Genomic DNA, 144179 nt, shown 5'->3' with positions numbered 1-144179 from the left:
CGTCGTCAACATAGCAAATGGCAACAAGCGTGTTGTCGTGAAGTACGTTTCTCTCATGCTCCAGGGCACGGCTGGGACATGGCTGAACTACCTCAGGCCGCACAGCATCAACAGCTAGCTAGACTTCTCCGACGTCTTCATCGACAACTTCACCAACACCTACAAGCGGCCGCCCAAGCCTCGCCAACTTTCCTTGTGCGTCCAAGGCCCGACTGAGTCCACTCGTGACTATCTGACACGCTCGGGCGAGCTGCGCAACTCCTGCGAAGGGGTGCACAAGGTGCGGGCCATAGAGTACTTCACGGCCGGGTGCCGAGAGGGCACCTTGCTCAAGCACAAGCTTCTTTGCGACGAGCCAGCCACTCTAGACGAACTGCTGGTCATAGCGGAAAAATACGCCATAGCCGACCCCTCCATGAAGTCGGAGCTCCGAGTGGACGCGGCGGGGAAGGTGCTCCCTCTGGCTTCCCAAACACCGGTTGGTGACATCAACCGGCGCCAGCAGAACGACAACAAGTGCAAGACCCAGTAGCCGGCTTCCAGCAGCCGGCAGGTAGCAGCAGTCGAAGATCAGCAGCTGGCTGGTCAGCCTAGCACCAAGCAGCAGAATACTGGCAAGGGAGCGTGGTTGCCTGCCCTCTCCTTTGAGCAAGCCCTTGACGCCCAATGCAAGTTCCATAGTGGCGCGAAGCCGTCCAACCACACCACTCAGAAGTGCAACTGGCTAGCTCGGATCACCAAGGACGAGGCCCTCCCGCCTCCCCTGCCAGCCAGTCCTCCAGCTCCAGCCGCTCAGCAGCCGGTAGCCCGACCAGTCAGCGCCATTCAAGACGAGTTCCCTGAAGAGCATGCCGCCTACGTCATCTTCACAAGCCAAGCCGGTGACAGGCACAGCAGGCAGCAGCAGCACAGAGAGGTCAATGTTGTCAGTACAGAAGCTCCCACCCGTATGCACTGGTCTGAGAAGCCCATTACTTGGAGCCAAGCTGACCACCCAACTCCGATGCCCAACCCGAGTTCATATGCCCTCGTGCTGGAGGCGACCTTTGCAACGGAGAGACAAAACTACCATTTCGGCCGAGGGCTGATAGATGGCGACAGCAGCATCAATATCCTGTACAGAGAGACCATGGACCGACTGGGCATCAAGGCCAAGCAACTTCAGCCAAGCCAGACCGTTTTTCACGACATAGTTCTAGGCCTGTCACTCCAAAAAAATACACTTCCGTGATGATACATGTTTGTCATAGTAGGTCATGTTTTCTGTCATGCATGTACATCCATGACAATTTTGTGACAGAATCAAGATAGTCATACCTGTGCTGTCGTAGAAGTTTTCCATGACATTACCAAAATTATTATCACGGAAGTGTCGACTTCCATGATGATGAATCGCGCGTCATAGAAGTGCTTTCATCAAGGGTGACCGACACGTGGCATCCACCGCAACGGGACGCCGTTAAGCTATCGGGTCCGGTTGTGGATCCGATAACCCGGTAATAGCCACGACCAATGGGGATTTTCCACGTGTCAAATTCTCATTGTCCGGAGGAAACACGTGTTGCCTCACTGTTGGGACAGATGTCATCCACTCATTGGACAGGAGCCACCTATGATAAGTCGACATGTGGCACGACCCAACAGAGGGCCATTCTGGTGAAAAGGCCGGGCCTGTCAAAATAAGAGGGCCAGCCCATTAGTGGCCTAGTTGAGTCAGGACAATTTACAAGTACGGCCCATACAAGTTACATAGAATCGGCCCATCAAAGGCCCACTCTAGATTCTACAATTTCCAACCCATTATAAGTTTAAGCCCGTGAACGGCCCGATACGTTTTTGGGCCCAATTGTGGCCTGAGCTTGTTTTGGCCTATAGCAACCCATCATTAGTTCCAGCCCGTTAACGGCCTGGAATGTCTTTCGGCCTTTTCTTGGCCCATTCTATAGTTGGGCCAATTCTAGCCCACTGTGACTTTAGGCCTGTCCTCGGCCCATTCGGTAAATGGGCCAACTCTTAACCCATTTTGTCCCTCGGCCTGTTAATGACCCGCAAAATAGTTGGGCCTTTGACTTTAGGTCCATTAGGGGCCCACGTTCCGCAGGGCATCATTTCAGCCCATCGCGACTTTCGGCCTATAACAATCCCAGTTTGCAAATTGGGCCCCTCTGGCCCATAACACTTTTCGCCTCTTACTGGCATGTAAAATAAAAGGGCCGAGACAAAGTTTACATTTAATTTGGCCTGCTAAAGGCCCGCGGGCGATTTCCATTTATACGGCTGATACGTCTCCATCGTATCTACTTTTCCAAGCACTTTTGCCCTTGTTTTGGACTCTAACTTGCATGATTTGGATGGCACTAACCCGGACTGACGCTGTTTTCAGCAGAACTGCCATGCTATTATTTTTGTGTAGAAATAAAAGTTCTCGGAATGACCTGAAAATCCACGGCGCAACTCTTTGGAATTAATAAAAATATTGGCAAAAGAATAAAGGCGAGGGGCCCCACACCTGTCCATGAGGGTGGGGGCACGCCCCCTGCCTCGTGGGCCCAATGGAGCTCCACCGACCTCAACTCCAACTCCATATATTCACGTTCGGGGAGAAAAAAGTTAGAGAGAAGGATTCATTGTGTTTTACGATACGGAGCCGCTGCCAAGCCCTAATCTCTCTTGGGAGTGCTGATCTGGAGTCCGTTCGGGGCTCCGGAGAGGGGAATCTGTCGCCATCGTCATCATCAACCTTACTCCATCACCAATTAAATGAAGCTCACCGCCGTGCGTGAGTAATTCCATCATAGGCTTGCTGGACGGTGATGGGTTGGATGAGATTTACCATGTAATCGAGTTAGTTTTGTTAGGGCTTGATCCCTAGTATCCACTATGTTCTGAGATTGATGTTGCTATGAGTTTGCTATGCTTAATGCTTTTCACTAGGGCCCGAGTGCCATGATTTCACATCTGAACCTATTATGTTTTCATGAATATATGTGAGTTCTTGATCCTATCTTGCAAGTCTATAGTCACCTATTATGTGTTATGATCCAACAACCCCGAAGTGACAACAATCGGGACCACTCTCGGTGATGACCGTAGTTTGAGGAGTTCATGTATTCACTAAGTGTTAATGCTTTGGTCTGGTACTCTATTAAAAGGAGGCCTTAATATCCCTTAGTTTCCAATAGGACCCCTCTGCCACGGGAGGGTAGGACAAAAGATGTCATGCAAGTTCTTTTCCATAAGCATGTATGACTATATTTGGAATACATGCCTACATTACATTGATGAACTGGAGCTAGTTCTGTTGTCGGATATGGGGTTCTGGCAAAACCCTTAAGGTTCAAACTCTGGGGTGTGCGTGAAGATTTCCCCCCTACCGATCCACGTCCTAACGCCTTGCTGAGAATCTAAGCTACCAGATGAACAACACAAGGGACACGAGGTTTATACTGGTTCATGCCACCATTGTGGTGTAATACCCTACTCCAGTGTGTGGTGTGGTGGATTGACTCAGGGGCTGATGATAAACAGTACAGAGGAAGAACAACCTCGCGAGGAGAGGTGTTCTTGTGGTGGTGTGGTGTGTATGGTCTGAATCTCGATTCGTCCCCCCTCCTATGGTGGTGGCTAGCCCTATATATAGAGGACTTGGTCCTCTTCCCAAATATTGAGCGGGAAGGGATTCCACAATGGCGGGATTTGAAGAGGAACATATAGTACATCCTATACTGACTAAAGTTGGTCTTCGACTGCCAAAGGCACTGGTAATGACGCGGTCTTGGGCTCCACGGTGACCTCCATCCTACCGCTCTGCTGGTCTTGGTCTTGTTGCACCGGAATGGTAAGCTTTGTTTGATGCATCGGTACTCTGCGCCTGTGCTTGCCCCCTTTGCACCAAAGAGGAAACAAGGACACTACATAGGCTGGCACCCGCCTGGCGCCCACCTGGTATCGATCGTCATGGCTTGCGTCACGAGCGACTTGCGAGGTACCCTTGCCTTGATCTCTCCGCCTCCTCGCGAGCCTGCCTGGTGAGGCCACTCCTGAGGAAGCCTTCTGTTGCCCGCCCCACGAGGCTTGGCCCCTCGCGAGGGTCTTGAGCTTGAGTAGATGAAGATGGGTTGTACTGGGCCACCACTTGTGCCACGCCGCGGGCTGCAGGCAGGCAACTCTAGGGACCCCCGTTCCCAGAACACCGACACTAGCCCCTGGGTCCAAGGCGCGCTCGGACTTGGCTTAGCAGGGAAGCGAAGGGGCAAGTGTAGAGCGTTGCAGGCCCCAACATCCTGCGGCCTTGGCCGCTGCGTTGCTGTTGATTGGACATGGGCATATCCGCTTCCCCACACTCCCCATTATGCACCTGGCTAGGCGGACTCTAGGTTGTACACAGTTATTCTCTTCTTGTTGCTCGCGCGCTCCCTGTTCCTCCTTCTTCCTTGAGCTTTTGCCTCTGCTTCCAATCCGACTCGAGTTCTCCCCCCCCCCCTTCCATCGCCATGGCACCAACGAAAAAGGAAAAGGGGAAGAAGCCCGCGCCTTCGTCCCGCTCGCCCCCGGCAGCTGCGCCCGCCGTTGAATAGTCGCTCATACTCAATCTGGAAGCCTTGGACAAGGTCCGCTCTGCCCTCGCCTCCACCTTCATCAAGTGCGGGAGGACAATGGCATGGCCCGCCTCCCACTCCTCCTTTGATAGAATCGTCACGGAGGTCTGATTCTTCGCGGACGCCCTGTGGGCGGGCCTAGTTCCCCCCTTGTCTGCTTTCTTCAATGTGGTGCTTTCCCATTACAAGATCCATATGATGCATCTCGGTCCCCAGTCCATTACTCTTCTTGATGTCTTCACCTTTGTCTGCAAGGCCATGGTGGGCATTCCTCCCTTTGCTGCCCTCTTGTGACACTTCTTTTCCCTACACCTGACTGACCCGTCTCAATGCTCGGGGTCCGTGAGCTTCCAGGCCGTGCCGGAGACGTCCGCCTTGGGGATCGATTTTGGCCTCCCACCTTCTGCGAGTGGATTCCGCGAGCGGTGGCTATATGTGGACGCTGGGGTGCCCAGCCCCCTGCTTGCGCATCCGGCATTGCCTGCTATCCCCAGCTCCGGCCGGGATCATGAGAAGCTCACGAGCCCCCCAACTTGCTTTTGTCTGGTGTCGCTTCAGGAGGTTGAGGGTGCTCGGCGTGACGGCGCCCGAGGTGGTGAGGGAATTCCTGCAGTGTCGTGTTGCTCCTCTCAAGTGCTATTCCCGTCCGATGTGGACTTTTGCTGGGCATCAAGACCACATGAGGCTTCAAGAAGGGGATCTGGTGCCCGAAGTGCTGAGGAAGGCGCTGAGGGTCTTGACTAGTGACCCTTCTCCAGGCAGTGTCCAGCACGAGGGTGCCCTCTTATATCTTTGCTCAGGCAGGGCCGAGTTCGTGAGGCAGATGCCCCGCTTCGACGAATGGGGGCAGCGCCCGGCTATCCTCGTGGGGCCCCGCGAGAATCCAGTTGTCGTGGCCGCTCCCCCGGTCGCCCACGCCGATCCTGCCTCAGGTGGTGGCGCAAGGAGGCAAGAATCCCTGGGAGCTGGGGGGTCTGATGTCGAGGCGCTGACGCAGCGCGGGGCTCTCAAGGCACCACCCTCTAGAGCTCATCCTGGAATGGTGGCTGACGAGGAGACGCAACCTGCAGCCCCCGAGGCCGGAACTCCTGAGGCCCCGGCTGGTCTCCTACAAGTGGTACCCGATTTCTCCTCCCGGCCTAGCGCCCTTGGCGCAAGTCGCCTTGATGCTTCTCCCATGTCGCGCGTCGGCGCTCACCTCGAGAGCTTGGGCCGGTTCCGCATAGACTTCGAGGCCCTCCGCAAGAGGAAGGAGGCTTCTGGTGGAAATGATCGCCCTTGCCGCCCGTTGAAGTGCAGGAAGTACTTCGCCATGGACGAGTTTGTCTCTCTTTCTCATAATTTCTTCCTTCGTTGTTTCTTTCGCTGATCGTTGTCTTTCAGGATCCCTCCTGCCGAGCCCGCGGAGCCGGCCAAGGTGCCGTCTCCTCAGGCTTCGTCTTCATTGCTGACCTTGAGCGCCGCAAGCTCAGGCGCCACCCCTGACGCGAGTCCGACTCGAGAGGCGGGCCGTCCCGCGGCGTGCCTTGGGCCTGTGCGCCCGCTGATCTTTCTTCGCGAGCTTTCCCGGGGACATCCAGCTTGTCCCGGGCTCCTCCCTTGATCATGGAGGGTGAGTGGTTGAGGCCGATCTTCGGCTCCACTTTGGGAGATGGATCGACGCCGGGCTGGGTCCCTCGCGGGGCCCGCCCGGTAATCTTAGGGCGCCAGCCCCTAGCCCCTTGCCAAGAGGGGGCGAACCACTTCAGGGCCCTCCACAGACGCCGATGGCGGAGGACGGTATTGACAACGTGCTCAGGCGCGCCCGGGAGCGCAACACCGTCCGCCGAGAGTTTGTTCAAAAGGCGACAGATGCGTGAGCCAACTCGGTGTAGAGCTCGCGGGCCAGGACGCGCGTCTTGAAGTTGAAGGCCTACGGCTGGCTGAAGAGAGGCGCAGACTGAAGGTGGCCGTCGGCCTTGCGCGTCATCAGCATGATCTTGACAACACAAAGGCCGAAGCATCTCTGGTGGCCTCGCGGAAGGCCTGTTGCCAAGCCGTCGAGGAGGCCCAGAAGGCAGACCGACGACGCGAGGCCGCAGAGGAGCGCGCGTGGGAGCTCCATGCCTGGTGCAATTCCCTGGAGTAGCAAGTGGAACTGCGCCAGGCTGCCCTTGCGTCGCTGAAGGGAGCACCCGTTGAAGAGGAGGAACTCTTGAGGTGTGAGGAAGCGCTGACACTGGAGGTCGCTGAGCGTAACCTTGATCTCGAGCGGTTGGAGATGAGGGAGCGCCAGGTGACCCAGGGGGAGGATGACGTCAGCACGCGGGAGGCCTGGGTCCAAGAAGAGATCGACCGCCGTGTGGCGGAAGCCCGCTTGGATCTTGAGCGCGAGTATGAAGAGAGGTTGGAGCTAGTCAAGGCCGAGGCTGCGGGCAGGACTGCTGCTCTCAGGACCAAGCTGACTGAAGCAGTGCAGCGGGTTCAGGCCAATGCAGCCGCTTTAGGCACGGCGCAGGCTGAACTGGCCTCCTCCCGTGCTGAGCTGCTTCTTCTCCAACAGAGAGTCGATGATGCCGAGGCCGTTGCACGGCGGAACAAGGATGAGATCCGCCAGCGACAGACCTTGGAGCACATGCACGGTCCTATGCTCCAAAGACTCAGGGAAAGGGCCAACGAGGCCCTGAGCCACATCTGTGAAGCGGCTGTTGAGGAGCCTCATGTGACCAACTACGTCGGCAATCTCCAGTTCTGCACTGATGTGGTGATGCATCTGGAGAATCGCTCCAACAGAGCCCGCCATCTTGTTGAGGAGAGGAGCCGAGTCCTGCTCGGGCGTGCATTCTCCCGTGTCTTCAGCCATCTTGAGGACAGAGATCCCCACTTCGACTTTGACATCATCATTGCTCCGGTGCCCATAGCCATCCGGGGCAACCTGGCACAGTGGGTAGAGACAACGTGGATGCCCTCGTCAGGGCCTTCGTCTCTGATGATGATGGCGTGGTCGTGGCTGCGGATGAAGGTGACGTGGTGAACAGTGGCGAGCATGGCGCTGATGACAGTGATGGTGATGGTGACGCCAGCGACGCCTCCGGAGGCGTCCTAGAGGACGCAGTGAGCGACATGTCCGATTGATCCTACGCCCTCTCTGCTGTTTACCCTGCACAGAAAAAGCCTAGGCGCAGCCCTGAAGGTTGTGAGAGCATTTTGGCAGGGGAAGCCCCTCGTGTAAAAGGATTTTCTCTGGCACGCTTGTAGATACGACACCGTGCATGTGCTCATGCCGGGCTACTCACCCTGTGATGAGTTAATTGACCAGGTTTACCTTTGGCTCGGACAAGTCTCGAGCAAGCTTGCGGGTGGCCACAGTGTTTTGGGTGCCTCCGGGGGAATCCGTTAATCTTGCGATGAGAGCCTCCTAAGAGCAAGCGGCGACCGCAGTCCAGAATGCTCGCTTGCTTGGCCCGGCCCGGCTCGCGAGGGGCTCATGAGGGGGAGGCAGCTGGCGCTAACTTTAGACGTAGGGCCGAAACTAGAACATGAGAAATTGCTCGAACGAGACAAAACACCCCCTCCCCGAACACACGCAAATCTCAAGCTCAACTTCAACTTAAATTCAAAGCAGAGAAGCTCGACAATAGAGAAAGAGGCAAAAGGCAAAAGCCGCGTCAGGCACCTATTCTAGGCTTCGACGTCTTCTCACCAGCGCGGAGCTAAGTGCTGCCACTGGGCGTGGGTGGGAGCCCCCGAGGCCCGAGGGCGGCTCTCCGGAGAGACTCCTGGGCGTGTACAGCCCCATCTCATTACTACGTGAGAGTGTCACGGGCGGCAAGCTTCATAGACACGGGGCCTTCTTCACAGGTACCGGCCTTGCTTCATATCGCCAGAAGAGGGCCCCGCCTTGCGCCACACTCTCCCGCCATTGACGGCGACTGAAAACCAAGGACAACGCCAATGGGGTAGAGGGGTCGCCCGTGGTTCCCCCGACGACCACGGGTCCTCTGCCGGGGGCAGGCCCTGAGGCACCTCCCCGGCAGAGGGCCTACCTCCTAGAAACACCTTGCTCCGAGCACCGCGGGGGGAGCCTGGCTCCCGGCTCCTCTCCTACAACCCCCAGTGCCCTCCTCCTAAGGGGTAGGAGGCTAAACCATTGGGGCAATCATCCGCTGTAGCGACCTGTACCTCCTGTGACCCATGGTTAGCATAAGCTTGCTCCTGAGGAATTAGCGGTACCCGATAGCTGCTACCGCTGGCGCGGTTGTCGAGGCTTCCTTGGGGTTCCTGAAATAGCTCAGCTTCCGGCAACTCTTCCCCCAGCTTGGCCCGAGGAATGAGCCATGGTATTCCTCCAGTGCGTACTCCCGATCCACCATGTGGGGCACGTAAGCCTCCGGGGTCGCCTCCCCAAAGGCCTCACCGTAGTGCCCCACGTGCCATGCAATCTGGCTCGAAGCACCGTCTTGGGTGTGGTAGGGCGGTGGCCCACAGAGGCCGTAGGCTGTGGTGCGAATCCCCTCGCTTACCAGAAGCGGTGCTGGTGTGACCTGTCGCCCGGGGTTGACGCCCAAACTGGTGTTGATGAGGCCTTGAGGTGCGCCCGGGGTCGCGCGGGCACGGATGGGCCCTCCATACGATCCGCCCGGGGCCTGGGGTGGTAGCTGGACGTAGAACGGAGCTGCTCCTGAAGCAGCGGCATCCAAGAGCTTGGCGACGCGCTCCAGCAGCACGTCGTGGCCGCTTTCCTACAGCCTGCACCGTAGTATCTCTCGAGCCACCGTGAGCGCGGCCTTCATGTTCGCCTGCTCCAGCCGGGTGTGCGGTGTTGTTGCCGCAGCGTGGTTTGAGGCCCTCGCCCCTGATTGTACCTGCCGCGGAGTGAGGGCAGGCGGCGCTTGACCACGTCGCCCATGCCCCGCAGCGTTCTGCGGAACGCGGGCCTCCTGAGACACGGGGTTGAGGTCGCCTTGGGCAGGAGGCGTGGCGTGGGCGGGCCACGCCACCCAGTGGTCGGTGTTGGCCGTCGGATGACCGGACATGGAGACGATGAAGCGATGGAACACGGGACGGCGGAAGAAAGATTCCGGCGCACCCCTACCTGGCACGCCAAATGTCGGATATGGGGTTCCGGAAAAACCCTTAAGGTTCGAACTCTAGGGTGCGCGCAAAGATCTTCCCCCTACCGATCCACGTCCTAACGCCTCGCTGAGAATCTAAGCTACGAGATGAACAACACAAGGGACACGAGGTTTATACTGGTTTAGGCCACCATTGTGGTGTAATACCCTACTCCAGTGTGTGGTGTGGTGGATTGCCTCAGGGGCTGATGATGAACAGTATAGAGGAAGAACAGCCTCGCGAGGAGAGGTGTTCTTGTGGTGGTGTGGTGTGTATGGTCTGAATCTCGATCCGTCCCCCTTCCTATGGTGGTGGCTAGCCCTATATATAGAGGCCTTGGTCCTCTTCCCAAATATTGAGCGGGAAGGGATTCCACAATGGCGGGATTTGAAGGGCAACATATAGTACAACCTATCCTGACTAAAGTTGGTCTTCAACAGCCAAAGGCACTGGTAATGATGCCGTCTTGGGCTCCAGGGTGACCTCCGTCCTGTCGCTCTGCTGGCCTTGGTCTCGTTGCACTGAAATGGTAATCTTTGGTTGATGCCTCGGTACTCTGCGCCTGTGCTTGCTCCCTTTGCACCAAAGAGGAAACAAGGACACTGCACAGGCCGGCGCCCGCCTGGCGCCTGCCTAGTCTCGATCATCATGGCTTGCGTCACGAGCGCCTCGCGAGATACCCTTGCCTTGATCTCTCTGCCTCCTCGCGAGCCTGCCTGGTGAGGCCGCTCCTGAGGAAGCCTTATGTCGTCCACCCCGCGAGGCTTGGCCCCTCGCGAGGGTCTTGAGCTTGAGTAGACGAAGATGGGCCGTACTAGGCCACCACTTGAGCCACATCGCGGGCCGCAGGCAGGCAAGTCTGGGGACCCCCATTCCCAGAACACCGACATCTGTGTCACCCTATGTTATAGCTATTGCACGAGGAATTGCATCTGACATAATTATCCATCACTGATCCAATGCCTACGAGCTTTTCACATATTGCTCTTTGCTTTGTTACTTTACAGTTGCCACTATTACAATTACTACAAAACTACTACTGTTAGTTTTGCCAATGTTACCATTACTTCCATACTACTTTGCTACTAAATACCTTGCTGCAGATATTAAGGCATCCAGGTGTGGTTGAATTGACAACTCAACTGCTAATACTTGAGAATATTCTTTGGCTCCCCTTGTGTCGAATCAATAAATTTGGGTTGAATACTCTACACTCGAAAACTGTTGCGATCCCCTATACTTGTGGGTTATTAAGACTAGTTTCTAGCACCGTTGCCGGGGAGCATAGCTCTATTCTTTGAGTCACTTGGGATTTATATCTGCTGATCACTATGAGGAACTTGAAAGACGAAAGAACTAAGATCTTTCCCTCAACTACGAGGGGAGGTAAGGAACTGCCATCTAGCTGTGCACTTGATTCACCTTCTATTTGAGTAAACTTGCGACACCTAAACCTACTTCTGCTATTAATTCTGATATGTCGCATGTTATTGATGATGCCACTTCTGCTATGCATAATTCTTATGATGAAACTACTTCTATGCTTGATGCCATTAGGTGAATTTCTTGATGAACAACTTGCTAGGGATAGAGAGAATGAAATTATTGAAACTGGTAATATTGATGAAAGTGATGATGAAGATTCTCCCCCTAGATATGAATTGCCTGTTGTTCTTGAGGGTTATGTTATGGATGAAGAAACTGCTAGAGATTTTCTTGCTTGCTATGACAGATCTGTTCTTAAGAAATTAGTAGCTAAGCTGAAAGAAAAGTCTCCGAATGCTAGAATGAAATATGACCCTGCTTTTTCTACTTCACCTATCTGTGTTACTGATAAGGATTATGATTTCTTTTTCGATCCCGAGATAATTACTTTGGTTGAATCTGATCCTTTTTATGGCTATGAATCTAAAACTATTGTGGCACATCTTACTAAATTGAATGATATAGCCACCCTATTCACTAATGATGAGAAAACTCGTTCCTATTATATCCTTAAATTATTTCCGTTCTCACTAAAGGGTGATGCTAAAACATGGTTTAATTATCTTGATCCTGGTTGTGTGCGTAGTCCCCGGGATATGATTTATTACTTCTCTACTAAATATTTTCCCACTCATAAGAAACAAGCTTCTTTAAGGGAAATATATAATTTGTGCAAATTGAAGAAGAGAGTCTCCCACAAGCTTGGGGGAGGCTTCTCCAATTACTTAATGCTTTGCCTGATCATCCTCTCAAGAGAAATGAAATGCTTGATATCTTTTATAATGGACTAACCGATGCTTCCAAAGACCATCTCGATAGTTGTGCTGGTTGTGTTTTCAGGGAAAGAATAGTTGATCAATATGAATTGCTATTAAATAATATGTTCACTAATGAAAACAATTGGACACTTCCTGAGCCAACTCCTAAGCCAACTCCAAATAAAAGGGGTGTTCTATTTCTCAGTCCTGAAGATATGCAAGAGGCAAAGAAATCTATGAAAGAAAAAGGTACTATAGCTGAAGATGTTAAGAATTTACCTCCTATTGAAGAAATACATGGCCTTAATATACCACCTATTGAAGAAATACATGGTCTTGATAACCCGACACGGGTAGTAAAGGTAAATTCTCTCTATAGATATGATAAAGTTGAAATCCCGTCTACTAAGTTTGCTAGCCAATGCTTGGATGAGTTTGATGACTTTATGGCTAAACAAGAAATTTCAATGCTTATATAGGTAGGTAATTGAAAAGCAATGCTTATATGATTGGACACTTGAGTGATTATATGTCTAGAGTTAAGGATGAACTTAAACTCATTAGTAAACATGCTTCTATGGTTACCACTCAAGTAGAACAAGTGCTTAAAGCTCAAAATGATTTGTTCAATGAATTAAATGATAAGAGGAATGATAATGATGTTAGAGTTATGACTAGAGGTGGTAAAATGACTCAGGAACCTTTGTATCCTAAGGGCCACCCTAAGAGAATTGAGCAAGATTCTCAGAGAAATATTGTTGATGCACCTAGTCATTCTAAGAGGAAGAAAAAGAAAAATGATAGGACTTTGCATGCTTCTAGTGAACCTGTTGTAGACACACCTGAGAATCTGAATGATATTTCTATTTCTGATGCTGAAACACAATCTGGTGATGAACATGAACCTAGTGATAATGCTAATGATAATGTTCATGTTTATGCTCAACCTAGCAATAACAATGACGTAGAGATTGAACCTGTTGTTGATCTTGATAACCCACAATCAAAGAATCAATGTTATGATAAGAGATACTTCGTTGCTAGGAAGCACGGTAAAGAAAGACAACCATGGGTTCAGAAACCAGTGCCTTTTCTTCCTAAACCATCCAAGAAAAATGATAATGAGGATTTTGAGCGCTTTGCTGAAATGATTAGACCTATCTTTTTGCGTATGTGTTTGACTGATATGCTTAAAATGAATCCTTATGCTAAGTACATGAAAGATATTGTTACAAATAAAAGAAAGATACTGAAAGCTGAAATTTCCACCGTGCCTGCTAATTACACTTTTAAGGGTGGAATACCAAAGAAACTTGGTGATCCAGGAGTACCCACTATACCATGCTCCATTTGAAGAAACTTTGTTAAAACTGCTTCTTGATTTGAATAAGTGTTATGCCTCTTTCATTATATCGTAGACTTGATTTGAATAAGTTGACACCTACTGAAATATCTTTGCAAATGGCCGATAAATCAACTGCTATACATGTCGGTATTTGTGAGGATGTGCCTATTGTGGTTGCAAACGTTACTATCTTAACGGACTTTGTTATTCTTGACATTCCCGAGGACGATAGTATGTCGATTATCCTCGGTAGACCCTTTTTTAATACTACAGGGGCTGTTATTGATGGCAACAAAGGCAATGTAACTTTTCATGTTAATGGTAATGAGCATACGGTACACTTTCCGAGGAAATAACCTCAAGTTCACAATATAAATTCTATTGGAAAAATTCCATCGATTATTATTGGAGGTTTTGAATTCCCTCTTCCTACTATCAAGAAGAAATATGATATTCTTATTATTGGGGATGTACATATCCCCGTTGAGGTAACCTAGTGCTATTCGAAAATTCTCCAGTTTCATGCGATTCGGAATGAGTTTGTTAACAAGACTTGATCAACCTTATTAGTGGATTCCTTTTGATGAGCATGAGATGGATGAAGTTAGAAAGCACAACTCTCTGTACCCTCCTTTTACCTTCTATTATTTAGATTAAATAGAGCAAAAATAGTAATTTTCTGTTTGTTTTCTGATTTATCCATGCAATAAAAATATCCCAAAAAAAAAGTTCTCCAAATGCCCTGAAAATGAAATATGATTTTTTTCTAGAATATTTAAGAATTACTGGAACTCAGAACACATCAGGGGGAGCCGGCACCGGGCCACGAGGGTCCAGGGCACACCCACCCCCTAGGGCGTGCCCCCTGCCTCGTGGGCCCCTGGTGGCCCCCTCCACTTATTCCTGCACCCATACACTTCTTCTTCCTCCCAAAAAAAATCACCAACCAGCTGAGAATGCAGGCCTCACCGATTTCCTCCACGACCAGCCCAATCAGTATCTCCTACTCACTAATACTTTCATGCAAAAAATTTACTTTCATGCTAAGAAGTCACCACCTTCAGTGGAGTTTCATTTATATGATGAGGTTAAGGAGATGTCACTATATGATTTCTATGGGGTTTGCAAGGTACCCTTCGAGGGCAACATAAAGGAACCACATCGTAGTGATGTGGACGGATTCATTGATATGATTGTTGTAGGGGAAACGAGGAAAGTTTCTGATGCAAGAATTACTAGCATACACTTTCCTGTTTTACATTACTTTGTAATATTTGCTAGTAGATGCTTAATTGGTCGCGGGAACTGTGGAAACCTTAGTGCCTCTGATATTGTTATTTTGTGCCATGCTTTATTTGACGATAACACTGTTAGTTTAGGCACCATTATTGCTAAACGATTAAGTCTAGACCGTACAAAGGGCCCCATCTTTGGAGTCATCTTTGCTTCACACCTTGCTAAACACTTTAGGATACCTATTAGGCATTATGAGAAAGAGGAATAGTTGCTGCCCCCTATTTTTCTAGATTATAAGAGTATGGTAGCACATGAATTTATTGTTAAAAATATTACGATGATGCTTAATTATAATTTGAGATTTAATAAAACTCACAACAAGACTATTATCTTGCCTGCACCCTCTTTGTTTGACTTATCTTCAGGCACGTACCTCATCTTGCCGGAGGTCGTTTACGCCTACCGGAGCCAGACACCAGCTCCAGAGCCTGAGCCGGAACCACCATTGGACCCTTATCGACAGTCCTTTTATTAGTGGGATCCGGAGGAGATCGCCAACCAGTGGCACTCAGATGACACTCCTCAGTACACCGGAGAAAGTAGCTCTAATCCATGGGCATAGACCAACTTAGGCCAAAATCCTAAGCTTGGGGGAGTACGTATTTCTCACCGACATTACATTCATGTTCACACACTCATTCCAGTTGTTGGTGCTCATACTTTTCCATTGTACTATCCATGCTAGTTTATTTCCTTTTCTTGCTTTCTTCTTGTGTGTTTGAATAACCCTAAGAGAAACAAAAAGAAAAATTAGTTGTAGCGTTTAGCTAGTTTACTTTCCATGCCTGTAGTAGTAGTAATTAAAAGAATACTCAAAAAGATTTCTCATTCTTCTTTTGCTTGTTGTAAATGGTTTTATTTTTTTCTTTTCTTTGGGGGTCGAGAGGAGAATACCATTATTAAAATGTTGAGTGGCTCTCATATGCACTATTGTTGATTTAACCAAGAGCCCATATTACCTTGTCTTCTCCCTTGAATTGAATGCTTGCAGATTCCAGCTTAGTCCAATGCACGTGCACTATTATTATTATCCACACCGTTCAGTCGTGCAAGTGAAAGGCAATAATGATGATATATGATGGACTAATTGAGACGAGAAAAGCTGGTATGAACTCGACCTATCTTGTTTTTGTAAATATGATTAGATCATCATTCCTGATTCAGCCTATTATGAATAAACATGTTTGCAATGACAATTAGAGATTATAGTTGCTTAAGTCATGCTTAATTAGCTAGGAGTTTATAATGGTTTACCTTGCGTGCCAACATGCTATTAAAATGGTTGTGATGTGGTATGATAGGGTGGTATCCTCCTTTGAATGATTCGAGTGACTTGACTTGGCACATGTTCACCCATGTAGTTGAAACAAAATCAACATAGCCTCCATGATATTTATGTTCATGGTGGATTATATCCTACTCATGGTTGCACTCAGTGTTGATTAATTTCAATGCATGTTCATGACTATTGTCGCTCTCTAGTTGGTTGCTTCCCAGTCTTTTTCTAGCCTTTACTTGTACTAAGCAGGAATACTGCTTGTGCATCCACTTCCATAAACCCCAAAGTTATTCCATATGAGTCCACCATACCTTCCTATATGCGGTATCTACCTGCCGTTCCAAGTAAATTTGTATGTGTCAAACTCTAAACCTTCAAATCAAATTCGGTTTTGTATGCTCGAACAGCTCATGTATCAACTAGGGTTGTCTGTATCTTCCATGCTAGGTGGGTTATTCTCAAGAGGAATGGACTCCGCTCCTCACTTGCGAGAAAATGGCTGGTCACCGGGATGCCCAGTCCCATGCTCAAATCAAATCAAAATAAATGCAAACAAAACTCCCCCAAGATTGTTGTTAGTTGGAGGCACCCGTTGTTTCGGGCAAGCCATGGATTGATGATTGTTGGTGGTGGGGGAGTATAAACTTTACCATTCTGTTTGGGAACCGCCTATAATGTGTGTCGCATGGAAGATATCGAGATCTCTTGGTTGTTATGTTGACAATGAAAGTATACTGCTCAAAATATTATTTATCTCTGTTTCAAAATCGAGCTCTGACACCTCTAGAAATCCCTGCTTCCCTCTGCGAAGGGCCTATCTATTTACTTTTATGTTGAGTCCTCATCTTCTTATTAAAAAGCACCAGCTGTAGAGCACCACTGTCATTTGCATGCATTACTATTAATACATATTGAGTATGACTATGACTGGATCTCTTTTACCATGAATTACAATGTTTAGTCAGTCCTTGATCTTCAGAGGTGCTCCGCATTGATGTTTTGCGGTCTCAGAAAGGGCAGGCAAGATACCAACTTGTTATATCATATTATGATTATCTTGAGAAAGTGTTGCCATCTGAGATTTATTATTATTGCTCATTAGTTGATTATGCCATTGATATGAGTAAACATGAGATCTAAGTGTTATTGTGAATATGGTTAGTTCATAATCATTGCTAAAAACTTGAATGATGGCTTTACATATTTACAACAACAAGAGCAAACAGAGTTTGTAAATGTTTTTCTTTATCACTTTCAGTTTGTCAACTGAATTGCTTGAGGACAAGCAAAGGTTTATGCTTGGGGGAGTTGATACGTCTCCATCATATCTACTTTGCCAAACACTTTTGCCCTTGTTTTGGACTCTAACTTTCATGATTTGAATAGAACTAACCCGGACTGCCTCATGGGTCCCCTGTAGCTCCACCGACCTCAACTCCAACTCCATATATTCACGTTCGGGGAGAAAAAGACAGAGAGAAGGATTCATCGCATTTTACGATATGGAGCCATCGCCAAGCCCTAATCTCTCTCAGGAGGGCTGATATGGAGTCCATTCGGGGCTCCGGAGAGGGGAATCCGTTGCCGTCGTCATCATCAACCATCCTCCATCACCAATTTCATGATGCTCACCGCCATGCGTGAGTAATTCCATCGTAGGCTTGCTGGACGGTGATGGGTTGGATGAGATTTACCATGTAAGGGAGTTAGTTTGTTAGGGGTTTGATCCCTAGTATCCACTATGTTTTGAGATTGATGTTGCTATGACTTTGCTATGCTTAATGCTTGTCACTAGGGCCCGAGTGCCATGATTTCAGATATGAACCTATTATGTTTTCATGAATATATGTGAGTTCTTGATCCTATCTTGCAAGTCTATAGTCACCTATTATGTGTTATGATCCGACAGCCCCGAAGTGACAACAATCGGGACCACTCTCGGTGATGACTGTAGTTTGAGGAGTTCATGTATTCACTAAGTGTTAATGCTTTGGTCTGGTACTCTATTAAAAGGAGGCCTTAATATCCCTTAGTTTCCAATAGGACCCCTCTGCCACGGGAGGGTAGGACAAAAGATGTCATGCAAGCTCTTTTCCATAAGCACGTATGACTATATTTGGAATACATGCCTACATTACATTGATGAATTGGAGCTAGTTCCGTGTCACCCTATGTTATAACTATTGCATGAGGAATCGCATCCGACATAATTATCCATCACTGATCCAATGCCTACGAGCTTTTCACATATTGCTCTTTGCTTAGTTACTTTACCGTTACCACTATTACAATTACTACAAAACTGCTACTGTTAGTTTTGCCACTGTTACCATTACTTCCATACTACTTCGATACTAAATACCTTGCTGCAGATATTAAGTCATCCAGGTGTGGTTGAATTGACAACTCAACTGCTAATACTTGAGAATATTCTTTGGCTCCCCTTGTGTCGAATCAATAAATTTGGGTTGAATACTCTACCCTCAAAAATTGTTGTGATCCCCTATACTTGTGGGTTATCAACGGCCCTATCGAGATTTAGGCCTGTCAGCGGCCTGCTAGAGCCGTTGTTACGGTGGGCCACATCATTTGGGTTCCACTTAATATTATTTTGACCAGCCCAATTAAGGCCTGCTTTGACTACACATGTTTGTTCATTTGTATGGCGTCCAGGAAATGTTTGGGCGTGTTGGCTCCCGTTTCAATGATATAGCATATTCAAGAAATATTCTAGTCTATACTATCGCCTCTAAAAAACATACACTATACAATAAAAATACTAAGGCATAGAAACGTAGAATAATCCTACACTATAAAATAAAGAAATTATAGCCGAATATACCCACTGGGCATTATAGTTCGGCACCAGTGATAATAAAGCGTACACAAACATCAAGTTACATACACTGGACAAATAAAGCTCATACATAATGGACATGCATCAACAGAACTTACCATTTGAACTATAATCTCTTCAGAAAATAGGATTGGCTGGATTCAGATAGCACAAATTTCAGTCTGCAAAATCTCCAATTCCTTTGTGGTTACCTCAGTGTCTTGTTTCATTTTTTGACTCCTGCATCTAATACCTGCATGTCTAGTCTCAACTTGTTGATTGTACGTTGAGAATCATGAACACGTTGTCTTGCCACCTCTAGTTGATGCTCGAGTACATCAGCACATTCCAATTCCAATCCATAATCATTCAGTAACGGCCATGCTACATTGCTCGCAGATCTTTGTGTTGATGTCACTTCATCCTGAAATGTTTCTGTAAGTACACATGACTAGGGAAAAATTATAGTTACACCAGTGAAGCAAGCAAGACAGACTATTTTGTACATTGCAAAACAGGACTTACAATAATGTTACACGGCATGAAGCATAAGCAGGTGATATTTTAAAAATTATAAAAAAAGGTAGTTTGTGCAGCCTGCATACAGACATCTCTCTTAACTCACCATAGCAGCATGATGTTGGGGCCCAATCCAAAACACAGACAAGTTACAAATTTATACAACACGTTGCGTATAAGTAAGAAAGTAGTTGGCCATTCTGTAGCTCAATTAAGGTCTTAGGGAGCATAATGAATAGCAGAGGGATTCATACAAACCTACTACAGCAAGCAAAATTATGCAGTCATTAACCTAGTATAAACTAGATTGTTAGCCTCATGCAACAATAGTTGGTTAATAGACTTCAAAGCTTCAGGCATACTTCAGAAGAGTAATTAAATGGTAAGGCCTTTAATTATGTTAACTAATAGGACATCATTGTTTGGGCATCTCATTAACTGAGGACAAATAAAGGAATTGAAAAGAGCAAACTAACAATGCCTGAAACAAACAAGGAATTGAACTGTTGAGTTGGATATAGTGACTTACTTTAACTCGTTGAAGAGGCTCAGTGCAGCTCCTACTTCTCTTGCAAGGCTCCTTCCTAACATCTTGTACTTGGAAATCCTCAATCTTATCTTCATTGCACCCCCTCTGCAAGGTGACACAAACTAGGTACTTGTCTCCTTGGAAGATAAATATGCATATTTTTGAGTCTGTGAACACAAAAGGATGAGATTATAACAAAACAACACCACATAATGAAACATGCCGCATCTCTTGCACGTGCACACAATGAAATGAGCATTTACTATGTCTGCACCATGTAAAAACTAGGCATACCTTCGAACTGGATCTCCAGGTACTCTTGGAGAGCCTACTTTACTGTACAGCCAAACCTTTATGTCACCTATGAGTTAGATAAGTCCCCACTACAGCAGACCTTAGTGTTTAAACCGTTGACAAGCTCTGTTAGAGTGTTAGGTTAAGAACAACAAGTAATCAAAGCAAACAGTCCTAGTATGGTTGGCTGATGCAAACAAGCAATTGAATAGAAGTGTGAGCAAATCTTACATATCAAGAAAAGAAGCAAAGAAGGAGGCTTAAAGACCATCACTTGACTGACCAGATTTAAGGGGCATTTAAACATCATGTGCAACGTATGAACTAAAAAATACATTGCATATTCCAGATTTTACAACGGAATGCACATGTATTAGGTTATGCCATGTATGATGATGCCTAAATGTACACTATAGCAGGCAGGAGTGATTCATCATTTCACGCACAATTGAATTGCAGGTTAAGGGCTAGTTTGGTTCCGCCTTTTCAGGGCTTATTGCCAAAATACGCCACAAAAGATCTAAAGATGTCATTTTTGAGTTATGGGCTTGGGCTTAACTTATTTCGCTTTGGAGGGGGTTGTTTCGGGTAGAACCTCACTAAAAATTGAAGGGAAGGGGAATAGTGAAATGACCCTATTGTCTGCCTATATTACACTCAAAATGCAACTGCTCACACTCACGTCACACCTGACCCTCAAGTAAAAACAAACACGCAAGCATTCATTGCCCTGCCAGCTTGCATCTCCTCTCCCCTTTCCCTCTACCTCGATCCCCTGCCTGCAGCACTAGGGTTCCTCCAGCGAGCCATCGCCACTGGTCCCATCTGGCCTGGTCCTCGATGATGCTCTGTCCAGCTAGGCTACATGGCCGGCCGGTAGGGGCAAATCTCCCCAGCTGCTCCTCCCTCTGGCGCCGCACCTCATTCTCATGGTCTCCAGCAGCTGCTCCACTGTACTCCGTCCAACGCACTACACTGGCTGGCGCCGCACAACTACGGCTGATGCCACACTGCGGCAGAAGGCACCTTATTCCCCCTCCCCTACTCCCAGGCAGTGGCCTTGAGGTGCTGTTGAAGGATGAGCTCATCCAACAAGGTGAGGATCTCCTCTAATTTTTTGCCAAATTTTCATCCTGATCCACTATATGATGAATTGCTATGAGCTGCTTCTGCAGCTGCTATATGATGCCTTGCTATGAGCTGCTGCTGCTGCTGCTATATGATGAATTGCTGTGAGCTGCTGCTACATGATGAATTGCTATGAGCTGCTGCTGCTGCTATATGATGAGGTGCTATAAGCTGCTCCTGCTGCTGTTGTATGAAGAATTGCTATGAGCTGCTCCTGCTGCTACTATATGATGAATTGCTATGAGCTACTGTTGGTATATGATGAATTGCACACTGGTGCTGCTGCTGCTGTATGATGAGTTGCTATGAGCTACTATATGATGCTTTCAAGTGGTGTTGCTATATGATAATAACCAGCCACTTGGACCATCGAGTTTCAATAAATAATTGTTCTTCATTTAAATGTGGGTCATGCGTTCTTCGTTTAAATTAGGCAATGCGATCTCTATGGAAGACATTGACCAAAATAGATTGTGCCAAGTAGATGGTATATTTGTATTTGCATTTTGAACAAATAGTGATGGTCTGTTTTCCTATCATATTAATTACTGCACTGGGTTCAATTTGTGATGTTTGCAAGCCAAATTAATTTTCATATGGGCAGCAAAATGAAAAATTTAATGCAATCAAGACTTTTCACTGATCATACCAAAGATAAGCTGAAAAGGAAGGCAATAAAAGAACTGGTTGGCTTATTACATGGAGCTTATATGCACAGGTGCTTATTTTCTTAGGATAACTCGTAATGAATGTCCCTAAGAAACTTGGCCAATCAAACTGACATACAAATAACATGTCACGATGATTGCAATGGAGGAGTGACCTATAATAGCACACTGTATAGGCCCACCGATGCCTCTCCTTTTTTTGTGATGTTCCATGTGTCGCCGTTCCGGGAACGGGGGTCCCCAGACTTGCCTACCTGCGGCCTACAGCGTGGCTCCACCAGTGGCCCAGTACAGCCCGTCTTCATCAACCAACACTCAAGACCCTCGTGAGGGGCCAAGCCTCGCGGGGCGGATAGTGCAAGGCCTCCTCAGGAGCGGCCTCACCAAGCAGGCTCGCGAGGGGGCGGAGAGATCAAGGCAAGGGGTGCCTCGCGAGGTTCTCGTGACACAAGCCATGACGACCAAGGCTAGGCGGGCAACAGGCGGGCGCCAGTGCGCGTAGTGTCCTCATTTCCCCTTCGGTGCTAAGGGGGCAAGCGCAGGCACGGAGTACCGAGGCATCAGTTAAAGGTTTCCATATCGGCGCAACAATACCAAGACCAGCAGGACGGCAGGACGAAGGTCACCGTGGAGCCCAAGACGGCGTCACCACCAACGCCTTTGATAGGCGAAGACCACCTTTAGCCAGGATAGCTTGTACTAGTTGTCCCCTTTCAAATCGGCCACTGTTGGATCCCTTCCCGCTCAATATTTGGGGATAGGACCAGGGCCTCTATAAATAGGGTTAGCCACCACAGTAGAGAGGACAGATTGATTCCTCCCCGAGCAACCCACCAAGCACAAGAACATCTCTCCTCAGGAGGCTGTTCTTCCCATGTACTATTCATCATCATCCCAAGAGGCAATCCACCACCACTACACACGAGTAGGGTATTACACCACAATGGTGGTCCGAACCTGTATTAATCTTGTGTCTCTAGTGTTGATAGTTCATCGAGTTAAGCTTAGTGTCGGTGTACTAGAATAGGGGTACCCTAGTACCTCGAACTTGTGCACAGGTAGTTGCAGCGCCCCGCGGCAAGGGCTTGCCGGGTGACCGCCAAGATACTCCGTGGCTCCTTTGGGGCCATTCAAGAACAAAGTATTCAAGTCAAGAGGACAAGGCCCCGGCAAGAGGAGCTTGCCGGGAAGGCCAACCGAGGCATCTCAAGGAACTTGCCGCGACGCACCACGCGTCCCGGCAAGGCCCGGCGAGCGACAAGCTTCGGGGCGCGACAAGACCACGATCGCGGCAAGGCGCTTGCCGCGGCAAGCAACCACTCTGTGCCCACGCTCCAGCGCATCCACCAACGTGTCGCCCTGGGGGCCTCTCCAGGCGCATGTGGCGGAGGGCTGTGCAGCCAGCGGTGCACGGAGGCATGCGACGCTGACAAGATCGCCATCGTGGCGAACGGTGGCGCCCCTAACGGTCCTTTTCTGCACTGTTTGGGTGACACGGACGGGCATTTAATGCCCTTGTCCCCTGCCGTCAGGGTTAGGTATAGAGCACTGTACAAGTAGCTGTGCCAACTACCTCTCTTTTTACGTTTTTACCCTTCTCTGCGTTGCCACCTGTCGGTGACCCCTTGTGCATATAAAAGGAGGCCCATGCGCAACGTAGAGGGGGTTCGGCTCGACTGGCTCAAAAAGTTCGGATCATTTCGAAGCCAGAAAACACTTAGCTCTCTAGAGCAAGAACACAATACAATCAAACAAGCAGCAGTAGGAGTATTCCCTCTCCGGAGAGCTCCGAAGCTGGGTAAACTGCTGGTGCGCTTCGCCTCGATCTGCTCTTCGTGCGACCTCCGCCCCCCGCCGAACCAAAAGGGGCTCGGTCCGCCGGCCCCATAGGTGTTCATGGATCAGTTTCCCCGACATCTTTGGCGCGCCAGGTAGGGGGCGTCGAGATTGTGCGAACCTGATCCGGCGTTCACACGAGCTAGATCTTCATTTTCTTCATCAACATGCCACCGAAGAAGAAGGCTTTGGAGGCAACTGCTCCGTCCGCGTCGATCTCACTGCCACCAGAACAAACGGGTCGTGGGGTTGACGCTGGTGGAAGAACAGACATTGACGAGGAAGCTCACGGTGCTGCCAGGTCCAAGGACAAGGCTGCACAAACCTTGGTGTCTTCACATCCGCCGCGCCCCTCTCAGGAAGCGCAAGACCGACAGCGTCATGGTATTCGCAGTACCATACGCTTGTTGGACCAAGATCAAGCTGGTGAGTCTCGGGGTGCTCAAGACCAGCATGCACGCCAACATGCTGGCACGAGTGAGGCACGATCGCCCGGACGGGGTACTGCTCCTTCTAACATAGTTAGAAGTCCGAGCACATCCCGCTCCTCGCACCGATCGCCACTACCGCCCACCACTCCAGCAGAAGCTCTGGCGCGAGCTCAACTGCTCCTGGACTATCCTCCTGCGGAAGACAAGATCGACCAATGGAGGGCCACCATTCAGAGCATCATCGGCTTCGCCAACGGCGACAATCCACGGCAGCCGAGCATGTCGCTGCCGCGGCAGGACTGCCAGGCGCGAGCCGGTGGCGACGAAACTGGTGGGGGTGCGACCACCATGCACTCTCCACCCCGAAGGCCAAGATCGCCGACTTGCCGGATCCACCTCGATAGTGACTCCACCACGTCGTCGGATCCACGAGCTCGTCGCGATCAGCGCCAAGTCCTTCGCGATAGATAGCAAGAAGATGCTCGAACTCGCATTGAGCGCCGAAGAGAAGCGCGACGTCAATCCGACAAGCGCGCTGGGACCTCTGTTGACATGCACGCGCCCGGAGAACCAGGCGACTTGCCGTACGCGGTAGGTTGCCCGGCGTTCACTCGTGAGCTGCGGCAGGTCCAGTGGCACAGCACGAAGAATTTCAAGCCAGATGTACCGGAGAAGTACTACGGCAAGATGCACCCGTCGGAGTTCCTCAGCATCTACACCATTGCGGTGCAAGCTGCTGGGGGGCGAGATGACAAGATCCTTGCCAACTACTTCCCGTTGGTGCTCAAGCCCAATGTCAGATCCTGGCTCATGCACTTGCCGGACAACTCCATATCTTCCTGGGCTGACCTATGCCATCAGTTTGTCGGCGCCTTCACAGGCGGCCACAAGCCTCATGGCCAAGAGAGTGACCTTCACCTGCTCGCCCAGAAGGAAGGAGAGCCCTTGCGCAAGTACATACAGAGATCCACCCTTCAGCCGCGTACAACATAACATCCCAGACGTCCACCCTGCCGCAGTGATCAGCGCATTCCATCAGAACATGCGGAACCGTAGGATGCGGGAGGAGATGGCGATGTGCAAGATCAGAGACGTCAGTGAGCTATATGCCCTGGCCGACAAGTGTGCACGTGCTGAGGAAGGGAGGAGACTCCCCGGAGAGAACACAGGAGCAGGAGGATCTGACAGTGAGGATACCGCCCCGGCAAGGAAAAACCGGCGGCGGAATAACAGAAAGAAGAAAGGCAAAGAGGTGCTAGTTGTCGAACAGTCCGGCAACGGAGGTGGCGCCAAGAAAGCCAAAGCTGGTGGCTCCGGCAAGGAGATTGCCGCAGAGGCTGTGGCGGTCGCCGACAAGCAGGACGACACCAACAAGCAGTACTGCAAGATCCACCGCACCAAGGGCCATGACCTCCAGAGCTGCAAGAAAGTCGAGCAGCTTGTCGAACAGCAAAAGGCTGAATACGAGCGGCGCGACAAGGAGAAGGCCCAGGAAGGTGCTGGGGGATCCGGCAAGAAACGTCCCGGCCGGGGAGGACGCCACGGCAAGGCCAAGCAGCGGCAAGGAGACAGACCTCCCCGCGGCCGCGACAAGGATGAAGATGACGACAATGACGAGGACATCGATGATGACGAGACTGATGAGCAGGAGTTCCAGAAAGCCACAGAGGTCCTGTGCGTCGACGGCGGTGCTTCTCTGCATACTTCACACCGCCAGCTCAAACAATGGGTGCGGGAAGTCAATGCGGCAGAACCACCCGTCGAGTCACGCAAGCCCCTGAAATGGTCCAGCACGCCTATCATCTTTGAGATTGAGGACCACCCTGATCGCATAACTGCGGTCGGGTGCTTGCTGATGTTGGTTTCACCAACTATCCGCAACCTCAAGGTCACTAAGATGCTACTTGACGGCGGGGCCGGCTTGAACCTTATCTCCTCCGCGGTGCTCCAGAAACTCCAGATCCCTGACAGCGAGCTCGAAGAGACCGGCACATTTCAAGGAATCAATCCGGGAAGGAGCAAGCCAAAGGGAAAGATCACGTTGCCGGTGACATTTGGCAGTGAGTTGAACTTCAGGACTGAGAGGGTCACGTTTGACGTTGCCGATTTCCGGTTGCCTTACAATGGAATACTCGGCCGTCCAGCACTCGCCAAATTCATGGCAGCCTCTCACTATGCATACAACGTACTGAAGATGCCAGGCCCGATAAGCGTCGTCTCTGTCCCTGGCGACAAGAAGGATGCTCTTATCTACACCGACAAGATCTACCAGGAAGTAGCAGCCGCAGCGGATCGCACGTCACTTGCCGCTGAAGCTCCCGGGGGGAAGAAGAAGACCAAGTCTGGCAAGAGTTCTGATGCCCACTCCGGCAAGCGCACCTCTTCGGAGTGCTGCGCTACCGTCGAGGACGCACCATCGAGCTCCACCGGCAAGTGTAAGAAGGCAATGGCAGCTCTGCTAGAGACTAAGAAGGTGTCCACCAAGGAGGACGGCACTGGTGGTACCTTCACCATCAGTGCCACCCTCGACCCTAAATAGGAAAGCGCGCTCGTTGCTTTCCTGCGGGCGAATGTTGACGTGTTTGCGTGGCAACCGTCTGACATCCCCGGTGTTCCCAGGAAAGTAATTGAGCACCATCTTGTCGTCTGTCCTCATGCGCGGCCCATCAAGCAGAGAGTCAGCAAACAAGTGGTGAAGCGCCAAGAATTCACCGCGGGAGAAATCAAGAAGTTGGAAGCAGCAAGCCTTGTCAGAGGAGTGCTCCATCCTACGTGGCTGGCCAATCCTGTTGTCGTACACAAGGCTAACGGGAAATGGAGGCTTTGTATCGATTTTACCGATGTCAATAAAGCTTGTCCCAAAGACCCATTTCCCTTGCCGCGCATCGACCAGATTGTTGACTCCACGGCCGGATGTGACTTGCTTTCATTTCTTGATGCATACTCAGGATACCATCAGATCTTCATGGCAGAAGAGGATGAGGAGAAAACCGCGTTCATTACCCCATGTGGCACATACTATTTTGTGCGGATGCCCTTTGGTTTGAAGAATGCTGGTTCAACATTTGCAAGGGTAGTCCACCACGCTTTTGAGCCGCAAATGCACAGAAATGTGGAAGCCTACATGGATGACATAGTGGTCAAGAGCAAGGACAAAGCAACCCGGATCCAGGATTTAGATGAAACCTTTGCGAATCTGCGCAAGATCAACCTCAAGCTGAACCCCGAGAAGTGTGTGTTTGGAGTCCCTTCCGGCAAGCTTCTCGGGTTCTTTGTGTCTCAGCGGGGGATTGAAGCCAATCCCGACAAGATCAAGGCCATTGAGCAGATTGAAGCACCAAAGCGCGTCAAGGATGTACGAAGACTTGCCGGTTGCGTGGCTGCTCTCAGCAGGTTTATCTCTAGATCTGCTGAGCGCGCCCTGCCGTTTTTCAAAATATTGAAAAAGGCAGGTCCAATGAAATGGACTCCGGAAGCGGAGGCTGCGCTGCAGGACTTGAAGAGATACCTGTCCTCCGCTCCAACACTTGTCGCACCTAGGCCACAAGAGAAGTTGCTGCTGTATATAGCGGCAACCAATCAAGTGGTTAGTGCTGCGTTAGTGGCGGAGAGGGAGGCAGATGATGAGCCAGCAACCACGGCAGATGCATCCAGCGATGAGCAGGGGGCTTCACCGACAAGCTCTGGTCCGGCAAGCTCTGGTCCGGCAAGCTCTGGTCCCGACAAAGATGGATCTGCGCAGACGCATAAGGAGGTGCAGAAGAGAATGGTGCAGCGCCCAGTTTACTTTGTCAGTTCCCTTTTGCAGGGGGCTAGGTCAAGGTACTCCGGTGTGCAGAAGTTGCTTTTCGGCCTTCTCATGGCCTCGAGAAAGCTGCGCCATTACTTCCAAGCACATGAGATCACAGTTGTCACTCGCTTTCCGTTGAAGAGGATACTGCAAAATCCAGAAGCAACAGGCAGGATTGTCGAGTGGGCACTGGAACTGTCAAGCTTTGGCCTCAAGTTTGAAAGCACTTCAACTATCCAAAGCAGAGCATTGGCAGAGTTCATAGCAGAGTGGACGCCAACACCAGATGAAGAAATTCCAGAGACGAGCATCCCCGTCAAGGAGGCAAGCAAAGAGTGGCTGATGTACTTTGATGGTGCCTTCTCGCTGCAAGGCGCCGGTGCGGGCGTGCTGCTTGTCGCACCCACCGGAGAGCACCTCAAGTACGTAGTCCAGATGCACTTTCCCAAGGAGCAAGCAACGAACAATACTGCAGAGTATGAAGGCTTGCTTGCCGGTCTCAGGATCGCGGCAGACCTTGGGATTAAGAAGCTCATTGTCAGGGGTGACTCACAGCTTGTCGTCCGCCAAGTGAACAAGAATTATCAGAGTCCGTTGATGGAAGCTTATGTTGATGAAGTGAGAAAGCTAGAAGAGCACTTTGACGGCCTACAAATGGAACATGTTCCAAGAGCTCAGAATGACATTGCTGATGGCCTGTCAAAGTGCGCCGCACTTAAGTTGCCTGTGGAACCAGGGATCTTTGTGCTCAAGCTGACTCAACCATCCGTGACACCATCAACTGGACAGAGCAAGAAGAGAAAGTTGATTTCCGGCGACTACTTTCCGGCGGAGCTTCCCGAAGCAGCCGCCAAGAAGGTCCCCAAAATCAACACTAAGGGTGCTGAGGAGCAGTTTGCTCCGGCAAGTCTTAGTGCTTGTTCCGTCGAAGCAGACGCTCCCGACAAGTTTTGCTCCGGCAAGCTTGTCGGGGAACATCAAGCTCCGGCGGAGCCGCAGGTTCTCGCCGTAGAAGCGGATGTTCCCGCAGCAGCAGATGTGCCTTTAGTCCTTGTTGTCGAGCCGCAAGCTCCAGCATGGGCATAGCAAATTGTCCGTTTCCTTCAGACAGGAGAACTTCCCGAAGAGCAAGAAGAAGCGCAAAAAGTAGCCCGGCAGTCGAGTATGTACCAGTTTGTTGACAACATACTGTACAGAAGAAGACTCAAGTGTGTGAAATTGAAGTGTATTTGCCGGGAAGACGGACAGAAGCTGTTGGCAGAGATACATGGAGGCATATGTGGCCACCACATTGGCGCAAGAGCACTTGCCGGCAAAGCTTTCCGGCAAGGTTTCTTTTGGCCGACAGCCCTCCAGGATGCAACTGCACAAGTAACCAAGTGTGAAGCATGCCAGTTCCATTCCAAGCAGATACACCAGCCAGCTCAAGCTCTCCAGACGATCCCTTTATCCTGGCCATTTTCGGTCTGGGGGCTCGATATCCTCGGCCCTTTCCCCCGAGCTGTCGGGGGCTTTGAGTACTTGTATGTTGCAATCGACAAGTTCACAAAGTGGCCGGAAGTGGAACCAGTGAGGAAGGTGACAGCACAGTCAGCAGTCAAGTTCTTCAGGTCGATTGTTTGCCGTTTCGGGATCCCTAACCGGATCATCACCGACAACGGCACACAATTCACGAGCCGCACCTTCATGCAGTACGTCCAAGATCTTGGCGCCAAGGTCTGCTTCGCTTCTGTTGCTCACCCGAGAAGCAACGGTCAAGCGGAGAGGGCAAATGCTGAAGTGCTGCGCGGGCTCAAGACCAGGACTTTCGACAGGCTGCACAGGTGCGGAAGAAACTGGATCGAGGAGCTGCCGGTGGTTCTTTGGTCGATCAGGACGACGCCAAATCGAGCCACTGGCCAGACGCCTTTCGCTCTAGTCTATGGAGCGGAGGCAATTCTCCCCACGGAACTCGTATACGGGTCACCTCGAGTGCTCGCTTATGATGAGCTTGAGCAAGAGCAGCTGCGACAAGATGACGCACTGCTCCTTGAGGAGGACCGTCTTCAGGCTGCTGTACGAGCTGCTCGATACCAGCAAGCTTTGCGCCGCTACCATAGCCGCAAAGTTAATGCCAGAAGCTTCGAGGAAGGCGACCTTGTTCTTCGGCGAGTTCAGTCCGCCAAGAATTCCAACAAGTTGACGCCGAAGTGGGAAGGCCCTTACCGGGTGAAACGAGTCACTAGGCCTGGCGCTGTCCGCCTTGAGACCGAAGATGGCATTCCGGTGAGCAACTCCTGGAACATTGAGCATCTTCGTAAGTTTTACCCGTAGGGCGCGGTTGCCGGAACCTGTTCCGGCAACCACCTTTTGTACAAGTCTTGCCGTTGTTGCATGTAATCCTTTGTACAAAGCCGGGCGCAGATCCCGTGCATAAGTAAAGCTCATGTGCTCCGCTCATCTTGTCAGTTTCATGCTTTTTACTTTACATTTGCATGCTTTGTCTGACACTTTGTGCAGCACCTACCCCCGGTAAGCAATAACGAGCCGAAAGGCCCCATATCTATATTTTCTCTTCTTTCTTTTTCTCAAACAAAGGAAAAGAAGGTTCCCTCGCACACAAGTTTGCCGGGGGGAAGGAGAAGATAATGGTGTGGGCCAGGCGTCGTTTAAGGAAGATTTGCCTTGCCGGGAAGCAAACGACAGAAAAGCTAAGTTGCCAAAGTCTGAGCAATTAGTTTTAATTTTTAAAGTTATCTTCCTCGAACGACTGTGCTTTGTATGGAAAACCTGTGCGCGGAGGAACCAACTCGTAGCTAGATGCGCCCTTACTTTGTTTCGAGTCCGCTCAACAACTTAAGTGTGCTGCAACTAGTCGCGACAAGGTTTCTTGTCGGAGCGGCACCGCCAGCAGGCTGCTGACGTCCCGCACTCAGCGCTCGCGGCTCGGGTGCCTGCGCCGACAAGTTCCCTAAAAGCGTAGGGTGAAAACATACAAAGCAAAGGATCTAGTAAAGGAAATAACATAGCAATCATATCCAAAATAAAGTTATATTACAAGATAACTTGTCGCAGCTCTAACACATTGTTCCCAGGACATGACTAGCAGCGACAAGGAAAAAGATAAAGCGGGCGGCCTAGTCTACGCGACCACCCTCAACCCTCCTGATCTCGCTCACCTTGTCCACAATGGGTGCGACAAGGGCCTTGAGCGCTTCCAGATCGGCGTCGGGCGGCAGGGACCTGAGGACGTTGGTGAGGTTGAGGCCCGGGTTGCGGAAGGCCACCTTCACCAGCACCTTCTGAAGAACTCCCGCGCAAATCCTGCGCGACTCGTCGGCCAGCTGCTTTGGGATCTTCTCCCGAAGCCGCTGGAGAGCTGTCGCCACGCCCTTGAAGAACAGACTGAGCTTGGCGCTGGGTTGGAGATGCTCGTCGGAAGAGTACCCGAAGTCTTCCATCCCCAGCTGCGCCAGCTCCCCGTCGATGACTATGGCGATATTCACCAGACCCTCAGTCCAGTGCTCCACCGTCTCCCTGAACGAGTTCTGGGTGACGGCAATGCTCGCCAGCAGCGCCTCGTCGGCCTTGATCTTCTCCGACAAGGTCACCTCTCGCTCCTTGGCGGCATCCAGCGTCTGCGTCAGCGTGGCCAGCTTCAGCTCGAGATCCGCGTTGGAGTCCTTGGCCGCGCTGAGCTCCTTGCTCCTCTCCGCGAGAAGACCTTGCAGCTCACCGTGGGCAGCAGCATCCTTCTCGCGCTCGCGCTTGAGCGCGGCGAGCTCCTCGCCGCTCGTCCGGAGATTGGCCTCCAGCTGCGCCACTTTTACCTCCAGCTCTTTCTTGGCGGCCTCGGCAGCCGCGGCAGCATCCCTTGCTTCTTGGAGAGCGCCGCCAATTGCTTGCTCCCGCGCGGCGAGCTCTTCCTCGTGGCTGTCAAGGTTCACCTTGGGCTGTGCCAATTCTCCCTCCCGCGCAGATAACCTCTCAGCAGCAAGCCGCTGCTGCTCTTCAACCTCAGCCTTCGCGAGGAGGAAGGCCTTCCTCTCCTCGGCGACTTGCTCCCGCTCCTCCGCCAAGCTCCGGAGAGTTTCCTGCCTGAGATCCCGGAGCTCCTCCGCGCGCTTCTCAATATCGACTCCCGCCCTCGCGACAAGCGCTTCCCGGGAAGCCAGCTTGGCTTGTCGGGCGCGGTAGAGCGACGTCAGCTTCCGCAGCAGCCGCTCCTCTTCGGGCTCCTCGCTGCTGCTTGGCGCGTCAACCAGCGCCAATCCGGCGGAAGCAAGCACCTCTCCGTCAAAGGTTTCTCCCTCGACCGGCGCGCTGGAGCTCGAAGCCCAGGGGAGCTTGATGAAGACGCCATCGCCGGCCTTCAAGTAGGCGCCGGGCTGGGGCTCCTCGGAGTCTGGCTCTGCGGCAGCGGCGGGAGGATCGGCGGTCGGTGCAGCGCCTGGCGCTCCTGCGGCCTCAGGGCCGTCAGTACGATCGCCGGATCCCTCGCCGGCTTCTGCGGCGGCAGCCTTGGCGGCCTCTTCGCCGGCGGGTTCATCAGCGTCGGCCTCTCCTTCAGCGGCTTCGGTCTCCATTGGCTCAGTGGCAGATGGATCTGAAGAACGAAGAATGGAGAGGAGTCGAGCAAATATGCAAAAACAAAGTCAGAAGAACAAAAACCCAAGGGCAAGTTTTTAGGCAAGTGGATTACCTGTGATGGGATCTGCGGTCGCGGTCTCAGCCGCCGGAGGATCACTGGTGTCGTCCCTTGCCGGAGAATTGGCCCTTGCCGGAGAGTTCTCCCTTGCCGGAGAGCGCTCCCTTGCCGGGGACTCCACCCTTGGCGGCGTAGTCGAAGCAGATGGCGCTTCGGGGGCGGCTTCCGGGCCCTCCTGGTGAGGCTGCTCTGCTCCTACACAAATCCAACAATCAAGATATCAGTAAGAGAAAAGAGCACCCATGCGCACCTGACGGCGGGAAGTAAATTATAGACTTACGCTGGGGGCTGTGCTGGGGGCTGCTTTGGGGAGTGGTTGCCAGGTCCGTCAAGGTGGGCTCAGACACGCCCCCTGCTGACACGGTGGGATCGTCTTCGATGACGATCACCGAGGCCTTGGCCCTCTTCGCCGCTCTCTGGGCCAGCGTCCTGAAAAGGAATGGATTCAGATCGAAGCAAGTCAGATACAGAATGAAAGCGACAAGATTGAAGAACTACGAGGACAGCAAGAAAAGCTTACTCTTCTTCTTCATCATCGGAGCTGAGCGCGGAGAGATCGAAGTCCGGCTCGCCTCCGGTGCGACGAGGCGGAGAAGTGGGCTCCCTTGCCCGCTTGGCAGGAGCAGCAGCGGTAGGCCGGGAAGGTCCCGCTCCAGTTGCCGCAGCGGCGGGAGGCGCTCCCGCGGCAACGGTGCTTGCCGCGGTAGAGCATGTCGCGCGGCTCGGCGGCTGTTGACTCGTCTGCCGCCCCGCTGCATCCCCGGCCCTGCGGAGACGTCTTCTTGGTGCTGCTGGGGGCTCCACTTGCGGCAACCTGTCTGAAGGCTCGGGCTCTTCCTCACCGGGCTCGCTCGGCTCGGCCTCGGGGCCGGCAAGATCTTCCTCGCCGGCGAACTCCTCGCGCTCGGCAAGGCTTGCCGCCTCTGCTGCCTCTGCCTCCGCCTCGGTGAACCCGAACTCGCCCGCGGCGGCTGCTGCCGCGGCCTCTTCCACTCTAGTGGCGATGCGCTGCACCTCCGCGTCGGTAGTGTCATGGGTGAGGCTCCTCTGCTCGTCGGCGCGGATCGGCACTTCCTCCAGGCTGTCGAAGAACGCCCGCACGACGTCATCCGCAGGCTCTTGCCAAGTTGGGGCGATTCCGTGCGAATCGCACAACGACATCATCGCGCGGATCCGGTCAAGTCAAGAATTGTTGCACAGCGGGACGACGCTCCTCGGCAACAGGAACGGGTGCTGAGGGTCGCGTTTGAACAGCTCCAGGAGCATTGCATCCAGCTCCAGGACGGTGAGATTGAAGTTGAGGCCCGGGCGCAGCCTCATGATGTCCGCCGAGTTCTTGAACTCCCAGGGGTGTCTCCCTCTCTCTTGCAGGGGGGCAATGCGGCGGCGAAGGAAATCTGCGCCGACAGCGCCTATAGTGAGCCTGGCAAGCCTAAGGCGGAGGATTCGGGTGACTGCGATCTTCAGCCTGTCGTCTTCCGGGGCCACGTTGCTCCAATCATTGCCATGTACTATTGGGGCTTGGCGCACGCAGTGAACGGCTGCGGGTTCTCCCCAACAATCCAACACCACTCCGCTCTCCACTCCTCCCATTTGCTGCGAAGCTCACCTCCAGATACGCTTCCTTCTTGCCGACTCTCGAGATCCAGGTGACCCCTCCGGCAAGCGGCTCTCCTCTCTCGACCCGAGGCATGAAGAAGTGGCGGAAAGGGCTACATTGGGGTGGACTCCGACAAAGTTTTCGCACAGATGTGCGAAAACCGCCATGGTCAAGACGGCGTTGGGGGTGAAATCTAGGAGGCGGAGCCCATATGTGTTCATGATATCACAGAAGAACTCCGAGAAGGGCGGGCAGAGCCCGCAGTAGAAGAACAATGCGAAGAATGGGTACCCGTTTGGAGCCAGCTCCGAAGCGGTGGCCGGGAGTACCCTCGTGTGTGGGTGCGCACGCGTCTCCGTCGACCAGAAAAGGTAGTAGTACTCCCTCAGCTCCTTGGAGCCGAGCTGAGGGGGAAGAGGGCCCGCTCCTTCCGCAGCGCCGCGAGCCGCTGCGCTTCGGCCGACTTCACGCCCTTCCCCTTGTCGGCTTTCGGAGCCATGGCGGAAGTGGCAGGGGAGGTCGACGGCGTTGGTGGTGCTGGTGGCGACGGGGGGCGGAGCGCTGTTCTCTTTCGGCTTTGAGAAGAAAGGGGGAGCGGCGGAGATTTTCGAGGACGAAGCAACAAACGGCGAAGTGGGGAAACTGCCCCTGTTTCCCCTGCTTATAAAGAGGGAGGGGCGGACGTTTCGCCCTTCCGAATAAAGAACCCCCCACGATCTCTCCCACGATGCCGCGTTCGGCGCGTGCCGTTGGGGGAGGGCGCGGTGGATACGGAGCAAGATTCGGCGTTACCCGGGCCGCGCATGCCCGTGCCCTGTTTTGGGCCTGGCCCAACAGCGCTCGGCACCGTGTGTGGCCCAGGCCCGGGGGCTCCTGTCGGTGTGCTAGAATAGGGGTACCCTAGTACCCCGAACTTGTGCACGGGTAGTTGCAGCGCCCCGCGGGAAGGGCTTGCCGGGTGACCGCCAAGATACTCCGTGGCTCCTTTGGGGCCGTTCAAGAACAAAGTATTCAAGTCAAGAGGACAAGGCCCCGGCAAGAGGAGCTTGCCGGGAAGGCCAACCGAGGCATCTCAAGGAACTTGCCGCGACGCACCACGCGTCCCGGCAAGGCCCGGCGAGCGACAAGCTTCCGGGCGCGACAAGACCACGACCGTGGCAAGGCGCTTGCCGCGGCAAGCGGCCACTCTGTGCCCACGCTCCAGCGCATCCACCAACGTGTCGCCCTGGGGGCCTCTCCAGGCGCGCGTGGCGGAGGGCTGTGCAGCCAGCGGTGCGTGGAGGCATGCGACGCTGACAAGATCGCCATCGTGGCGAACGGTGGCGCCCCTAACGGTCCTTTTCTGCACTGTTTGGGCGACATGGACGGGCATTTAATGCCCTTGTCCCCTGCCGTCAGGGTTAGGTATAGAGCACTGTACAAGTAGTTGTGCCAACTACCTCTCTTTTTACGTTTTTACCCTTCTCTGCGTTGCCACCTGTCGGTGACCCCTTGTGCATATAAAAGGAGGCCCATGCGCAACGTAGAGGGGGTTCGGCTCGACTGGTTCAAAAAGTTCGGATCATTTCCAAGCCAGAAAACACTTAGCTCTCTAGAGCAAGAACACAATACAATCAAACAAGCAGCAGTAGGAGTATTATCTCTCCGGAGAGCTCCGATGCTGGGTAAACATCTCGTGTGCTTCGCCTCGATCTGCTCTTCGTGCGACCTCCGTCCCCCGCCGAACCAAAAGGGGCTCGGTCCGCCGGCTCCATAGGTGTTCGTGGATCAGTTTCCCCGACACTTAGGGATCGCGGCGAGGCTGAGAGCGATATTTGGTAGGGGGAAATCTTCATGCGCACCCAAGTGTTTGAACCTCAAGGGTTTTGTTGGAACCCGAAATCCGACATTTGGCGCGCAAGGTATGGGTGCGCCGAAGTCTTCCTTCCGCTGATCCGCGTCCCATCGCTTCGTCGCATCCATGTCTGATGCCCGCCAAGCCTGCACTGAGCGCCGGACCGCTCTTGCCGCTCGTGTCGCCCAGACGGCTCCTATCGGCAGACCACCCCCCATCATTCTCCGTCGCCTGCCGCCACCGGCCCGGCGGGGAACGAGCAACAAGCATCCTCGCTGCACCCCTCGGTGTAGCGGGACGGCCGCACCGCCACTCTGTCGCTCACCCCAGCCAGTTCGTCGTCCCATGCTTGTTGCGCCCCCACAGACGCGCAGGGTGCGCTGCTTATGGCACGTGAGCTCCTGCGTTACCGCCCCGTCGACGACCTCTACGAAGAATGACTCGCTCACACCACCGAGCTTGTTAGCGCCGTAGGGGGCTCTCCTGCATCGTCCCTCTCACTGCCTCGCCCTCCTCCAGGTATGGACGACGTGCCTCCTGGAGCACCTCCGCTGCCTCTGCCCCAAGACGGCGCCCTGGCGACAAGACAGGCAGCCCCTGGACGTGACCCACCGCGTCTGGTGCACACGCGAGAAGAAGGAAGCTGCCAAGAAGTCCCTCGGCCTCAAGAAGGCCCTCCCGTGCTCCCTGCACCGGCACGACAAGACCGTATGCTGCCCATGGCGGCGGTGCGTGGGTACCATCAAGAGCAAGCCCCACGTCAGCAAAGGGCCCCAGTGACCACAGCAGGTTGCCGTGCCATCACCCCCGTGCTCCGTAGCGTCACGTGGTCGGGCAAGTTCAAGCCGAACCTGCCTCCTCGCTTCGACGACACCCCCGACCCCGCGGAGTTCTTGCAGCTCTACGAGCTGAGCATCATGGCGGCCAATGCCGACGAGAAAGTCATGGCAAACTAGTTTCCCATGGCACTGAAGGACGGTGCCCGCTCGTGGCTCCTGAACCTGCCTCCTGGTTCGATCTCCTCTTGGGACGAGATGTGCAGCCGCTTCATCGCCAACTTCCAGGGCACTCACAACCGCCCCCCGTCCAGCAGTGACCTGCGCTGCATCAAGCAGCAGCCCGGGGAGACCCTGCAGAAATACATCCAGTGCTTCAACAGCGTCCGCCTCAAGATGCCAGGGATCGGCGGAATGATCACGGTCCCCTGCTAAGAGAGAGATGCGGTGTGCTCCCTCGAGTGTGCCTTCCAAGCTGCAGCAAGGGTGAGAACCCTCCTAAGGCCATCCCCAATAAGAAGAAGCAACCTCTCCGCGCAAGGCCTCAGGAGGTCGGCATCTCCGGTGGTGTCGCGTTAGGATCAGCGCCCGTGCCTGGGGCGCCTCGGTCCATCACATAGGAAGGCGCGCCCGACGCCCTCCTCAGGCAGGTCTCGGGGGCTCTCTTCTAGAAGGCCTCAGACCTCGCCAACATCACAAGGGAGGCACTCGGGCACCACTTGGAGGCGTGCTTCGCAGCATGTTTCCCTCTGGAAGGCACTGGGCGTGGAAAGCCCAACGTTCAGGAGCTCATTGCCAAGACCACTCAGGAGCTTCAGGAGCCGAGGGCCGTTCGCGGCGACCGCCGCTTGCCCGGCACGACTCCTCATCCAGGCGAGGATGGTGGGATGCACGTCTGCATCGACATCCCAGGGCTCAACCGAGCCACCTCTCAGGAGCGCTTCTGGCCTTCGCGCGTGGGACGCTGCGAGGGTCCGCCACACAGCTACTTTTGCATGCCTTTCGGCCTACCGAATGTGGCTGCCACCTAACAGCGTCACCTGCGGAGCATCTTGGCGGCTCGGGAGGCTAGGCACCACGCGGTCCTAGTAGAGATGGAGACGGGCCTCAAGGAACCACCTGGGCCCCCGGAGCCTCCTGAGGCTCAGGGCCCCGGTGGCTCGTGAGGGTCGGCCCCTTCACCGCGCATCATCAGCTGCTCCAACACACCCTCTACAATGGAACCAGGTGACATGTTCCAAGTTCATTTTAGCTAGGAGCGCCCTCAAGGCTGCATCATTCCCAGGCCGAGTGGGTCCGTCCCTCTCTTTTTATGTCTGTAGCTTACCTTGATGGGGGTGCCCCTCAGGCTGCATCATCCCCAAGCCGCTTGGGTCTAACCCAGTGGCATGTGTCCATTCTGCATTTGCCTAAGATGATTTGCCTTACATGCCTAACCTACCTGAGATTATCACCTGTTCGATTGCCACCTACCACGGGAGCCGCTCACGCTGGCACGGCGCTTGCGCACGGGTCCGTCCCTGCAACGTCGGCAAATCTGAGCGGTCGAGCTCTGGCCCGTGGCATGCCCCGAGCGCGTCACCGCACCAGGCCCTTAGTGCCCTCACCCTTCTCGCGGAGGGACCAATGGACGGCCGGCAATCATAATGGCAACCCGTGCCCTTCTCGTGCTGATTTGCAGGAACTTCCGGAGGCCCACAACGGGCGGCACCACGATCTCCCTCTCTTTCCCATGTGATCCGCTTGTGCGTTAAAAGGGGGCTCCTGAGCATCGCGACTCAGGAGCTCTTACTGGCTCTCCAGCACTCACCCCCTGTCCATGACCATGGCATCGCGACCTGGCATACGAGCGGCGGCTGAGCTCACTCGAGGGCCGGGACCTGAGGACGTAGAACACGAAGGAGAGTGCAGGGAAGAAGGGGAATGCTCATGCGGGCCAAACCTAGCTGTGCCACGGCTGCCGACGCACAAGTCAGACGCAACGCAAGGGAACGACTCCAGATTACCGAGATAAGTTTCACGCCTGGAACAACTAATCGCTACAACGCGGAATCCTCACTTGATGCGGCCCTGTGGCGGCAATGTTGCCTTCCTTTCTCACCTCTCAGCGGCTGCTTGAGCGCTAAGGGGACCTCCTGAGCATCACGCCTCAGGGGATCTTACTGGACCTTGGGCCGCTCACCTCCTGGCCTTGACCACGGCATCGTGACCTGGCATACCAGCGACGGCTGCAGCCTGCCTGGGGACCAGGACCTATCAGTGTAGAGCACCAAGTGTAGAGCAACCTAGCCAGGATAGGACGAGCACTCACACGATTTCATTATAAGGATAACATCATGAAAGACATCGCACACCCTTTACACGCCCCCGTGGGGTATTGCTCGATTCCTCGCAGGGAACAAAAGAAAAGAACTCTGAGGAGCCCTAACTACACGTGCCTTCGTGGCCGACGCCATCATCAACAGTGGGCCACGAGGGACCGGCGCCAACCCCATCCATATCAGCGGCAGCGATGGCCCGATGCTGCCGCCCTGCTCCGGGCGCAGAGGGAGCTCGTGGGTGCGTAGCTGTCGTCACTCGTCTCCGGAGTCTCGAAGAGCTTGGAAGAGTCGCTGGCTCCCAAGCATTGTTGCTGCTGCCGAGGGAGCCGCTGGAGCAGCGGGCGGCAGGCCTAGCCCCTGCCGCATCGATATCTTGACTGCCCCTTCGGGGCAGCACTCCAAGCGGTGGCCTTCTGCGTCGAAGACCTTGAAGGACAACGTGGAGGTGCCATCATATTCGAAAGGGATCGCGAAGGTGCCCACTGTTCGGAAGACCAGGGCGACCTCGCCCCAGCCTCGGGTCATGAAGATCTTGCCCGAGGAAACGACTTCAATCTCCGCTCCGGTCGCCGGGGCGCCACAATCGGCGTGTTGCAGCCAAAGCTTGAGAGGCCCCCGCAGCGGCATCTTGGTGGAGAAGAACGAAGGGAATTAGATCCAGGTGCTTGGAGGCATCACCGCATGCAGCACGAGCTCGCAAGAGGAATCCATGGCGTGGACTACTGGGGCGACGGCGCGTGCCGCCATGGTGTGCCGGCCGTGGCTGTGGCGCGGGCGGTGCCGCTCGTCGCCCTTTTCTCCGAAGCCCCTGGCTCGGGCATACTGGGGTAGCGAGTACCCAGGAGGTGGCCGCTCACACCAAGGCCTCGTCATATTCAGCCTCACGACCCCGCCGCGGCGGTGGACCGGCCTCTTCTTCGGTGGAAGCGGATCGGGACCTTCCCGGGGAGCCTTCCCCTTCTCGTCGGCCAAGAATCTACGGATCGGCATCATTGGTGTCGAGACTAGAGGTGGAGCAGGGGAGAAGAAGCAGGCGGAGCAAGAAGAGATGGGCGACGAGGGCTCTCACCCTCCTCATTTATAGCCCAAGGGAGGCCAACCATCAACCTCCAAGATCGCAGGTAATGATAACCCCTTTTGCTTGCAGTAGGGACTCGTCAAGTCGTGCAGTTGCTGAGGCGGCATGGGGAAGCGGAGACGCCCACGTCCAATCAGTCGCCACACGTCGACCAAGGCCGCAGGCTATTGGGGCCCACTGCGCTCTGCACTTGTCCTTTGGCTTCGCCGGTAAGCCAAGCCCGAACGTGCATTGGGCCCGGGGGCTACTGTCGGCGTTCGTGGAACGGGGCTCCCCAGACTTGCCTTCCTGCGGCCCGCGGCGTGGCTCCACCAGTAGCCCAGTACGACCCGTCTTCATCAAACAACACTCAAGACCCTCGCAAGGGGCCAAGCCTCGGGGGGCGGATGACGCAAGGCCTCCTTAGGAGCGGCCTCACCAGGCAGGCTCGTGAGGGGGCAGAGAGATCAAGGCAAGGGGTACCTCGCAAGGTTCCCATCACGCAAGCCATGACGACCAAGGCCAGGCTGGCGACAGGCGGGCGCCAGCGCGCAGTGTCCTCGTTTCCCCTTCGGTGCTAAGGGGGCAAGCGCAGGCACAGAGTACCGACGCATCAGGCAAAGGTTTCCATATCAGTGCAACAAGACCAAGACCAGCAGGACGGCAGGACGAAGGTCATCGTGGAGCCCAAGACGGCATCACCACCAGCGCCTTTGGCTGGCGAAGACCACCTTTAGTCAGGATAGCTTGTACTAGTTGTCCCCTTTCAAATAGGACATTGTTGGATCCCTTCCCACTCAATATTTGGGGAGAGGGCGAGGGCCTCTATAAATAGGGCTACCCACCACAGTAGAGGGGAGGGATCGATTCCTCCTTGAGAAACCCACCAAGCACAAGAATATCTCTCCTCAGGAGGCTGTTCTTCCCCTGTACTGTTCATCATCAGCCCAAGAGGCAATCCACCACCACCACACAGGAGTAGGGTATTACACCACAACGGTGGCCCGAACCTATATAAATCTTGTGTCTCTAGTGTTGTGAGTTCCTCGAGTTAATCTTAGGGATCGCGGCGAGGCTGAGAGCGAGATTCGGTAGGGGGGAATCTTCGTGCGCACCCTAGTGCTCGAACCTCAAGGGTTTTCCCGGAACTCGAAATTCGACACCATGAAATTGCCACATACATCTTGTACTTTTTCATTGTGTAACCCTATCTGTAAGTTGACACGGCTAATTTCAGACACCTCTACATGATAATACATTGCATATCCCTTGCGCATATTTAAACCACCAACTAATGATTGTGTGCGTACCATAAACTAGCAATGACTCTGTGTGCTGGACTAGCAGGCACTCTAAGGGAGCCTAATGTACTGCACTAGAATTCCTACATGCCACATATGATTTTGTGTAATGTACTGCCTATGTTCCTAAATATATGTCTTTGTAGAGATTCCAGTATGGACCACATACAGATGTATATAGATGCATTTTCAAGTGTAGATTCACTCATTTTGCTCCATATGTAGCCTATAGTGGAATCTCTAGAAAGACTTATATTTAGGAACGGAGGTACGAGGTAGTATCATGTATGACATCTACATATCTAATTTAGCAGCCAGTAGTAGAAATCATTGTCTACACAAAGGGATTACTGGTCGAAAATCCTAACAAAGCACGCTGGCAGGCATAGAACCATACAAGAGAGAGAGAGAGGGAGAGAGTGAGAGAGAGACGCGCTTACAAGATCAGAGCAATGCCTCAGTCCAGGATCTTGGTTGGCCAAGCTGTTAGATCCAGAAGAAACATCGTCCTTGTAGGTTTTGCCAGCTGCATAACAGGTAACAGCGACCTGTTAGTATATTTGAAGTACATCGGGCAGGTGATGCTGGACGGGTTTAAAGGTGACAAGTACGTAGGCCGTGGCGGGTGCTTGGCATCTTGCCAGATGGTGGGAATCAGGTTAGAAACTTCAAGGCTGATGACGCTGCGCTGGCTGTTGGGGTCCGGTAAGGAGATCTAGAATCGTCGAGTAGGGTGTTTCTGGAGTGGCTCTAGTAGGGTGGACTACAGTGTGGGTGAAGCAGATCTATGGCCATGGACGAGGGCGTCGGTGAAGCTACTCTGGTGGTTGGGTTAAGGATGGTGTCGACGATGCGGATCTGCGGCCGTGGATGGGGCGTCAGAAGCTGCTCCGGTAGGTTGGATGAGGGTGCGAGGAAGCGAATCTGAGGTCGTGGACTTGTGAGTTGGCAAAGCGGCCACGGTAGGGTTGAGAAAGGTATAGGCGAAGCCACTCTGGTAGGGTTGACGATGGTGTCAGTGAAGAGGCTCCGGTAGGGTTGAGGAAGGTGTCGGCGAAGAGGATTAGAGGCCGTCGACAGGGGTATCGGTGTGGCGGCTTCGGGGGGTGTGGACGAAGCGTCTCCGGTGGGGAGTACGAATGAGCCGCTGCAGATGCATTGCGGTTGATGATAGTACCGGCGAAGCAGATCCGGCACCGTGGACAAGGCCGACGCTGAATGGGCTGTGGTACAATGGTGGATGAGCAGTCTACTTGTTTCTAGGGGAGATGGGAGGGGTAGATGCGACGGTAGAAGCAGATCCGGCAAGGTGGACGCCGCTGGCAGTGAATGGGCTCTGGTACGCTGGTGGATGAGCAGTCTAGGGTTTCAAGAGGGGAGGGGTAGAAAGGCCGATGAAGTATGGACGTCGTGATGTAAGATGCTCTGGTGCTATGGAGTTAGTCGTTTTTGCGGGAGGGGGAGAGGAAATGGGGATGCTGTGTGGTGGGGGGAACCGGAAGTTACCAAAGCAGCCCCGACCTATTATGTAGATGAGGGTGGTATTGTAACTGTTGGTCTCCGTGCACGAAGGACAAAAGGGGAATCTCGCATGCTAAAGACTAGGTGGAGGAAATTTTAGAAGGAGGCGGGAGATTTTGCCGCCCTGGGATCATTCGTATCCAGTTTCAACTAATTTTGGACCGTGGTAGCGGGAAGGTCATGCGAGACTGTGTACACAGGGCACGCGTCAGCAGTTAATAATTGGTGTGAAGTCAACCCCAGAAAAATAGACACTAACTCGGCATGATGCGGCGATAACTTGGATGTTCACACGGGCGCGGCCAATCGTATGGGTGTAGAGGCGGGTTCACAAAAAAGGGATCAAACGCTCAGCCTATGTATTTCTCGTGTAAATAGATAATTTAGTTCCATTGGTTATTTACTTTAAACATAATGCATTGACGTGTTAGTGTAGAGGCGCACAAAAAGAAATGGACATTGTAGTCCGCTACTTAAAAGTGTTACCTCATATGATTACATAGCCTCCATTTCATAAATTGCGTACCCGTTGGATTCATATATGAATATTACATATATTACTTCATAATAGAACCTTAAATCATCCAAGACTAATGAATTTGAATGCAAGAGTAACAATGGTGCATGTACATGATAGCTACATTGGTTGTTTGAAGAAACATCACTATAACTTTGGCATGCACAACTGAAAAGGTTTATTTAGATAGAAAAAAATGTGATATGTGAGTGTCCAACGTTTATAGCGTTGAATCGATATTGTACCTTTGGCCACGATACGAAGTAGATATTGATTTATGTTCAAGCGATACATGTCCACGATTGCTAGATAGTGATACGTGAATGAATTCTGCAATCTTTCTCACACGCATACATATCTCATTTCCCTGTGGGCATCGGAATCACATACGCGCACTTCATGTATTTCTCTCCCTCCATCAAGGTTAGAATTCGTCTTTCTACCCCCGTCCTACAAGTCTCTCACATAGAAAGACACACGTTGTCTCTGTTGAACACGCCCAACCCTTTAATTCCTCCCACCCACGACCACTAATGTCTCAAAGTATAATTATGTCTCTCACACATATGCCTAAGGTTAACTCGAGTTCTGGAACCATATGAATACATACAATGGGGTTCCAGTAGAGCACCTTTCATTTTTAGATTTCTCTCTCTCTCTCTCTCTCTCACACACACACACACACACACGCGCGCGCGCGCGCGCGTGCGCGTACACATTGTTTCTTGCTCCATTTTTTCCGGCACTTGCATGCACACCGTTTGTTTATCTTCGTGATGCTTTAAGTATGCCTCGCGCACATGCTATCAACCTATCCCTTAATATAGCTAGATATGTGTCACACAAACTGCTTCTGCCTACTAGCAAGATGCCCATGCGTTGCACGGAACATCAAGATGCATTTGTATGAGTAGTTTATCTTGTGGAGAAAAGGATGAATGAGGGAAGGCCTTATTTGCAAATGTGGATAGGGGTATAGGTATATTTATACAAAATTACCATAGTTTCCTTCCTATCAGCCGGATATAAATCGGATGGCCTATATTGCAGGATGGCAGGAACACCATCATCACCAACTCTGTTTTTACAAGAGTAGAGATATGTAAGTGTCACTGCCCTCCCGCCCACACACACACCCACACACCCACACACACACACACTTCCCGACACCGAAGGAGTAGGGTGACACCTTGATCTTGATACTAATATATCGACTGATTCTCTCTCAAACGCACACACACACACACACACAGACACACTACCCGACACCAAAGGAGTAGGGTGGCACCTCGATCTTGATAGTAATCTATCTACTCCTCTTTCAAACACCCAAACATACACACACACTCGCTAGTTGTGCCTCTGTGCCAACCACGCACACTCTCGATACGTCTTTCTCTCCCTCCCCCTCCCCCCACCCCAACAATGACAGCAGAAGGGTGACAACTCAATCTGATCGTAATCTGTCAATTGGCTTCTCTCTCAAACATTGTGTCTCTGTGCCTCGCTCAGTAGCCCCCTCGATATGTATAATTCTCGCGTGCACAGCTGTAGTGACGATGACACTGAACCCAGTGTGCCTCGTTTTTACCGGCCTCATGTGATAGTTTTCATGCTATTTTCTGTTAATTAACAAGGCAACCATTTCTTTGTTACTACTAGTGAATCTGAAATCATTCAGGGCAGACATAAAATATATCACTTCCACCCAATTATCACAGTAACTATTTTAAAAGAAACTAGCTAGATGCACATGCATTGAACGGAACATCAAGATGCATTTGTAGGAGTAGTTTATCTTGTGAGAGAAAAGGATGAATGAGGGAAGGCCTTATTTGCGAACGTGGAGAGGGGTGTGGGTATACTTTTGCAAAATTGCCATAGTTTCCTTCCTATCTCTTAGGTAGAAATCCGACAGCCTATATTGCAGGATGGCACGCACACCATCATCACCAACTCTGTTTTCTACTCCCTCCGTTCCTAAATATTTGTCTTTTTAGAGATTTCAACAAGTGACTACATATGGAGCAAAATGAGTGAATCTACACTCTAAAATATGTCTACATACACATCTGTATGTGGTAATCCATTTGAAATCTGCAAAAGACAAATATTTAGGAACGGATGGAGTATAAGAGTAGACATGGAGATATATCTCCAGCATGGTCTACAACAAAAATGTGCTGGACTGGTTAGCGTCAGATGCTCGCAACGTGATGACCTGAGTTTGAATTCTGTCTTTAACTTTAGATATTTATATTATATATTACTTATTTAATATATACTTCTTTCGCTACTGTACTGACAGTGGAACCCACAGAGTACTTAGAATACAAGATTAAGGATGGACTTGTTTCTTTTTAACTTTCTGTACGAAGCTGTAGCCACCCTGCAAGTCACGTGTACATTGTACATGCAATTAACTTTTATAGAGGGACAATCATACACACAATTAACTCAAATGGATGTGATGTCACTCCATTATTTCCAGCATAACAGCATCTCCAACGGCAGCTGGCAAATTTCCTCCCGCTTCCTTCCACGCAGGACGACATCAAACGCTAGCGGCATACATTTTCACAACTCTAACCAACCAGATGAAATTCGTGCAAACACGGACTGATTCCATATAAGCATGAAGGACTTCGTATAAGAAAGTCAGATCTTCATATAAACATGATGGATTTCATTACATTTACATGAACTAAGCGGTGTTAATCCGGCTCTCTTGGTATAATTAATACTCCCTCCGTCCGGAAATACTTGTCCTAGAAATGGATGTATCTAGACTTATTTTAGTTATAGATACATACAATTTATCCGTTCTTAGAACAAATACATCCCGCCAGTTGATACATCTCCAACGTATCTGTAATTTTTTATTGTTCCATGCTATTATATTACTTGTTTTGGATGTTTATGGGCTTTACTTTACACTTTTATATCATTTTTGGGACTAACCTACTAACCGGAGGCCTAGCCCGTATTGTTGTGTTTTTGCCTACTTCAGTGTTTCGAAGAAAAGGAATATCAAACGGAGTCCAAACGGAATGAAACCTTCGGGAGCGATCTTTTTGGAACAAATGTGATCCACGGGACTTGGAGTGGAAGTCAAGGAATAAACGAGGCGGCCACGAGAGTGGAGGGCACGCCCCTGTCTCGTGGGCCCCTCGGGCATCCACCGACCTACTTCTTCCTCCTATATATACCCATGTACCACGAAAACATCAGAAGCGACCACGAAAAGCTAATTCCACCGCCGTAACCTTCTGTATCCGCGAGATCCCATCTGGGAGCCTTCGTTGGCGCTCCACCGGAGGGGGAATCGACCATGGAGGGCCTCTACATCATCCCCAAGGCCTCTTCGATGAGTTGTGAGTAGTTTACCACAGACCTTCGGGTCCATAGTTATTAGCTACATTGCTTCTTCTCTCTCTTTGAATCTCAATACAATGTTCTCCTCGATCTTCTTGGAGATCTATTCGATGTAACTCTTTTTGCGGTGTGTTTGTCGAGATCCGATGAATTGTGGGTTTATGATCAAGTTTATCTATGAGAAATATTTGAATCTCCTCTGAATTCTTTTATGTGTGATTAAGTTATCTTTGCAAGTCTCTTCGAATTATCAGTTTGGTTTGGCCTACTAGATTGTTCTTTCTTGCAATGGGAGAAGTGCTTAGCTTTGGTTTCAATCTTGCGGTGTCCTTTCCTAGTGACAGCAGGGGCAGCAAGGCACGTATTGTATTGTTGCCATCGAGGATAAAAAGATGGGGTTTATATCATATTGCACGAGTTTATCCCTCTATATCATGTCATCTTTCTTAATGCGTTACTCTGTTCTTTATGAACTTAATACTCTAGATGCATGTTGGATAGCGGTTGATGTGTGGAGTAATAGTAGTAGATGCAGGCAGGAGTCGGTCTACTTGTCACGGACGTGATTCCTATATACATGATCATGCCTAGATAATCTCATAATTATTTGCTTTTCTATCAATTGCTCGACAGTAATTTGTTCACCCATTGTAATACTCATGCTATCTTGAGAGAAGCCACTAGTGAAACCTATGCCCCCCGGGTCTATCTCTTATCATATAAGCTTTCAATCTACTTTTATTTGCATCTTTACTTTTCCTATCTATATTATAAAATACCAAAAATATATTTATCTTATCATATTATCTCTATCAGATCTCACTTTTGCAAGTGTCCGTGAAGGGATTGACAACCCCTTTATTGCGTTGGTTGCGAGTTCTTGTTTGTTTGTGTAGGTTCGTGGGACTTTTGAGGAGCCTCCTACTGGATTGATACCTTGGTTCTCAAAAACTGAGGGAAATACTTACGCTACTATTGCTGCATCACCCTTTCCTCTTCAAGGAAAACCAACGCAAGCTCAAGACGTATCAATAAGGATTTCTGGCGCCGTTGCCGGGGAGGTCTTCGCTCAAGTGAAGACATACCAAGTACCCATCACAAACTCATCTCCCTCGCATTACATTATTTGCCATTTGCCTCTCGTTCTCCTCTCCCCCACCTCACCCTTGCCGTTTTATTCGCCCTTCTTCTGTTCATCTTTTCATTACTTTGATGTCTTACTTGGCTCGTTTGGTTGGAATAGTTGTTTATTTATTGCTAAATAGAGAAGCTAAGATCTATGGATCCTCATCCGCTTGCTAATCTTTTTAAGAGATCCAATTATGATGAACCAATTGCTAGTGAGTTTTGTGCACTAGATTATCTTTATGAAGTTTTGCTTGAAATTCGTGAATCTGAAAATTGTGATGAAGAAATTTATGAATAGATTCACGATGGATCCTTGAATAAAAGCATGATTGCAATGATTTTACTATAAATTCTCTTGATTTCAATTGTGCTAATAATATGCAAAACCCTAAGCTTAGGGATGCTAGTTTTGCTATGTCTACTACTTGTTACAATGATACAGATTGGGGTGATTCTTCTTATGATCTTGAAAATATATTTAAGTCCCATGATGAATATGAGATTAATAATAGTGTTTGGAATAATATTTAAAGTGGGTTTGGAAGAGTGTCAACTTTAGATCCCACATATTTGGAGTATGTTCAATCTTATGATATTTTTGATAAAAGCGGGTTTGGAGAGGTCATGACTTTAGTTAATGTCAATCCCACTATCTTGAAAGAGTGTCAACTTTGCATGAATGTGGATCGTGTTGAGAATATGTTTTTTGATAGATATATTGTTGAACTTGCTTACGATCCTACATGTAATTATTATGAGAGAGTAAAATATGGTCGTAGAAATTTTTATCTTACTAAATTACCTCTCGTCATGTTGAGATTGATATCGTATTTTTCTTCTTCCTTGCATATGCTAATTTTTGCTTGCCTTGCAAATTTGTTTGCTTACAATATTCCTATGCATAGGAAGTATGTTAGACTTATATGTGTTTTTCACGTGTTTCATGATGCTCTCTTTGCACTTCAATTCTTGTCCTTCATGTGAGCATCATTAAAATTATCAATGCCTAGCTAAAAGGCTTTAAAGAAAAGCGCTTGTTGGGAGACAACCCAATATTTTTCCTTGCGGTTATTCAATAAATATTTCATCTACCTTCTGTTTAGATGAGTTTTTATGTTTTAATTAGTGTTTGTGCCAAGTAGAACATATAGGATAACCTATGGTGATAGTTAATTTGATTCTGCTGAAAAACAGAAACTTTGCGCGCACGAAAACAATTTTAGTAATTCACAGAAACGTGATTTTGCGTTGATTTTTTTTCTGTAGATAAATAGACAAATTCCACAGTACTTCCTATTTTTGTAGGATTTTTAGAGTTCCAGAAGTATTACAGAGTTACAGATTTATACAGACTGTTCTGTTTTTGACAGATTCTGCCTTTCGGGTGTTGTTTGCTTATTTTGATGCATCTATGGCTAGTATGTAAGGGTATGAACCATAGAGAAGTTGGAATACAGTAGGTTTAACACCAATTTAAATAAAAAATGAGTTCATTATAGTACATTATGTGGTGGTTTGCTTTCTTGCACTAACAGAGCTTATGAGATTTCCTGTTGAGTTTTGTGTTGTGAAGTTTTCAAGTTTTGGGTAAAGATTTGATGGACTATGAAATAAGGAGTGGCAAGAGCCTAAGATTGGGGATGCCCATGGCTCCCCAAGATATTCAAGAATATCCAAAAGCCTAAGCTTGGGGATGCCCCCGGAAGGCATCCCCTCTTTCGTCTTCGTCTATCGGTAACTTTACTTGGAGCTATATTTTTATTCGCCACATGATATGTGTTTTGCTTGGAGCGTCTTGTATGATATTAGTCTTTGTTTTTTAGTTTACCACAATCATCCTTGCTGTACACAACTTTTGGGAGAATCCCACTTGATTAGATTTATTAGAATACTCTATGTCCTTCACTTATATCTTTTGAGCTAGATAGTTTTTGCTCTAGTACTTCACTTATATCTTTTAGAACATGGTGGTGGCTTAATTTTGAAGAAATTGTTGATCTCTCATGCTTCACTTATATTATTTTGAGAGTATTTTAGAACAACATGTTATTTTCTATGGTTATAAATTTGTTCCTAGAATGATGAGCATCCAAGGTGGGTATAATAAAAACTATCATAGAAAGTGTAGTAAACACTAGGATATTTTTTATGCTTGATAATCGTTTTGAGATATAAAGGTGATAATATTAGAGTCATGCTAGTTGGGTAATTATGAAATTGAGAAATACTTGTGTTGAAGTTGGCAAGTCCCGTAGCATGCACTTATGGTAAAAGTTGTGTGGCAAATTTGTTGCATGAGGTGCTCTTTTAATTGTCTTCCTTATTAGTGGAGGTCGGGATCGCGCGATGGTTAACTCCTACCAACCCTTCCCCTAGGAGCATGCGCAGTGGTACTTTGCTTCGAGGGCAACTAGACTTTTGCAATAAGTATATGAGTTCTTTATGACTAATGTGAGTCCATGGATATACGCACACTCACCCTTCCACTTTGCTAGCCTCTATTATGTCGCGCAACTTTCGCCGGTATCATGCATCCATTATTTACCTTCCTCAAAACAGCCACCATACCTACCTATTATGGCACTTCCATAGCCATTCCGAGATAAATTACCATGCAACTTTCCACCGTTCCGTTTATTATGACACGCTCCATCATTGTCATATTGCTCTTTGCATGATCATGTAGTTGACTTTGTATTTGTGGCAAGGCCGACTTCATAATTTTTCATACATGTCACTCTTGATTCATTGCATATCCTGGTACACCGCCGGAGGCATTCATATAGAGTCATATTTTGTTCTAAGTGTTGAGTTGTAATTCTTGAGTTGTAAATCAATAAAAGTGTGATGATCTTCATTATTAGAGCATTGTCCCAAGTGAGGAAAGGATGATGAAGACTCTGATTCCCCCACAAGTCGGGATGAGACTTCGGACTTTAAATATAAAAAAAGAGGCCAAAGAGCCCACCAAATAAAAAAGAGGCCAAAGAGCCCACTAAATAAAAAAAGGAAAAATATATATAAAAAACAAAATAAAAAAGAGAGAAAAAATGAGAGAAAAAGAGAGAAGGGACAATGCTACTATCTCTTTTCCACACTTGTGCTTCAAAGTTGCACCATGATCTTCATGATAGAGAGTCTCCTATGTTGTCACTTTCATATACTAGATGGAATTTTTCATTATAGAACTTGGCTTGTATATTCCAATGATGGGCTTCCTCAAAATACCCTAGGTCTTCATGAGCAAGCGAGTTGGATGCACACCCACTTAGTTTCTTTTGTTGAGCTTTCATACATTTATAGCTCTAGTGCATCTGTTGCATGGCAATCCCTACTCACTCACATTGATATCTATTGATGGGCATCTCCATAGCCCGTTGATACGCCTAGTTGATGTGAGACTATCTTCTCCCTTTTTGTCTTCACAACCACCACCATATACCACATATAGTGCTATGTCCATGGCTTGCGCTCATGTATTGCGTAAGAGTTGAAAAAGGTGAAGCGCGTTAAAAAGTATGAACGAATTGCTTGGCTGAAACCGGGGTTGTGCATGATGGGAGTATTTTGCGTAATGAAAATGAAGCATGGCCTAACTATATGATTTTGTAGGGATAAGCTTTCTTTGGCTATGCTATTTTGATAAGACATGATTACTTGTTAGTATGCTTCGTATTATTATTTTTATGTTTTATAAGCATTTATCTTGAATCATTTGGATCTGAACAATCATGCCACAATAAAGAAAATTACATTGAGAATTATGCTAGGTAGCTTTCCACATCAAAAATTCTATTTTTATCATTTACCTACTCGAGGACGAGCAGGAATTAAGCTTGTCGATGCTTCATACGTCTCCAACATATGTATAATTTTTTATTGTTCCATGCTAGTATATTACTTGTTCTGGATGTTTATGGGATTTACCTTACAGTTTTATATAATTTTTGGGATTAATCTACTAACCGGAGGCCCAGCCCGTATTGTTGTTTTTTACCTATTTCAGTGTTTCGAAGAAAAGGAATATCAAACGGAGTCCAAATGGAATGAAACCTTCGGGAGCGATCTTTTTGGGACAAACGTGATCCACAGGACTTGGAGTGGAAGTCAAGGAATAAACGAGGCGACCACGAGGGTGGAGGGTGCCCCCCTACTACTGGGCATGCCCCCCTATCTCGTGGGACCCTCGGGCGTCCACCGACCTACTTCTTCCTCCTATATATACCCATGTACCCGAAACCATCAGAAGCGGCCACGAAAACCTAATTCCACCGCCGTAACCTTCTATATCCGCGAGATACTATCTTGGAGCCTTCGCCAGCGCTCCGCCGGAGGGGGAGTCGACCATGGAGGGCCTCTACATCATCCTCAAGGCCTCTCCGACGAGTTGTGAGTAGTTTACCACTGACCTTCGGGTCCATAGTTATTAGCTAGATGGCTTCTTCTCTCCCTTTGAATCTCAATACAATGTTCTCCTCAATCTTCTTGGAAATCTATTCGATGTAACTCTTTTTGCGGTGTGTTTGTCGAGATCCGATGAATTGTGGGTTTATGATCAAGTTTATCTATGAGAAATATTTGAATCTCCTCCTGAATTCTTTTATGTGCGATTAAGTTATCTTTGCAAGTCTCTTCAAATTATCAGTTTGGTTTGGCCTACTAGATTGATCTTTCTTGCAATGGGAGAAGTGCTTAGCTTTGGGTTCAATCTTGCGGTGTCCTTTCCCAGTGACAGCAGGGGCAGCAAGGCGCATATTGTATTGTTGCCATCGAGGATAAAAATATGGGGTTTGTATCATATTGCATGAGTTTATCCCTCTACATCATGTCATCTTTCTTAATGCGTTACTCTATTCTTTATGAACTTAATACTCTAGATGCATGCTGGATAGCGGTCGATGTGTGGAGTAATAGTAGTAGATGAAGGCAGGAGTCGGTCTACTTGTCATGGACGTGATGCCTATATACATGATCATGCCTAGATAATCTCATAATTATTCACTTTTCTATCACTTGCTCGACAGTAATTTGTTCACCCACCGTAATACTTATGCTATCTTGAGAGAAGCCACTAGTGAAACCTATGGCCCCCGGGTCTATCTCTTATCATATAAGCTTTCAATCTACTTTTATTTGCATCTTTACTTTTCCTATCTATATTATAAAATACCAAAAATATATGTATCTTATCATATTATCTCTTTCAGATCTCACTCTTTTGCAAGTGGCTGTGAAGGGATTGACAACCCCTTTATTGCGTTGGTTGCGAGTTCTTGTTTGTTTGTATAGGTGCGTGGGACTTTTGAGGAGCCTCCTACTGGATTGATACCTTGGTTCTCAAAAACTGAGGGAAATATTTACGCTACTATTGCTGCATCATCCTTTCCTCTTCAAGGAAAACCAACGCAAGCTCAAGACGTAGCAAGAGGGAGTACCTAATCTAAATGGCCGCACACGGATCCCTTTGTCTTCCTCATGTCCGTCACACACTTGCGGGGTCGACAAAGGTCCTCGAAAGAGACGAAGCAACAAAGAAACCACCTGAATGCCAGTCGTCGCCTCGGTGGTGGCCTTCATGGAACCCAAGTGGCGGCGGCCTCCCGTGTTCTACTTCTCCTTGATGATGGCGGAGGACACGGAGAAGCTGGCCACCGACTCATCGCTCTCCACACACCCTGCTTCTGTCTTTGCCTACATGGCACAGCCGCTGGCACGGGAGGCGCGGCCGCAAGCACGGGAGGCGTGCCCACAGACACGGGAGGCACGCCTACCACAGACACTAGTGGCGTGGTATGACGCGGCAGCGATGACGCCGTGTCGGCGTGGTTGTTATCGTGCCGGTGTGGAGCAACTCGCCAGTCCTCATCGAGCTGAACTGGAGCGGCGAGTTGCTGAGCCACGCACCTGCTTGGGGTGGCAACAGGCTCCGTCAGGCCAAGCAAAGTTGGTGAAGCACCAAGCGGCCTCGCCCGTATCCGGAGGGCTCGGTGGGCCACCCAGCCGGGTAGTATGCCGGAGAACGGCTCCTCGGAAGCCATCGGAAAAGTGGAGAAAATGGTGAAGGAGGAGATGGGGGAGCGGCGGAGGGGTTCGATTCTTGCCCGCTATCTTCCGGTGTCTGGCCTCGTTTAAACTGAGGGCGGACGGGAGGAGCTCAGCCGGTGTTGCATTTAATTCCGGCTCTCTCATGAACGGACGTGAGGCCAGAGTAGGTTTCTCGGTTTGCATGCGGGTTTAACGAAGGGGTTTGATGGAGGCGAGGAGGCGTGTTCAGCCGGTCGTGCAGCAGGCGACGCGGTACTATTCCATTTGACAGTGGGCGGTGCAGTTCCCGATACAGCTTTAATGCAGACGAGGGAGGGGGTAGCGGTTCCCAAAATGTTGAATGGCAAATGCATCCTCCTTCAATTAATCCATGAGGGAAGTAATGGGAGGAGGACCGGGAAAAGAGGTTGCACGATGTGAATTGATACGTCTCCAACGTATCTATAATTTTTCATTGATCCATGCTATTATATTATCCATCTAGGATTGTTTTATATGCATTTATATGCTATTTTATATGACTTTTGGGACTAACCTATTAACCTAGACCCGGTGCCAGTTTTTTTTCCTTGTTTTCGAGTTTTACACAAAAGGAATACCAAACGGAGTCCAATTGACGTGCCAATTTTTGATGATTTTTTATGGACCAAAAGAAGCCCCCCGGAGTAAAAGAGTTGGGCGAGAAGAGTCCCGAGCCGTCCACAAGGGTGGGGGCGTCCCCTACCCCCCTAGGCGTGGGACCCTAGCTCGTGAACGACTCGGAGACCCCCAAGACTTTAGACCTACGCCATAAATTGCTATAAATACAGAAAGCTCCATAAAATAACCTAGATCGGGTGTTCCTTCGCTGCAAGCCTCTATAGCCACCAAAAACCAATGGGGACCCTGTTCTGGCACCCTGCCGGGGGGGGATCCCTCATCGGTGGCCATCTTCATCATCCCGACGCTCTCCATGACGAGGAGGGAGTAGTTCACCCTCGGGGCTGAGGGTATGTACCAGTAGCTATGTGTTTGATCTCTCTCTCTCTCTATCTCTCTCTCTCTCTCTCTCTCTCTCTCTCGTGTTCTTGATTTGGCACGATCTTGATGTATCGCGAGCTTTGCTATTATAGTTGGATCTTACGATGTTTCTCCCCCTCTACTCTCTTGTAATGGATTGAGTTTTCCCTCTCAAGTTATCTTATCGGATTGAGTCTTTAAGGATTTGAGAACACTTGATGTATATCTTGCATGTGCTTATCAGTGGTGACAATGGGATATTCACGTGATCTACTTGATGTATGTTTTGGTGATCAACTTGCGGGTTCAGTGACCTTGTGAACTTATGCATAGGGGTTGGCACATGTTTTCGTCTTGACTCTCCGGTAGAAACTTTAGGTCACTCTTTGAAGTACTTTGTGTTGGTTCAATACATGAATCTGAGATTGTGTGATGCATATCGTATAATCATGCCCACGGATACTTGAGGTGACATTGGAGTATCTAGGTGACATTAGGGTTTTGGTTGATTTGTTTCTTAAGGTGTTATTCTAGTACGAACTCTATGATAGATCGAGTGGAAAGAATAGCTTCATGTTATTTTACTACGGACTCTTGAATAGATCGATCAGAAAGGATAACTTTCAGGTGGTTTCGTACCCTACAATAATCTCTTCGTTTGTTCTCCTCTATTAGTGACTTTGGAGTGACTCTTTTTTGCATGTTGAGGGATTTTTATATGATCCAATTATGTTATTATTCTTGAGAGAACTTACACTAGTGAAAGTTTGAACCTTACGCCTTGTTTCCTAGCATTGCAATACCGTTTACGCTCACTTTTACCACTTGCTACCTTGCTGTTTTTATATTTTCAAATTACAAAACCTATATCTACCATCCATATTGCACTTGTATCACCATCTCGTCGCCGAACTAGTGCACCTATACAATTTACCATTGTATTGGGTGTGTTGGGGACACAAGAGACTCTTTGTTATTTGGTTGCAGGGTTGTTTGAGAGAGACCATCTTCATCCTACGCCTCCCACGGATTGATAAACCTTAGGTCATCCACTTGAGGGAAATTTGCTACTGTCCTACAAACCTCTGCACTTGGAGGCCCAACAACGTCTACAAGAAGAAGGTTGCGTAGTAGACATCAAGCAATTTCTGGCGCCGTTGCCGGGGAGGTGAGTGCTTGAAGGTATATCTTTAGATCCTGCAATAGAACTTTTATTTTCTTGTTTTATCACTAGTTTAGTCTATAAAAGAAAACTAAAAATGGAATTGAGGGTGCCTCATATGCTTCATCTTTTTAATATCTTTCATGAAAATAAGGTGTCGGGGAAACTGATCCACGAACACCTATGGGACCGGCGGACCGAGCTCCTTTCGGTTCGGCGGGGGGCGGAGATCGCACGAAGAGCAGATCGAGGCGAAGCACACGAGCGGTTTACCCAGCTTCGGAGCTCTCCGGAGAGATAATACTCCTACTGCTGCTTGTCTGATTGTATTGAGTTCTTGCTCGGGAGCGCTGAGTGCTACAGTACACTCGAGCTGCTAACGAGACCGAGCGTGAGTGTTCTCTGGCTTCGAATCTTCCGAACCCCCCTCTACGTTGCGCATGGGACTCCTTTTATATGCTCAAGGGGTCACCGACAGGTGGCAACGTAGATGAGGGAAAAAGTGGAAAAGGACTTGCGGTTGGCACGGCTACCTGTACAGTGTTTCCTACCTAACCCTGATGGCAGTGGACAAAGACATTAAGTGCCCGTCTACGTCGCCCAAACAGTGCAAACAGGGACCGTCAGGGACGCCACTGCTCGCCACGATGGCAATCTTGTCAGCGCCGCTTGCCACCGCGCACCGCTGGCTGCACAGCCTCCCGCCACGCGCGCCTAGAAAGGCCTCAGGGCGACACGTTGGTGGATGCGCTGGAGCGTAGGTACAAGGTGGTAACGTGCCGCGGCAAGTGCCTTGCCGCGGTCGTTGTCTTGTCGCGTCCGGAAGCTTGTCGCTCACCGGGGCTTGCCGAGACGCGTGGCGCGTCGCGACAAACTCCTTGAGATGCCCTGGTGGGCCTTCCCGGCAAGCTCCTCTTGCCGGGGCCTTGTCTCCTTGGCTTGGATACTTTGCTCTGATGCCTTGGTTGGCCTTCCTGGCAAGCTCCTCTTGCCGGGGCCTTGTCTCCTTGGCTCCACAGGAACCGCGGAGGACCTTGGCGGTCACCCGGCAAGCCTTGCCGCTGGTGGCTGCAACTGCCCGTGCACAAGTTCGGGATACTAGGGTACCCCTACTCTAGTACACCGACAAGAGCCCCCGGGCCTGGGCCATACACGGTGCCGAGCGCTGTTGGGCCAGGCCCAAAACAGGGCACGGGCACGTGCAGCCTGGGTTACGCCGTATCTTTCTCCGTATCCACCGCGCCCTCCCCAACGACACGCGTCGGATGCGGCGTCGTGGGAGAGATCGTGGGTGGTTTCTTTACTCGGAAGGGCGAAACGTCCGCCCCTCCCTCTTTATAAGCAGGGGAAACAGGGACAGTTCGCCCATCCTGCCGGTTGTTACTCCATTTCTCAAATCTCCGCCGCTCCCTTCTTCTTCCCGAGAGCAGCGCTCTGCCCCCCATTGCCACCAGCACCACCAACGCCGTCGACCTCCCCCACCACTTCCACCATGGCTCCGAAAGCCGACAAGGGGAAGGGCGTGAAGTCGGTCGAGGCGCAGCGGCTCGCGGCGCTGCGAAAGGAGCGAACCCTCTTCCCCCCTCAGCTCGCTGCGAAGGAGCTAAGGGAGTACTACTACCTCTTCTGGTCGACGGAGACGCGAGCACATCCGCGCACGAGGGTACTCCCGGCTGCCGCATCGGAATTGGCTCCAAACGGGTACCCCTTTTTCGCGTTGTTCTTCAGCTGCGGGCTCTGCCCGCCCTTTTCTGAATTATTCTGCGACATCATGAACACCTACGGGCTCCGCCTCCTTGATTTCACCCCCAACGCCGTTCTGACCATGGCAGTTTTCGCACACCTTTGTGAAAACTTTGTCGGAGTCCACCCAAACGTAGCCCTCTTCCGCCACTTCTTTATGCCCCGGGTTGAGAGAGGAGAGCCCCTTGCCGGCGGGATCGCTTGGATCTCAAGAGTCGGCAAGAAAGAAGGTTATCTGGAGGGAGAGCTCCGCAGCAAGTGGGAGGAGTGGAGAGCAGAGTGGTGCTGGATCGTCGAGGAGAACCCGCAGCCGTTTACTGCCCTGCGCCAAGCCCAAATAGTGTGCGGCAATGATTGGAGCAACGTGGCCCCGGAAGACGACAGGCTGAGTATTGCCATCACCCGGATCCTTCGTCTTACACTTGCCGGGCTTACTGTAGGCGCCGTTGGCGCAGACTTTCTCCGCCGCCGCATCGCCCCCTTGCAGGAGAGGGGGAGACCCGCCTGGGAGTTCCAGAACTCGGCGGATATCATGAGGCTGCGCCCGGGCCTCAATTTCAACTTCACCGTCCTGGAGCTAGATGCGATGCTTCTGGAGCTGTTCAAGCGCGATCCCCAACATCCATTCGTGTTGCCGAGGGGTGTGGTTCCACTGTGCAACAACTCTTCGCTCGACCGCATCCGCGCAATGATGCCTCTGTGCGACTCGCACGGAATCGTCCCGACCTAGCAAGAGCCTGCCGACGATGTCGTGCGGGTTTTCTTTGACGGCCTGGAAGAAGTGCCGATCCGCCCCGATGAACAGAAGAGCCTCACCCGCGACACCACCGATAATGAGATGCAGCGCATCGCCACCAGGCTGGAAGAGGTGGCAGCAGCTGTTGCCGCGGGTGAGTTCGGATTCACCATGGAGGAGGCAGAGGCAGCAGAGGCGGCAAGTCTTGCCGAGCGCGAAGAGTTTTCCGGCGAGGAGGAACTTGTCAGGCCCGAAGAGGAGGAGCCAAGCGAGCCCGGCGAAGGAGAGCTTGTCGGGCTCGAGCCTTCAGGCAGCTCGTCGCAAGTCGAGCCCCCAGCTCCACCAAGAAGGCGTCTCCGCAAGGCCCGGGATGTAGCGGAGCAGCAGACGAGCCAACAGCCGCCGAGCCATGCGACACGCTCTACCACGGCAAGCAGTGTTGCCGTGGGAGCGCCTCACGCCGTTGCGGCAACTGAGGCGGGGTCTTCCCGGTCCACCGCTACTGCCCCTGCCAAGCGGGCAAGGGAACCTACTCCTCCGCCTCGTCGCGCCGGAGGCGAGCCGGACTTCGATCTCTCCGCGCTCAGCTCCGACGAGGAAGAAGAAGAGTAAGATTCTTCACTGTTCTTGCAACTCTTCAATCTTGTTGCTTTGTCTTGTATCTGACTTGCTTTTACTCTGAACCTATTCCTTTTCAGGACGCTGGCCCAGAGAGCGGCGAAGAGAGCCAAGGCCTCGGTGATTGTCATCGAGGATGATCCCACCACGACAGCAGAGGACATGTCTGAGACCACCTTGCCGGACCCGGCAACCCTTCCTCCAAGGAGCCCCCAGCGCAGCCCCCAGCGTAAGTGTATTGTTTATTTCCTGCTTTCGGGTGCGCATGGGTGCTCCTTCTTCGCTGATATCTGATTGCTGGTTTGTGCAGGAGCAGAGCAACCTCACCAGGAAGGCCCGGAGGCCGCTCCCGAAGTGCCATGTGCTTCCACTACACCGCCAAGGGAGGATTCCCCGGCAAGGGAGCGTTCTCCGGCAAGGGAAAATTCTCCGGCAAGGGGCAGCTCTCCAGCAAGGGACGACACGAGCGACCCTCCGGTGGTTGAAACCATGGCTGCGGGCCCTAGCACAGGTAATCCTTTTGCCTGAGAACCTCCCTTGGGTCCTTCTTCTTCTAATTTTCTTCTTGAATGTTCGCTTGATTTCTCTCCCTTCTTCCGTTTGCCAGATCCATCTGCCACAGAGCCGATGGAAACCGAGGCCGCCGGTGAGGAGAACGCGCGTAGCGGCGCTGACGACGCCGGCACCACCGAAGGAGAGGCCGGTGCTGATGATCCTGCCGGCGAAGAGGCCGCCAAGGCTGCCACCGCAGGAGCCGGTGAGGGATCCGGCGACCGCACTGACGGCCCTGAGGCCGCAGGAGCGCTAGGCGCTGCGCCGACCCCCAATCCCTTCGTTGCTGCTACAGCGCCAGGCTCCGAAGAGCCCCAGCCCGGCGCCTATCTGAAGGCCGGCGAAGGCATCTTCATCAAGCTCCCCTGGGCTTCAAGCTCCAGGGCACCGGTCGAAGGAGAGGAGCAGGACGGAGAAGTTCTTGCTTCCGCTGGGCTGAAGCTGGTTGACGCGCCAAGCAGCAGCGACGAGCCTGAAGAGGAATGGCTGCTGCGGAAGCTGCTGTCACTTTACCGCACCCGACAAGCCAAGCTGGTGTCCCGTGAGGCACTTGTCGCGAAGGCAGGAGTTGATATTGAGAAGCGCGCGGAGGAGCTCCGGAGCCTTAGGCAGGAAACTCTCCGGTCCTTGGAGGAGGAGCGGGAGCAACTTCTCGAGGAGCGGAAAGCCTTCCTCCTCGAGAAGGCTGAAGCTGAAGAGAAGCAACGGCTTGTCGCCGAAAGCTTATTTGCTCAGGAAGGAGAGTTGGCGCAGTGCAAGGTCAATCTTGACAGCCACGAGGAGGAGCTTGCTGCGCGCGAGCAAGCAATTGGCGGGGCTCTCAAGAAGGCAAAGGATGCCGCCGCAGCTGCCGAGGCCGCCAAGAAGGAGCTGGAGACAAAGGTGGCGCAGCTGGAAGCCGATCTCCGGGCGAGCGGCGAGGAACTTGCCGCACTCAAGCGTGAGCGCGAGAAGGACGCTGCCGCTCATGGTGAGCTGCAGGGTCTTCTTGCTGAGAGGAACAAGGAGCTCAGCGCCGCCAAGGATTCCAACGCCGATGTTGAGCTGAAGCTGACCACGTTGACGCAGACGCTGGACGGTGCCAGGGAGCGGGAAGCGGCCTTGTCGGAGAAGATCAAGGCCGACGAGGCGCTGCTGGCGAATGCTGCTGCCGCCCAGGATACTCTCAGGGAGACCATGGAGCATTGGACCGAGGGTCTTGTGGATGCTGCCGCGGTCATCGACAAGGAGCTGGCGCTGCTGGGGATGGAGGATTTCGGGTACTCCTCCGACGAGCACCTCCAACCCAACGCCAAGCTCAGCTTGTTCTTCGAGGGCGTGGCGACGGCCCTCCAGTGACTCCGGGAGAAGATCCCAAAGCAGTTGGCCGATGAGTCACGCAAGATCTGCGCAGGGGCCCTCCAGAAGGTGCTGGTGAAGGTGGCCTTTCGCAATCCAGGCCTCAACCTCACCAACGTCCTCAGGTCCTTGCCGCCGGACGCCGATCTGGAAGCACTCAAGGCCCTTGTCGCACCCATTGTGGACAAGGTGAGCGGGATCAAGAGGGTTGAGGGCGATCGCGTAGATTAGGCCGCTCATTTTCTCTTTTCCTTGTCGCTGCTAGTCATGTCGTGAAAACAGTTTATTAGAGCCGCAACAAGTTATCTTGTAATATAACTCTATTTTGAATATCAATTGCTATGTTATTTCCTTTACTTGATTCCTTCCTTTGTATGTTTCTGCATTACGCTTTTAGGGAACTTGTTGGTGCAGGCACTCTTGCCGCGAGCGCTGAGTGCGGAACGTCAGCAGCCTGCTGGTAGTGCCGCTGCCGACAATGAACCTTGTCGCAACTAGTCGCAGCTCACTTAAGTTGTTGAGCGGACTCGAAACAAAGTAAGGGCGCAACTAGCTACGAGTTGGTTCCTCCGCGCACAGGTTTTCCATACAAAGCAAGGTCGTTCGAGGAAGATAACTTAAAAATTTAAAATTGATTGCTCAAACTTTGGCAACTTAGCTTTTCTGTCGTTTGCTTTCCGGTGAGGCAAACATTTCCTTGAACGACGCCTGGTCCACACCATTATCTCCTTTCCCCCCGGCGAACTTGTGCGCGAGGGAACTTCCTTCCTTCGAGAAAGAGAAAGCAGAAAAAATAATGATATGGAGCCTTACGGCTCGTTATTGCTTACCGGGGGTATGTGCTGCACAAAGTGTCAGATACATGCATGCAAAGAAATATAGAAAGTATGAAATTGACAAGATGTGCAGAGCACATGAACTTTGCTTATGCACGGGATCTGCGCCCAGCTTTGTACAAAGGATTATATGCAACATCGGCAAGACTTGTATAAAAGGTGGTTGCCGGAACAGGTTCCGGCAACCGCGCCTTACGGGTAAAACTTACGAAGATGCTCAATGTTCCAGGAGTTGCTCACCGGATTGCCATCTTCGGTCTCAAGGCGGACAGCGCCAGGCCTAGTGACTCGTTTCACCCGGTAAGGGCCTTCCCACTTTGGCGTCAACTTGTTGGAATTCTTGGCGGACTAAACGCGCCGAAGAACAAGGTCGCCTTCCTCGAGACTTCTGGCATTAACTTTGCGGCTATGGTAGCGGCGCAAAGCTTGCTGGTATCGAGCAGCTCGTACAGCAGCCTGAAGACGGTCCTCCTCAAGGAGCAGCGCGTCGTCTTGTCGCAGCTGCTCTTGCTCAAGCTCATCATAAGCGAGCACTCGAGGTGACCCGTATACGAGTTCCGTGGGGAGAACTGCCTCTGCTCCATAGACTAGAGCGAAAGGTGTCTGGCCAGTGGCTCGATTTGGCATCGTTCTGACCGACCAAAGAACCACCGGCAGCTCCTCAATCCAGTTCTTTCCGCACTTGCGCAGCCTGTCGAAAGTTCTGGTCTTGAGCCCGCGCAGCACTTCAGCATTTGCCCTCTCCACTTGACCGTTGCTTCTCGGATGAGCAACAGAAGCGAAGCAGACCTTGGCGCCAAGATCTTGGACGTACTGCATGAAGGTGCGACTCGTGAATTGTGTGTCGTTATCGGTAATGATCCTGTTAGGGATCCCGAAACGACAAACAATCAACCTGAAGAACTTGACTGCTGACTATGCTGTCACCTTCCTCACTGGTTCCACTTCTGGCCACGTTGTGAACTTGTCTATTGCAGCATACAAGTACTCAAAGCCCCCGACAGCTCGGGGAAAGGGGCCGAGGATATCGAGCCCCCAGACCGAAAATGGCCAGGATAAAGGGATCGTCTGGAGAGCTTGAGCTGGCTGGTGTATCTGCTTGGAATGGAACTGGCACGCTTCACACTTGGTTACTTGTGCAGTTGCATCTTGGAGGGCTGTCGGCCAAAAGAAACCTTGCCGGAAAGCTTTGCCGGCAAGCGCTCTTGCGCCAATGTGGTGACCACATATGCCTCCATGTATCTCTGCCAACAGCTTTTGTCCGTCTTCCCGGTGAATACACTTCAATTTCACTCCTTGAATCTTCTTCTGTGCAGTGTGTTGTCGACAAACTGGTACATACTTGACTGCCGGGCTACTCTTTCCGCTTCTTCTTGCTCTTCGGGAAGTTCTCCTGGCTGAAGGAAATGGACAATCTGCTGTGCCCACGCTGGAGCTTGCGGCTCGACAACAAGGACTAATGGCACATCTGCTGCTGCGGGAACATCCGCTTCTACGGCAAGAACCTGCGGCTCAGCCGGAGCTTGATGCTCCCCGGCAAGCTTGCCGGAGCAAAACTTGTCGGAAGCATCTGCTTCAACGAAACAAACCCTAAGGCTTGTCGGAGCAGACTGCTCCTCAGCACACTTGGCGTCGATCTTGGGGACCTTCTTGGCGGCGGCTTCGGGGAGCTCTGTCGGAAAATAGTCGCCAAAAATCAACTTCCTCTTCTTGCTCTGTCCAGTTGACGGTGTTACGGATGGTTGAGTTAGCTTGATCACAAAGATCCCTGGTTCCACAGGTAACTTAAGTGCGGCGCACTTTGACAGGCCATCGGCAATGTCGTTCTGAGCTCTTGGAACATGTTCCATCTGTAGGCCGTCAAAGTGCTCTTCTAGCTTTCTCACTTCATCAACGTAAGCTTCCATCAACGGACTCTGATAACTCTTGTTCACTTGGCGGACGACAAGCTGTGAGTCACCCATGACAATGAGCTTCTTGATCCCAAGGTCTGCCGCGATCCTGAGACCGGCAAGCAAACCTTCATACTCTGCGGTATTGTTCGTTGCTTGCTCCTTGGGAAAGTGCATCTGGACTACGTACTTGAGGTGCTCTCCGGTGGGTACGACAAGCAGCACGCCCGCGCCGGCGCCTTGCAGCGAGAAGGCACCATCGAAATACATCAGCCACTCTTTGCTCGCTTGCTTGACGGGGATGCTTGTCTCCGGAATTTCTTCATCTGGTGTTGGCGTCCATTCTGCTATGAACTCCGCCAATGCCCTGCTTTGGATAGTTGAAGTGCTTTCAAACTTGAGGCCAAAGCTTGACAGTTCCAGTGCCCACTCGACAATCCTGCCTGTTGCTTCTGGATCTTGCAGTATCCTCTTCAACGGAAAACGAGTGACAACAGTGATCTCATGTGCTTGGAAGTAATGGCGCAGCTTTCTCGAGGCCATGAGAAGGCCGAAAAGCAGTTTCTGCACACCAGAGTACCTTGACCTAGCCCCCTGCAGAAGGGAACTGACAAAGTAAACTGCACGCTGCACCATCCTTTTCTGCATCTTCCCAAGCGCCTGCGCAAATCCATCTTTGTCGGGACCAAAGCTTGCCGGTGAAGCCCCTTGCTTGTCGCTGGGTGTATCTGCCGTGGTTGCTGGCTCATCATCCGCCTCCCTCTCCGCCACTAACGCAGCACTAACCACTTGATTGGTTGCCGCTATATACAGCAGCAACTTCTCTTGTGGTTTAGGTGCGACAAGTATTGGAGTGGAGGACAGGTATCTCTTCAAGTCCTGCAGCGCAGCCTCCGCTTCTGGAGTCCGTTTCATTGGACCTACCTTTTTCAATATTTTGAAAAATGGCAGGGCTCTCTCAGCAGACCTAGAGATAAACCTGCTGAGAGCAGCTATGCAACCGGCAAGTCTTCGTACATCCTTGACGCGCTTTGGTGCTTCAATCTGCTCGATGGCCTTGATCTTGTCGGGATTGGCTTGAATTCCCCGCTGAGACACGAAGAACCCGAGAAGCTTGCCGGAGGGGACTCCAAACACACACTTCTCGGGGTTAAGCTTGAGGTTGATCTTGCACAGATTTGCAAATGTTTCATCTAAATCTTGAATCAGGGTCGCCTTGTCCTTGCTCTTGACCACTATGTCATCCATATAGGCTTCCACATTTCTGTGCATTTGCGGCTCAAAAGCGTGGTGGACTACCCTTGCAAATGTTGAACCAGCATTCTTTAAACTGAAAGGCATCCGTACGAAACAGTATGTGCCACATGGGGTGATGAATGCGGTCTTCTCCTCATCCTCTTCTGCCATGAAGATTTGATGGTATCCTGAGTATGCATCAAGAAATGAAAGCAAGTCACATCCGGCCGTGGAGTCAACAATCTGGTCGATGCGCGGCAAGGGAAATGGGTCTTTGGGACAAGCTTTATTGACATCGGTAAAGTCGATACAAAGCCTCCATTTCCCGTTAGCTTTGCGCACGACAACAGAATTGGCCAACCACGTAGGATGGAGCACTCCTCTGACAAGGCCTGCTGCTTCCAACTTCTTGATTTCTTCGGCGATGAACTCTTGGCGCTCCACTGCCCGTTTCCTGACTTTCTGCTTGACGGGCCGCGCATGAGGACAGACGGCCAGGTGGTGCTCAATTACTTTCCTGGGAACACCGGGGATGTCAGACGATTGCCATGCAAACACGTCGACGTTCGCCCGCAGGAAAGCAACGAGAGCGCTTTCCTATTTGGGGTCGAGAGTGGTACTGATGGTGAAGGTACCACCAGTGCTGTCCTCCTTGGCGGACACCTTCTTGGTCTCTGGTGGAGCTGCCATTGCCTTCTTACACTTGCCGGTGGAGCACGTTGGTGCGTCCTCGACGGTAGAGCAGCACTCCGAAGAGGTGCGCTTGCCGGAGTGAGCATCAGAACTCTTGCCGGACTTGGTCTTCTTTGCCCCGGGAGCTTCAGCGGCAAGTGGTTTGCGATCTGTTGCGGCTGCTGCTTCCCGGTAGATCTTGTCGGCGCAGATAAGGGCATCCTTCTTGTCGCCAGGGACAGATATGACACTTATCGGGCCTGGCATCTTCAGCACGTTGTATGCATAGTGAGAGGCTGCCATAAATTTGGCGAGCGCTGGACGGCCGAGTATCCCATTGTAGGGCAATGGAAAGTCAGCGACGTCAAAAGTGAGCCTCTTAGTTCTGAAGTTCAACTCACTGCCAAATGTTACTGGCAACATGATCTTCCCTTTCGGCTTGCTCCTTCCTGGATTGATTCCTTGGAATCTGCCGGTCTCTTCGAGCTCGCTATCAGGGATCTGGAGTTTCTGGAGTACCGCGGATGAGATCAGGTTCAAGCCGGCCCCGCCGTCAACTAGCATCTTAGTGACTTTGAGGTTGCGGATAGTTGGTGAAACCAACATCGGCAAGCACCCGACCGCAGTTATGCGATCAGGGTGGTCCTCAATATCAAAGATGATAAGCGTGCTGGACCATTTCAGAGGTTTGCGTGACTCGATGGGTGGTTCTACTGCATTGACTTCCCGCACCCACTGCTTGAGCTGGCGGTGTGAAGTATGGAGAGAAGCACCGCCGTCAACGCACAGGACCTCCGTGGCTTTCTGGAACTCCTGCTCATCGGTCTCATCATCATCCATATCTTCATCGTCGTCGTCATCTTCGTCCTTGTCGCGGCCGCGGGGAGGTCTATCTCCTTGCCGCTGCTTGGTCTTGCCGCGGCGTCCCCCTCGGCTGGGACGCTTCTTGCCGGCTCCTCCAGCACCTTCCTGGGCTTTCTCCTTGTCGCGCCGCTCGTATTCAGCCTTTTGCTATTCCACAAGCTGCTCGACCTTCTTGCAGCTCTAGAGGTCATGGCCCTTGGTGCGGTGGATCTTGCAGCACTGCTCGTTGGTGCCGTCCTGCTTGTCGGCGACCGCCACAGCCTGGCAGTTGTTGCCGCCAGAGCTACCAGCCTTGGCTTTCTTGGCGCCACCTCCGTTGCCGGACTGCTCAACGACTAGCACATCTTTGCCTTTCTTATTCCTGTTGTTCCGCCGCCGGTTTTTCTTTGCCGGGGCGGTCCCCTCACTATCTGATCCTGCTACTTTTGTATTCTCTCCGGGGAGTTTCCTCCCCTCCTCAGCACGCGCACACTTGTCGGCCAGGTAATATAGCTCACTGACGTCTCTGATCTTGCACATCACCATCTCCTCCCGCATCCTGCGGTTCCGCACGTTCTGATGAAACGCGCTGATTACCGCGGCAGGGTGGACATCTGGGATTTTGTGCTGTACGCGGCTGAATCTTTGAATGTATTTGCGCAGGGGCTCTCCTTCCTTCTGGGCGAGCAGATGAAGGTCGCTTTCTTGGCCAGGAGGATTGTGGCTGCCTGTAAAGGCGCCGACAAACTGATGGCATAGATCGGCCCAAGAGGATATGGAGTTGTCCGGCAAGTGCATGAGCCAGGATCTGACGTTGGGCTTGAGCACCAGTGGGAAGTAGTTGGCAAGGATCTTGTCGTCCCGTCCCCCAGCAGCTTGCACCGCGATGGTGTAGATGCTGAGGAACTCCGACGGATGCGTCTTGCCGTCATCCTTCTCTGGTACGTCTGGCTTGAAATTCTTCTTGCTGGGCCACTGGACTTGCCGCAGCTCACGAGTGAACGCAGGGCAACCTACCGCGTACGGCAAGTCGCCTGGTTCCCCTGGCGCATGCACGTCGACAGAGGGCCCAGCGCGCTGGTCGGATTGACACCGCACTTTTCTTCGGCGCTCGATGCGAGTACGAGCGTCTTCTTGCTATCGTTCGTGAAGAACTTGGCGTTGATCGCGACGAGCTCGTGGATCCGATGATGCGGTGGAGTCGCTGTCGAGGTGGACCCGGCGAGTTGGCGATCTTGGCCTTCGGGGTAGACAGTGCATGGTGGTTGCACCCCCACCGGTTCCGTCGCCATCGGCTCGCGCCTGGCGGTCCTGCCACGACAGCGACGCACTCAGCGGTCACGGAGTGTCGCCGTTGGCAAAGCCGATGAGACTCTGAATGGTGGCCCTCCATTGATCGGTCTTGTCCGCTGTTGGAGGGTAATCCAGGAGCAGTTGAGCTCGTGCCAAAGCTTCTGCTGGAGTCGTGGGCGGTAGAGGCGAACGGTGCGAGGAGCGGGATGTGCTCGGACTTCTAACTATGTTAGAAGGAGCAGTATCCCGTCCAGGCGACCGTGCCTCGCTCATGCCAGCATGTTGGCGTGCACGCTGATCTTGAGCACCCCGAGATCCTCCAGCTCGATCTTGGTCCAACAAGCGTACTGTACTTACCATGACGCTGTCGGTCCTGCGCCTCCTGAGATGGGCGCGGCACATGTACAGACGCCAGGTCTGCGCAGCCTTGTCCTTGGACCTGGCATCACCGTGCGCTCCCTCGTCGGCGTCCGTTCTCCCACCGGCGTCTACCCCACCACCCGCTTGCTCCGGTGCCGGTGGGATCGACGTGGATGGAACAGCTGCCTCCGAAGCCTTCTTCTTTGGTGGCATGTCGATGAAGAAAATGAAGATCTAGCTCGCATGAATGCCGGATCAGGTTCACACAATCTCGACGCCCCCCTACCTGGCACGCCAAAGATGTCAGGGAAACTGATCCACGAACACCTATGGGACCGGCGGACCGAGCCCCTTTCGGTTCGGCGGGGGGCGGAGATCGCACGAAGAGCAGATCGAGGCGAAGCACACGAGCGGTTTACCCAGCTTCGGAGCTCTCCGGAGAGATAATACTCCTACTGCTGCTTGTCTGATTGTATTGAGTTCTTGCTCGGGAGCGCTGAGTGCTACAGTACACTCGAGCTGCTAACGAGACCGAGCGTGAGTGTTCTCTGGCTTCGAACCTCCCGAACCCCCCTCTACGTTGCGCATGGGCCTCCTTTTATATGCTCAAGGGGTCACCGACAGGTGGCAACGTAGATGAGGGTAAAAGTGGAAAAGGACTTGTGGTTGGTACAGCTACCTGTACAGTGTTTCCTACCTAACCCTGACGGCAGGGGACAAAGACATTAAATGCCCATCTACGTCGCCCAAACAGTGCAAACAGGGACCGTCAGGGACGCCACCGCTCGCCACGATGGCAATCTTGTCAGCGCCGCTTGCCACCGCGCACCGCTGGCTGCATAGCCTCCCGCCACGTGCGCTTGGAAAGGCCTCAGGGCAACACGTTGGTGGATGCGCTGGAGCGTAGGTACAAGGTGGTAACATGCCGCGGCAAGTGCCTTGCCGCGGTCGTTGTCTTGTCGCGTCCGGAAGCTTGTCGCTCACCGGGCCTTGCCGGGACGTGTGGCGCGTCGCGGCAAACTCCTTGAGATGCCCTGGTGGGCCTTCCCGGCAAGCTCCTCTTGCCGGGGCCTTGTCTCCTTGGCTTGGATACTTTGCTCTCATGCCTTGGTTGGCCTTCCCGGCAAGCTCCTCTTGCCAGGGCCTTGTCTCCTTGGCTCCACAGGAACCGCGGAGGACCTTGGTGGTCACCCGGCAAGCCTTGCCGCTGGTGGCTGCAACTGCCCATGTACAAGTTCGGGATACTAGGGTACCCCTACTCTAGTACACCGACATAAGGATTCCGATAATTGTGCCAAAATGTTAGAAGAAGAATGCGTTAAAATGTTTGGCACTAAATCTTTGAATGATGAGCATGATTGCAATGTTGTTATTACGAACTCTTTGAATATCCATAGTACTAACGATGATTGCACTAGTCATGATGAAAAGGTCTCTTATAAGCATGTCAATTTTTGTGGAGTGCATAGAGTTTGCAAGTACACACCAAATAGGGAAGATAGATTTTGCAAGAGGGATAAGTATTTAGAAGCCAAATGGTTGCAAGAAAGGTTAGATGTTTGTGCTGAAAATTTAAATTTCTTAATCATCCTTGTGAACTTTGCAATGAACATGGTCATTTAAATATCCAATGCAAATTGTTTCATGATCGTATCATGTCCAAAAATTGTGATGACTTGATTTCCCTTGCACATCATAATGAACTTAGTTTTCTTTTGGGTTATGAAGAAATGAAACGTATAACTAAGGGTATGCCAAAATTTGTCCTTGATAAAGTTCTTAATTTTGATCTAGAAGAAATTTTTATGTATTATGCGGTAAATTGCATTGAAAATCCTAATATTGCCAATTACATAAATAAAAGAAAACAAATATAAGATGAAGAGAATACTAATGAAAGGGGAGAGACTTCCCAATATCCTCCTATTATTTCTTATGATGAATCAGGTAACGAGGAGGAGCTTTCTATTCAACCAATCTCATTAATAAGGAGCTCAAAAAAGAGGGTTGAACCCACACATGATGTGAAGAAGAAAAATAAAATATGGAGAAGCAAAGGTAGAATGGTATCCCTCCCAAATGATGTTTCTCCTATTACTCATTGTGATGATGATAATTGCTATACTATTGGTGCTATCCATACAATTGATGATGAGAGTGATTATGCTTATGATACGAAAAGGCCCAAGCTTGGGGATGCTATGTTTGATGAGAATGACATGTTTGAGAATATATTTGCTGTAATTAATGTTTGTCCCAAGCTTGGGGATGCTATGTTTAATGAAGACGATATTTTGAGCCTCGCTAGTTTTGATGAGAAAATTTATTATGATGATAGCATGCCTCCTATTTATGATGATTATTGTGATGACACTTATGCTATAAAAAGTAGTGATGATTATATATATATATATATATATATAACTTGTCATGATTACGATTACCCTTTTTCTGAACATTACCCTTTTAATGTGGAAACAATTTGTAGTATTCGAGTCTCTTATGATACTCCCACTATTCCGAATGAGAAGAATTTTGCTTATGTGGAGAGTAATAAAATTTCTATGCTTGTTGATCATGAAAAGAATACTTTAGGTGATGTTTATATTGTTGAAATTATTCATGATGCTACTTAAAATTATTATGAGGGAGGAATATACGCTTGTAGGAATTGCAATAATATCAAGTTTCCTCTCTATGTGCTTAAAATCTTGAAGTTAAGTTAAGCAAAACAAGAATAACTTCATGATTTTCTAGACCTTTTCTAGACCTTTTCATGAAGCATATGAGGCACCCTCAATTCCATTTTTTAGTTTTCTTTTATAGACTATACTAGTGATAAAACAAGAAACTAAAAGATTCGATTGCAAGATCTAAAGATATACGTTCAAGCACTCACCTCCCCGGCAACGGTGCTAGAAATTGCTTGATGTCTACTATGCAACCTTCTTCTTGTAGACGTTGTTGGGCCTCCAAGTGCAGAGGTTTGTAGGACAGTAGCAAATTTCCCTCAAGTGGATGACCTAAGGTTTATCAATCCGTGGGAGGCGTAGGATGAAGATGGTCCCTCTCAAACAACCCTGCAACCAAATAACAAAGAGTCTCTTGTGTCCCCAAGACACCCAATACAATGGTAAATTGTATAGGTACACTAGTTCGGCGAAGAGATGGTGATACAAGTGCAATATGGATGGTAGATATAGGTTTTTGTAATCTGAAAATATAAAAACAGCAAGGTAGCAAGTGGTAAAAGTGAGCGTAAACGATATTGCAATGCTAGGAAACAAGGCGTAAGGTTCATACTTTCGCTAGTGCAAGTTCTCTCAACAATAATAACATAATTGGATCATATAAAAATCCCTCAAGATGTAACAAAGAGTCACTCCAAAGTCACTAATAGTAGAGAACAAACGAAGAGATTATTGTAGGGTACAAAACCACCTCAAAGTTATCCTTTCTGATCAATCTATTCAAGAGTTCATAGTAAAATAACATGAAGCTATTCTTTCTGCTCGATCTATCATAGAGTTCGTACTAGAATAACACTTTAAGACACAAATCAACCAAAACCCTAATGTCACCTAGATACTCCAATGTCACCTCAGGTATCCGTGGGCATGATTATACAATATGCATCACACAATCTTAGATTCATCTATTGAACCAACACAAAGTACTTCAAAGAGTGCCCCAAAGTTTCTACCAGAGAATCAAGACAAAAACGTGTGCCAACCCCTATGCATAAGTTCACAAGGTCACTGAACCCACAAGTTCATCACCAAAACATACATCAAGTAGATCACGTGAATATCCCATTGTCACCACTGATAAGCACATGCAAGACATACATCAAGTGTTCTCAAATCATTAAAGACTCAATCCGATAAGATAACTTCAAAGGGAAAACTCAATCCATTACAAGAGAGTAGAGGGGGAGAAACATCATAAGATCCAACTACAATAGCAAAGCTCGCGATACATCAAGATCGTGCCAAATCAAAAACACGAGAGAGAGGGAGAGAGAGAGAGAGATCAAAAACATAGTGTAAGTGCATCTAGTGCCCCTTAGTGATTTTGGTGTATTGAAGACTTATAGGTTAAGGGACTGATGCGTTTGTTAGTGTACACAGGTCTATAAGTCTATGAGGAGTTTGATATTTACAGAGAAAGTCGACCCCTAAAAATGAAGTTCTTCAACTGAAGACTTTGGATTTTTGAAGACTTTCTGAAGACTTTGAAAGTGAAGAAAATGGTGTGACCTTGAAGACTTGGTAATCATTCGAGGAACATGAAGCGTGAAGACTCTTTTTTTTACTATTTCATTTTGTCTTTCTTGAGTCATAGGAAACACCGTACTATTAAAGGGGGTCGAGGAAATACTAAGGAAAAATTTCCATGTGATGCTCATCTCAAAATCCTACACCTACCAATCCTTTTGAGTGAAGCCATTGGAAATCTCACACAGTTCAATCATATTCTTCAGTGACAGAGACTAAGTTCTTCTGGTCTCTGAGGAATTTGTTCTGACTGAGGAGTTAGGAATTCGCCAGTGTGGATTGCCTACAAAGTGAGGAGCATGACAGCCCTGAGGTATTTTATAGTCAAATATTCTGACCATTGTTGTGCTACGCGCCAGTTGTCCCTAAATATCTACCCACCTAACGGTCATATTAGACAAAGGCATTTATGTCTTGTCATGTCGGGCTGCTACCTAGGCTATAAAAAGCCGCCCCCTCAACCACAAGTTGGTTGGCTGCTCCGAGAGAAACTGACACTTGTCATTTGAGAGCAACCCATCCTCCGAGGACTTTGAGCGAAAATCATCAAGTGAGGAAAACCCAAACCCAAACCTACAAAACCCCAAAGTGATTGAGCATCACTGAAGAGATTGATCCTACGTGGATCCGACGCTTGTTTCCTTTGAAGACGGTGCTTCTTCCAGACGGTTAGGTGTCAAGGTCTAGAGCATCCAAGAGGAATTGTGGATCGCCGAGTGACCGAGTTTGTGAAGGTTCGGAAGTCACCTGAAGACTTACCACGAGTGATTGGGCGAGGTTTGTGTGACTTTAGCTCAAGGAGAATACGGTGAGGACTGTGTGTCCGGACTGGGTGTCCTCGAGTTTAAATACTCAGTCGCTCCAACCAGATGTACAACTGAGACATCAGTTGGAACTAGTCTACCAAATCATTGTCTTCACCGAGCTTACTGGTTCTATTTCCTCAACTCTTTCATTTCCTCATCTCTGTTGTTGTGTGCTTGTTCATATCTGTTTGAAGACTTTGACTGAAGACTTTCTCAATTTCCTCAGTTCAATTTCTTCAGTCTGTCCGTCTTCATCTTGTGTTATCCTGTGCTTACGCTTTCTGTACTCTCTGCTTGTCTTCATTACATCATGATCACTATGCGTGTGTTCTGCTATGTTTACTTTTGAGTACTTATTCCGCTGCAAGTAGTTCTTCATTTAGGAATTTCCTCAACAGCAAATTCCTCAGTGAAGAATTCATAAAAATCACCTATTCACCCCCTCTAGTCGATATAATGCACTTTCAATTGGTATCAGAGAAAGGTACTCCCTTGTTCTGTGTGATTTTGGTTTAACCGCCTGGAGTTTTAGTTATGTCGACTGCAGGAACGAGGAATGTATCCTGCCCCATCTTTGACGGTCATGAGTATCCTCAGTGGAAGGCCATGATGAAAAGTGACTCATGGCTATGGACCGTTACTGGGATCGATCTTACCGATCTATGCAAGATGGCGGAGGCTGATGACATTCGCAAGTACACTCTACTTAACCTCACAGGGAAGGATGTCATCTGCTCCAGTCTGTCCCGAAATCAGTTCAGGAACGTCATGCATCTCAATCACGCGAAGCTAATCTGGGACTGTCTCTCTGAAGTCTATGAAGGTCAACGAACCTGTCATGATCCTTTGTTTGAGGATTACAAGGAATCTCTCAATGCGATGACATTCGAACCAGAATCATCATCTTCTACACCTTTCCTAATGGCAAACAACGCTAAGGTAACGGAATGCTACCTATCTGAGTCCAGTGATGATGAGTCTGGAGATGAATTTGGACCAAGTTATGTCAAACTTGCTTCCCTTGCCACTAAGCAACAAAGAGCTCTTGAAAAAGTTCAATATATGCTAAATAAGAGCGATGATATGTTGGGTGAAGAAATGGATCAGTCAAAAGCTTTGGCTGAAAGTCTTCAAAGACTTCATACCAAGTTTGATGACCTTCAAGGTCATCATAACACTCTCTTATCTGATCACGAGAAGCTTTCTCTTGAACTTCTTCAAAGAAAGCAAGATCTTGAGGAGCTAGGAGTGAGTTATGAAGATCTTCAGAAGGAGCGCGATCCATTACTTGCTCAAAAAATCAGTGCTACTCAGGAAGAATTTGTTCCTCCATGTCTGAAGTGCATTGTACGTGAATCTGCTATTTCTTCACCTGAATGTTCAAATGCTTCAAATGTTACAAATTCTTCATCTGTCTCTGCTATAACTAATTCCTCATCTGAGGACATTGCTAGTACTACTGATGATGCAGGGCTGAAGGAATTGTACGTGACAGGCATGTACAAAAGCCTCAAAGGGCATCAGATTCTTTGTGATCTGTTTAAAAAGCAGATCCTCAACAGGAACCCTAGGAGAGAGGGTATTGCCTTTGATAGGAAACTCAATGCTGATGGAACATATTGGAAGCCTGAGCAGTACCCCAAAACCTCATGGGTTGCTGCAAAGGGACCTCTAGTTGATCCATCCCATTTATCTGGCTTTACATGTGAATCTCCTCATTCTTTTGATGAGTCATTTAACTCCAACTATAAACTGTTCAAAAATCAGAATGGTGAAGTATTTGCTAGATATGTTGGCACTAACAGCAGGAACGGTTCCCCTATGAAGAAAATCTGGGTTCCCAAAAGTTATCTTGAAAGTCTTCAGGTGAATGTCCTCATGACACCACCTGTGAAGAATAGGAACCCCACATCAAATTCTTCATATGGACCGAATTCTTCATATGGATCAAATTCCTCAACTGGATCAAAATACTCACATGAACATCATCGTGCTAACCCCTCTGTTTCGCAGGGTAGAGCTAAGGGCTATGAATATGAGTATTATTCTTCAAATCATTATGTTCCTAAGTCCTCGAAGAATTTCTCTGCTTACTCATATGCTTACTCTAACCCCTCTCATGTGAAACGAAGCGGACTGGCTTCTATGCCACCTTTCTCATATGGTGCTTGCAGAGTGATGAATTCTTTGCCACCTTCAGATGTGGGTGGTGAAGAAAAAGAACTAATCTCTTATGCAGGGTCAGGTCTCCAGACGTGCTCAAAACGTCTGAAGAATTTGCTGGAGACCTGAAAATGCCTGAAAGTACGCAGGCTAATCATGAAGAAATGAATTTTCATTTCTCACGTCCTCATACTGATTTATTTTTTCTACTGCTTGATGAAATTGATCTAATGATATTGATGTCATATTCTTTACTGATGAAGTATATGAGTTCATAAGTTGCAATAATTCATCTGCAGGATGATCAACCCAAAGCAAACGAGTGGGTCCTCGATAGTGGATGTACGAATCACATGACTGGTGACAAGAATCTATTGATGGATGCTCCTTTATCACCGTCGCATCTGAAGCATATCATCTTCGCAGACAAAGGCAAAAGTCAGGTATTGGGTCTAGGTAAGGTTGCGATCTCAAAGGATGGAAACATGGACAAAGTCATGCTTGTCGAGTCCTTAGGATACAACCTCATGTCTGTCTCAATGCTTTGTGATCTCGATATGGTTGTGATCATGGAAGGTGACCATTCCAAAGTCTTCGAAGGCTTTAGGAGAGGAGACTTGTATATTGTTGATTTCTCTACAGGACCACAACCAGCCGTGTGCTTACTTGAAAAAGCTTCAGAAGGCCGGCTATGGCATCGACGACTTGGTCATGCTAGCATGAGGAATCTGCACACGCTTGCGAAGAAGAAGCATGTCATTGGCATTGAGAATCTCAAATTCCTCAAGGATCACTTATGCGGAGTATGTGAAGCTGGAAAGATGACAAAGGCCAAGCATCCAGCGAAGACTGTCATGACCACCACTCGACCATTTGAATTGCTTCACATGGATTTCTTTGGTCGAAATCATTATTCTGCAATTCTAAATGATGCAACTCAATATGGATTTTGTTGGGGAGGCTGATCCATGAACACCTATGGGGCCGGCGGACCGAGCCCCTTTCGGTTCGGCGGGGGGCGGAGATCGCACGAAGAGCGGATCGAGGCGAAGCACACGAGCAGTTTACCCAGCTTCAGAGCTCTTTGGAGAGATAACACTCCTACTGCTGCATGTCTGAGTGTATTGAGTTCTTGCTCGGGAGCGCTGAGTGCTACAGTACATACTAGCTGCTAACGAGACCGAGCGTGAGTATTTTTCTCCCTTCGAACCCCCCTCTACGTTGCGCATGGGCCTCCTTTTATATGCTAAAGGGGTCTCCGACAGGTGGCAACGTAGACAAGGGTAAAAATGGAAAAGGAATTGCGGTTGGTACAACTACTTGTACAGTGTATCATACCTAACCCTGACGGCAGGGGACAAAGGCATTAAATGCCCGTCTACGTCGCCCAAATAGTGCAAAAAGGGACCGTCAGGGACGCCACCACTCGCCACGATGGCAATCTTGTCAGCGTCGCTTGCCACCGCGCACTGCTGGCTGCACAGCCTCTTGCCACGCGCGCCTGGAAAGGCCCCAGGGCGACACGTTGGTGGATGTGCTGGAGCGCGGGTATAGAGTGGTAGCTTGCCGCGGCAAGCGCCTTGCTGCGGTCGTTGTCTTGTCGCGTCCGGAAGCTTGTCGCTCGTCGGGCCTTGCCGGGACGCGTGGCGCGTCACGGCAAGTTCCTTGAGATGCCTTGGTTGGCCTTCCCGGCAAGCTCCTCTTGCCGGGGACTTGTCTCCTTGGCTTGAATACTTTGTTCTTGAATGGCCCCAAAGGAACCATGGAGGACCTTGGCGGTCACCCGGCAAGCCTTGCCACGGGGTGCTGCAACTGCCCGTGCACAAGTTCGGGATACTAGGGTACCCCTACTCTAGTACACCGACAGGAGCCCCCGGGCCTGGGTCACACACGGTGCTGAGCGCTGTTGGGCCAGGCCCAAAATAGGGCACGGGCATGCGCGGCCTGGGTTACGCCGTATCTCACTCTGTATCCTCCACGCCCTCCTCGAACGGCATGCGTCGAATGCGGCGACGTGGGAGAGATCGTCGGCGCCACAGGAGGTGGCCTTGAAGGAGAAGATCAAGGCCGACGAGGCGCTGCTGGCCAGTGCTGCTGCCGCCCAGAACACTTTTAGGGAGAACGTGGAGCACTGGACCGAGGGTCTCGTGGATGTTTCCGCAGCCATCGACGGGGAGCTGGCGCAGCTGGGGATGGAGGATCTCGGGTATTCCTCCGATGAGCACCTCCAACCCAGCGCCAAGCTCAGCTTGTTCTTCAAAGGCGTGGCGACGGCCCTCCAGCGACTCTGGGAGAGATCCCAAAGCAGCTGGCCGACGAGTCGCGCAAAATCTGCGTGGGAGCTCTTCAAAAGGTGATGGTGAAGGTGGCCTTCCGCAACCCAGGCCTCAACCTCACCAACGTCCTCAGGACCTTGCCGCCGGATGCTGATCTGGAAGCGCTCAAGACCCTTGTCGCACCCATTGTGGACAAGGTGAGCGGGATCAAGAGCGTTGAGGGCGATCGCGTAGATTAGGCCGCCCGTTTTCTCTTTTTCTTGTCACTGCTGGTCATGTTATGAGAACAATCTGTTAGAGCTGTGACAAGCTATCTTATAATATGACTCTATTTTGGGTAGCGATTGCTATGTTATTTCCTTTACTTGATTCCTTCCTTTATATGTTTTTGCCCTACGCTTTTAGGGAACTTGTCGGCGCAGGCACCTTAGCCGCGAGCGCTGAGTGCGGGACGTCAGCAGCCTGCTGGCGGTGCCGCTACCGACAAGAAACCTTGTCGCAACTAGTCGCAGCTCACTTAAGTTATTGAGTGGACTCGAAACAAAGTAAGGGCGCAACTAGCTATGAGTTGGTTCCTCCGCACACAGGTTTTCCATACAAAGCACGGTCGTTCGAGGAAGATAACTTAAAAATTTTAAAACTGATTGCTCAAACTTTAGCAACTTAGCTTTTCTGTCGTCTGCTTCTCGGTAAGGCGAAATTTCCTCGAACGATGCTTGGTCCACACCATTATCTTCTCCTTTCCCCCGGCAAAGTTGTGGGCGAGGGAACCTTCCTTTCTTTGAGAAAGAGAAAGAAGAGAAAATAAAGATATGGGGCCTTACGGCTCATTATTGCTTACCGGGGGTAGGCGCTGCACAAAGTGTCAGATAACGCATGCAAAGAAAAGTAGAAAGCATGAAATTGACAAGATGTGCGGAGCACATGAGCTTTACTTATGCACGGGGTCTGCGCCCAGCTTCGTACAAAGGATTACATGCAACATCGGCAAGACTTGTACAAAAGGTGGTTGCCGGAACAGGTTCCGGCAACCGCGCCTTACGGGTAAAACTTACGAAGATGCTCAATGTTCCAGGAGTTGCTCACCGGAATGCCATCTTCGGTCTCAAGGCGGACAGCGCCAGGCCTAGTGACTCGTTTCACCCGGTAAGGGCCTTCCCAATTCGGCGTCAACTTGTTGGAATTCTTGGCGGACTGAACGCGCCAAAGAACAAGGTCGCCTTCCTCGAGACTTCTGGCATTAACTTTGCGGCTATGGTAGCGGCGCAAAGCTTGCTGGTATCGAGCAGCTCGTACAGCGGCCTGAAGACGGTCCTCCTCAAGGAGCAGCGCGTCATCTTGTCGCAACTGCTCTTGCTCAAGCTCATCATAAGCGAGCACTCGAGGTGACCCGTATACGAGTTCCATGGGGAGAACTGCCTCTGCTCCATAGACTAGAGCGAAAGGTGTCTGGCCAGTGGCTCGATTTGCCGTCGTCCTGACCGACCAAAGAACCACCGGCAGCTCCTCAATCCAGTTCTTTCTGCACTTGCGCAGCCTGTCGGAAGTCCTGGTCTTGAGCCCGCGCAGCACTTCAGCACTCACCCTCTCCGCTTGACCGTTACTTCTCGGATGAGCAACAGAAGCGAAGCAGACCTTGGCGCCAAGATCTTGGACATACTGCATGAAGGTGCAGCTCGTGAATTGCGTGCCGTTGTCGGTGATGATCCTGTTAGGGATCCCGAAGCGGCAAACAATCGACCTGAAGAACTTGACTGCTGACTATGCTGTCACCTTCCTCACTGCTTCCACTTCTGGCCACTTTGTGAACTTGTCGATTGCAACGTACAAGTACTCAAAGCCCCCGACAGCTCGGGGAAAGGGGCCGAGGATGTCGAGCCCCCAGACCGAAAATGGCCAGGATAAAGGGATCGTCTGGAGAGCTTGAGCTGGCTGGTGTATCTGCTTGGAATGGAACTGGCACGCTTCACACTTGGTTACTTGTGCAATTGCATCCTGGAGGGCTGTTGGCCAAAAGAAACCTTGCCGGAACGCTTTGCCGGCAAGTGCTCTTGCGCCAATGTGGTGACCACATATGCCTCCATGTATCTCTGCCAACAGCTTTTGTCCGTCTTCCCGGTGAATACACTTCAATTTCACGCCGTTGAGTCTTCTTCTGTACAGTGTGTTGTCGACAAACTGGTACATACTTGACTGCCGGGCTACTCTTTCCACTTCTTCTTGCTCTTCGAGAAGTTCTCCTGTCTGAAGGAAACGGACAATCTGCTGTGCCCATGCTGGAGCTTGCGGCTCGACAACAAGGACTAAAGGCACATCTGCTGCTGCAGGAACATCCGCTTCTACGGCGAGAACCTGCGGCTCTGCCGGAGCTTGACGTTCCCCGGCAATCTTGCTGGAGCAAAACTTGTCGGGAGCGTCTGCTTCAACGGAACAAACACTAGGGCTTGCCGGAGCAGACTGCTCCTTAGCACCCTTGGTGTTGATCTTGAGGACGTCTTGGCGGCGGCTTCGGGGAGCTCTGCCGGAAAATAGTCACCAGAAATCAACTTCCTCTTCTTGCTGTCGTTCGTGAAGAACTTGGCACTGATCGCGATGAGCTCGTTGATCTGAAGATGTGGTGGAGTCGCTGTCGAGGTGGATCTGGGGTGAAGAGTGCATGGTGGTTGCACCCCCACCGGTTTCTTCATCATCGGCTCGTGCCCGGCAGTCCTGCTGTGGCAGCGATGTACTCGGCTGTCGCGGAGTGTCGCCGTTGGCGAAGCCGATGAGACTCTGAATAGTGGCCCTCCATTCATCGATCTTGTCTGCCATTGGAGGGTAATCCAGGAGCAGTTGAGCTCGCGCCAAAGCTTCTGCTGGAGTGGTGGGCGGCAGTGGCGAACGGTGCGAGGAGCGGGATATGCTCGGACTTCTAACTATGTTAGAAGGAGCAGTATCCCGTCCAGGCGACCGTGTCTCGCTCGTGCCAGCATGTTGGCGTGCATGCTGGTCTTGAGCACCCCAAGATCCACCAGCTCGATCTTGGTCCAACGAACGTATGGCCCTGCGAATACCATGACGCTGTCGGTCCTGCGCCTCCTGAGATGGGCGCGGTGCATGTACGGACGCCGAGGTCTGCGCAGCCTTGTCCTTGGACCTGGCAGCACCATGAGCTCCCTCGTCGATGCCCGTTCTTCCGTCGGCGTCTACCCCACCACTCGTTTGCTCCGGTGGTGGTGGGATCGATGTGTACGGAACAGCTGCCGCCGAAGCCTTCTTCCTCGGTGGCATCTCGATGAAGAAGATGAAGATCTAGCTCGTGTGAACGCCGGATCAGGTTCACACAACCTCAACGCCCCCTACCTGGCGCACCAAAGATGTCGGGGAAGCTGATCCACGAACACCTATGGGGCCGGCGGACCGAGCCCCTTTCAGTTCGGCGAGGGGCGGAGATCGCACGAAGAGTGGATCGAGGCGAAGCACACGAGCAGTTTACCCAGCTTCGGAGCTCTCCGGAGAGATAACACTCCTACTGCTGCATGTCTGGGTGTATTGAGTTCTTGCTCGGGAGCGCTGAGTGCTACAGTACACACTAGCTGCTAACGAGACCGAGCGTGAGTGTTTTTCTCCCTTCGAACCCCCCTCTACGTTGCGCATGGGCCTCCTTTTATATGCTAAAGGGGTCTCCGATAGGTGGCAACATAGACAAGGGTAAAAATGGAAAAGGAATTGCGGTTGGTACAACTACCTGTACAGTGTATCATACCTAACCCTGACGGCAGGGGACAAAGGCATTAAATGCCCATCTACATCGCCCAAATAGGGCAAAAAGGGACCGTCAGGGACGCCACCGCTCGCCATGATGGCAATCTTGTCAGCGTCGCTTGCCACCGCGCACCGCTGGCTGCACAGCCTCTTGCCACACGCGCCTGGAAAGGCCCCAGGGCGACACATTGGTGGATGTGCTGGAGCGCGGGTACAGAGTGGTAGCTTGCCGCGGCAAGCGCCTTGCCGCGGTCGTTGTCTTGTCGCGTCCGGAAGCTTGTCGCTCGTCGGGCCTCGCCGGGACGCGTGGCGCGTCGCGGCAAGTTCCTTGAGATGCCTTGGTTGGCCTTCCCGGCAAGCTCCTCTTGCCGGGGCCTTGTCTCCTTGGCTTGAATACTTTGTTCTTGAATGGCTCCAAAGGAACCATGGAGGACCTTGGCGGTCACCCGGCAAGCCTTGCCGCGGGGTGCTGCAACTGCTCGTGCACAAGTTCGGGATACTAGGGTACCCCTACTCTAGTACACCGACAGCTTTGTTATTGTTGATGATTATTCTCGTTACACATGGCTGCACATTGTCACTTATAAACATGAAGTGCAGGAAGTCTTCAAATGATTTTCCTCGAGGGCTTCAACCAACTTTGGTGTGAAGATCAAGCACATCAGAACTGACAATGGGACCGAGTTCAAGAATTCTAGTCTTGATGGCTATCTTGATGAACTTGGTATTACTCATGAGTTATCTGCTCCTTATACTCCTCAGCAGAATGGCGTCGTGGAGCGCAAGAACAGAACCCTCGCTGAAATGGCTCGCACTATCCTTGATGAATACAAAATGCCTCGTCGTTTCTGGATCGATGCAATTGATACTGCGTGCCACATCATCAACAGGGTATATCTTCACAAATTCTACAAGAAAACTGCTTATGAACTTCTCACTGACAAAAAGCCCAATGTGAGTTCTTTCAAAGTCTTCGGTGCTAAATGTTGGATTAGTGATCCTCATCACACTTCAAAATTCTCACCGAAAGCACATGAAGGTTTTATGCTTGGTTATAGAAAGGACTCGCACACCTACAGAGACTTCAACAGCGTTCTTCACAAAGTTGTTGAAACTGTAGATGTGCGGTTTGATGAAACTACTGGCTCGCAAAGAGAGCACCTACCTTCTGTGATAGATGAACCAGCACCTCAGGATTCTATCAAGTTCAAGGCTACTGAGGATGTCATTCCTACCGAAGAAATTGCTGAAGAATTCATTCCAGATCATGATGATCGCCGGGCTGGCGCACCTGAAGAAAATGGTGCTGAAGAAAATGCTCCTGAAGGGAATACTGATCAAATTCCTCGAAGACAAACCGCTCATCCTCGCATTGCTAACGAAGTGCAAATCGAGAAGATCATCAATGACATTGAAGCACCAGGTCCTCTCACACGCTAAAAATCTTCACATTTATCTAACTTTTGTGGGCACTTTGCTTTTGTCTCTATCTTAGAGCCCACTAAGGTAGATGAAGCATTTCTGGAGCCTGAGTGGATTCAGGCTATGCAAGAAGAATTACATCAGTTCGAGCTCAACAACGTCTGGGAACTGGTCAAACGTCCACATCCTCGCAAGCACAACATCATTGGCACAAAATGGATCTACCACAACAAGCAAGATGACAATGGCCTTGTGGTGAGGAATAAGGCACGGCTTGTAGCTCAAGACTACACACAGGATGAAGGAATTGATTTTGATGAAACTTTTGCACCTATTGCTAGAGTTGAGGCTATTCGCATATTACTTGCTTACGCTAACCATCATAATATCACATTATATCAAATGGATGTGAAAAGTGCATTCCTCAATGGTAAGCTTGAGAAAGAAGTATATGTTGCTCAACCACCAGGTTTTGAAGATCCAAAGAATCCCAACAAAGTCTTCAGACTCAACAACGGCATGTATGGCGTCAAGCAAGCCCCTCGGGCGTGGTATGATACTTTGAAGGAATTCCTCATGAAGAAAGGCTTCAACCCCGGTTCACTCGACCCAACTCTTTGCACAAAATCTTATGATGATGAATTGTTTGTGTGCCAAATATATGTTGATGATATTATCTTTGGTTGTACGGACCAACGTTATAGTGATGAATTTGCCTATATGATGAGTGAAGAATATCAAATGTCTATGATGGGAGAATTGAAGTTCTTTTTAGGTCTTCAAATTCATCAACAACGCAATGGCATATTCATATCTCAGGAGAAATACCTCAAAGATGTAGTGAGAAAATTCAGCATGCAAGACTGCAAAGGGGTCAAAATTCCAATGCCCACAAATGGCCATCTCTGCACTGATGAAAATGGCCAAGACTTCGATCAAAAGGTATACCGCTCCACGATTGGCTCTTTACTGTACCTATGTGCATCTAGGCCAGATATTATACTTAGTGTTTGCATGTGTGACCGATTTCAAGCTACACCAAAGGAATCACACCATAAGGCTGTAAAGCATATTCTTTGCTATCTAGCTCACACACTAACACTTGGACTATGGTATCCCAAGGGATCTTCGTTTGATCTCATTGGATATTCAGACTCTGACTATGCTGGCGATTGCGTGGACTGCAAGTCAATGCCAAGCACATGCCATTTCCTCAGACGATCTTTGGTTTGTTGGTCCTCGAAGAAACAGAACTGCGTATCACTCTCCACTGCAGAAGCTGAGTACATTGCTGATGGATCATGATGTGCTCAATTACTATGGATGAAGCAAACACTCAAGGACTATGGCATCAACGTGAGGAATGTGCCTCTCTACGGTGACAATGAGAGTGCTAGCAAGATTTCTCGCAACCTAGTTCAACACTCAAAGACAGAGCACATCCAGATTCGTCATCATTTTCTTCGTGATCATGTGTTAAAGGGCGATATCTCCATCAGCCACGCAAGCACCGAAGATCAGATGGCCGATATCTTCACTAAGCCCTTGGATGAGAAGAGATTTAGCAAGTTGCGGTGTGAGCTAAATATCCTAGAATCTTCGAATGTTCTCTAAAATGGACACTCATCCTAACACTTATGCTGACTTGATGACTTAGATGCGCAACACAAGAAGTAACGTTTTTCTTCAATCAATGAAGACTAACCCTCTAAGTGTGAAGAAATTAATGAAGAAATTGACTCTGAGAGCCCTACGACAATTGTACGTGGTGTCTGAAGTCAGCTTTCTTATACGGTGGGTTACGCCACCACCAAAAGTTGAAAATATTCAAATTTGAGTTTTTCCTCAGTTCCTGAAATTCCTCGTTTTTCAAATTCTTCAACTTTGCAATGTCTTCATAGTTTCCGTCGTTTTCTTAGTTGAATATATATATATATATATATATGTATGTATGTATGTATATATATATATATGTGTGTGTGTGTGTGTGTGTGTGTGTGTGAGTTTATGTCCTCTACAACATTCACTTATGGCTAATTCTTCAAGCTGATGTTTCTGCTAAGTGAATGTGATCGGACCCTTCCCCCTCTATGCTAAACTCAACCTAGTCTGTTCAAAAATTCTTCATGTGCGTTCTGATTTGAAACTTGTTCAAAATCTTCACTATGTTCTTGACAGCTGAAGAAATTGCGAACGGAACTTTAACTAATCTTATCTGAATTTCCGGCTTTGCCGCTCAAACCATTCCGCATCCCACGACAATACTTATCTATTCACCCACAATCCTACAAGATCGCCACCTCATAGTACGTGGGTGACCCATGTCACGCGAATGAGAAGGGCCAGGGGCACGTTCGTCCAAAATCTTCGGGCGAACAGTTTTTCACTGCCACTATAAATACCCCTACCTCTTCCTCACTTCACTTTTACTTCACTTGATCTCAACTCCCGCTTGAGCTTCCCAAACCCTAGCGCCGCCGCTACTTCATCGTCGCCGGTAAGGAAGAGCTTCACTGCCTCGACCTCGTCCCCGCCGTACTCGCGCCGGCTACGGATTTCTTCACTCCGCCGCCGCCGTAGTTGTCTTCCTCCGCCGAGTTAGGGCGTGGAAGATCTGAATGGACGAACTTCACATCTACACTTCTCAGTTCGTCGTGTTCTTCATCAAGGGGTAATTAAAAGTTACTTTTACTACCCTCTTGATTCATGTGTTTTTCTTGAAAATCTTCAAAGGTGTTTATTCTTCAAATCTTCACACACTAAACACCTCACATGTTATCTGTTCTTGATTTGTTTCTCTAAGCGATGTTTTTCTTCAAGATTCCTCAGTTGTGTGGATTTTCAATCTATACAACTCTGGAACCTAAGATTTAGAATGCTTAGTGAAATTCTTCAAGACACATCTGGTCAAATTCCTCAAACCTATTCCTTTTGAAAATCTTCTGAGAACGCATATGACCTCTCCAAATTCCTCGCAACTATACTCTGTTCACAGGTGCACATGTCCGCTGCTGAATCTCTAGGTTCTCATCAACTTAACTCATTTGCAGCGTTCCTCGAAGAAAAGTTGCATACCTCTTCAGAAACTTTAGTTGTTCATATTCCTCAGCTGAATAAGATGGGTGATGGCAAGAAGCCACAAAAGGGAGGAAAGAGGCCTGAGGTCAATACTGCGTTTGAAATCCCTAAGGACATTTATGCTGGATACTGCACTCCTGATGAGGCCAAGTCTGGCAAGGAGGACAAGAATCAGCACAAGGTGCGCATACAACGGATAGAGAGGAGATGGGCACGAGAATGGAGGGAGTACAGGTATGGCAATCCCAAGTATATGGAGAAATTCACGCTCAACCCTCCATGCTCAAGACCTCCATTGGCACCTGGCCAACTGGCGGATTCCACTAGCCTCAAGCACGGTGAGGACTATGCTGATAAATGGGGAAGGCACCAGGCCAAACTGGCCAAACAATTAAATGAAGCAGTGAGGAAATTCAATGAAGACTCTGCTGCTGCTGCTACCGCTGCTGAGGCCTCTGCTAGTAAGCCCAGGAAGGCGATGCCTAAGAATCCTGCTCATAAGTCAAGCACTTCTTTGTCAATGCCCTCACAGCCAAGCTCCTCAGCAATGCCCTCAAGGCCAGATTTTTCAAAGCCCTCACGGCCAATTCCTCAGTCTGCTCCTCCTCCTTAAAAGTCCTCAGCTCCTCCGACAAAGTCCTCGGCTGCTCCGACCAAATCCTAGGCACCTGTGCATCTCGCCACATGCCAAACGACAACTGGCATCTTAATTGCCTCAGGAGCTTCTACTAGCTCCACTGCTGCACCAAGTTCTTCAGCTGGCCCCTCTCTGCTGAAGAAAAAGGCCACTGCTGGACTAGGCCTTCGACCAAGACCTCACAAGAAGCATGTCGCCTTCCAAATTCCTTCTGATGACGATGAGGCTGATGATGAAGAACTTGCCGAAATCATCAGAGACAGGCAAGCCAGGGCCGCTAGAGCCAAAGGCAGCAACGTGCCACTACTATTGGATCCAAAGTTGATCCTCGATTTCATTGACTTATGGCACAAGGACCCTAACACAACTTTGCCGGAGATGAACCTCACTCCTGGTCAAAGTCATGTTCTGACTCACTTCATTGAGGAAGAGAAGTGGAAATATGAACAAGGCAGAAAACTGAAGAAAGCGCAGTACAAGAAACATCGCTACCTCAAGGACAATGTCCTCACTCTTACCCCTGAACAACTCATTGCTTTGCAAGCTGAAATCAAGCAACTGAGTGATGATTTCAATTGGTACTATGCTGATTGGAAAGGAGCAAAGGTTCGGTCCGTCAATTTGATGAAGACATTTAATTCAAGTTCTACTGCTCATGTGCATGTTGAAATTCCTCAGGCAGAAGCATCTGCTCAGCCCACAGAAGAACATGCCAGCACAGGTGATGTCTGTCAAGCTGCTGAAAGAAAATGAGAGTACCAGGGCTGATGACTGCATTCCAGCCACTGAAGAAATTGCCAGGGCATCCACTAGTGGTGCACCTAAAAAAATGAAGAAGTCAGGGCAATTGCATCAGTTGCGCCTGAAGAAACTGAACCAAAGTCCTCTGCACCTCCTGCACCTACTCCCACTCCGATCCTTCCGTCTGCATTAGATGTGAAGAAGACCAAGGCTGCAGAGCGTGCAGCGATGAAAAAGAGGAAGGCATCAGCTTCATCAGATTCTTCAGCTCCGAAGAAAATGAAGCCTCTAACAACTTCAACTGAAAATCCAATTGATGTCATTCCTGTCTCTTACATGCCATCAAAGGACCTTGCTCCTTTTGGGGAAGATTATGTGATTCCCGAGGAATACAATGAAGAAACTCCTTCTGCTGCTTTGACAGAGCAGTTGGATGAATAAATTGAAGTGGATCGAATCCCTTCAACCCCAGTCATATCCTCACATGTGCCTCAGGTCACTGCTGAAGAGGCAGGTGTTGAAGAAATTGAAGATGAGGATGTGGACATCGGCTGTACCACACCTGTACTGAATGATGACTTTTGGGAAAGTCAGCACCCCAACTCTCCGTTGTTCACTCCACTCCAAGCAATTCCTCAGTCCCCTGCAGCTACTGAAGTGCAAATGGGATCTGATGAACCTCATGCAACCCCGTCCGTCCATGAAGAAATTCCAACCACTAGTGTTGAAGAAAATGTGAATGAAGAATTGATGAACCAGGCTGCAGCTGCAGACGAGCCTGAAATTCCTCAGCATGAGGAACCTGAGGTTGTGATTCCTGAGGTGGTAATGCAGTTAACCGACACCCCTCAACCCAAGCCAAAGAATCCCTTCTCCAAGAAGCCAAATTTCAAGGCTGATGATTTCTTCAGCAAGGGTGTATTCTTCACTGAATTCAACCCATATGACAATGCTCGTCTTAGAAGGAAGCACTTCTGGACTGCCAGCCAAGCCAACTTCTATTCCTCAGTACTCTTCGACAAGGACGAAGTCTTCGACCACCAGCACATTCCTCACATGGACATGGAATTAATGCCTTGCTTCACACCAGTTCTCAGTATGATTCATGATGCAGGTCTGCTTAACTTTTGCACTAACATTATTGACTGGAATGAAGAGCTAATTCTTCAGTTCTATGTGACGCTGCATATCACTAGTGAAGCAAATGACATAAACTCTTGGGTGTTGGACTGGATGACCGAAAACACTCACTACAAGGCACCAGCCTCTGAATTGCTTCGTGCCTTGCCACTCAGTCCTCCACCTTAAGGTGCTCGTTGTCTGTATGATGAGCCTGAACTCACCAATCATTACATGCAAGTGCTCATGAAGCCTCTGAAGCCTGGACAAGCCCAAAGGACCAAATTCCTCATGAAGGAATTGTTGTATGTGCCAAGAACCATCTATCGCATTCTGACGAAGACTATCAGCCCAATCAAAGGTCATGACTCCTCTGATGAAGAAATTGTGGGGATGATGAAGAATATGCTCTTCAACATCATGCATGGCATCCCAATGAAATATCATGATTTCTTCATGAGGACTCTTGCTAATGTTGCACTTTCACTGTTTGAGCTGAAGCCTTATGCTCCATGGATCATGAGATTCCTCAGAACAAGGTCTTCACTCAACTACAAGGCTGACACTCTCAACTATGGTAGCTACTTGCCCCCAATTGAAGTCCTCAAACAGACATATTCTTCAGCCGAAGAAAAGGGCAAGGCACCTGCTATTATCGATGGAGGCATTCGTCCATTGGATGGCCAATTCCGCAAAGCTGCATCTTACCCCACCAATGATGACTCTGCCACACATGATTCTGCTGCCAATGCTCCAAAGTCAAGTCCTCAAGCTACTGCTCCTCATGTTATGACTGACTGTGAGCTGCTTCTAAGTCTTCACTAGAAGGTCGATCGGAACCACAAATGGGTTAAGCATCAATTTGGCTCTATTCTTCACAACATGACCTCTACACATAATGCAGTGAAGAAAAACCATTAATACCTCCATGAAGTTTTCGATCGCACCTGGGCTATTCTGTCACATATGTATGGTGAAGAAGATCTGAAGCAAATGGGCTTCAAAGAAGACTTTGACTGGTCTGCCCCTCCGCCGAAGAAGCTCAAGAAGGTCAAGGTTCATCCCTTGGTCGCAAGTTCATATTCTTCATCCCGCGACATGGACGAGTCCGAAGACTTTGACGACACTGCAGCAGGCCCTACATCGACTCAAGACCCAAACAACGCTGGCGCTCCTCCATCTTCATGATATTCTTTAGGGGCGTTAATCCTCATTTTCAACCCTTTTGGTCATTCGATGACAAAGGGGGAGAAAGTTGAGTTAGTCTTCAAGCGGGTCTACCTTATATGGGCATTTTTTTTTCTTAAGTTACAACTCTCGTTTTTCTGATGACTTTGCTGGATCGAGTTGTAATATTAAACTCTATGGTGGCCTGATACTTTTGCTGAGTTCTTCTGCATGCTTATTCCTCATTAACATCATTACACACATGTTGAATTACATCAGTCATGCATTTCAAATTCCTCATATTATATGTCAAATGCGTGTATGAATTACAAGATATAGGGGGAGATCTCCATGATTTTACTCTTCAAGTGTGCATCGCTTCAGAAGCAAATTTCTCACTATGCACATCTTCAGGGGGAGTTCTTCTATATCTTGCAATCAAATTCCTCAATATCAGTATTTACACTTCATATGTTTATCCCCGTTGAAAACTTAACCTATATTGTCATCAATCACAAAAAAGGGGAAGATTGTAAGTGCATCTACTGCCCCTTAGTGATTTTAGTGTATTGAAGACTTATAGGTTAAGGGACTGATGCGTTTGTTAGTGTACACAGGTCTATAAGTCTATGAGGAGTTTGATATTTACAGAGAAAGTCGACCCCTAAAAATGAAGTTCTTCAACTGAAGACTTTGGGTTTCTGAACACTTTCTGAAGACTTTGAAAGTGAAGAAAATGGTGTGACCTTGAAGACTTGGTAATCATTCGAGGAACATGAAGCGTGAAGACTCTTGTTTTTACTGTTTCATTTTCTCTTTCTTGAGTCATAGGAAACACCGTACTGTTAAAGGGGGTCGAGGAAATACTAAGGAAAAATTTCCATGTGATGCTCATCTCAAAATCCTACACCTACCAATCCTTTCGAGTGAAGCCATTGGAAATCTCACACAGTTCAGTCATATTCTTCAGTGACAGAGACGAAGTTCTTCTGGTCTCTGAGGAATTTGTTCTGACTGAGGAGTTAGGAATTCGACAGTGCGGATTGCCTACAAAGTGAGGAACATGATAGCCCTGAGGTATTTGAGAGTCAAATATTCCGACCGTTGCTGTGCTACGTGCCAGCTATGCCAAAATATCTACCCACCTAACGGTCATATTAGACAAGGGCATTTATGTCTTATCATGTCGGGCTGCTCCCTAGGCTATAAATAGCTGCCCCCTCCACCACTAGTTGGTTGGCTGCTCCGAGAGAAACTGGCACTTGTCATTTGAGAGCAACCCATCCTCCGAGGACTTTGACCGAAAATCATCAAGTGAGGAAAACCCAAACCCAAACCTACAAAACCCCAAAGTGATTGAGCATCACTGGGTGTCCTCGAGTTTAAATACTCAGCCGCTCCAACCAGATGTACAACTGAGACAGTAGTTGGAACTGGTCTACCAAATCATTGTCTTCACCGAGCTTACTAGTTCTATTTCCTCAACTCTTTCATTTCCTCATCTTTGTTGTTGTGTGCTTGTTCATATCTGTTTGAAGACTTTCACTGAAGACTTTCTCAATTTCCTCAGTTCAATTTCTTCAGTCTGTCTGTCTTCATCTTGTGTTATCCTGTGCTTAAGTTTTCTGTACTCTGTGCTTGTCTTCATTTCATCATGATGACTATGCGTGTGTTATGCTATGTTTACTTTTGAGTACTTATTCCGCTGCAAGTAGTTCTTCATTTAGGAATTTCCTCAACGACAAATTCCTCAGTGAATAATTCATAAAAATCACCTATTCACCCCCCCTCTAGTCGTTATAACGCACTTTCACCTAGCTACTGGTACATACCCTCTGCCCCAAGGGTGAACTACTCCCTTCTCGTCATGGAGAGCGCCGGGATGATGAAGATGGCCATCGGTGAGGGATCCCCCCTCTGGCAGGGTGCCGAAACAGGGTCCCGATTGGTTTCTGGTGGCTACAGAGGCTTGCGGCGGAGGAAATCCCGATCTAGTTTATTTTCTGGAGCTTTCTGTATATATAGGAATTTTTGGCGTAGGTCTCGAGTCCGGGGGGGGGGGTCTCCAAGTCGTTCACGAGATAGGGGCCCATGCCTAGGTGGGTAGGGCATGCCTCCCACCCTTGTGGATGGCTCGGGACTCTTCTGGCCCAACTCTTTTACTCCGGGGGCTTCTTTTGGTCAATAAAAAATCATCAAAAATTGGCATGTCAATTGGACTCCGTTTGGTATTCCTTTTGTGTAAAACTCAAAAACAACGAAAAAACAAAAACTGGCACTGGGCTCTAGGTTAATAGGTTAGTCCCAAAAGTCATATTAAATAGCATATAAATGCATATAAAACAATCCTAGATGGATAATATAATAGCATGGAACAATCAAAAATTATAGATATGTTGGAGACGTATCAATTCACATCGTGCAACCTCTTTTCCCGGTCCTCCTCCCATTACTTCCCTCATGCATTAATTGAAGGAGGATGCATTGGCCGTTCAACATTTCGGGAACCGCTACCCCCTCCCTCGTCTGCATTAAAGTCATATCGGGAACTGCACCGCCCACTATCAAATTGAATAGTATTGCGCCGCCCGCTGCATGCCCAGCTAAACATGCCTCCTCGCCTCCATCAAACCCCTCCGCTAAACCCGGATGCAAACCGAGAAACCTACTCCGGCCACACGTCCGTTCATGAGCGGGCCGGAATTAAATGCAACACCGGCCAAGCTCCTCCCGTCCGCCCTCAGTTTAAACGAGACCAGACGCTGGAAGATAGCGGGCAAGAATCGAACCCCTCCGCCGCTCCCCCATCTCCTCCTTCACTATTTTCTCCACTCTTCCGATGGCTTCCAAGGAGCCGTTCTCTGGCATACTATCCGGCTGGGTGGCCCGCCGAGCCCTCCGGATACGGGTGAGGCCGCTCAGTGCTTCACCAACCTTGCTTGGCCTGACGGAGATTGTTGCCACCCCAAGCAGGCGCGTGGTTCAGCAGCTCGTCGCTCCAGTTCAGCTCGATGAGGAGTGGCGAGTTGCTCCATGCCGGCACGACAGCGAGCACGCCGGTACGGCATCATCGCTGCCGCGTCATACCGCGCCACTAGTGCATGCGGTAGGCGCGCCTCCCATGTCTGTGGGGGCGCCTCCCGTGCTTGCGTCCGTGCCTCCCGTGCCAGCAGCTGCGCCATGAAGGCAGAGACAGAAGACAGGTGTATGGAGAGCGACGAGTCAGTGGCCAGCTTCTCCATGTCTGCCGCCATCATCAAGGAGAAGTAGAACACGGGAGGCCGCCGCCACTTGGTTCCCATGAAGGGCACCGCCGAGGCGACGACTGCGCATTCAGGTGGTTTATTTGCTGCTTCACTCTTCCGAGGACCTTCGTCGACCCCGCAAGTGTCTGCCGTACATGAGGAAGACAAAGGGATCTGCGGGCGGTGTCGGTGGGAAACGACACCTATGGGATAACTAGAATCCCTTCTACGGTTGCGGGGCACGGGGATCGTGAGAAGAGCAGGACTAGCGGGCAACACAGAGGGATTTACCCAGGTTCGGGCCGCAAAGATGCGTAAAACCCTACGATCCTGCTTTGGTGGTTATATTAGTGTTCTTGAGTTGTCGAACTAGCTTTGGGTGCTGTGGTGTTCCAAAGAGCCGAATCCTTTCTCAGTGTGACATGGGCCTCCTTTTATAGGCGAAAGGGGCTGCCACAGTGGCACACAGGAGGTGGAAAGTGCTACGGCATTATGAGTTTATCGCTAGTATTACAGGACAAAGTGCATTCAGTGCGAGGCTTAGGTGTCCCTTCACTTTATTGGGGACAGGGGTGAGGCCCGTCCCGTCCGTCGCCGCTCCCCCTCGCTTCGACACACGTCCTGCCCAGCGATGCATGCGGTGCCATGTAGGCAGGCAGGCAGCTAAGGTGGCGCGGTGGTAGAGCCCCCACGAAGGGCTGCATGTTGCCACGCAGGTGCCCGCCTAGTTGGTTGGGTCGACAGCTGCATGCGAATGGTGGTGGTGGAGACTTGCTGGCGCGGGCCTAGCAGTGCCCTGCTAGCGCGCCTGGCGAGGGTCTTGCCGGGTGGCCCGGCAAGGGTCCTGTTGCGGCACGCCGTCGTCCCCGGCAAGGATCTTGTCGGGGTCTTGTGGGATTCCTTGGCAAGAACCTTGTCGAGGATTGTTACCTTCCTTTCCTCAGTTGATCTTGACTGTTCTTTGTCTTCACAAAGATCTGCATGCCACCACGGAGGTGCCTCCTGAACCCTGCCCCAACACGTCTGCTTACCGTTGGTGGGCTCGAAGCTGGTGTGGACAAGCTGCCCCGGCAAGGGTCTTGCCGGGGCTGTTGAGGTTGCCCCCGACAAGGGTCCTTGCCGGGGCAACCTGCGTTGCTCGTGCGACCTTTGTGGCCTTGGTCCTTGATGTTGCTTTGTTCGTCTTTGTGGCTTTGGCTTCTCTCCGGCCTCCCTTTCCTGCCATGTCTGTGCGCGGCCGTGGCAGGAGGCTCTGACTGTCCGTGCACAAGTAAAGGGGTCAAAAGCAGAGCCCCTACTTTTGTACACCGATAGGAGCCCCCGGGCCTGGGCCACACATAGGCGCAACACGTTGTTGGGACAGGCCCAGAACAGTGCGCGGGCAGTTGGGGAGGATTTTTCCTGCGGCCACTGTTCCGTCCGCTAAGCTTCCCACGACCCGTGTTGAACGCACGATGTGGGGTAATGTGCGCGCATGACGTGGGGATGCTGGCGTCACCCCGTTGTGGACAGTGAAGAGGCAGCTTGCGTGCCCCTTTGAGACCGTAGGGCCGCCTCCCATTTACTGCCCTCGCTTGGGAACCGTTGCTCCACGCGTCCCATTGTGCCCGCCCCTTGCGCCATGTTCGCTGCATGCAGAGTGAATGACAAGTGCAGGGGTCGTGAGTAGTCGCGCGCGTGCGGGTTGATTCCCACGCGCCTTCAATGGAGCGGGGAGGGCGGTCGACGGCCCCGCTCGCTGTCACTTCAAGAGGCCGGATTGGCCAGGAGGGGGAGGCCGAGCCTCACCCCCGCCTCTTTATAAAGAGGGGAGCGAGAGGGACGGTGCCTCTCAGTCTTTCACCATTTGCCTCTCCGAATTCCTGCTTCCTTTCTCCTTCTGCCATGGCGAGGGGGCGTGGCGATGCTTCAGCAGTGGCGGCGAGGGTTTTGGCCAGACAGCGCATCACTCCTCCCCAAGAGCTCGTAGCGGCGGAGCCGGCCGCTAGAGGAAGGGGGAGGGGGCAAGGTCGAGGCCGTCGTGGTGCCCGAGGGAGAGGAGGACGGGGCGGTAGATCCACCTCGCCCCCTCCAGCAGCCCTTCCTCCGATGGAGGGCCACGCTAGGGACAACCCCTGCGAATTCTTCGTCAGGCTGCGCCATCCACCGCGCCGTCGCCTTCGCCTTCCGACCCCGTTTGCACGAGAGATGGAGCTGGATCCGCCACAGGCGCTGCGGCTACACATGAGGGGCTGTGGGAACAGTGGCACGTGGGTCGATGTCGAGTTCCCCGCCCCGCACGTCATGTATCTTCACAAAGGGTGGAAGACCTTCACTCGCCTCCACAGCTTGACAGATGGGCTCGCTCTTCATTTCAAACTAATGGAGGGTGGCCTCCTCTCCGTCAAGATCTTCGGGAACTTTGGGACCCGCATGAGGTGCTGTGTAGAGAGCTCCTCCGATGATGAAGATTCCTCCTCAAGCGAGAGTGGCGAGGAGAACAGCGGCAGCGACGACGAGGGCAGCGGGCGGCAGGATGATGGGTCCGACTAGGTGTCGAGCGTCGCTCCAAACGGCACCGGCGACCCTGTCATCCGTGTTGCCAGCTCCTTGAACTTCTCGGGGTCGTCTCCTCGGGCGGCTGGTGTAGGCAGGCTGCGGAAGAGGAACAGGATGAGTGGCAAGGCCGTCAAGTCAGAGTACGCGGGCACCGACGCCTTCGTCGCATGTTGGCATCCTGCCGCCTCGTCTTCGAGCTCTGCCTCCGGCACCGCCATCACCATCTAGCCCTTGGACGGCCACCGAGATGTCCTCTGGGTGTCTTCTGCCACTCATAGCTCACCTAGGCGCCTCTTTTGCCCTTCTGCTTTCTTGTTCCATTTCCTGAGGAGAGGGACAAGAAAGGGGTTACGGGCACCTTATATCTTTTTAGTCTTGTAAGCCTTCGGGCCTTTCTTAGCCTTAGAACTCGTAATCCCCTTGTTCATGTTTTTCATTTCGTATGAACTGTACCTGTACGGGGTGTTTTTTAATGAAAAATGGATGTTTGCCGGGATTTTCCTTCGCGGGAGGAACCCACGGCAAGGGGGCGAATCCTTGTCATCTTTTAAGACAAACATTTTTTTCCGGCAACAAGCCTTGCCGTCTCCCCACCTCGCTTGACCTTTCTGACGCTCTTGGCAGAGGCAGGGATGTGGTGGGCTTAGGCCCCTTGTTCCCCTCCACTGCTACCGTGGCTACGACCAGATCCAGACCCATGAGATAATACTTGGGCACCGAAAAGAGGGAGCACGGTAGCTTAGAGATAGAACGGGGTTTACCGCATCCCAATTCATAATGAAACGCATGATAGGGGATAAAGGACTTATCTGGATCTGCAACCCCCGATGATCTTGGCTTGCCGCAGAGAAATCCTCGTTCTTGCACCCCCCGGCAACTCTGGCTTGCCGGGGCTCGGGTGCCAGTCCGTTCCTTTCCTTCTAGAACAGCTCGGCAAGAATACTTATGTGCCCTACGAACCAAAGAAGACAGGGAAGAACAGAGACGCACACTCGGCCTCTAAGCTAGGGGTTAGCTGCCGCCAAGCACTATCAACCCTAACCAAGGAAGAGACTTAACCAAGCATGCATGCTATAACTTAGGGCGCCAGCGCTTCATTTATCAATGCTTAGGGTCTGCGCCTGGCTTTGTACAAAGGGTTACATGCCTTGCCGGCAAGGCTTGTACAAAAGGATGGCTTGCCGGGAGGCCCGGCAGCTACGCCTTATGGGTAAAACTTGCAAAGATGCTCGATGTTCCAGGAATTTCTCACTGGAACGGCATCTTCGGTCTCCAGGCGGACTGCGTCGGGCCTGGTGACTCGCGTTACCCGATACGGGCCTTACCACTTCGGCATCAACTTGTTGGAATTCTTGGCCGGTTGAATGTGCCGAAGAACAAGGCCGCCTTCCTCAAAGCTCTGGGCATGAACCTTGCGGCTATGGTAGCTGCACAAAGCTTGCTGGTAGCGTGCTACTCTCACAGCCGCCCGTAGACGATCTTCCTCAAGGAGCGTTGCGTCATCTTGCTGCAGTTGCTCTTGCTCAAGCTCATCATAAGCGAGCACTCAAGGTGACCCGTATATGAGTTCCGTGGGGAGAACTGCTTCTGCCCCATAGACCAGGGCAAAGGGTGTCTGGCTGGTAGCTCGATTTGGCGTCGTTCTGACCGACCAAAGAACCATCGGGAACTCATCAATCCAGCGCCTTCCACATTTGTGCATCTTGTTAAAAGTCTTCGTCCTTAAGCCTCGTAGGACTTCAACATTTGCCCTCTCCGCTTGGTCGTTGCTCCGTGGGTGTGCCACGGAAACAAAACACACCTTGCTCCCAAGATCCTCAATGTATTGCATGAAGGCATGGCTTGGGAACTGCGTGCCGTCGTCGGTGATGATCCTATTGGGCACCCCAAAACGGCAAACTAGTCCCTTGAAGAACTTGATGGCTGACTGCGCCGTCACCTTCCTCACTTCCTCCACCTCCGGCCACTTTGTGAACTAGTCGATGGCAACGTACAAGTACTCAAAGCCCCCGATGGCGCGGGGGAAGGGGCCCAAGATGTCGAGCCCCCAGACCGAGAAGGGCCAGCAGAGAGGGATGGTTTGAAGGGCTTGGGCTGGTTGATGAAGCTTCTTTGAATGGAACTGGCATGATTCACACTTGGATACTAGTGTCATCGCATCCTGGAGGGCGGTGGGCCAGAAGAAGCCTTGCCGGAAAGCTGAAAGTGCAACTACCCCTAGGTGGTTTTGGTAATTCATAACAACATAAAGCTCATTGAGCTAATACTATTCCAAGACAAATATTTCAGGAAAGCTCAATGAATGGCATGGCATGGATGATGAAAGTGGATCCCTCAAAATATTAAGGATAAAAGGATTGGCTCAAGCTCAAAAGCTCAAGACTCTACATTTTATATTTTAGTGATCCAAGATCACATTGAGTCTATAGGAAAAGCCAATACTATCAAGGAGGGATGAGGTGTTGCTTAATGAGTTTCTTGCCTCAAGTGCTTAGTGATATGCTCCAGAAATCCTCAACTACTTTCTCATATCCACATATGACCAAAACAAAAAGTCAAACTCGGCCCCACCGATTCCTTCTATCCGGCGCCACCGAGTTCAGATGTCATAGCCACTGCCACAAACCCTAGGCAAATCGGTCTCACCGATAGGGATCTCGGTCTCACCGAGATGGGATTGTAATCTCTATATTTCCCGTCGTAATGTTTCGGTCTAACCGAAGTGAGCGATCGGTCCCACCGAGATTGCAATGTAAACTCTCTGTTTCCCTTTCGTAACAATTCGGTCTCATCGAAAAGAGCGAATCGGTCTCACCGAAAAGAGCGAATCGGTCCCACTGAGTTTACCTGACCAACTCTCTGGTTAGCTAATTACCAAAATTGGTCTCACCAAGTTTGTGTAATCGGTCTCACCGAGATTACGTTATGCCCTAACCCTAACCACATCGGTCCTACCGAGTTGCATGTCAGTCCCACCGAAATCACTAACGGTCACTAGGTTTACTGAATCGATCCGACCGAGTTTGTTGATTCGGTCCCACCGAGATTGGTAAATTGTGTGTAATGGTTAGATTTTGTGTGGAGGCTATATATACCCCTCCACCTCCTCTTCATTCGTAGAGAGAGCCATCAAAACAAACCTACACTTCCAACTTACCATTTCTGAGAGAGAACTACCTACTCATGTGTTGAGGCCAAGATATTCCATTCCTACCATACGAATCTTGATCTCTAGCCATCCCCAAGTTGCTTTCCACTCAAATCTTCTTTCCACCAGATCCAAATCCTATGAGAGAGAGTTGAGTGTTGGGGAGACTATCATTTGAAGCACAAGAGCAAGGAGTTCATCATCAACACACCATTTGTTACTTCTTGGAGAGTGATGTCTCCTAGATTGGCTAGGTGTCACTTGGGAGCCTCCGACAAGATTGTGGAGTTGAACCAAGGAGTTTGTAAGGGCAAGGAGATCGCCTACTTCATGAAGATCTACCGCTAGTGAGGCAAGTCCTTCGTGGGCGACGGCCATGGTGGGATAGACAACGTTGCTTCTTCGTGGACCCTTCTTGGGTGGAGCCCTCCGTGGACTCGCACAACCATTACCCTTTGTTGGTTGAAGTCTCCATCAACGTGGATGTACGATAGCACCACTTATCGGAACCATGGCTCAAAGATCACTATCGGTGTCAAAACCGGCGAATCTCGGGTAGGGGGTCCCGAACTGTGCGTCTAGGCGGATGGTAACAGGACACAAGGGACACGATGTTTTTACCCAGGTTCGGGCCCTCTCAATGGTGGTAAAACCCTACTCCTGCTTGATTAATATTGATGATATGGGTAGTACAAGAGTAGATCTACCACGAGATCGGAGTGACTAAACCCTAGAATCTAGCCTATGGTATGATTGTTGTCCGTCCTACGGACTAAAACTCTCCGGTTTATATAGACACCGGAGAGGGCTAGGGTTACACAGAGTCGGTTACAATGGGAGGAGATCTTTGTATCGTATCGCCAAGCTTGCCTTCCACGCCAAGGAAAGTCCCATCCGGACACGGGACGGAGTCTTCAATCTTGTATCTTCATAGTCTGGGAGTCCGGCCAAAGGTCTTTGTCCGGCCATCCGGACACCCCCTAATCCAGGACTCCCTCAGTAGCCCCTGAACCAGGCTTCAATGACGACGAGTCCGGCGCGCAAGTTGTCTTCGGCATTGCAAGGCAGGTTCCTCCTCCGAACATTTCATAGAATATGTTGAACACCAGGGTAGTGTCCGGCTCTGCAAAATAAGTTCCCCATTCCTTTGTAGAGAGAATAATATTTGTATTAATCGGATCTGCTGACGTATTCCGTGGCGTGACATCATGCCACAGCCAGGCTCTTTATTTATTTTATTGTTCCACCTCAGCACGTTTAGCGAGGCGGTTTCCTTGGCACGTCTTGTCAAAGCAGACATTGTGTCCCCTTATTTCGGGATTCTCATCAATACGGGTGTGGGTAACCCAACCGTGACTTAGGTATGACTCCCTAATTGAAAGCGAGTCTCAAACGGTTACGGGGAGGGCTCTTGGTATTCACCTCCTTTATAAAGGAACTGAGGCCCGGCTCCCTTCTTCTCAAACCAATCAAATCTGCCCCTCGCTTCGAGTTCCAACACCCAAAGCTCTAGTTTTAGGCGCTTCGGATCTTCGAAGATGTCCGGCTCCGACCTACAAGGCCGGTGGATGCCTTCCTCCATTACGGAAGAAGATGTGCGAAAGCTAAGAGATGCCAGGTATCTAACCAGTGAAATCTCGCATAGACTGCCTACTCAAGGGCAAGCGATCCCCGCTCCCCAGCCCGGTGAAAGCATGGTGTTCGCGTCTCACTTCCTTCGGGGGCTAGGCTTCCCAATCGATCCCTTTGTGAGAGGGCTTATGTATTACTACGGGCTGGAGTTCCATGACCTAGCTCCGGAGTCCATCCTCCAGATCTCATCATTCATTGTCGTGTGCGAGGCCTTCCTCCATATCACCCCTCACTTTGGATCGTGGCTAAAAACTTTCAAAGTGGAACCGAAAATGATCGAGGGGCAGCATGTTGAGTGCGGAGGGGCTATAATAAGCAAGATGGACGACGCTCCATGGCCCGAAGGCTCTTTTCAAGAGGAGCTCAGCTTATGGCAACGGGACTGGTTTTACATCACAGCCCCTAGGGGCACCACATGGGTGGCACCGCCTACTTTTCGCTCGGGTCCCCCACCACGGCTGGCATCATGGGTTAATGAAGGACTTATCTGGGGGCCGTCGAAAGACGTGCCCTTGCTGCAGGGCCGTATTCGAGATGTCCTTGAAAGAGATATCAATATGACCGTGGTGGCACAAGTCATGGTGATTCGCCGCACACTGCCCTGCAAACGTCAACCTCTCCGCCTGTGGGAGTTCAATCCTGAGGGACCACGAGTCCTACAACACTTCATGGGAATGCCGCCCATGGAGATGTACAAATTGTTCTTCGGATCACAAGCTAGGTGTCCGGATCTGTCCGAGGACGCTGGTCTGAGCTGCAACCGCCCAGATGCTAAAGTAAGTAGCTCCATATTTTCACATAACATCCATATTTTTATCAAATCTACCCTTTAGCAGAGTTGCCCTTTGAACAGGAGTGGATAGCAAAGGCTAAGCTCATCAGGTGTCCAGCCCCCTTGCTCGAGACCGTGCCAAATCCCATGCTGACCAGGATGCTGGAGGCTGCACCATTGGCGGAGGGAAAAGGGGGGGACCAAGGAGCTACTGCCTCCATGAAGGAGGCCGTCAGGAAGGGAAGAATCGAAAATTCTCCCGACCAGGGAAAGAAAAGGACTGCCTCTAAGGACCCGGAGGTGATAACCTCAAAACGAGGAAAGAAATCTTCGTCAGAGGGTTCGGCACCGGTGGACACTTCAGCCGAATCACCCCCTAAAGGGGACCCGCTCTCCCCCGAGGCGTTAGTGAGGGGAGGGATTCCATAATGAATCACATTCATGTTTTATTCCTGAGGAAAATAACCGAAGCATTATCTTGCAGTTCGGATCTCAACCCTTCTTAGCAGAGCTCATCTTCAGGGGATCTTCGTCCAGAGATGATAGAGAGCGAAATGCATCCCCTTGTTCCCCCATCCTACGAGGCTGGCAACCCTGAGGTATCGTCCCGGAGGGCTTTTTCAAGTCCGGACCCTGGGAAAGGTCGTCAGACTAGTCCGGCACCCTCTTGCGCGCCAGCGGAGGTGCTGAAGGATCTGCTTGGTAGGGCGTCCATCTCAGAAGAACATCGTATGTTGATGGATACGGTGATTGGAAGGATTTCATCCGCAGAAAGCAGATTGTACAAAGCTGCCAGGAGTTTACTAACAGGCTTTCAGGTATGTAAAAAGGTGTACCTTTTGGTAGAGCCGCATATTAAATGTGCCCTTTATGAATGGTAGCCCCTGAGACTCTGTGTGTCGTCATGAATGATGGTGCACAGAGGATCATAATCCCAGGTATGATATGTCGCTTTATTTCATGAAGGTGGCGAGGCGCTCGGTGGCTAGCCGGACTGATGAATCTGCCAAACTAAAGCGGCAACTTGACGTGCCCGATGCCGACATCGCGCTTGTTAATAAGCGGCTAGACGAGGCTCGCAGTATGTTCAAAAGACACCCAGTAATAGGAGCTTGATGCTCGGGCCTTATATATATATACTTGATGTAGATGGTGCTGCTGCCGTGGAGAACCTTCGGGCGGAACTTGCCCGAGCCAAGGAGCAAGCAAGGAAAAGTGATGCGGCTGCCGTTAAAGCGGCTGAAGAGCTAAAAGCTGAACAGGCTGCTCACTGCCAGAGCAAGAAGGAAATGGCCAAGATGGCCATAGAATTGAGGGATGCTACCGACCGCTGTAGATTGCTTGAGCAAGAAGATAAGGCGGCTCAGAAAGATCTTGAAAAGATCACGGCCGAAGCCAAGGATACTCGCTCTGCCATGAGAGCGATGAAGTAGGAGCTGCGTCAGACCGGGGATATCACGGCTGGAAAGACTTATATGCTGCAGATGAAGTACGGAGACCCCAAGTATGCTCCATTAGACCGGCAGTGGAGTTTGGACAACGCTTATCTGGATTTGGCCACAAGTGCGGCGGACGCGACCGAACACTTCTGTAGCCGAGGTGACCATAAATTGGAAGAGCTTTTTTGGTCACAGTACCACAATCCAAAGCGCCCATTGTCAGTCTCCGACCGTTTAGCCGCCAAGGCAGAGCTGAACAGATTATCCGGACTCGCCATGAAATTTTTTGCGAGTCGTCTGTGGCCGGAGAAGCCGGAGCCGAAGAGCTATTTTGGCTTGGTGCAGCAATTTCTTGGTTCGGTGCCGCATGCTGATGCAATGAAGAGGTCGGCGTGCATTGAGGGTGCACAGATGGCTCTTGCCCGTGTCAAGACATACTGGGCAGATATGAAAGCCAGTATTGTTGTGTCCCAAGATTCGGGCGAAAGCCGAGTACCTGCCAAGCACTATTTTGAGGAAGTTCTTCCTGGCGCTCGTATAATAGAGTCGCAGTGCTCGAAGGATGCTGTGTTCGAATAGCTTATACAATTTGTAAGACGAATTGTGTTTTTATGACAAATGTTTTTTTATACTTGTGCTTGCAAGAATCATGATACCTCCTGTGCGGCCGTTTAATGTATATATTTGTATATAACGTGAAAGATGGCAGTCGTTGGCTTCAGCCCCCATGGATAGAATGCGGGGGTGTTCGCAAAAAGGCGTCTGTTCACACTTAATCCAACATCTTGGTCCTATAAAGGAGGTGGTAGCGCGGCGAACTAGGCAACCGTACTATAATGCTTTATCACTTTCACTTAGCCATAGGAGTTTGACAGTGGGACTACTGAATAGCCCCTAGGGGCACCGCGCTCGCCCGAATTCGTGGTGCGAGTGTGCCTGACCAGGAAGCGGCCCTTCGTTAATGCGGAGGAATCCTAAAGATTCCGAAAGTCATCGAGTGGTTGACCAGTCTCTCGCTATATCATGACAGTCAGTTTTCGGCTTTCTCTACTGAGGTGCTCACCCGGCCGAACCGGGAAACAATCGCAGTAGTTCTCCTGGTGCCGCGTTAGCCGATATAACGGAACGTAAGGCAGCAGAACACAGGAGCCGAGCAAACCCAACATTTGACCAAAGACATGATTCGGAGCTGATGCATATAGGGCCAAAATCGCGACGCCGAAAAATCGCTAAGGTGTTCGGTCTTTATGAAGATGGGCCGACATAGAGCCCTTGGTAAAAAAGCCCCTAGTGTCCAGGTATGTGCAAAAAAATCTGACGTGGCCACATGCCAAGACGCCAGCCTCCTCCTCGGCTATAGAGAAAACCGGGGGATGTTATCAGCAAGAGACAGTAAAAAAGGTTTACGCAGGGTCTTAATCTGAAAAGAATCCTTGGAACGGGTCCCTGCTGCACGTCTGCGCATGTGTCTCCGTCGTGCCGTATCCTAGACGGGCGTAGCACGATGCTCGTCTGCGAAAGAGAGGAACATAGTAAAAAATAAGCGTGCGAGAAATCTATATCGAAATAAACAAAATATAGTTGCAGCAAGAGTTGGGCCGTATTGTCTCCGGGCGTGAGAACATGGAGCCCCTTGCACTAGGGTATGCGGTAATTTAAGCGTGTTGACGCCGGACTCGTCGAGGCGTGTCCGGGATAGTAGGGCTGGATTTGTGGGCGGCTGCCATGGCAACCGCACCCCTGCCCATACTTTGGGGGTCAATTTATGTTCCCTTGTAATGAGATGATGCCCTTTGGACCGGGAATTTTAAGTGTAAGGGATGTGTAGTGCGGTATTGCGTTAAAGCGGGCGAAAGCTTCACGTCCCAGTAGCCCTTGATAGCGACTTACGAATGGGGCGATGTGGAATGTTAGCTTTTCGTTTCGGAAGTTGTCGGGTGATCCGAACGTGACTTCTAACGTAAGGGAACCCATACATGGGGTATCCAAACCTGGCGTTACTCCTTGAAAGGAAGTGTTGCCGAGGTGGATTGCAACTGGGTGTACCCCGAGTTTGCGGACTGTTTCCTTATACAACAGGTTCAAGTCGCTGCCACCGTCCATAAGGACGTTTGTAAATTGGAGTCTGTTAATGATTGGATTTAAGACCAAGGCAGTCCAGCCTGTGTTCTGGTCTCCTCTAGAGTAATCCAGATGATCAAAGGTGATTGGTTGTAACAACCAGTGGGGTTGCTCCTCCGGGGCTGGCTGTACGTCACGTGTCGTTGTAGGTGCCGTTCTATTCTTCTTTGTCGCATGAAGTAGATTTACTGTCTTGACTTCTTGTGGGAACTTCTTTTGTTCTCTGGTGATCTGCTCGTTGGGTGCATTGTCATCTTCTCTTGGTGTGTTGAGCCCCTTGTGTTCGGCATTGAGCTTGCCGGACTGCTTAAAGACCCAACAATCTCAGTGGGTATGGTTTGCAGGTCTCCCCGGAGTGCTGTGGATTTGACATATTTTGTCCAAAATTTTGTTGAGGTTGGATAGCTCGTCCCTATCTTCTTTGGGGGCATCTTTTTTTGATTTTACCGAGGACTTTTGAATCCGCCGTTTACTGCCGTGCTCATCGGGCTTTTGTCCTTTATCTGGCGCGGTTTGTTCTTACGGCGCGGCTTCCCGTTCCCATCTCTGAGTTCGGACGTATTCGGGTTGCTGGTGCTGCTTCTTGCCAACCAGCTATCCTCTCCTGCACAGAAGCAGGTCATGAGGCTTGTTAACGCGGCCATTGTTCACGGCTTTTCTTGGCCGAGGTGTCTCGTGAGCCATTCGTCTCGGATGCTATGTTTGAAAGCTGCTAGGGCCTCTGCATCGGGACAGTCGACTATATGATTCTTTTTGATAAGGTATATGTTCCAGAGCTTCCTCGCTGACTCTCCGGGCTGCTGAGTTATATGGCTCAGATCGTCTGCATGCCAATGCCGGGCTGTCCCTTTGAGCTTAAGGGGTAAGTATTTTATGGCGTGGAGGTCGTCTCCTCTGGCCATGTGTATGTGGAGGATGTAGTCCTCGATCCAGACTCCAGGGTCTGTTGTTCTGTCGTATGGTTCTATGTTCACTGGCTTGAATCCGGCTGGGAATTCATGATCCAGCACCTCATCAGTAAAGCATAGGGGGTGTGCGGCGCCCCTGTATTTAGGCGTGCCACGATTTTCGGGTATTTTTTGCGTTGCATCACTCATTGGAGCTTCCTTTCTTGGCCTATAAATGGATCTGGTAGGGCCAGTTTTTTGATGCGGATTCTTGGACGGATCACGCGCTATATTGAGTGTGGCGTCCTTTGACGCGTGAGATTGACCGTAGGGTCGTCTATCCGACCTTGTGGCGTCCTTATTTTTTGACTGTGGGGGCTTTATGGCCTCTTCTTCAAATTCCGGTAGTAGTTTCCGCTTCGGATAGCTCTTTGTGTGGCGACTACTGCCGTACTTGTGTGCGGTATTCAGTACCTTGCCGCATATGATCCTGAGTGCATTCTCCGCTGTCTTGAGCCTCCGCTTCTGCTTTTTCAGGCTACGTGCAGTGGCGACGAGCCTTTGGTGGAGGTTCTGATGTTCCAGCAATTTGTCTGGTGTGAGGTCATCCGGGCTATTATCCTTCCCGGGGATTGGTTGTTCGAATTGTCTGCCCTGCTTGGACGGATGCTCGATGGCATGTTCATCGTCCATTGAGTCGCCCTGCTCTATGGCTAGGTTTTTGTCGAGGTGGGGCTTGGCCTTGCGCTTACGCCGCAGCTTTGATTGTTTCTCGGGGGAGCGATCTCTGGTCGCATCCTTTTGGTCCTCGTAGTCGTTTCTGTTGCATGTGTCCACCATGTATACATCGTATGATGAGGTGTTTTTCCGGAGCCCTATAGGTGCTGGTTCTTGATCGTCTCCTTTATCGGCGTTCATACCGTTGATATCTTCGGAGTCGAAATCTAGCATGTCGGTTAAATCATCGATAGTGGCTATGAAGTGGGTGGTGGGTGGGCTACAAATTTCTTCGTCATCCGCATCCCAACCATCTTGTCCGTAGTCCAGCCCAGGCTCTCCTGACAAAGAGAGAGACTTTAACGAATTCAAGATGCTGCCGAAAGGTGAGTGCTGAAAGACATCCGCGGCGGTGAACTCCATGACCGGAGCCCAATCGGGCTTAACTGGGAGAGGTGCGGGATTTACGGAGTCCGGCACCTCGGAGTCCAGCACCTCGGAGTCACGGGCCTTGCGAGGGACTAGGCTGGTATCCGGCTCTATCGCCGTAGAGATTGCAGTTTCCGGGGTGGCGTCTAACCGTCCGTCCCCGACTGGCGTAGTGGGCTCTGAGCTAATGGTCGAAGCGGACACCTGAGCGACGCTCTGGGCATTGTCCGATGACAGAGCTAAATCGTGCCCATCATGACAGTGCGGCGTGCCCGGTTGTGGCTCGAATCCGTCGAAGATCAAGTCCTCGCGGATGTCGGCCGTGTAGTTCAAGCTTCCAAACCTGACCTGATGGCCAGGGGCGTAGCTCTCGCTCTGCTCCAAATGGCCGAACGAGTCAGCCCGCAGTGCGAAGCCGCCGAATACGAAGATCTGTCCGGGGAGAAAAGTCTCATCCCAGACCGCGTCGCGGTTGGCGAGCGCAGAAGCCATCGGGCCTAAAAGGCGACGACGCAGAGGAACTCTCAATGAAAGCACCAATGTCGGTGTCAAAACCGGCGGATCTCGGGTAGGGGGTCCCGAACTATGCGTCTAGGCGGATGGTAACAGGAGACAAGGGACACGATGTTTTTACCCAGGTTCGGGCCCTCTCGATGGAGGTAAAACCCTACTCCTGCTTGATTAATATTGATGATATGGGTAGTACAAGAGTAGATCTACCACGAGATCGGAGTGGCTAAACCCTAGAATCTAGCCTATGGTATGATTGTTGTCCGTCCTACGGACTAAAACTCTCCGGTTTATATAGACACCGGAGAGGGCTAGGGTTACACAGAGTCAGTTACAATGGGAGGAGATCTTCGTACCGTATCGCCAAGCTTGCCTTCCACGCCAAGGAAAGTCCCATCCGGACACGGGACGGAGTCTTCAATCTTGTATCTTCATAGTCTGGGAGTCCGACCAAAGGTCTTAGTCCGGCCATCTGGACACCCCCTAATCCAAGACTCCCTCAATCACCGTGTCTCCAAATTGCGTTTGAAATCTCCAAACCGTTCCCTTTACATTCTTGCAAGTTGCATGCTTTAATTTCCGTTGCTCATATACTCTTTGCATGCTTGCTTAAATTGTGTGAAGATTGCTTGACTTGTGCTAATATAGCTAAAATCTGCCAAAGACTAAAATTGGGAAAAGGTTAAGTTTTTAATTGGTCAACTAGTCTAATCACCCCCCCTCTAGACATACTTCAAGGTCCTACAAGTGGTATCAGAACTTTGGTCTCCATTTGCTTTGTTTTCCATAGCTTTTGGTGGTCATAGCCTTGGTTTCACAACCTAGGAGAGTATGGCGTCTAGCGAGGGAAACTATCATCGTAGAGGTCCTTACTTTGATGGCACTAATTTTGCTAGTTGGAAGCATAAGATGAAAATGCATATTCTCGGACATAACCCCGCCATTTGGGCTATTGTGTGTATTGGTTTTCAAGGTGAATTCTTTGATGGGAGGGAACCAAACCGTGAAGCTAGTGCGGATGAATTGAAGATGTTGCAATACAACGCTCAAGCTTGTGATATCCTCTTCAATGGATTGTGCCCCGAAGAATTCAACAAAATCAGCCGTCTTGAGAATGCAAAGGAAATTTGGGATACTTTGATTGATATGCATGAAGGTACCGACTCCGTCAAGGAATCCAAGTTGGATGTGCTCCAAAGTCAACTTGACAAGTTCAAAATGAAGGATGGTGAAGGTGTCGCTGAAATGTACTCTAGGCTTGCTCTTATCACAAATGAGATTGCGGGCTTAGGAAGTGAACAGATGACTGACAGATTCATCCTAAAGAAGATCCTAAGAGCTTTGGATGGAAAATATGACACCGTGTGCACATTGATCCAGATGATGCCCAATTACAAGAATCTCAAGCCAACGGAGGTCATTGGAAGAATTGTTGCTCATGAGATGTCACTCAAGGATAAAGAGGAACTTCACAACAAGTCAAGTGGTGCTTACAAAGCCTCATGTGAAGCTCCTACATCATCAAATGAGAAACAAACCTTCAATGAAGAATTGAGCTTAATGGTGAAGAATTTCAACAAATTCTACAAGAGTAGAAGCAAAGAAAGAAGCTCTAAGTCAAGGTCCTACAATGACAAAAGATCTTCCAGTCGAGAGTGCAATTGCTACAATTGTGGGAGACCCGGACACTATTCCAATGAGTGTACGGCACCCTACAAAAGAAGAGAAGATTCTCCCAAGAGAAGAAGTAGAAGAGAAGAATCACCGCCAAGAGAGAGAAGGAGTAGAGATGATCATTATGAACGAAGAACATCCCGGAGAAGCAAGGATTCGGAAAGGAAGGACAAGTCATCAAAGAGCTACACAAAATGAAGACATCAAGCTCATGTTGGTGAATGGGTATCCGGTTCCGACTCTGAACATCACTCCGAGAGAAGCTACCACTCCGACTCTAAACATACTCAAGATGAAGGTGTTGCCGGTCTAGCACTTGTGACAAACAACTCCTACGACATATTTGATTCACCAAATGAAGGGATTGGAAGTTGCTTCATGGCTAAAGGCCCTAAGGTAACTCACCCCGAGTATGTTGATTTCAATAGTGATGAAGATGACTTGTTAGGTGATGATGATTTACTTATTGACAACTCTAGTGATGAATACTATGATGAAATGTCAATTAATCAGGCTAAACAAGATAAAACGAATGACAGTGATAAGGAGAAGATTGAGCTTCTAACTAAATAACTAAACACTCTTAAGTTAGCTCATGAAACTATCTTAGGGGATCATCGAGAACTTTTCAGGACTCGTGAGAAGTTACGCTTTGAAAAGCTCAATCTTGAGCAAGAGCATGAGTTCCTAAAAGCAATCAATGATGATCTTCGCAAGAAAAGTTCTTCTTACATTGCCAAGCATTTACTCTTACCTACTTACATGCCTCAAGTCAAGTCTAGTAACAAGAACAAGAAGGATTCTTCCTCTAGTAGTAACAATAATCATGCTAAATCCAATATTGTTGCTTCTAGTAGTTCTCTTGATTCCACTAATGATTCTCTTAGCCAAGTTACACTTGGGCAAGAAAATAGCTTATTGAAGGGAATTATAGAGAAAGGTGTATACAAGAGCCTTGCCGGGAGTAAGCAATTTGAGCAAATTGTACGCAAGCAAGGAAGGCACCAGAAGAATCAAGGTGTTTGTTTTGAACGAAAGTTCAATGCCAATGGAGTTGAGTGGGAAGAAGATCAATACCCCAAGATGAAGTTTGTTCCTCAACAAGAGAAGTATGATCCCACTTCCTTCAAGGGAACACAAGCTCAAGATGATCTTCCACCACAAGACCACAAGAACAAAGGCAAGGACAAGCCTCAAGAGGAGATTCATGCATTTGAAGAAGCTCCTAAGGCCTTGGTCAAGTGGGTTCCCAAGACTACGTCAAGTTCTACTTCATCAAGTACCAACTCCAAGGATTCCCATCAAGATGATGTGGATCCCGAAGAAGAAGAACTAGAGAGTTCTTGAGGGTGACTCCGCCAACATTCTGCACTCTTATCATTTTGGAAAGGACAAGTGCAATCAACTTCCACATCTTGCACTAGTTCAAGGAGTCACAAACCCTCATATTGGTAAGGCAAGGGACAAGGTAACCTAATGCTTTCATGGACAACATCTTGTGTGTGCATCACTCTATGTCTATGGATATACTTGTGTGTTCCTTGTGGGACTAACCCATGTAGGTATTGAAAGTGCAACTCACTCCAAAGGATTGCTCCAAATGATCTACATCAACATTGAGCATCCACATCTTCAACACCTACATGAAGTGATCATCGACAAAACCCAAGGTTAGTTCATCCCTCTAAAGGGGGGATCTCACATCTAGGGGGAGCTTAACTCTAAGAATTGAGTCAAAGCAACTCTAACGGTGTGAACACATCAATGCATTATGTAAAAGTGGTAACCCCACTTGAGCTTAAACGATGAGTATGACATATGATCAAATGACCTCCTTTGACTCCTAAGTCAATATACTCATATATAGATGACCTAGTCATCGCCAATTGTTTGATAGATGCTAGAATTGGTTGTGCATGCTTTGCCACATATTTCATTTGCCATTTTTATTGTGTGAGCATGTTGGTTGCATATTTTACTCATTCGAGGACATCCACTTGTTGCTTTGATTGATTGGTTTCTTTTTCTATTTGCCAAGTGGATGAACAAGAATGCCTAAGAACCTTCTCTAGCTATCTATGCTTTTCTTGTCTCAAACTCTATTCATGCTACATCACAAAATTTGATCAAGTCAGATTCGAACCACTCTGTGTGAGGTGCACTCGGAGTCCCCGATTCGTCATGGACTTAAACTTCCAAAACTTCTTTGTGTGTTTCAGTCTGACCGAGTCTTCCATTTCGGTCATACCGAGATCACTAAGTCGATCCAGGTTTTCAATCTCGGTGCAACCGATTTGAACCTTTCGGTCTCACCGAGTTGCTGTAACTGTCAACAGTTATGCATCTCGGTGCCACTGAGTTGTTCCACTCGGTCACACCGACAGGGTCGGGCTATATATACACACAGGCAAAATTTGGAAAACTTTATCCAAACCACTTCGCCCGCGCATAGCTCGCTCTGCCTCCTAGGTCTCCGGATCGTCGACTTCGTCGCCAGCCGCCTCCAGCCGCTGGTCTCCGCCGCCGTCAACGGAATTCATCTCCGCCGTTGCCGGCGTAGCGAGTTCATCACCGAACTAGGGTATGGACTCGATCACAGTGCTATCCCCATCAAATTCCTAGCACATTGTGTTCATAATGATTCTTGCCATGATTGAAACACCTCTATCTAGTCAAAACAATCCTTAGAATAGATGCGATTCAAAAATTTAGGGTTAGGTTTCCGCCGAAACCATCTCGGACCCACCGAGTTAAAAAACTCAGTCCCACCAATTCGGCTAACGCCATTGCACAAGTAACTCTCGGTCTGACCGAGAATTACTAATCGGTGTGACCGATTTTAGAACTCAGTGAAACCCTAGCAGTCTCGGTGCCACCGAACTTTGACTCAGTCTGACCGAGATCACTAGTTTAGGTTCCAAAAGCTGCTTCGGTATCACCGAGTTTGAAAATCGGTTGATCCGAAATGCTTTATGTGGAAAACTAAAACTATGTTTTTGAATCATTCTTTTGCAAAAATCTCTGCATTTTGTGATGCTCATCCATTCTATCTCATCTATAACTATTCACAGGGTCAGTAGTCAGTGTTTTCAACATTTCAGACCAAAGTGACAGCCAGAATAGGGAAGAAGAGAAGATTCACATGAGTGAGGGCACTAGTCCCTCTAGTTCCTCAGATGATGGCAGTAGAAGCACTCCTAGCAATTTGCCCAAAGAAGCCACAAGAGCCAGAAGGAAGAGAACCTCAGACTCGGAGGATGAGGACTATGTGGCAGCTAAAGATGAGGCTACTTCCAAGAAGGTAGTGCTCAAAAAGGAGTATGGCCCAGCAAAGACCACAAAGCCTGGACTTAATAGGAAGGTCCCTGCCAAGAGGACACCTATGCTGAAGGTCAGAGGATCAACACAAGAACCAGAGAAACCTGATCCCAAGGAGCCAGCTGCAGAAGGAAAGAAGAGAAAGGAAAGGGTCAGAAAGACCATGGCCAGAGTTGTTGGACAACCTTCCATGATGGAAGAGGAGGAGGAAGAAGAGGTTGCTGCACCAGCACCCAAGGCACAAAAGCTGATGGGTGATGCTATAAGGTCAGGGGCTGCATCATCAAAGCGCAAAGAAGCACCCAAAGCTGCCTCCAAGGCCAAGTCTGCACCTAAGAGGAATACCAGGAGCATACCAGCTGCTGAGAAGAACAAGGCCCCAGTGCCTGAAGTTGCTGCTGAGGAAGATGATGAAGGACAAGTCCTGAGGAAGCTCAAACCCAAGATTCCAGACCACAACGATGCTCATCCAATGGCTGAGAATATGAAGCTGAGGAAAGATGCATGGCTCAGGAAGTGGAGATTTTCTAATCCATATGCAATCAGGAGAAGAACTGCTATAGATTACAGGTTCCACACTAAGGAACAGCAGGACTTCTATGAGACAGTGTTGTTGGATAAGAAGCCCATACTCTGTGATATGAGGTGGGTGGACTGGAAATTCATGAAGGAAAATGAGGATCATTACCCAAGAGTATATGACAGCTTTAAGGCTTGTGGAGTTGATGAGTTTGTTGGACAGAAGTTCACAAACTGGAATGATGAGCTAGTTATGCAATTCTACTCCATAGCTCATTTTTATCCTGATGGCAGAATTGTCTAGATGTCTGAAGGTACAAGGTACCAATCAACTATAGAGGAATGGGCCAATTTGATCAATGCCCCAGAGGAGAAAGAAGATTACTTGGATGTCTACTCCAAGAAGAAGAAGGATCACAATTCCATGTCCCATATGTACAAGGAGATCCCAGACAGTGCACTTGAGACTTTCAACTTTGGATCTGTCCATTTTCTTCTATCAGGGCTACCTACAATCAACTGGATCCTAAGGCACACTCCTTTGCCCAAGTCAGGTGACCACAACATGATCAGAGGGCATGCAATTAACATGCTACACATTTTTGATGTGCCATAGAAATTCAAGGTCATGAGCCTCATAGTTGAGACTATCAAAAGGACAGTTGCAGACCAAAAGAGAAGTTGTGGGTATGCCCCACAAATCCAGGAGCTGATCAACTCAAAGATGGGCACATGCAAATATCTGTTGGATAAGGAACACTTTGTTCTCTATCCAGACTTTGAGGACAATCAAGTTGTGATGAATGAGAATGAACCATCCTCAGTGCAAGCTCAAGAGAAGAAGGAGAAAGCAAAGAAGGAGAAGGCTGCCAAGATGCCAACTCTAGAGGAGGCATCTGAGTACTTCTTGAAGAGCAAGAAGGACCAGCTTGGTTACTTGATAGCATCAATTCTGAGGATTGGGAAGGGGTTGGCCACCCTAACTCAAAACCAGGAGAGCCTGGAGAGAATCATGGAACAAAAATTCTATGATTTAGATGTCAAAGTAACTGAGATTCAGTCAGTTGTGGAGCAGCTACATGATGACATGTAGGAGAGGAAGGGCAGGACAACTACTGATGCATTTGCCAGAGTGCCTCGAGCTCAGAGATCAGCTGCAGAGCCAGTGACAGACACCAGAGCCACTTCATCTGCACCAGCTACAGCTCCAGTGCAACCAGCTCCAGCACCAACTCCTCCAGCTCCATCCACATCAATTGAAGTCTTCGTCCAAGGAGCCATCTCCACACCACCAACAGAAGACCAAGCCTGAGAGATGACATAGTACTATGCATTTTTTATGAACTTTTTGGTAACTTGTTTCCAAAGGGGGAGAAAAATGTATAGATCATAGGCTTCGAGAGAGAGAGAGTTTGCTTTTGTTCTCTCTTGTCTTCGTGGTTGAACTTTATTTGCTTTTGCCTGCTTGAGATATTATGCTATTATCTGTGAGACATTGATGATCATGTGTTTGATCATAAGCTACACTTATGCTTGTTAGATGATATTATCTTCTTTTTCTCTATATGATCATTCACTTTGCTTGGTGATGAGTGCATGTATTAAATCTTTATTATTCTGAGCGCTCCACTAAGATGTATGTGACATGGATGAGTAACCCATGAGCCTAATTCCTTGTGCATTTGCGGTCCAAAGCAAATATTAAACTATGCACAAATTTAGGGGGAGCTCTTGCTTATCACATACTTCTCAAAGCGACGATGTTTTTCAATCTTATTATCATTTGTCGAAGCTTTGATCTATATGTTGTCATCAATTACCAAAAAGGGGAAGACTGAAAGTGCAACTATCCCTAGGTGGTTTTGGTAATTCATAACAACATATAGCTCATTGAGCTAATACTATTCCAAGACAAATATTTCAGGAAAGCTCAATGAATGGTATGGCATCGATGATGAAAGTGGATCCCTCAAAATATTAAGGATAAAAGGATTGGCTCAAGTTCAAAAGCTCAAGACTCTACATTTTATATTTTAGTGATCCAAGATCACATTGAGTCTATAGGAAAAGCCAATACTATCAAGGAGGGATGAGGTGTTGCTTAATGAGTTTCTTGCTTCAAGTGCTTAGTGATATGCTCCAAAAATCCTCAACTACTTTCTCAGATCCACATATGACCTAAACCAAAATGAAAACTCAGCCCCACCGATTCCCTCTATCCGGCGCCACCGAGTTCAGATGTCATAGCCACTGCCACAAACCCTAGGCAATTCGGTCTCACAGATAGGGATCTCGGTCTCACCGAGATGGGATTGTAATCTCTCTATTTGCCTTCGTAACGTTTCGGTCTAACCGAAGTGAGCGATCGGTCCCACCGAGATTGCAATGTAAACTCTCTGTTTCCCTTTCGTAACATTTCGGTCTCACCGAAAAGAGCGAATCGGTCCAACCGAGTTTACCTGACCAACTCTCTGGTTAACTAATTACCAAAATCGGTCTCACCGAGTTTGTGTAATCGGTCTCACCGAGATTATGTTATGCCCTAACCCTAACCACATCGGTCCTACCGAGTTGCATGTCGGTCCCACCGAAATCACTAACGGTCACTAGGTTTACTCAATCGGTCCGACCGAGTTTGTTGATTCGGTCCCACCGAGATTGGTAAATTGTGTGTAATGGTTAGATTTTGTGTGGAGGCTATATATACCCCTCCACCTCCTCTTCATTCATAGAGAAAGCCATCAGAACAAACCTACACTTCCAACTTACCATTTCTGAGAGAGAACTACCTACTCATGTGTTGAGGCCAAGATATTCCATTCCTACCATATGAATCTTGATCTCTAGCCTTCCCCAAGTTGCTTTACACTCAAATCTTCTTTCCACCAGATCCAAATCCTATGATAGAGAGTTCAGTGTTGGGGAGACTATCATTTGAAGCACAAGAGCAAGGAGTTCATCATCAACACACCATTTGTTACTTCTTGGAGAGTGGTGTCTCCTATATTGGCTAGGTGTCACTTGGGAGCCTACGACAAGATTGTGGAGTTGAACCAAGGAGTTTGTAAGGGCAAGGAGATCGCCTACTTCGTGAAGATCTACCGTTAGTGAAGCAAGTCCTTCATGGGCGACGGCCATGGTGGGATAGACAAGGTTAGCTTCTTCATGGACCCTTCTTGGGTGGAGCCCTCCGTGGACTCGCGCAACCATTACCCTTCATGGGTTGAAGTCTCCATCAACGTGGATGTACGATAGCACCACCTATCGGAACCACGGCTCAAAAATCACCGTGTCTCCAAATTGCGTTTGAAATCTCCAAACCCTTCCCTTTACATTCTTGCAAGTTGCATGCTTTAATTTCCGCTGCTCATATACTCTTTGCATGCTTGATTGAATTGTGTGAAGATTGCTTGACTTGTGCTAAGATAGCTAAAATCTGCCAAAGACTAAAATTGGGTAAAGGTTAAGTTTTTAATTGGTCAAGTAGTCTAATCACCCCCCCCCCCCTCTAGACATACTTCAAGGTCCTACAAAAGCCTTGCCGGCAAGGGCCCTTGACCCTATGTGGGAGCCACATATGCCTCCATGTATCTCTGCCAACAGCTCTGGTCCTTCCTCTCGGGAGATGCACTTCAATTTCAGCCCATCCAGTCTCCTTCTGTATAATACGTTGTCAATGAATTGATACAGAGCCGACCGGCAGGCTACTCTTTCTACTTCTTCTTGCTCCTCAGGAACCTCTCCTCCCTGGAGGAATCGGACGGTGTGCTGCGCCCATGCCGGAGCCTGTGGCTCGACAATAAGGGCCAAAGGCATGTCTTCTGTCACGGGGGTGGCCGTCTCTATGGCCATGACCTGAGGCCCTACCGGAGTCGGCTGCCCCGCGGGAGGATAGGCATCCACGGCAACATCTTCATCGGCGGCCCCAGGGAGCTAGGTGGGGAAGTACTTGCCAGAGCCTAGCTTCCTTCGCTTGTTCCGCCCGGTTGATGGCTCAACGGATGGTTGAGTTAACTGAAGCACAAAAGTACCTCGTTCCATAGGTAGCTTGAGGGCAGCGTGCTTTGACAAGTAGTCAGCGATGTCGTTCTCCGCCCGAGGGACGTGCTCTGCTTGTATACCGTCAAAACGCTCCTCCAGCTTCCTCACTTCATCCACGTAGGCTTCGATCAAAGGGCATTGATAATCTTTGTTGACCTGCCTGACGAAGAGTTGCGAGTCGCCCCTAACGATGAGCTTTTTGACTCCGAGGTCCGCTGCGATCCTAAGACCGTCAAGCAACCCCTCGTACTCGGTGGTGTTTTTGGTTGACATCTCCCAGGGAAAGTGCATTTGGATGACGTACTTGAGGTGATCCTCGGTGGGCACGACCAGTAGCACACCACCACCGGCGCCTTGCAGCGAGAAAGCCCCATCAAAGTACATGATCTAGTCGCCACTTGTTTCCTCGTCGGGGAGAGTGGTCTCTTGTAACTCTTCGTCGGGCGTCGAGGTCCATTCTGCAACAAACTCCGCCAAGACTCTGCTCTGAATCGTCGAGGTGCTTTCGAACTTCAAGCCGAAACTCGACAGCTCCAGGGCCCATTCCACGATCCTTCCTGTTGCATCTGGGTTATGTAGTATCCATTGCAATGGAAGGCGGGTAACCACGGTGATCTCGTGCGCCTGGAAGTAGTGGCGCAGCTTCCTCGAGGCCATAAGGAGGCCGAAGAGCAACTTTTGTACACCTGAATACCTCGACCTAGCCCCTTGTAAGAGGAGCTGACGAAGTAAACTGGGTGTTGCACCATCTTCTTCCTTTGCACCACTTCACCTGGCCATGTGGGTCCTGTCGCACTAGCGTCAGCCTTGCTGTGATCGGCCCTGCCAGGGAGGTTTCCGACCCGCCAGCCGTTGACTCTGCCGCTGCTACCGTCTTCCCGTCAACCTCTCTCCGTACCACCAATGCAGCACTAAACACTTGATTTGTTGCTGCTAGGTATAGCAGCAACGGCTCTTGTGGTTTAGGCGCAACCAGCACCAGGGCAGAGGAGAGGTACTTCTTCAAATCTTGCAACGCCGCCTCGGCCTCCGGGGTACACTCCACCGGGCCTGTGTTCTTTAGGTTCGTGAAAAAGGGGAGGGCATGCTCCGCGGACTTGGAGATGAATCTTCTCATGGCGTCAATGCAGCTAGTGAGCCGACGCACGTCCTTGATCCGTTTGGGTGCCCCAATCTGCTCGATAGCCTTAATCTTGTTTGGGTTTGCCCCAATCCCGCGCTGCGACACAAAGAACCCGAGAAGCTTGCCGGATGGGACGCCGAAGACACACTTCTCAGGGTTCAATTTGAGGTTAATCTTGCTCAGGTTTCTAAAGGTTTCCTCCAGGTCTTATAAGAGCGTTGCTTTGTCCTTGGTTTTGACCACTATGTCATCCATATAAGCTTCTATATTTCTATGTAGCTAGGGTTCAAAACCAATCTGGACTGCTCTTGCAAAGGTTGAGCCAGCACTCTTCAACCCGAAAGGCATCCGTAAAAATCAATACGTACCACATGGGGTGATGAATGTTGTCTTTTCTTTGTCTTCTTTTGTCATGAAGATCTGGTGGTATCCTGAGTAGGCGTCGAGGAATGATAACAGGTCACACCCCGCCATGGAGTCAACAATCTGGTCGATGCGCGGTAACGGGAACAGATCCTTTGGACAAGCCTTATTGATGTCTATATAATCAATACACAGTCTCCACTTCCCATTTGCCTTGCGCACTACTACCATATTGGCCAACCACGTCGGATGGAGCACTCCTCTTACCGAGCCTGCCGCTTCTAGCTTCCTAATTTCTTCTATGATGAACTCTTGCCTCTCCAGAGCTTGCTTCCTGACCTTTTGCTTGATGGGCCGCGCATGAGGACAGACAGCAAGGTGATGCTCAATCACTTCCCTGGGAACGCCGGGGATGTCAGAGGCTTGCCATGAAAACACATCGACATCCGCCCGCAAGAAAGTGACGAGCTTGCTTTCCTATTTTATCTTGAGGGTGGAGCTTACGGTGAAAGCCCCACCCGTGCCGTCCTCCTTAACGAGCACCTTCTTGGTCTTTGGCAGTGCAGCTCTGGGCTTATTGCTCCTGCCGGCAGAGCTCTCTGGCACGTCCTCAACGGCAGCACAGCACCTCGAAGAGGTGCGCTTGCCGGAGTGGGTGTGAGGGGCCTCACCGGCCTTCTTCCCTCCTGGGGCTCCATCGGCAGGAGCAGGTGCCTTGGCGGCAACTGCTGCAACTGCTTCCCGGTAGAGTTGGTCAGCGCAAATCAACGCATCTTTCTTGTCGGAGGGGACGGTTATGATGTTCATCGGCCCGGGCATCTTCAATATGTTGTAGGTGTAATGTGAAGCTGCCATGAACTTGGCTAGTGCCGGGTAGCCGAGGATCCCGTTGTAAGGCAAGGGGATCTCGGCTACATCGAAAACAATCCTCTCCGTCCTGTGATTCAGCTTGCCTCCAAAGGTCACAGGCAGCGTGACCTTTCCCTTCGGCTGGCTCCTCCCCGGGTTAACCCCTTGGAACGTGTCCGTTTCCTCGAGGTCTCCATCAGGGATCTGCAGCTTCTTGACCACGGCAGGCGAGATCAAGCTCAGGCCAGCCCCGCCATCGACCAACATCTTTGTCACCCAGAGGTTGCGGATCATTGGGGAAACCAACAATGGCAAGCAGCCGACCGCAGTAGTGCGGTCAGGGTGGTCCTCAGTGTCAAAGATGATGGGCGTGCTGGACCATTTCAGCGGCTTTCGTGCGTCGAACGATGGCTCCACTGCTGTGATCTCACACGCCCACTCCTTGAGCTGGCGGTGAGATGTATGCAGTGAGGCGCCACCATCGACGCACATGGCTTTGTGGCTTTCTGGAACTCGTGATCGCCAGACTCGTCGTCCCCGTCGTGATCATCATGTTCTTGTTTCTTGTCGCGGCCCCGGGCGGGCCTCTCCTGCTGACTGTCTTTGCCGCGGCGGCCTCCTTGGCCGCCACGTTTCTTGCCAGACCCCTCGGCACCATCTTGGCCCATCTCCTTGTCCCGCCGCTCATACTCGTCCTTCTGCTTCTGAATGAGCAGCTCTACTTGCCAGCAGTGTTGGAGGTCATGGCCCTTGGTGCGGTGGATCTTGCAATACTACTTGTCGGAGCCTCCTGGCTTGTCGGCGGCCGCCAAGTCCCGGCAAGCGACACACCCGGCAACCTCCTTCCCAGGGTCGCTTGCCTTGGTCTTCTTGGTGGCGCCGGTATCATCGGATCCCTCGACGGCAAGCACGGCCTTGCCCTTGCGTTTCCTGTTACGGTGCCGGCCCTTCTTTGCTGGGGTGGCGGTATTGCTAGTGGAGTCGGTTTCCGCGTCGGCATCTTCGCCGGGGTACTTCCTTCCCTCTTCAGCGCGAGCGCATCGATCAGCCAGAACATAGAGCTCGGCCACATCCTTAACCTTGTTCATCGATAGTTCTTCACGCATGGCGATGATGAACTGCTAAGCCTACCGCTAGGCCAGATTCTCACAATTTGCGGCCCCTACCTGGCGTGCCAAAGATGTCAGTGGGAAACGACACCTATGGGATCACTGGAATCCCTTCTACGGTAGCGGGGCCCGGGGATCGTGAGAAGAGCAGTACTAGCGGGCGACACAGAGGGATTTACCCAGGTTCGGGCCGCAAAGATGCGTAAAACCCTACGATCCTGCTTTGGTGGTTATATTAGTGTTCTTGAGCTCTTGAACTAGCTCTGGGTGCTGTGGGGTTCCAAAGAGCCAAATCCTTTCTCAGTCTGCCATGGGCCTCCTTTTATAGGTGAAAGGGGCTGCCACAGTGGCACACAGGAGGTGGAAAGTGCTACAGCATTATGAGTTTATCGCTAGTATTACAGGACAAAGCGCATTCAATGTGAGGCTTAGGTGTCCCTTCACTTTATTGGGGACGGGGGTGAGGCCCGTCCCGTCCGCCGCCGCTCCCCCTCGCTTCGACACGCGTCCTGCCCAGCAATGCATGCGGTGCCATGTAGGCAGGCAGGCAGCTGAGGTGGCGCGGTGGTAGAGCCCCCACGAAGGGCTGCATGTTGCCACGCAGGTGCCCGCCCAGCTGGTTGGGTCGGCAGCTGCATGCAAATGGTGGTGGTGGAGACTTGCTGGCGCGGGCCTGGCAGTGGCCCTGCTGGCGCGCCTGGCGAGGGTCTTGTGGGTGGCCCGGCAAGGGTCCTGCTGCGGCACGCCTCGTCCCCGGCAAGGATCTTGCCGGGGTCTTGTGGGCTTCCTCGGCAAGAACCTTGCCGAGGATTGTTGCATTCCTTTCCTTAGTTGATCTTGACTGTTCTTTGTCTTCACAAAGATCTGCATGCCACCACGGAGGTGCCTCATGAACCCTGCCCCAACGCGTCTGCTTAGTGTTGGTGGGCTCGAAGGTGGCTCGCTCAGCTGGTGTCGACGAGCTGCCCTGGCAAGGGTCTTGCCGGGGCTGCTGAGGTTGCCCCCGGCAAGAGTCCTTGCCGGGGCAACCTGCGTTGCCCGTGCGACCTTTGCGGCCTTGGTCCTTGATGTTGCTTTGTTCCTCTTTGTGGCTTTGGCTTCTCTCCAGCCTCCCTTTCGTACCGTGTCTGTGCGCGACTGTGGCCGGAGGCTCTGACTGTCCGTGCACAAGTAAAGGGGTCAAAAGCAGAGCCCTACATTTGTACACCGACAGGCGGACATTTAGATTAGGTACTCCCTCTTGCTATGTCTTGAGCTTGCGTTGGTTTTCCTTGAAGATGAAAGGGTGATGCAGCAATAGTAGCATAAGTATTTCCCTCAGTTTCTGAGAACAAAGGTATCAATCCAGTAGGAGGCTCCTCAAAAGTCCCACGCACCTACACAAACAAACAAGAACTCGCAACCAACGCAATAAAGGGGTTGTCAATCCCTTCACGGCCACTTGCGAAAGTGAGATCTGATAGAGATAATATGATAAGATAAATATATTTTTGGTATTTTATAATATAGATAGGAAATGTAAAGATGCAAATAAAAGTAGATTGAAAGCTTATATGATCAGAGATAGACCCAGGGGGCATAGGTTTCACTAGTGGCTTCTCTCAATATAGCATAAGTATTACGGTGGGTGAACAAATTACTGTCGACTAATTGATAGAAAAGCGAATAATTATGAGATTATCTAGGCATGATCATGTATATAGGCATCACGTCTGTGACAAGTAGACCAACTCCTGCCTGCATCTACTACTATTACTCCACACATCGACCGCTATCCAGCATGCATCTAGAGTATTAAGTTCATAAAGAACAGAGTAACGCATTGAGAAAGATGACATGATGTAGAGGGATAAACTCATGCAATATGATATAAACCCCATCTTTTTACCCTCGATGGCAACAATACAATACGGGCCTTGCTGCCCCTGCTGTCACTGGGAAAGGAAACCGCAAGATTGAACCCAAAGCTAAGAACTTCTCCCATTGCAAGAAAGATCAATCTAGTAGGCCAAACCAAACTGATAATTCGACGAGACTTGCAAAGATAACTTAATCACACATAAAAGAATTCAGAGGAGATTCAAATATTTCTCATAGATAAATTTGATCATAAACCCACAATTCATCGTATCTCGACAAACACATCGCAAAAAGAGTTACATCGAATAGATCTCCAAGAAGATCGAGCAGAACTTGGTATTGAGATTCAAAGAGAGAGAAGAAGCCATCTAGCTAATAACTATGGACCCGAAGGTCTGTGGTAAACTACTCACAACTCATCGGAGAGGCTATGGTGTTGATGCAGAAGCCCTCCGCGGTTGATTCCCCCTCCGGCGGAGCGCCGGCGAAGGCTCCAAGATGGGATCTCGTGGATAGAGAAGGTTACGGTGGTGGAAATAGTTTTTTGTGGTCGCCCCTGATGTTCTCGGGGTACGTGGGTATATATAGGAGGAAGAAGTAGGTCGGTGGACTCCCGAGGGGCCCACGAGATAGGGGACGCGCCCAGTACAGGGGGGCACCCTCCACCCTCGTGGCTTCCTCGATTGTTTCTTGACTTGCACTCCATGTCCTCTGGATCACGTTTGTTCCAAAAAGATCCCTCCCGAAGGTTTCATTCCGTTTGGACTCCGTTCGATATTCATTTTCTTCGAAACACTGAAATAGGCAAAAAACAGCAATATGGGCTGGGCCTCCGGCTAGTAAAGCCCATAAACATCCAAAATGGGGAATATAATAGCATGGAACAATCAAAAATTATAGATACGTTGGAGACGTATCAACCATCCCCAAGCTTAATTCCTGCTCGTCCTCGAGTAGGTAAATTATAAAGACAGAACTTTTGATGTGGAATGCTACTTAGCATAATTCTCAATGTAATTTTCTTTATTGTGGCATGATTTTTCAGATCCAAATGATTCAAGATAAAAGCTTATAAAACATAAAAATAATAATACTCAAAGCATACTAACAAATAATCATGTCCTATCAAAATAGCATAGACAAAGAAAGCTTATCCCTACAAAATCATATAGTTAGGCCATGTTTCATTTTCATTACACAAAATACTCCCATCATGAACAACCCCGATGACAAGCCGAGCAATTGGTTCATTCTTTTTAACGCACTTCAGCTTTTTCAACTCTTACGCAATACATGAGCGCAAGCCATGGACATAGCACTATGGTGGTATAAGGTGGTGGTTGTGAGGACAAAAAGGGAGAAGATAGTCTCACATCAACTAGGCGTATCAACGGGCTATGGAGATGCCCATTGATAGATATCAATGTGAGTGAGTAGGGATTGCCATGCAACGGATGCACTAGAGCTATAAATATATGAAAGCTCAATAAAGAAACTAAGTGGGTGTGCATCCAACTCGCTTGCTCACGAAGACCTAGGGCATTTTGAGGAAGCCCATCATTGGAATATACAAGCCAAGTTCTATAATGAAAAAATCGCATTAGTATATATGAAAGTGACAACACAAGAGACTCTCTATCATGAAGATCATGGTGCTATTTTGAAGCACAAGTGTGGAAAAGAGATAGTAGCATTGTCCCTTCTCTCTTTTTCTCTCATTTTTTTATTTGTCTTTCGGTTTTTTTATTTGGCCTTTTTTTTATTTGGTTGGCTCTTTGGCCTCTCTTTTTTTAAGTCCGAAGTCTCATCCCGACTTGTGGGGGAATCATAGTCTTCATCATCCTTTCCTCACTTGGGACAATGCTCTAATAATGAAGTTCATCACACTTTTATTAATTTACAACTCAAGAATTACAACTCAACACTTAGAACAAAATATTACTCTATATGAATGCCTCCGGCGGTGTACCGGGATATGCAATGAATCAAGAGTGACATGTATGAAAATTATGAGTGTGGCCTTGCCACAAATACGATGTCAACTACATGTTCATGCAAAGAGCAATATGACAATGATGGAGCGTGTCATAATAACAGAACGGTGGAAAGTTGCATTGCAATATATCTCGGAGTGGCAATGGAAATGCCATAATAGGTACGTATGGTGGATGTTTTTAGAAAGGTAAATAATGGGTGCATGATACCGGCGAAAGTTGCGCGGTACAATAGAGGCTAGCAAAGAGGAAGGGTGAGTGTGCGTATATCCATGGACTCACATTAGTTATAAAGAACTCATATACTTATTGAAAAAGTCTACTTAGCCCTCAAAACAAAGTACTACTATGCATGACCCTAGAGGTATAGATTGGTAGGAAAAGACCATTGCTCGTTCCCGACTGCCACTCATAAGGAAGACAATCAAAAGAGCACCTCATGCAACAAATTTGTGACACAACTCTTACCATACATGCATGCTACGGGACTTGCCAACTTCAACACAAGTATTTCTCAATTTCATAATTACCCACTAGCATGACTCTAACATTACCACCTTTATATCTCAAAACAATTATCAAGCATCAAATTGATCCTAATGTTTAATGCACTTTCTATGATAGTTTTTATTATACCCAACTTGGATGCTCATCATTCTAGGACCAAATTCATAACCATAGAAAATACCATGATATTCTAAAAGATTCTCAAAATAATATAAGTGAAGCATGAGATATCAACAATTTCTTCAAAATTAAGCCACCGCCGTGCTCTAAAAGATATAAGTGAAGTACTAGAGCAAATACTATCTAGCTCAAAAGATATAAGTGAAGCACATAGAGTATTCTAATAAATTCTAATCAAGTGGGATTCTCCCAAAAGGTGTGTACAGCAAGGATGATTGTGGTAAACTAAAAATCAAAGACTAATATCATACAAGACGCTCCAAGCAAAACACATATCATGTGGTGAATAAAAATACAGCTCCAAGTAAAGTTACCGATAAACGAAGACGAAAGAGGGGATGCCTTCCGGGGCATCCCCAAGCTTAGTCTTTTGGCTATTCTTGAATATCTTGATTGCCATGGGCATACCAAAGCTTAGGCTCTTGTCACTCCTTATTCCATAGTCCATCAAATCTTTACCCAAAACTTGAAAACTTCACAACACAAATCTCAACAGGAAATCTCATAAGCTCTGTTAGTGAAAGAAAGAAAAACCACCACATAAGGTACTGTAATGAACTCATTATTTATTCATATTGGTGTTAAACCTACTGTATTTCAACTTTTCTATGGTTCATATCCTTACATACTAGCAATAGATGCATCAAAATAAGCAAACAACACACGAAAAATAGAATCTGTCAAAACAGAATAGTCTATAGTAATCTGTAACTCTCGAATACTTATGGAACTCTAAAATTCCTACCAAAATAGTAAGTCCTGGGAAATTTGTCTATTGATGTACATCAAAAAGAATAAACGCAAAATCAAGTTTCCGTGAATTACTAAAATTATTTTCGTGCATGCAAAGTTTCCGTTTGTCAGCAGAATCAAATTAACTATCACCATAGGTTATCCTATAGGTTCTACTTGGCACCGACACAAATTAAAACATAAAAACACATCTATCCAGAAGTTAGATGAAAAATTTATTACTAAACATAAACAAAAACAAAAAAAAAATAAAATTGGGTTTCCTCCCAACTAGCGCTATTGTTTAACGCCCCTAGCTAGGCATAAAAGCGAGGATAGATCTAAGTAGTGCCATCTTTGGCACTCAATTCATAAGTAGCTCGCATGATAGATTCATAAGGTAATTTAACACTCTTTCTTGGAAAGTGATCCATGCCTTTACTTAATGGAAATTGGAATCTAATATTCCCTTCCTTCATATCAATAATCGCACCAATCGTTCTAAGGAAAGGTCTACCAAGAATAATATGGCAATAAAGATTGCAATCTATATCAAGAACGATAAAATCTACGGGCACCAAATTTCTATTTGCAACACTGAGAACATCATTGATCCTTCCCATTGACTTTTTAATGGTGGAATCCGCAAGGTGCAAATCTAAAGAGCAATCATCAAGATCATGGAAAACTAGAATATCACATAAAGTTTTTGGAATAGTGGAAACACTAGCACCCAAATCAAATAAAGCATAACACTCATGATCTTTAATTTTAATCTTTATAGTAGGTTCCCACTCATCATAAAGTTTTCTAGGTATAGAAATTTCCAAATGAAGTTTTTCATCAAAAGATTGCATCAAGGCATCAACAATAAGTTTGGTAAAAGCTTTATTTTGACTATAGGCATGAGGAGAATTCACAATGGATTGCAACAAGGAAATGCAATCTTCTAAAGAAAAAATATCATAATTAAATTCCTTGAAATCTGTGGCACCCCGGCTCAGAGCGACCGGTTTACCTTGCATTGCCAGCCCAGAGACCTTGTCTTCTGGCAACACACAACAACATGGTACAGAAAACAACAGCTTTATTCATGCTAGCGGAGCATAGCTCATATTACAACAGTTAGCGAGGCAAAGCGGCACACACGGTGCGGCTGAACAATATGTACATTATTTAGTGAACATAAAGGGGGCCTCGATCATGACAACTACTCGGCAGCGGAACAACGTCGTAGCGGGACTCCATAGCACAAGGACACCGACGTGGACACGGTCTAGAATCGGACAGCACTCCTTTCCAACGGGACTTTCCTGAAATCTGGCATGACACGCCAGGTCAGTACATTGAATGTACTTGCAACCTCACAATAAGCATAACCATGATGACAGATAATATCATGATTTTTAACCAATTAAACAACAAAGCAACCATATACCCAACATGCTGTAATTATGCTCAACATGTACTCATTCTCCTGACTGGCTTACCAGATGTGACCAATAAACATGATAATACCAAAACACACTCGTGATCCTTACGGTGATCACAACCCAACCAACTCGTGGCCCGTGATCCTTACGGCGATCACAATCCGACCAACTCGTGGCCCGTGATCCTTACGGCGATCACAACTCGACCAAATCATGGCCCATGATCCTTACGGCGATCACAACCCGACCAACTCGTGGCTTGTGATCCTTACGGCGATCACAACCCGACCAACTCGTGGCTAACTCAACACGATGGCCTCACTGCCATCCTTAGTGCAATTTAGTGTGCAAATTTATTAAGTGTTGACCCATGGTGTACCCTACTTTCGAGCGTGTCCGTAACCGTGGACTCGGCTATCGATAGACTAAAAACACTCTGCAGAGGTTAGTACAATGTACCCACACTACGGAACCCATGGCCTCGCACTCCCATCCGGGTGGACCAACAGCGTCCCGACGAAACCATTTCATTGTCATGAAACTCTCCCGGCCCTTCCGACTCAGACCCCAACGGGCTAGTCCTGGGTGGCCCCGTGTCTACCTCCAGACACCTCGACCATCGTCGTGGCCACGATCCACTCTGGGACCCGCTACCAAAAATTAACTTAACTACGGGCTCACAAGGTTATGCTTGCCTACCGAGCCAGGGTACAGCACGCCCATAACCTTCCCTAAATGGAGGCATCGACCAGAGGCACGACAATGAAACACATTAAGGTCGTCCCATACCGGCAAATGTGGTTGCACTGGGAAGACTCGTTTCAGCGGCACCACGACCCGGTCAATAACATGTTCAAGTTGAATTATTAAACAGGTTCAACTTAATGTAAAAAAATAACCGGTGTCATAATGCCATACTATGCATCACTTAACATATGCATCACATAATCGTGTAAACAACTGCACCACCCATGCTCCTACGGAGCCATCATCAACACATGCTACTATTCTGGTTAAGATCTCACTTTACTTATACCAGAACCATTTCTAGCATTCTCATCATTATTCACCATGCAAAATAATATTTAAACTACTCATCAAACTTTATGACCATATTATTTATTTATTACTTGCAACTAAGTTCTCCTTATCTTGCTAACAATATTTACTTCAAACATTCTGAAGTTCAAGTATTTCAACACATCAAGCATATAACATAATATATTTATTATCTAACTAATTTAAATGCATCAATATTCATAAGTTCAAGTAGGAAAATCATAAATATTGAAGTGGCACCATGAAAATGTTACTGTGGATTGCCTTAGTACTTGTGAGGTTCACAAGGCTCCTGGTGATCCTCAACACAAGCTGGCTCTGCTGAAAATATTCAAAACCACAAAAAGGAAATATCAAGAAACCTTCTGAAAATTGCCAGAAAATCCAGACAGCAAGGAAAAATCCCATCCTTTTGGTACTACTAGATTTTTGTACACAGAACACGATGCAAAAAGAATCAATGCATTTGGACTTTCAGGTAAAAAGTTGTGGCTGTTTGAATGCCACTGGAATTTAAATGAATTTGAAATAATAACAGAGGGGGTGACGTCGAAGGCGTAATCTCCCGGGGTGCCACCACTCATACAGCTTCGCGCGCCTAATGAGTGGCTGACTAGCGGGCCCCGCTAGTCAGGCCAGAGGGAGGGGAGAGGGAAAAAGAGAGGCGCGACGCTTCTCTGGAGCTCACGCCGGCGTTGAGACTTCTTGGAGGCGAACAAGAGGGAGGGATCGACGGAGAAGACGATTGCGCACCTGCCCGTACCCGTAGCGTGGCTAACGGTGGCTGGACAGCATCAAATTTGACCTCTCCAGCGGCAACATAGGGCGGAGGTTGCCGGAGTTGGAGAACACGGCGGCTTGGGGCGGATCCAGGGGCTCTAGCTAGGTGCGTTGGCTTCACGGAGGAGAGGCGGAGGCCTTGGCGGGGTCGCCTTGGCTTGGGAGGGGCCGGAGCTGCGGGAACAATCCAGAGGGGATTGCCGGCAAGCTCGGCTCCGGGACGGCAGCCCGCGGCCTGCCAGGCCGGGCTGCGGCTTCTAGTGGCTCTAGGAGGGAGTGAGAGTGGGTTTGCAATGCTCCAGGAGGCTGTGGAGGGGGCTTTTATAGGTGGGGCGGCAAGGAGGGCTCGGGCTCCGCTGGAGGACACTTGTCCCCGGTGCCCGGCGATGAACGGTGCTAGAGAGCGATGGAGAAGGCGACGGAGGTCATGCAGCCACTGTACGCGGGCGCGGACGAGCACAGGATCAGGGGGGAACGAGATGAACACAGAGCGTGCGCACTACGCCATTGGCCAGATCGTGCCGGTGCTCGCTGCGGCGAGCTCCGGCGTTGGCGAGCGGCAGTGTGGAGTTATGGAGGTGAATACGAGGATGGTGGCGAGGGGGGACACGCTCTGGCTAGCCGAGCAGCGAGCATGCGCTCAACAGAGGCGCTGGCAACGCGCAGAGCGCGCGTTTGGCATGCCACCACGCTCCGACGAACGCGGTCACCACGTGGACCGTGACATCAGGCCACCTACGCACTAACAAGGATGTCTGTCATGTAGTCCTTAGGAAACTGAGGTGTTACCATGGCTCGGTTTGGTTCCAGGTGCAGTAGAAGTAAAATGGTGATGAGGTTAAGTTACCGGACAGAAACTTTGGGGAGTTATTATGGTCAAACCACAGGGATTCAAGGGCTGAGCTTTGGGGTTTTATTGTCTCTTACTAAGGTAAATAAGCTCAGGGAAAACCAGCTACATTGGAGCTAGTAAAAAGGTAGTTGCTGTAGAAACTACCAATTCAGCCCAGAAGTGATTTAATTTTCTGTAGCCAAAATATTCCAAAGAGTGGTGAAATATTTTTGCTCAGAAATGTGCCCTAGGTCCCAAAGAATATTTGGGATTTTTCTCAAGTTTTTTGGGGCAAGAAATATTAGGGTTGCTTTGGAGCTCAATGAGTTAGCTAGGGTTTTGGAGGCCAAAATGAATATTTTTCATTTAAGAAAAATATTCCAAGCAATATTGTTGGGTTGGCCAGGGGTGAAATGAGGGCTTTGAGGAGGAGAGGGAACACTTGGGTGAAAATCAAGGGATACCCTAGTGGTTAAGTCCAAATGAAATGATTCAAAACTCCAAACCCAAAAGCAACTCAGCTGAAAATCAAGCAAAGAAAAGAGGGCAAAAACCAGGCTGTCACAAACCTCCCCCACTTAGAATGAATCTCGTCCTCGAGATTCGGTTGCTCGGGAAAACCATTCTGGATAACATGCCCTTAGAAATTCTTCTTATTCCCAGGTTGATTCTGACTCGGTATGATGCATCCATTGAACCTTGTAAAACTTACGTGATTTACTGCGATTGACCCTTTCCATCTGATCCAAAATTTTCATTGGCCTTTCTTCGTAGGTCATGTCCTTTGCCAGCTCTATCTCTGCCAAATCGGTCTTTTTCTCGGGTGGTGAGATGCACCATCGCAGTTGTGAAACATGGAACACGTTGTGCACATCTGACAATTCAGGGGGCAGTTCCAGCTGATATGCCACAGCACCCACTCGCGTCATAATGGGAAATGGACCAATAAACCTGGGTGCCAATTATCCACGAGTTTGGAACCTCTTTATTCCTTTCATGGGCGTGACTCGAAGGTAGACATGTTCTCTGGGTTCAAAACTGATCTGCCGGTGCTTTGCATCGTAATAACTTTTTTGCCGCGACTTGGCCAGTTGTAATCTGTCTCGAATTTCCTTGACTTGCTTTTCGGCTTCCAGCACGAGATCTGTTCCAAAAATATGACTATCTCCGGTATGAGACCAATTTAATGGAGTGCGGCACTTACGGCCATACAAGGCTTCATATGGTGACATCTTTAAACTGTTCTGGAACCCATTGTTATACGAGAACTCGGCGTACGGCAAGCAGTCTTCCCATTGGGATCCTTGGGCCAAAACACAGGCTCGGAGCATATCTTTGAGTATCTGATTTACTCTTTCAGTTTGCCCATCCGTCTGAGGATGATAAGAAGTACTGTATTTTAACTCTGTCCCGAGGGCCTGATGGAGACGGGACCAGAAAGCAGAGGTGAAAAGCGAACCCCGGTCAGAAGTAATGGTTCGGTGAACTCCATGCAAACTGACAATCTTGGATACATACAGTCAGGCAAGCTCATCTACTCGGTATGAGGTTTTGACTGGGAGGAAGTGGGCTACCTTGGTTAATGTATCCACTATGACCAAGATCGCATTATTGCCTCGTCGGGTCCTGGGTAGTCCTGTGATGAAATCCATACGTACATCGTCCCATTTCCATTGTGACACGGGCAGTGGTTGGAGAAGTCTGGCTGGTTTCTGATGTTCTACCTTAACTTTGTTGCATATGTCGCAACAGGCAATGAAATACACAATGTCTTTCTTCATTCCATCCCACCAGAATATTTGTCAAAGGTCTTCATACATTTTTGCACCTCCCGGGTGGATTGAATACGAGGATTCATGGGCTTCTGACAAAAATTTCTGCTTTAGGTCAGCTTGATTAGGCACACAAATCCTTCCCCTGAATACCGCATGGATCCTTCGAGAAATCGGATGACTTGATGCGTTTCTGCAGATCGACATCTCCTGACTGGGACTTACGGATTTCTTCCTCAAGAGTAGGGGTAACTATCAGGATATTGGCAGGCCAGCCTCAACTATGACCAGGTTGAGTTGAGCAATCTCTTCTTTAAGTTCGGAAGGCAACGATTCCAACATGATGTTTAAACTGACGGGCTTTCGACTGAGTGCATCGGCAACCACGTTGGCCTTACCCGGATGATAATTTATTCCAAGATCATAATCATTGACCAACTCAAGCCATCTTCGTTGACGGAGATTTAAATCCGGCTGAGTAAATATATATTTGAGACTTTTGTGATCGGTAAAAATTTGGCACCTTTTTCCAATGAGGTAGTGTCTCCAAATTTTTAAAGCATGGACTACTGCGGCCAATTCCAAATCATGAGTGGGGTAATTTCCTTCGTGAGGTCATAGCTGCCGTGAGGCAAAAGCTACTATCTTACCATCTTGCATAAGCACGCATCCATGTCCTTGCCTGGAAGCGTCGCAGTATACATCAAAGCTATGGTAGATATCTGGAAGTGTTAATACTGGCGCAGTTGTCAAGCGCTTCTTTAACTCGGTGAAACTTTTCTCACAGTCTGAAGTCCATTCAAACTTCTTATCCTTTTTGAGCAGCTCTGTCATGGGCTTAGCAATCTTGGAGAACCCTTCAACGAAACGACGGTAGTATCCGGCTAACCCAAGAAAACTCCGAATCTGAGATACGATGGCGGGTGGCAACTAGTCGAGCACATCTTTTACCTTGCTTGGGTCCACGGCTATACCTTTAGCGGTTAGCACATGCCCGAGGAATCCAACTTGCTTGAGCCAAAACTCGCATTTACTGAATTTGGCGTATAAGTGGTGCTCATGGAGTCGTTGTAACACTGCGCGGAGGTGTCCTTTATGCTCTTCTTCACTTCTTGAGTAAATAAGTATATCATCGATGAAGACGACCACGAACTTATCAAGGAAATCCATGAATACTTTATTCATCATGTGCATGAAGAAGACGGGGGTGTTAGTGAGGCCGAAGGACATGACGGTATATTCATAGAGACCGTAGCGAGTTGTGAACGCGGTCTTGGGAATATCCTCCTTTTTAATTTTGAGCTGGTGATATCCAGTCCGCAAATCAATCTTTGAGAATACCTTGGCTCCACTGAGCTGATCAAACAAATGATCAATTCTTGGCAGAGGGTATTTGTTTTTGATCGTGACATCATTCAACTGTCGGTAGTCCACACACATACGAAGGCTGCCATCTTTCTTGTCCACAAAAATAGCGGGTGATCCCCATGGCGAGGAACTGGAGCGGATGTATCCTTTTTGGAGCATTTCATCGAGTTGTTTCTTTAGCTCCACCAATTCGGATGACGACATTCGATAATATTTCTTGTGTATTGGTGTGGTTCCGGTCAAAAGTTCTATTGCAAACTCAAGTTCCCGGTCAGGTGGCATGCCTGGCAGTTCTTCTGGGAATACATCAGAAAACTCACTGACCACCGGAATTAATTCCATTTCTGCTATTGCTGTAAAAGCCATTTCCTTGGAGGGTATGCTTCTACGAGCAATAAACTTGGAAGTTTGTCCATCTTGTACGGTCAAGTTGACTTCTCGTGTCGCACAATTTATGCATACTTGGTACTAAGTCAGCCAATTCATACCCAAGATAACATCCAATTTATCAGACTCAATAAGTACCAAAGACGTTGGGAAACGGATTCCGTTGATACTGACTTCCAGATTGCGGCAGACAAGATTGCTTTGGATGAGAGATCCCGGGGTTTGTACCAGCATATTCTTGCCCAAAAGTGAGCAAGGGAAATTGTTTTGGGCAACAAAACTCCGAGAAATAAAAGAGTGGGAAGCCCCAGAGTCAAATAAAATTACTGCAGGTATGTTATTAACAGGGAACATACCAATGACGACTTCGGGGTTTTCTTGGGCTTCATCAGCTGAAATGTGATGAACGTATCCCGTGACATTGTGCTGACTCAGACCGGCTTCCGGATAATGGATTTGAGGCTTGAACGTAGCATTGGTCCGGTTGTTCTTGGGACACTGTTTGGCAAAATGCCCGGTTTGTCTACAACTGTAATAGGAATTGTTGCGCAATCGATTTCCCATAACTGGGTTGAGCATGTTATTCTTGACTTGGGTGGTGGTCTTGTTAACATTTTGTTGCCAAGTAGGCTGGTATGCCACTGGAGTTGGCTGCCAGGTACGAACCTTCTGCACTGGTTGAATTTCCTTCTTGGGCTCAAACTTGCACTTGTGATCATTACGGGAAGACTTAATCTGACACGAGCTTGTGTTCCCTTTCAGCAATGAAAGCCTTGTTCACCAGGGCTTGGAAATCTGGAAAATCGAACACACTAAGAGCACAACGAAGTTTCAGGTTTAATCCACCAAGAAATCTGTCCATCTTCCTTTCTTCAGTGGCCACGTCATATTGAGAGTAATGTGACAGGTGATTGAATTTCTGCAAATATTCTCCCACTGACTGACTTCCTTGGAGGAGCGCGAGAAATTCATGCTACTTAGTCTTCATAATTCCCGCAGGGATGTGATATTTCCGGAATTGCTCCTTGAATCTTGACCAGGTAATTGCTTCATTCTCAGTCCCTATGGCTTTCTCATTTTCCCACCATATAGCAGCAGCACCTTCCAGATAATGCGTTACAAATGGCACTTTATCCTCTTCATCAGTTCGAGCAACCTCAAGTTTCTTTTCCATAGTTCTTAACCAATCATCTGCATCCAAGGGATCAATGGCCCGACTGAAACTGGGAGGCTTAGTCCTCTGGAAATCAGATAGCTTGGAGTGAGGGGCAGGCTGATTTCCATTCTGTCCAACCATTGTTTGAATACTTCTGAATATTTCCATCAGATCATTATTTCATCGTTCCTCAAACATACGCATAATTTGCTCGGTGGAGGACGGATTTGGCGGTGGAGGCGGTGGTGGAACATACAGCTCGGGTGATTGTCCTGCCTGTCATGCGGAACACCGAACAGGGGAACCCTCGCGAACGTTGCTATTGCAGCCTCCACGCGTCATCCTAATATGATTTTTCCCAAGTCAACACAACCGAGATGAGAAGCATTCAACAAAACTGGGGAGAAGCCAGCAACAAAACCAAGCGAAACTGAAAAGACGAAGAAAAAAATACGGCGAATAAAGTAAAGTCCAACATAATTATACATAGACTAATACATGTCAGATAACATCATGCCAGGTCCAACTACCCTCATACATGAAATGAAACATCATAACTCGTACGACTACATCCCAATGACTGAGAATACTCGAAAGCTCTACTGTTTGGCTGGCGCTGCGGGGTCCTCTCCTGAAGCGGACTCGGATCCAGAACTGACGTGGTTAACGGAGACCTCCGGGTTAAAAGTGACACGATGGTGCTGCCTCGAGGGCTCTCCCTCTAGGGCAGGTGGAGGGTGAACCATCAGGGCTGCAGGAATGGCGAGGTGTGAAACCCACTCAGCCGGAGCACTAGGTAGACTCGCAGTTGCAGTGCCCGAGCTACTCGAGGGAGCAACTGGAGAAACTGGGGATCTAGAACTGGCAGGAACGTAGGGAATAAATCCTACGGATGGAGAAGTAGTGGCTCAGTGAGCAGAGACTAAAGTAGCAGCTAAAGCAGTGCGGGTACGACTTAGTTGACGAGCCAGCTCGTAGTTCAGAAGATAGCTAGCAATGATGTAGCGAGAAAGGTGGCTAGCTACACTATCAGACTCCGGACCAATGATAGGGAAACGAACACGACCATTATCGTGGAGAGAAGGGTAGTAATGGAAACCTGGGTGATTCTACATCCGGACCTCGTTGTAGCGGAGCTCAACAAGTACCTCAAATGCAGCAAACTGGACAGCCTGAGAAGCGGAAGAAGCGTAGCTGCTACGAGAGGTACGAGTGTAAGAGCCGGAATCGCAACCGGTGCGCAGAGTTACCACGGCGTGATACTCATACACTGAGTCAGCTAGGCACTCCCGGTACACACGATAGACTGGATCGTCTCCGTGAGGGTACAGCCGATGCCAGACGTTACGAAGGAGATGCGGCGACGTGTACGGCATCAGCTGCAACTGGCACGGATACAGCACCGGAGCCATCTACACTCACAACCATTAGCAGGTTAGCATAGAAAAATATAATCAGTGTAAGCAATGCAACAACTAGCTACAGTTATTACCGACACTCAGCTACAACTCGTATCTAGCATCCAGTTAACTCGGCTTAGTCTAGTGTGGCCTACAGTCAGCGCGGTTCTGATACCAAGCATTGTGGCACCCCAGCTCAGAGCGACCGGTTTACCTTCCACTGCCATCCCAGAGACCTTGTCTTATGGCAACACACAACAACATGGTACAGAAAACAACCGCTTTATTCATCTAGCGGAGCATAGCTCATATTACAATAGTTAGCGAGGCCAAGCGGCACACACGGTGTGGCTGAACAATATGTACATTATTTAGTGAACATAAAGGGGGCCTCGATCATGACAATTACTTGGCAGCGGAACAACGTCGTAGCGGGACTCCATAGCACAAGGACACTGACGTGGACACGGTCTAGACTCGGACAGCACTCCTTTCCAATGGGACTTTCCTGAAATCTGGCATGACACGCCAGGTCAATACATTGAATGTACTTGCAAGCTCACAATAAGCATAAACATGATGACAGACAATATCATGATATTTAACCAATTAAACAACAAAGCAACCATATACCCAACATGTTGTAATTATGCTCAACAGGTACTCATTCTCCTGACTGGCTTACCAGATGTGACCAATAAACATGATAATACCAAAACACACTTGTGATCCTTACGGCGATCACAACCCGACCAACTCGTGGCCCATGATCCTTACGGCGATCACAACCTGACCAACTCGTGGCACGTGATCCTTACGGCGATCACAACCCGACCAACTCATGGCCCGTTATCCATACGGCGATCACAACCTGACCAACTCGTGGCCCGTGATCCTTACGGCGATCACAACCCGACCAACTCGTGGCCAACTCAACACGATGGCCTCACTGCCATCCTTAGTGCAATTTAGTGTGCATATTTATTAAGTGTTCACCCATGGTGTACCCTACTTTCGAGCGTGTCCGTAACCATGGACTCAGCTATCGATAGATTAAAAACACTCTGCAGAGGTTAGTACACTGTACCCACACTACGGAACCCATGGCCTCGCACTCCCATTCGGGTGGACCAATGGCGTTCAGACGAAACCATTTCATTGTCATGACACTCTCCTAGCCCTTCCGACTCAGACCCCAACAGTCTAGTCCTGGGTGGCCCCGTGTCTACCTACAAACACCTCGACCACCGTCGTGGCCACGATCCACTCTGGGACCCGGTACCAAAAATTAACTTAACTACGGACTCACAAGGTTATGCTTGCCTACCGGGCCAGGGTACAGCACGCCCATAACCTTCCCTAAATGGAGGCACCGACCAGAGGCACGACAATGAAACGCATTAAGGCCATCCCATACCGGAAAATGCGGTTGCACTGGGAAGACTCGTTACAGCGGCACCACAACATGTTCAAGTTGAATTAGTAATCAGGTTCAACTTAATGTAAAAAAATAACCGGTGTCATAATGCCATACTAGGCATCACTTAACATATGCATGACATAATCGTGCAAACAACTGCACCAACCACGCTCCTACGGATCCATCATCAACACATGCTACTATTCTGGTTAAGATCTCACTTTACTTATACCAGAACCATTTCTAGCATTCTCATCATTATTCACCATGCAAAATAATATTTAAACTACTCATCAAACTTTATGACCATATTATTTATTTATTACTTGCAACTAAGTTCTCCTTATCTTGCCAACAATATTCACTTCAAACATTCTGAAGTTCAAGTATTTCAACACATCAAGCATATAACATACTATATTTATTATCTAACTAATTTAAATGCATCAATATTCATCAGTTCAAGTAGGAAAATCATAAATATTGAAGTGGCACCATGAAAATGTTACTGTGGCTTGCCTTAGTACTGGTGAGCTTCACAAGGGTCCTGGTGATCCTCAACACAAGCTGGCTCTGCTGAAAATATTCAAAACCACAAAAAGAAAATATCAAGAAACCTTCTGAAAATTGCCAGAAAATCTATACAGCAAGGAAAAATCCCATCCTTTTGGTGCTGCTAGATTTTTGGACACAGAACACGATGCAAAAAGAATCAATGCATTTGGACTTTCAGGTAAAAAGTTGTGGCTGTTTGAATGCTACTGGAATTTAAATGAATTTGAAATAATAACAGAGGGGGTGACGTCGAAGGCGTAATCTCCCGGGGCGCCACCACTCATACCGCTTCGCACGCATAATGAGTGGTTGACTAGCGGGCCCCGCTAGTCAGGTCGGAGGGAGGGGAGAGGGAAACAGAGGGGTGTGGCGCTTCGCCGGAGCTCACGCCGGCGTTGAGACTTCTTGGAGGCAAATGAGAGGGAGGGATCAACGGAGAAGACGATTGCGCACCTTCCCGTACCCGTAGCATGGCTAACGGTGGCCGGATGGCATCGGATTTGACCTCTCCAGTGGCAACAGAGAGCGGAGGTTGCCGAAGTTGGAGAAGACGGCGTCTTGGGGCGGCTCCAGGGGCTCTAGCTAGGTGCGTTGGCTTCACGGAGGAGAGGCGGAGGCCCTGGCGGGGTCGCCTTGGCTTGGGAGGGGCCGGAGCTGCGGGAACGATCCAGAGGGGATTGCCGGCAAGCTCGGCTCCGGGACGGGAGCCCGCGGCCTGCCAGGCCAGGCTGCGGCTTCTAGTGGCTCTAGGAGGGAGTGAGAGTGGGTTTGCAATGCTCCAGGAGGCTGCGGAGGGGGCTTTTATAGGTGGGGCGGCAAGGAGGGCTCGGGCTCCGCTGGAGGACACTTGTCCCCGGTGCCCGGCGATGAACGGTGCTAGAGAGCGATGGAGAAGGCGACGGAGGTCATGCAGCCACTGTACGCGGGCGCGGACGAGCACAGGATCGAGGGGGAACGAGATGAACACAGAGCGTGCGCACTACGCCATTGGCCGGATCGTGCCGGTGCTCGCTGCGGCGAGCTCCGGCGTTGGCGAGCGGCAGTGTGGAGTTATGGAGGTGAATACAAGGATGGTGGCGAGGGGGGACACGCTCTGGCTAGCCGAGCAGCAAGCATGCGCTCAACAGAGGCGCTGCCAACGCGCAGAGCGCGCGTTTGGCATGCCACCACGCTCCGACGAACGCGGTCACCGCGTGGACCGTGACATCAGGCCACCTACGCACTAACAAGGATGTCTGTCATGTAGTCCTTAGGAAACTGAGGTGTTACCATGGCTCGGTTTGGTTCCAGGTGCAGTAGAAGTAAAATGGTGATGAGGTTAAGTTACCGGACAGAAACTTTGGGGAGTTATTATGGTCAAACCACAGGGATTCAAGGGCTGAGCTTTGGGGTTTTATTGTCTCTTACTAAGGTAAATAAGCTCAGGGAAAACCAGCTACATTGGAGCTAGTAAAAAGGTAGTTGCTGTAGAAACTACCAATTCAGCCTAGAAGTGATTTAATTTTCTGTAGCCAAAATATTCCAAAGAGTGGTGAAATATTTTTGCTCAGAAATGTGCCCTAGGGCCCAAAGAATATTTGGGATTTTTCTCAAGTTTTTTGGGGCAAGAAATATTAGGGTTGCTTTGGAGCTCAATGAGTTAGCTAGGGTTTTGGAGGCCAGAATGAATATTTTTCATTTAAGAAAAATATTCCAAGCAATATTGTTGGGTTGGCCAAGGGTGAAATGAGGGCTTTGAGGAGGAGAGGGAACACTTGGGTGAAAATCAAGGGATACCCTAGTGGTTAAGTCCAAATGAAATGATTCAAAACTCCAAACCCAAAAGCAACTCAGCTGAAAATCAAGCAAAGAAAAGAGGGAAAAAACCAGGCTGTCACAAAATCCAAGATAGTGGGTTCAATGCTATTTAAAGTCTTGACCTCTCCAATCCCACTTTTACCAAATTTAGCATCAAGATCTAAAAACTCCGAATCATTAGGACACCTTTTAACTAAAGTTGACTCATCTCGAGTCCCATCATTATGAAGATTCATATTGCAAAACAAAGATCTAATAGGGGAAACATCAATAACTTTAAGATCTTCATCATTTTTTCCATGGAAACTAGAAGAACACGCCTTTATAAAGCAATCTTTTTTAGCACGCAATCTAGCGGTTCTTTCTTTGCACTCATCAATGGAAATTCTCATAGCTTTGAGAGACTCCTTGATATCATGATTAGGAGGAGTAGATCTAAGTTTCAAAGAATCAACATCAAGCGAGAGTCTATCAACGTTCCTAGCCAAATCATCAACTTTAAGCAATTTTTCTTCAAGCAAGGCATTACAATTCTTTTGAGAGATCATAAATTCTTTCACACTATTCTCAAAATCAGAGGGCATATTATTAAAATTACCATAAGAATTGTTGTAGCAATTTTCATAATTATTAGAGGAATTACTAGGGAACGGTGTAGGATTAAAGTTTCCTCTATAAGCATTGTTATCAAAATTATTCCTACCAACAAAATTCATATCCAAAGATTCATTATTATTCTCAATCAAAGTAGACAAAGGCATATCATTGGGATCAATAGAAGCACTCTTAGTAGCAAACAATTTCATAAGTTCATCCATCTTTCCACTCAAAATATTAATTTCTTCTATAGCATGCACTTTTTTACTAGTAGATCTTTCGGTGTGCCATTGAGAATAATTGGCCATAATATTATCAAGGAGTTTTGTAGCTTCTCCTAAGGTGATTTCCATAAACATGCCTCCCGCGGCCGAATCTAACAGATTTCTAGAAGCAAAATTCAATCCGGCATAAAATTTGTGTATGATCATCCATAAATTCAAACCATGAGTAGGGAAATTGTGAATCATCTACTTCATTATTTCCCAAGATTGGGCAACATTCTCATGATCAAGTTGTTTAAAATTCATAATATCATTCCTAAGAGAGATGATCTTAGCGGGAAGAAAATACTTAGAGATAAAAGCATCTTTGCACTTATTCCATGAATCAATACTATTCTTAGGCAAAGACGAAAACCAAACTTTAGCACGGTCTCTAAGTGAAAATGGAAATAACTTCAATTTAACAATATCATTATCTGTATCTTTCTTCTTTTGCATCTCACACAAATCAACAAAGTTGTTTAGATGGGTAGCGGCATCTTCACTAGGAAGGCCAGAAAATTGATCTTTCATAACAAGATTCAGCAAAGCAACATTGATTTCACAAGACTCAACATCATTAAGAGGAGCAATCGGAGTACTAAGTAAATCATTATTATTGATATTGGAGAAATCACACAATTGGTATTATCTTGCGCAATCGTGACAAATAATCCAACACACAAGCAAACAAAAAGGCAAACGAAAGAGAGAGGAGATTGGGAAAGAGAGGGTGAATAAAACGGCAAGGGTGAAGTGGGGGAGAGGAAAATGAGAGGCAAGTGGAAAATAATGTAAATGAAAGGAAGATGAGTTTGTGACAGGTACTTGGTATATCTTGACTTGAGCCAAGACCTCCCGAGCAACGGTGCCAGAAATCCCTCTTGCTACGTCTTGAGCTTGCGTTGGTTTTCCTTGAAGAGGAAAGGGTGAAGCAACAATAGTAGCCTAAGTATTTCCCTCAGGTTTTGAGAACCAAGGTATCAATCCAGTCGGAGGTTCCTCAAAAGTCCCACGCACCTACACAAACAAACAAGAACTCGCAACCAATGCAATAAAGGGGTTGTCAATCCCTTCACGGCCACTTGCGAAAGTGAGATCTGATAGAGATAATATGATAAGATAAATATATTTTTGGTATTTTATAATATAGATAGGAAAAGTAAAGATGCAAATAAAAGTATATTGAAAGCTTATATGATAAGATATAGACCCGGGGGCCATAGGTTTCACTAGTGGCTTCTCTCAAGATAGCATAAGTATTACAATTGGTGAACATATTACTGTCGAGCAATTGATAGAAAAGCGAATAATTATGAGATTATCTAGGCATGATCATGTATATAGGCATCACGTCCATGACAAGTAGACCGACTCCTGCCTGCATCTACTACTATTACTCCACACATCGACCGCTATCCAGCATGCATCTAGAGTATTAAGTTCATAAAGAACATAGTAATGCATTAACAAAAATGACATGATGTAGAGGGATAAACTCATGCAATATGACATAAACCCCATCTTGTTATCCTCGATGGCAACAATACAATACGTGCCTTGCTACCCCTGCTGTCACTGGGAAAGAACGCCACAAGATTGAACCCAAAGCTAAGCACTTCTCCCGTTGCAAGAAAGATCAATCTAGTAGGCCAAACCAAACTGATAATTCGAAGAGACTTGCAAAGATAACTTAATCACACATAAAATAATTCAGAGGAGATTCAAATATTTCTCATAGATAAACTTGATTATAAACCCACAATTCATCGGATCTCGACAAACACACCGCAAAAAGAGTTACATCGAATAGATCTCCAAGAAGATTGAGGGGAACTTGGTATTGAGATTCAAAGAGAGAGAAGAAGCCATCTAGCTAATAACTATGGACCCGAAGGTCTGTGGTAAACTACTCACAACTCATCGGAGAGGCTATGGTGTTGATGTACAAGCCCTTCGTGGTTGATTCCCGCTCCGGCGGAGCACCGGCGAAGGCTCCAAGATGGGATCTCGCGGATACAGAAGGTTACGGTGGTGGAAATTGTTTTTCGTGGTCGCCCCTGATGTTCTCGGGGTACGTGGGTATATATAGGAGGAATAAGTAGGTCGGTGAACTCCCAAGGGGCCCACGAGATAGGGGGGTAGTAGGGGGGGCGCCCTCCACCCTCGTGGCCTCTTCGATTGTTTCTTGACTTGCACTCCAAGTCCTCTGGATCACATTTGTTCCAAAAAGATCGCTCCCGAAGGTTTCATTCCGTTTTGACTCCATTTGATATTCCTTTTCTTCGAAACACTGAAATAGGCAAAGAAAAACAGCAATACAGGTTGGGCCTCCAGTTAGTAGGTTAGTCCCAAAAATGATATAAAAGTGTAAAGTAAAGCCCATAAACATCCAACATGGGTAATATAATAGCATGGAACAATCAAAAATTATAGATACGTTGGAGACGTATCAGTGAGCAAGCGAGTTGGATGCACACCCACTTAGTTCCCTTTGTTGAGCTTTCATACACTTATAGCTCTAGTGCATCTGTTGCATGGCAATCCCTACTCACTCACATTGACATCTATTGATGGGCATCTCCATAGCTCGTTGATACGCCTAGTTGATGTGAGACTATCTTCTTCTTTTTGGTCCTCTCCCCAACCACCACTCTATTCCACATATAGTGCTATATCTATGGCTCACGCTCATGCATTGCGTGAAAATTGAAAAAGTTTGAGAACATCAAAAGTATGAAACAATTGCTTGGCTTGTCATCGGGTTTGTGCATGATTTAAATATCTTGTGTGATGAAGATAGATCATAGCCAGACAATATGATTTTGTAGGGATAGCTTTCTTTAGCCATGTTATTTTGAGAAGACATGATTGCTTTGTTGGTATGCTTGAAGTATTATTGTTTTCATTTCAATATTAAACTTTTGTCTTGAATCTTATGGATCTGAACATTCATGCCACAATAAGGAAAATTACATTGATAATTATTTTAGGTAGCATTCCACATAAAAAATTATGTCTGTATCATTTATCTACTCGAGGACAAGCAGGAAGTCAGCATGGGGATGCTGATACGTCTCCAACGTACCTGTAATTTTTGATTGTTCCATGCTATTATATTATCCATCTAGGATGTTTTATATGCATTTATATGTTATTTTATATGATTTTTGGGACTAACCTATTAACCTAGAGCCCAGTTTCAGTTTCTCCTTTTTCTTGTTTTTGAGTTTTATAGAAAAGGAATACCAAACGGAGTCCAATTGACGTGCCAATTTTTGATGATTTTTTATGGACCAAAAGAAGCCCCGGAGTAAAAGAGTTGGGCCAGAAGAGTCCCATGCCATCCACAAGGGTAGGGGGCACTCCCTACCCCCCTGGGTGTGGGCCCCTATCTTGTGGACGGCTGGGAGACCCCCAGACTTGAGACCTACGCCAAAAATTCCTATAAGTACAGAAACCTCCATAAAATAACCTAGATCGGGAGTTCCGCCACCGCAAGCCTCTGTGGCCACCAAAAACCAATCGGGGCCCTGTTCCGGCCCCCTGCCGGAGGGGGGATCCCTCACCGGTGGCCATCTTCATCATCCCGACATTCACCATGACGAGGAGGGAGTAGTTCACCCTCGGGGCTCAGGGTATGTACCAGTAGCTATGTGTTTGATCTCTCTCTCTCTCTCTCTCTCTCTCTCTCTCTCTCTCTCTCTTTCTCTCGCTCGCTCTCACTCTCTCTTTCTCTTTCTCTTTCTCTCTCTCTCTCTCTCTCGTGTTCTTGATTTGGCACGATCTTGATGTATCGCGAGCTTTGCTATTATAGTTGGATCTTATGATGTTTGTCCCCCTCTAATATCTTGTAATGGATTGAGTTTTTCGTTTGAAGTTATCTTATTGGATT

This window comes from Triticum aestivum, chromosome 2B (genome assembly GCF_018294505.1).
Source record: "Triticum aestivum cultivar Chinese Spring chromosome 2B, IWGSC CS RefSeq v2.1, whole genome shotgun sequence".
NCBI classification, from domain to species: Eukaryota; Viridiplantae; Streptophyta; class Magnoliopsida; order Poales; family Poaceae; genus Triticum; species Triticum aestivum.
Note: the sequence above shows the minus strand (reverse complement) of the source record.